At 46.3% G+C, this 117163-nt stretch overlaps 2 protein-coding genes across 2 annotated transcripts; both read right to left on the reverse strand.

Moving 5' to 3' along the window:
• Positions 1 to 21094: 21094 nt before the first annotated feature.
• Positions 21095 to 76315, reverse strand: LOC142578621 (uncharacterized). The gene is made up of 6 exons (XM_075688038.1): positions 76174 to 76315; positions 40801 to 40906; positions 33303 to 33404; positions 33180 to 33239; positions 22474 to 22692; positions 21095 to 21409 (listed from the first exon to the last, which is right to left on the reverse strand). Exons 1-6 carry the CDS (start codon positions 76204 to 76206, stop codon positions 21240 to 21242), a joined length of 690 nt encoding a protein of 229 aa, XP_075544153.1. The 5' UTR covers positions 76207 to 76315; the 3' UTR covers positions 21095 to 21239.
• Positions 76316 to 85686: 9371 nt separating this feature from the next.
• On the reverse strand, positions 85687 to 113255 carry LOC142578624 (F-box only protein 6-like). Its single transcript, XM_075688042.1, has 5 exons — positions 112513 to 113255; positions 107052 to 107141; positions 98447 to 98573; positions 95669 to 95804; positions 85687 to 91993 (listed from the first exon to the last, which is right to left on the reverse strand). The coding sequence occupies exons 1-5, from the start codon at positions 112853 to 112855 to the stop codon at positions 91820 to 91822; spliced, it is 870 nt and encodes a 289-aa protein (XP_075544157.1). The 5' UTR covers positions 112856 to 113255; the 3' UTR covers positions 85687 to 91819.
• Positions 113256 to 117163: the final 3908 nt, after the last annotated feature.

The following is a 117163-nucleotide window of genomic DNA, read 5'->3' on the forward strand; positions in this document are numbered from 1 at the left end:
GCGCTCAGTGATGGAATAGTTGCACTCCGCGGGCGAGAGAAGCCTGCTGGCGTAAGCGGTAACATGGTCGTGGCCACGCTGGCGTTGTGCCAGTACTGCGCCAATTTGACCGCTGGCATCAGTACAGACTTCGGTAGGCGCAGAAGGATCGAAATGGGCCAGAACGGGAGGCGTTGTGAGAAGGTCGATAAGAAGCGAGAATGCAGAGGCCTCGTTATCGCCCCACTGGAAAGGGGTGTCTTTCTTCAAAAGGTCGGTTAGTGGTCGTGCTATGGCCGCGAAATTTTTCACGAAACGGCGGAAGTACGAGCAAAGGCCGATGAAGCTGCGCACATCCTTGACACACTTTGGAACAGGGAAGTGCGTAACAGCATGGATCTTGCCTGGGTCCGGTTGCACTCCGTTCGCATCAACGAGATGTCCAAGGACGGTAATCTGGCAACGGCCGAATTGGCACTTCGATGCGTTGAGTTGCAGACCGGCTCGCCGAAAAACGTCCAGGACTGCTGAGAGGCGCTCGAGGTGCATAGCGAATGTTGGGGAGAATACTATAACGTCGTCCAAGTAGCACAGACACGTGGACCATTTGAAACCGTGAAGAAGGGAGTCCATCATGCGTTCAAAAGTGGCAGGAGCGTTACATAGACCGAACGGCATCACTTCGAATTGATAAAGACCGTCGGGTGTTACAAAGGCAGTCTTCTCGCGGTCGAGATCGTCCACGGGAATCTGCCAATAGCCGGAGCGAAGGTCAATAGAGGAGAAATAGCAAGCACCGTGGAGGCAGTCAAGGGCGTCATCAATCCGAGGTAGGGGATGCACGTCCTTTTTGGTAACCCTGTTAAGGTGCCGATAATCCACGCAAAAGCGCCATGAGCCATCCTCCTTTTTTACCAGCACCACAGGTGACGCCCATGGACTACATGACAGTTCAATAATGTTCTTGGCAAGCATTTTGCGAACTTCGGCGTGAATAACTTGACGCTCAGTTGGTGATACTCGATACGGGCGGCGATGAATAGGAGGGGCATCGCCGGTATTAATGCGATGTTTAACAGCTGTTGTTTGGGCCAAAGGACGATCGTTAAAGTAAAAAATATCTTTGTAGGAAATCAGAACGCGGTAGAGCGCACGAGCGTGCTCGGACGGCATGTCGGGTGCAATCATTTTCTGTAAGTTGGCGATGGTACAAGTTGCCGACTGCCATGGTAGAGGAGGATCGGCTGAATTGTCGTCTACTGAAATCGATGCTACAGAGTGATCCTCAAATGAGCAAAGTTGGGCCAGAGACATCCTGCGTGGCAGCACTTGTGTCGTCAAGCCAAAATTGACCACTGGCAGGCCGACGCAATTGGCCGTAATAGATAAAACTGTATGAGGTACTGTGATGCCGTGTGTAAGGAGGACGTCTTGCATAGGAGCCGCGTTGTAGTGACCGTCGGGGACTGGTGGGGATGACACAAAGTCAACGTAAGTCAGTGCCGAAGGTGGCAAGCGAACGAAGTCGACGGAACTGAGGCGAGTAGGGTGTTGTTCAGCGGGATCCAGAACAGGCAGGTCGAGGCAGAGAGTACTGGCGGAGCAATCGATGAGAGCAGAATGTGCGGAGAGGAAGTCTAAGCCAAGGATGATGTCGTGGGGACAGTGAGCAATGACTGTGAATAGCACGGTAGTGGAGCGATCGGCGAAGGAGATGCGGGCGGCACACATACCAATTACAGGGGCTGTTCCGCCATCGGCAACACGGACAAAGGCGTCGTGGCGGTCGTGATTATTTTCCTCAGTCGGTTACGAAGGTAAGCACTCATTACCGACAAATGCGCCCCAGTGTCTATGAGAGCAGATACAGGAACACCGTCGACTTGCACGTCAAGAAGGTTCAGATGAGTTGGCAACGTCAGGAGAGGATTTGGAGGTGTAGGGAGCAATGCAGCGTCACCTCAAGGCACTGCATCGTCTAGTTTTCCAGCTGGGAGCGGCGTCCGAAGGGAGTCGGCGAATAGGAGCGACGGGGTTGGGGGGAGCGAGATTGTCGTCGTTGGGGCGAAGGCGAACGAGAATAGGGGCGGTTCGGCGCAGGAGAATCAATCGGTGGCGGCATTATCTGAGCAGGCAGCATAGGGACGAGAAAGGCCACCTGGGGGGCGAGAGTAGGCAGTATATTGTAACGACGTGGGATCGACGAGTATGCGTCGATCCCACGACTCCAGCGACTGCGACAGTGCCGAGAAATGTGCCCAATTCGATGGCAGTGAAAACAAATTGGCTTGTCATCTGCAGTGCGCCATTCAGAGGGGTTGCGGAAACGTGGTGGGTAAGAAGGTGCGGGACGGGGCGGAATCGAAGAAGCCGGGTGGGTATCAGGGCGATGGGCCGAGCAGGTGGTGTGAATACCCATGTTGGCAAACTCCTGGCGGACAACTGCCTGGATCAGGGAAACAGTGACTGCAGGTGCATTGGAGGGGCTGGAGTCGAAAGCAGCCGGATAGGCGGCCTCGATGTCACGCCGGACAATCCTGGTAACATCGCCTGTGTTGTTGGGACGAGGAGCGTCGGCACAGGAAGATGTCACTGGGGTGTTGGGCAGACGGCAAACTGTTGGTCGATACGTCGGCTTTTAGCGAGTTCCAGGCGGCGGCACTCTTATAACTGCATCCACCGTCACCACGTTGTTAAATACAAGAAAGTTGAAGGCGTCATCGGCAATGCCTTTGAGGATGTGGGAGACCTTGTCGGACTCAGTCATGTGTGCGTCAACTTTGCGGCACAGAGCCAAGACGTCATGAATGTACGTGACGTAGGGCTCCATTGACGTCTGCACATGACCGGAAAGCGCCTTCTGCGTGGCAAGTTGATGACCGTAGGGGTTGCCGAACAAGTCTCGGAGCTTTTGCTTAAGCGAATCCCAACTGGTGAGCTCATCTTCGTGCGTGCGATACCAAACTCGAGGTGTGCCACCGAGGTAAAAGACTATGTTGGCGAGCATGATAGTAGGGTCCCACCCTACTATCATGCTATCAGTAGGGCTGACGTGTTCGTACAGGCTGATCAAGTCCTCGACGTCTTCCCCATCTTTTACCGAGAATACGCCAGGATCACGGGGAGCAGGGAGAGTGATGTAGGTCGTCGAAGTGGCAGCAGGTGTCGGAGCCGGCAGGGTCGAGTTGTCGTCGCCGGGAGCCATGATGGAAGGCTCGACGTACCGTCCACTGCGAAGCTCCGTGACGAGGTACAGGGAACGTCCACCTCCACCAGATATGTTACGTAGGAAGACACCGACGAAAAGCTATTTACAAGTATATTTACAAGGCGATACGCCGCAGTTGGCCAAGAGGCAACAGCCCGCGCTAGCTTCCAATCGTCGTCGTCGTCTTCTTACTGCTCGGCTCTTCGTCGTTGGAAATACTATCCCGTAGCAATATTGAATGCTTAAGTGTGCCGTGCCTGCAGCATTTGTTGTAACATTTGTAGCATGCACTTGTGGCCATTATGCATGCACTTGTGGCCATTTAGCTCGGGGCCTCCTATCTAAATACATGGGAAAAGAGAAATTGTTTTTCCCTGTAACCACTGCACCAAATTTGGAGACTTTTATCATTTTAAAAGAAAAATTTTAAATCAATGACTTTCATTGCAAATTTTTTATTTAGGTTGTCAATTTTTTAATAAATATCGACAAAAATCTCAAATTTTCACAAAACAAAACTATGAAGTTTACAACTCGAACTCAGCAATGATAAATGATATCACAATTCAAACTTGCCATGTGTTGAAAATTCCATAGAAAGAATTCGGGAGCTAAATCGAATTTCTGCTTTCAACCGTCACTAGAATTTAAGTTCAGAAGCATAGACTGTTGGGCCAGTTGGTACATCATGTGTCATTGAGCGGAAGTGCGGCCAGGAAGAAACAAAGAGGACAGAACAGACACTCGCAACTGAAGTTGATGAATGGTTTTCCAGGAACCGGAGGGGCGCACATGCGCAGTCGGAAGGCAGGTACAAAGCTCGTACACATTCAGATGCAGAAGTTGTAAAAATGCTAATGCCCTAGGAAACAACTAATTTCTTCATCAGTCAGCGCAACTGATGGGACTTTGACACACAAGGCAGATTGTGTGTATATCTGGCCAGCCTCAAATATTTCCCTCGCCAGTCTGTCATTAGACTTCTTTAAAATCTTTGCATTTCTATATAGCAGAGTGCAACCGCAATCTTTGATGTGCGCAGGTAGGTGCATACCACCCGCTACAGCCTTTAAAGACAGTGCTCCCTGAGTCGGTCATTTATGCATCAACCCGTTTGGCCAACGTAAACTTTATTGCAGCGGAGTGGAATCTTGTAAACAATCCCGGTGGCGCAAGAAGTTGCGAGGGGCTTTACACGTCTCTCCTCACATGCATTTTTTTAAGCTTTTCTCAAATGGCACTACCGCAACCACACAGGAAAAGCGGAAACCAAAAAAGGTTGTGGTGATGCCATACATACACACAGTTTCGCACAACCTGAAGAAAGGATGCAAGCAGGAGATGGGGGGCGTAGTTTTACAGCCCCTTGTCAGCTCTCTAGGTTGTGCTCCCTAATATGTGATCGGTCACCTCAGCGTCTCCTGCACTTGTGACCGGATTCACCGTCGCTTCTTTTTGGCCAGGCCTCGCCCACTCTGTCTGCTAATATGTGGCAGCTTGTGAGAAATGCAAGTGCTGAAAAACACCACCGATGCTCCCTGCCGGGTGCCTTAAACCGCTCGACGTCTCTTCTGAGCCATTCTTTCGCATTGGCTTGGACTTACTTGACCCTTTCTCTATCAGCGTCTGACAACAAGTGGGTCTCTGTGGTGAAAGATTACACCACGCATTACGCAATCATCAGAGTGCTTCCAACAAGCTGTGCCACAGGTGTCGCCAATTTTCTTCTACATGACGTGATTTTACAACTTGGAGCTCCGAACCAACTGCTCACTGACCGTGGCCGGACATTCCTTTCGAAGGTCATCGCCGATATCCTGCAGTCCTGCTCAACGAAGCACAAGCTGACTATGTCTTACCATCCACAAACTAATGGTCTCATGGAGTGTCTCACTGAAACCCTTACAGACATGCTTGCAAAGTATGTCTCTTCCGACCATACTAATTGCGACTTTGCTCTACCCCATGTCACATTTGCATACAGTTCTTCGCGCCATGACATTGCCGGTTATTCTCCATTCTTTCTGTTCTGCCGAGAACCCACATTACCATTTGACACATCCTTTCCATGCACTGCAGCGGAGGCCAGCAAATATGCCCTTGATGCCATCACCAAGGCAGGCCAAGCATGCAAAATTGCCCATGATCACCTCCTGGCATCCCAAGAGAACCAACAGTGTTTGTGCAATCATCAACACAGAGACATTCACTTTTCGCCCAGTTCTCTGGTACAGCTGTGGTCCCCGACTCGTCAGGTTGGGCTGTCAGAAAAACTACTGTCTTAGCACACAGGCCCATACCGAGTGCTGCATACCGTTACTCCAGTTACATATGAAATCGTCCCATTCAGCGCCATTGCCTCATCTGCCCTGCATTCCACTGATGTTGTGCATGTCACGTGCCTCAAACCCTATTACTCTCCTGTTGACGCCACTCTTTAGGTGCACCGGGGATAATGCTACATGCATATTGTGCGTTTCTTTTGAACGGTACACGCGGGCACCCCGACGAAGACTAACTGCTGTTGTTTGTTGTTTATATATATATATATATATATATATATATATATATATATATATATATATATATATATATATATATATATATATATATATATATATATATAAGCAAAGAATAAAAGCCAACTTTCTCTAGAATTAAATTTTTATTAGTGTTCCGCAAATAAATATATTATTCAAACTGTATTTTGGGCATTTATTTAATGTGCTGATTTATAAAGGATTTAGAAAAAATTAGCATTGTGGGAACAATTTCTTTCAAAGATAACTCTGGAGGTAAAGAGTACAAGGTATGTGAACTCAAAGAAAATAACTCTAGCTGCAACACAGAATACTAGCTGCCTTGCTTTATTGACAACCTCAGGTGCTGCAATAATATATTTTATGGTTTCGCACCACCTTACCTATAAAAGTAGACAATATGCAAGCATCTTTGGTGTAACACAGCACTCGATGCACAACTAAATGAATTAAAATTAACTGGCAACCTACAGAAGCCAAAGCGAACCTTCACTAATTCACGAGCATGTAGCTTCACGCTCGGGTGGCTCATGAAACAGTATGGTGTGCCAAGATTCTTGGTCTAGCAACAGTGGTGACTTTCATGTGCAGTGCCTCAGGGAAATGCATACAGCAGTATGACAATATCTGCTTTTGTGTTTTTTCTCATGCCATATCAACAGATTAATAGCAATCATTAATTGAAAAATTAGAGGCTTAGAATTGCCCCGCGCTAGGTACTAGTGGTAATAAAATCGCCTCCAGCGCTTGTCGAGTGGGTGCTTTAAGCACTGAGTACAGCCATTTGTCCGCCAGGGTTGTCCGCTCTTGCCTTTAGTTTTCGCTGTATACTTGGAACCACTTTGCATAAGTGGTTCCAAGTTCGCCCTTCTTTGCTTTGCCAACTCAAGTACTGAATGATACAGGTACACAGGTGAGGAAATATAAAGTTCTAGCTTGTGCGGATGACATTGCCTTCTTTTGCATCAACAAGTCCAGTATTACTGAGGCAATAAACACTACCCTGCATTTCTGTGGAACTGCAGTGTAAATTTTGATAAAAGTAGGGGGTTTTGGCTAGACGTGTGTGCTCAAACTCTCTCTCTGTTCTCGAATATTCATTGTAACCATATTCCGCTGTGATATCTTGGTGTGCCTCTCAATAATTTCCGTAGTACGAGACCTCATTGGATGTCTGCGACAACCACCATCTGTCGAAAGGTGACAACCTGGCAGGGACATGACCTCCATTTTTGCGAGAGTTAAGGCATGCAATGTATTTCTTGCTTCCAAGCTTCTTTCGTCTGTGTATCTGTTTCTTTCTACGTCCTCGTTCAGTCGCGCTTATACACTCTACCATGGATTCTAACCAAATAGCCCGCCAACGTGTTTTAACCAAGTTCATCCCTTTTCTTTTTGTCAACAGGCTTTACTCAAGAATTGCCTTTATGGGACTTCCTAAAATAACATGTCAGCGCTATTTCATTCATCGCGAGATATATATAATTGTACATAACCTTTTCCCTGAACCTATGTGTCGAAAGCCTTATCTGTCTCTGTTTGGTCAAGATCTTTGCCGTGTCTTTAGAGTATGTACAACGCCAGCAGCGAAAATATTTTATAGCAGAGCTGTATATGGCTAGGGTACCATAGAAGTTTCGCGTCCGCACACAAAAACTATCATCATCAATGGCTCGTAGCCCCATAAGGCAGAGGGTACAAGCACTCAGCAAAGTGAAGTGAGCAGTGCTTACATTCTGTCTAATCATGCATACAACATGCTGAACAGCACGTCGAAAACTGTCGTACCCCTGTAAGCGATGGCTCATACTCCAGTAAGCAAGTAAAAAATGCAATGGCTTATAGCCCCGTAAGGTGCATGTCTACATACTTTGCGTGGGTTAGTTGCAATGATACTATGCCTGTGGTCCTCAGTGGTTTCAATGTGGATGTGTCGAGACCAAAAAGGGAGTGGTTTACGCGTTTCGTGTTGCAGACATATTGCTTGTGATACCACACCGGTCCAGCCCAACCAACCACCCAGTGGCGTACGTGCATCAATTTGACATCAAAGATTGTGTTTGCAGTTGCCAGTATGCCGATCAGTGTACATCAAATCGACCACAAAGTGACAATGAGTGATACCAATAAGTCTTTACCACAAGTTTTCTTACCATGATGTTTACAGCTCTGCTGGTCATCCACCTTTTCAGGGCAGAAGGGCCTTGAATTTTTTTTCTTTAAGCTGCACAGTTCCACCCTGCCAGTTAAAACATGGCTTCATGAAAAAGGATTATATGTACCCTGGAATGCAAATTATACAATTTGCATTCAGCCCGAGACAGTGGGACGTTGCTTTATTCTTTCTCATGACGCATTTTATTTTTGGATCATTCTACAAAAAAACTATGAAAAAATAATTTCCTCTTGCATCATATGGCATCCGGTTCCTTTCCTTTCAGACAGAAAGACAATCAGTAATACATCATATGACTTGTTTATGTTATTAAGACTATTCATTATGGAGAAGCAGTCTGTCTTTCGAGAAGTTGTGTATTGTACGATTATTGTTGTGTGGCAGATACACACCCCAAACGGTGTACCTTTGTCTAAGAGTGTACACTTAAAGCCTAGAATAAATGGGCTTTAAATTGTTACAGCTACACTCTTAGGCAAAGGTATACTGTTTGAGGTGTATATCTGCCACACAACGATAATCATCATCTGCCTTGCTTGCGTTTCCTTTCTTGAAAACGCCGCGCCCGCTACTTTCTTGTCGGGAATGCTATGTGATGCTGATAACGCGCATGCCGTTCGTTGCTAGGAAGTACCGGCCCCACCGCGTTAAAGAAGGGAAATGTGGACAAGACAGATAACGATTATTGTTGTGTGGCAAAAGGGTGTAATTTTGCTTAAGAGAGGATATGATTACACTTTGAACGCAACGCCTCCACACTATTTTTCGTCATCGGGCAGCGACACGCTTTGACGAATGCCGCCTCCTCCTCTCGGGCCCTGTCGCGAGTGACGTCACGGCCAGGACGCCGCTCGTTCCGTTCGTGCGTGCTTGGGGTACGGGTGGCTGGAGCCGTACTTGTTGAAGGATATGTCGGCTTCTTTCTGCTGCCATGCCTGAATCACAGTTCTTTCTCCTAAAGTGCGAGAGTCGATAAAATTTGCGGCTTGGATATTACAAGCTATGTAGCGGTAAAGGGGTCTACTGGTTTTACAATGCATATGTGCGCCGTGTCTGTCCATAGATATTGCCTAAAAAGAATTTCTGCAAATTCAACACGCGAAGTTGTGTATGATTCTTCGCTAAACACTTAACATTCCGTTAGTATTTAGCTATGAGAGACATTGTATTTTACATGGAAGAAAAATTTTGGTAATTGGCGTCAGCAAGTTATCCGTGCTAGAAAGACAGTGCCCGGCGAAACTGTAATCATGATTATTATTACCCTGGTGAGTTCTAGTCAAATATGGCCATTTATTAATGCGTAAAAGAAAGAGTTAGATGCGCATTTCTTATGAAAAAGTTTGCTGCTATTTTCACCCCTCTCTGAAACAGGCCTCCAAAAAACGAATTGCTCATGGCTGCTAACACTACGGCGCGTCATGTAGAATATTTACATAGTTGATTCACGAATACCATAGTAGCAATCACCTGAGAGAAAAGTTTCGTGGTTAAGATCGAGAGCCAATCAATTGTAAGCGATGAAATGTTTCATGGTGGCCCTCAGTAGCCTTTATCGACAATATGGCACACCCCTCACGCAACGGTTAGGAGCCTACTGTCGGTGTGGCGAGGCACGCGTTCTTCGCGAAACTCATCAGTTCACTACAACTTCGAATTGAAACCATAAAACATTTTTTTACAGCGCCAATTGGAATGCTTAAAGTATTCTCGAGGTACTACAGCGCAGCTTAGGGTGCCTAGAAAAGAAAAATTCAAGCACCTTCTGCCTCACCATGTCTCGGTGCAGCGTTGTTTAGTTATACAAACGGAGAACTACTCGCGTCGTCATACATAAAAAGAGAACCTCGCAAACCTTCATAAAGAAAACACCACAAGCCTTACGTATTTCACTTTATTTTTACCCTCCACCGGGGAATTATATCTTCAGTATGTACCATACTACTAATGATTGACGCTTCGACTTCTTTCTGGCTGTAGCCATACGGTCGAAAAGGCATATTTCACAAAAAAATTTGGGCCGAGCAGCCTGTGTCAGTTCGCCAAACATGTATATATATATATATATATATATATATATTCGCCGTCATATATATTCCGCAAGCAACAAGCACCAGTAAATTTCTCAAGTGGGTTGAACGTGTAGCACGGAAAAGGAAATATATATTGGTACATTCCTTTTCGTATTCTGCAAATAGCCGTAAGCCTTCATTAGCTTTACTTCAAATTACCGCCACTTAACATGAACACGTGAAGAATCGCCTAATTTTGAGAAGCAGGTAAAGAAGCAAGTGGTGCTTGTAGAATCTAAACTGCAGTGTTAATGAAGTCCTCGTGTTACTGCCGAGCATTTCTGTGAAGAAATGCACAAATTCGATATTATACCCCGAACCACTCGTCATGAGCAAACCTGGTTTAGCAGATTAAAATCAAGGTAACTGCTGTAAAGGTCATATATAGCCAGCGTTTGTGACATACTTGTTGCATTGCGGCATGTATGGTATCATAACTGGATTATTATTAAATGCTATGTCTTTGCGGTTGTAGGTCCGCTCATGAAAAACCCGCAATGGGCTCGTCTGCGCTCCTTGGGCTGGCACTGTAGCATTGCCTTTGAGAGCTGCATTGTCGTCTAAGAAATAAGCTCTTTGAATAAATTTTCGCGAATGAAGACGTCGTAAAAATATATTTGATATTGCCGCCATAAGTATACAAGCAGAGAGAACGAATGCGAACAAACGAAAACGCCGCAGAAAGCGCCCGGACTGTAGCAGACGACAGGCGCGAGTCCGTGCCCAGACCATAGAGTTTCCTACAGGAAACTCTATGGCCCAGACTACACGATGGATGGATGGATGGATGGATGATTGAGGCTCAACCCTTCGAATCGGGCGGCGGCGGCGCGCGCCACCTAGCATTTAATGGTTCTATATGCATGCATACCTATGTATTTACTCCTTTACTTTTGCGTTGATATTGTCCACCAATCAGATAGTCTCCGTTTAGTTATTTCTACCTGTTCAAAGTCTATTCTACTTTCACTGTCTTTTAAACCCAAAGCTTTGAATAGTTCCCCGTTAGATTCAACTGCAGGGTGAAGTTGTTTACAAGCAAGTATCAGGTGTTCAGCCGTTTCCTCCTCCTCTCCACACGCCTCGCACACCAAATCTATCTCCTGGTATCTGGCTCGGTACGTTTTAGTCCGCAGTACACCTGTCCTGGCTTCAAACAACAATGAGCTTCCCTTAGAGTTATCGTAAATATTTTCTTTGGCTATTTCTTGCGTAAACGTCCTGTATGTCTCCAATGCCGATTTGGTTTGTATCTCTGTACTCCACATACCCCTCTCTCTCTGCTTAACCTTTTTCTTGACAGATGATTCCTCACTTGTCCCCCCGCTACTGCCCAAGTATTTGCTTGCCAATTTTCTAGTTCGCTTCCTCCACCTCGTGTCAACATTCCTCGTGTATAAGTAACTGAAAACCTTCCTAGCCCACCGAATTTCCCCCATTTTTCTCAATCGCTCCTCAAATGCTACCTTGCTACTAGCCTCTCTGCCCTCGAAAGAAGACCATCCCAGATCCCCCTGCACTCCAAGATTTGGTGTCTTGCCATGTGCTCCCAGAGCGAGCCTACCCACACCACGTTGCCTAATTTCCAACTGTTGCCGGGTCTCTGTTCTAATACATAGAACTGCATTGGCAAAAGTCAGGCCTGGTACCATTACCCCCTTCCATATCCCTCGTACTACCTCGTACCTATTGTAGTTCCACAGTGCCCTACTCTTCATAATCGCTGCACTTCTGTTACCTTAGTCGTTAGATATTTTTCGTACTCTGTCAGATACTCAATGCCATTATTTATCCACACCCCAAGGTACTTGTATTTATCGACTATCTCCAGCGTGGCCTCCCGTATCTTATGCTCGCCGCAAATGTTATCATTAAAAATCATGACTGCTGATTTTTCTTTGCTAAACTTCAAGCCTAATCTGTCTCCTTCTGTACCACATATGTCCATTAATTCCTGCAGATCTTCTGCATTGTCAGCCATTAATACAATATCATCCGCGTACATCAGTCCTGGTAATGACTGTTCAATCAATTTTCCTTGTTTGAAAAATGATAGGTTGAAGCCGAGTCCGCTTTGCTGTATTTTGGCCTCTAAACCTTGTAGGTACAGCATAAACATCAGAGGTGACAATGGGCACCCCTGCCTAAGCCCCCGCCGAATCATTACAGGCTCCGAAACCTGCTTTTCCCATTGTATAATCACCCGGTTACCTTTATAGATATCTTTTAAGAAATTGGTTACACCATCTTGCACTCCTAAAGTTTCCAGAATGCCCCACAAGCCCTCTTGAAGTACACTGTCATAGGCTCCCTTGATGTCCAAGAAAGCCAGCCATAGGGGTCTGTGTTCCTTTACAGCTATTTCAATGCACTGTGTTAGCGAGAACAGATTGTCTTCTAGCCTCCTATGCTTCCGGAACCCATTTTATAGTTCTCCAAGTACCCCCTCGTTCTCTACCCATGCCTGCAGTCTGTCTTTTATAATCTGCATAACCACCCTGTAAACCACTGACGTCACTGTTATAGGCCGGTAGTTATTTATGTCAGCTTTGTCCCCCTTTCCCTTATATATCATTCTCATCCTACTTAGCCTCCATTCGTCAGGTACTTTACCATCCACTAGCATTTTGCTCACCACCTCCCTCAATGCTTTCTTAGATTTCGGGCCCAATTTCTTTATTAACATAATTGGAATACCATCGGGGCCTGCCGTTGTGCTACTTGGTACCCTCTTCTCGGCCCTTTCCCACTCTCTTTGTCCAAGCGAAAGCAGTGGGTTGACCGGGCTATCCCTCTCCGACGTACTGCATGTACCATTTCTCTGTTTTGTAAATTTTTCCCTCATCATGGTTCCTATATGCTCCATTGCCTCCTCTCCTTCTAACCGAGTACCTTGAGCTGTTACTATATACGTACCTCTGCTTTAGGCTTGTCCTATTACCCAAGGAGTTCAGATGTTGCCAGAATTTTCTAGCTGCCTGTTTATCTTTTTTATTGCTTATTTTTGACAGCCATTGGGACCCTTTGACAGCCATTGTGACCTATACTTCTAGAGCCCTGTTCATATATAATCTTGGCTCCTAATCTATCGTACATCCTATGTGACATTAACAAATAATCTATTGTCGAGTGTCGACCCCCTACCTACCATGTTATGATCCCGCCACACTTTTCAGTAGAGTTACAGACAACTAAGTTAAGCCTCTCACACATATCCAGCAGCATGTTACCTGTGGAGTCTGTGTACCCATCCATATCTTCAACATGCGCATTCATGTCTCCTAATACAATTATTTCACATCTTTTTCCTAGCTCATTGATGTCCGCTGCTATACAGTCCAACATTTTTTTACATTTCTACAGGGGCGCAGCGCCCCTGTAGTTCGTTCTCGGGGCTAATTGGCCTAATGGCATCGCATGGGCCCTCGCGCCGGCTTCTTTTGTTTACAAGGGCGTTATTCTCGACACAACTCTATGCTCGACACGCATGGGGTAGGGCCTCTCAGTCATCTCTCAGTCTCCTTCCCCCATGATCGGTCTCCTCTCTTTACCGCGACCACAGTGTACTAGAATAGGGACAGTGTGTTCAGAAAGCGCTCGCCGCTGAGGCACTCCATGTAGATAGCACGAGATGGCGCTGTAGTAACATGGGAAGAGGAAAAAACGAAATCAGGAAAGAAACCATTTATGATAACTCAAAGGGAAGCCCATTACGTTTCGAAGCGAGATCGGGATGCCTTAGAACACGCACCTATAAAGCGAGATATTAGAAGGAAGAAGAAACATGTGCTTGCTGCGGTAAAGCTAGGGAAAGTACGGAGCATGTTTTATTAGAATGTGAAGACGTCTACCCAGCGGTTGATTTAGGCACCACTGGCCTCCTTGAAGCCCTTGGGTTCAGAGGGAGCAGTAGCAAAGCAAACATGTCCGCAATAGACATTAGTAAGAGGCGAATGGAGGATTGGTGGAAGTAGGGAAACGACAAAAGACGGAGACGTACAAAAGCACAGTTCGCAATAGAGGATCAGAAAATTTGGGCGTGGTAGTTCAGAGTGGTTTTTTTTCTCTTTTTTCATTGTTTAACCTAGGTAGGATATTAGGCAGTATAGTAGCAAGAGCTTGGTGGCGCAACCCACCGCCCCGTTCCAAAGGGGACGCTCATAATATCCATCCATCCATCCTGGGTTTGGATATTGTGGCGAATGGACGTGCTTTTCGGGGCTCCGTGGCGGCGACGAAATCACAAGTTTTTGTGCATGCTTCGAGCTTGCTTCTGTTTTTTATTTGCCGATTTTTTGCCTTTAAATAGTAATTGGGTGGTTTTTCTTTTCTTTTTGTCTCGTATTTCGGGTGTGCTTCGTGTACATTTGTTTTGCAGGATGCTTAGAGCGTCCTTTCATTCCACGTGCTCCAACACGTGCAGCCGGGTGGGAAGTTTAGTGTTTGTAGTCTTTAAATGGTAGCTTGGAAGTGGCAAGACAAATAGCTATTATTGGTTTTACTGTGCGTGTTTTGGTAGGAAAGTGAGAGCGTGCCAGCGTGGTTGAGCGCGTCATACCTTCGGTCTCCGCGGCATTGACTGTCTTTGAAACAGTGGTGAGAGTTGCTTTGCGACATTTTGAGGATTTGGATCCTGTACGTGCGTATCGGTCTTTGCTAAAAGGCACGCGCTCTGCATTGATATAGTATTATAGTATTTGCATCAGTAGTAGCATTATTATAGTATTGCAGTATTTGCAAAAAGCCGTGCAATACATGGCGAGAAAGACGCTAAAGCAAGCATTGCGCGGGGGGTCCCTCAAGGCAGATGAGGATCGAGACGGAGGAGAATGGAGAGGGCATCGAATCAACCGGCACATAATGTGATGTCGATACTAGGCTGCAGAAAATGGAGGCTTTTCAGGAAGAGCTTCTCAAACAGGAGCTCAAAAATGGGCTCCTGTTTGTTGGTAGTTGGAAAGAAACTTCAAGCAGCCGAGGAAAAGCTGAACACGGCCGCCATTGTCAACGAGAATATGCGTGACAATGGAACGCAGACCCCCGACGCGACAGGCAAGGGAAGGTCAGCGAAATACGTGGGATGCATGCAGGGTCATGAAGGGTTAGCTGGAAAAAGCGGCACCTACCTTGAGGCCGCCACGCGGAAAAAGCAGGAGCCCAGGGGACAATGCCCCTTGTCGAGTCCGAATCACGCGGAAAAGGACAAAGCGAAGCAGGGCGAGGTGGGAGAGAGTGAAAGGGTGATTATCGCCGGCGACTTAAACCTGGCTGGGTGCTCAAAGGCAATTGTGGAGAGGGTGAAAGGCGACAAAAGAGTGGCGGTAGGGACATTTTCATGGCGGACACTGGGTTCTGTCATGGAGCGAGCAAAAGAAAAGCTCGCGGAAAATGCCCACGTGCGCAACCTTGTCATAGTAGCAGGTGGGCTAAATGACGTCCTAAACAGGAAATGGCCAGGACTAGTCCAGCGCTTGGCGAAGGGCGTGGACGACTTGCGCGAGCTATCCCCTCAGGTGCAGATCGTGGTGTGCACGGTGCCGGAGGTGCCTGTACGTGACAGTCACGTAGAAAGAGCCGCAGTGGCTGCTAATGAGGCAATATGGAAAATTAGCCGAGAGAAAGGCTTCGAGGTTGTCGAAGTAAACAGGGAAGTGAGAAGTTGTGGTGGTTTTAAACGAGACGGGATCCACTTCAATTACAGGCTGGCACGAGAAGTGGGCTGGAGACTTGGTGGTCGCGCTGTTGCTTCTTTAGGGCGCCTGCGGGCGCTCAGGAGGTCAGAGTAGATAGCAATGAAGAAGGTCCCCTAGAGAAACATCAGAAGAGCATCGCCGTCGATAACAGAAAAAGGAGGAAAGCAAGAAAAAGAACTCGCCATGCAATAGGCTACATAAACATGCAGGGCGGCAGAAGAAAGGAAAAGTGGGCAGAGATTGAGGAGCAGTTACATATAGAACAAATAGGGGTGTATGCGGTTACAGAAACGCACCTTAGAGACTCAGAAGAGCCACCAGTTATTCAGAATTATGTTCGGGAAGGGTGCAACAGAACTAAGTCGGAAAGAAAGGGAGTCGGAGTCGGAATGCTCATCCATCAGGGAGCCAAATGGAACAGAGTAAATTCACAATGTCAAGAGCATCTTTGTTTATCAGGTACAATGAGTGTGAAAGAAACTTGGCTGGGCGTTACCTATTTGCGGAACGGAAAAACTTGCACAGAGAAGAATAAAGAGTTAGTGGAATGCATAAGCGCTGATATTAAGGGTTTCGGGAATGGTGGTGAAATTGTCCTATTAGGTGACATGAATGCCCACAAAGGATTTAGACGGCTATACCGACAATAACGGGAAGTAACCAGTAAATGGGAAATATACCGGGAGAAAACGTCTATGGTTCAAATACTGGTAAAAGCAAAGATAAAAGGTCAAAGTGAACATTGGTTGTCAGAAATACGTAAGAAAAAAAAGGCCGCACCTAGAATATTTTGGAACCACATAGAATTATTAGGCAGGAGGTCAACAACAATACAACAACATATCCTAGACGAAGATGAAAACAGACTAGAAGGAGAAGTGGCAATAAATTACATCCGAAAAGTAACAGCCGAATATTTCCAAGGCAATGACGAGGTTGTAATTGAAGAAAAAAAGAGCATGAAAGAAACCCAAGTGGAAAAGGAGCTGGTGCTGACAAATTTAAACTGGAAGAAAGCGGAAGCGAAAATTCCTAAGCGCACAGCCACAGGGCTAGACGAGGTTCCCGTTAGCCTGATAAATGAACTAGGACCAAAAAGTAAGGAAGCTCTGGTGAAAGCAGTGGAAAAAACTTTAATAGATAGACGAACACCAGACAGTTGGCGAGAAAGTAGAATGAATTTAATTTATAAAGGTAAGGGGGAGAAGGACAGAATTCACTCGTATAGACCGTTGACCATTACATCGATAATATACAGGCTAGCAATGCAGGCAATCAAATTAAAGCTTCAAGCATGGGCAGAGAATAATGGCATTTTGGGATAGCTTCAGAAAGGCTTCAGAATAGGTAGGCGTTTGGATGGTAACTTGTTTGTTCTTACTTAGTGTATTGAAATATCAAAAGCAGGAAGCAGACCGTTGCATGTGGCCTTTTTAGACATTACAGGAGCCTATGACAACGTAGACCGCAACATGTTGTGGGATATTCTGGTAGGGGAAGGCTTAGGTAACGATTGCCTACAGCTTTTGAGAGAGATTTACCTAGGAAATACCGTTTGCGTTGAATGGGAAGGGATGAGGAGCGAGGAGAAAGTTCATATCAAGAAGGGACTGAGGCAGGGGTGCCCTTTATCCCTACTGCTGTTTATGATGTACATGGTGAGGATGTAGAGGGCGCTAGAAGGAAGTAATATCGGTCATGGAAGGCAGATGAGACAACACACAGCGCCGAACCACCTGCGAACAGCTGTTTACGTGCGCCATGTCGCACTGAACTACAGAAACCGCTGTTGCGCACTCCAAGACAAATATTAAAGGGCCCCTGAAACGGTTTGGACAAATTTTGTAGACGCGTAGGGTACAGCTTAAGTAGAACATTCGCACCACAATTTAAGTGAAGCGTTACGTATTAATGGAGCTACAAGCGATTAGAAGCTACCCTCCTCCCTAGCCATGCTTTTCCTCCTCAACTCGTTCGCCGAGCGAGTGGGGCTAAGCTCCGCCTTCACTGGTTCAGCGTCACGATGCGACGTCACCTCGTCCACTTCCGGTTGTTTTGGAGCCCGCCCCCGCCCGCGCGAGACCGCTCCGCTAGCCCATTGGCCGTCGACCCCAAGCGAGAGCTATCGAAGCAGCGTGCGTTGCGAGCATTCTGTCGTAGCGCCGAACGTGTCTTGTATTCCGGTAACCACAGGCAAGCTGGTCATTTCGGCAAATGACTGTAGGCATAAACTCAAGCTGATGAAGGAACATTAGCGTAGACGTACGTGAGCGGCCTGATCGGTCTGCACGGTCCATACACTTGTTGGTGCAGCGCTTAACCAGCCAAACAAAGCACTAATATTGCTCTAATCAAGTGTAAAACATTTTAAACATTTATAAAAACAACGTGTTCATGATTACACTCCTGCGAAAAATACACACCAGCAGCAAAGAAGTATACACTTCGTTGCTGCTACTGTGTATGGTTGAGCTCAGTGCCACCAGGTGGCTGCACCGTGCAGACCTTTCGCATTTGCCCTTCTGCTCATCTCATGGCTCATCCCGTTACGGCAAAGTCAAGCGGCCAGACTCTGTCCCCTTGCGCTTGCGTTTTCCCTAATACCGGACTCGGGAAACGCTATTGCGTTAGTAATCTTCCGGTGTGAAGTGGCGGCCACAAACGCGCAAATCCTGGCGCCGATCGGATAGCGGCAGTCCGATGCGCAGCAGCCAGTTCGCTCGTACGCTGCCTTGCAGAGGGACACGATGTCGCAGCTTGACATATTGCCAGTCGCTACGTTTGCAGTCCACAAGGCAACAAAGTCGAATTATAGTGCTCGCGAAATGACTGAGACCGACTCTGACCGCGGAGCTCTCTTCAAAATGGAGTACGTTGTAACACAAGCAGACGACACATGCTGTGTGCCGGAAGTGCTTGAGTGTACTGAAAAATTATTCTTGTGCATTCTCTTTATGTTACTTTCTTTTCATAAAAACAAATTAACTAACATTCCAACTATTACGAAGATCATTTGTTTACCCTAAAGTTGGAAAAATTATCGATCACGCGCCCTTGTCAGCCAATCGGATAGCTCGCCCCACTGACGTCGTATGGGTGATTTCGGTCGTATGGGTAGGGGCGGCTTAAAATTCCGCCGAGCAGTGCGCTGCGATCGGCAGCGATGTGCATATTTAAAACCTTATAATAAATTACACGCTTTACGCGGAGCACTTAGATGTGTCAATTAATGATCAGAAGGACCTACTCTAACGACTCAATACATTTGTAGAAAATCGTCAAAAACGTTTCAGGGTCCCTTTAAAGGGCCCCTGAAACGGTTTGGACAAATTTTGTAGACGCGTAGGGTACAGCTTAAGTAGAACATTCGCACCACAATTTAAGTGAAGCGTTACGTATTAATGGAGCTACAAGCGATTAGAAGCTACCCTCCTCCCTAGCCATGCTTTTCCTCCTCAACTCGTTCGCCGAGCGAGTGGGGCTAAGCTCCGCCTTCACTGGTTCAGCGTCACGATGCGACGTCACCTCGTCCACTTCCGGTTGTTTTGGAGCCCGCCCCCGCCCGCGCGAGACCGCTCCGCTAGCCCATTGGCCGTCGACCCCAAGCGAGAGCTATCGAAGCAGCGTGCGTTGCGAGCATTCTGTCGTAGCGCCGAACGTGTCTTGTATTCCGGTAACCACAGGCAAGCTGGTCATTTCGGCAAATGACTGTAGGCATAAACTCAAGCTGATGAAGGAACATTAGCGTAGACGTACGTGAGCGGCCTGATCGGTCTGCACGGTCCATACACTTGTTGGTGCAGCGCTTAACCAGCCAAACAAAGCACTAATATTGCTCTAATCAAGTGTAAAACATTTTAAACATTTATAAAAACAACGTGTTCATGATTACACTCCTGCGAAAAATACACACCAGCAGCAAAGAAGTATACACTTCGTTGCTGCTACTGTGTATGGTTGAGCTCAGTGCCACCAGGTGGCTGCACCGTGCAGACCTTTCGCATTTGCCCTTCTGCTCATCTCATGGCTCATCCCGTTACGGCAAAGTCAAGCGGCCAGACTCTGTCCCCTTGCGCTTGCGTTTTCCCTAATACCGGACTCGGGAAACGCTATTGCGTTAGTAATCTTCCGGTGTGAAGTGGCGGCCACAAACGCGCAAATCCTGGCGCCGATCGGATAGCGGCAGTCCGATGCGCAGCAGCCAGTTCGCTCGTACGCTGCCTTGCAGAGGGACACGATGTCGCAGCTTGACATATTGCCAGTCGCTACGTTTGCAGTCCACAAGGCAACAAAGTCGAATTATAGTGCTCGCGAAATGACTGAGACCGACTCTGACCGCGGAGCTCTCTTCAAAATGGAGTACGTTGTAACACAAGCAGACGACACATGCTGTGTGCCGGAAGTGCTTGAGTGTACTGAAAAATTATTCTTGTGCATTCTCTTTATGTTACTTTCTTTTCATAAAAACAAATTAACTAACATTCCAACTATTACGAAGATCATTTGTTTACCCTAAAGTTGGAAAAATTATCGATCACGCGCCCTTGTCAGCCAATCGGATAGCTCGCCCCACTGACGTCGTATGGGTGATTTCGGTCGTATGGGTAGGGGCGGCTTAAAATTCCGCCGAGCAGTGCGCTGCGATCGGCAGCGATGTGCATATTTAAAACCTTATAATAAATTACACGCTTTACGCGGAGCACTTAGATGTGTCAATTAATGATCAGAAGGACCTACTCTAACGACTCAATACATTTGTAGAAAATCGTCAAAAACGTTTCAGGGTCCCTTTAACTAACGTTTTTAAATTAGTAAACGTGCATATTATTTGCTTCTAATCAAGAAAATCAATATTATTATAATGTAAACGTTTTATTCATTACAATAAAAGAATTATGCAGCGTGTGCCACAAAACCTGGCAATAAGCAACCCTGGGCGTCGCACCAGTCGCCTTGTTGAATTCGCAATCATGTGAAATGAGCCCTCTAAAAATCGCATTGCGACGCGTGCGACTGCACCGATTTTCGTCGTTCCAGTCGCAGCATGTGAAACAGCCTCACTGAGTAATTAATTTCAGAGCATATTTACCCTAGATAGTTCGAGCTTTCGGTACGCGCCGTCCGTCAAGTGCCACCGATTTACTCAAAATATGACATCTCTGCTCTGGCTTTATCGTTCTCGCACGGAAGAGAGAAAACTTTTTAAGTGTTTCACTTGAAGCTTCTCTGTGGGCCGAAAACGAGGATTTAACACTTTTCATTAAGTCTCTATAGTTGACACGGACATGTCGAACTTCCCTGCTTAGTTGACTTAGCAATCCCAAAATTTCCTCAAGATATATAGATTTGACGAGTGATTTAGTTTATTTCATAGAACCGGGATACTATGCGAGCGGTAAGCGCGCTTGAGAGACACGGACACTGTGTGACCGTCCTCAAAAGTGCCTCCTGACACGAATTTACTGGCACATCTGAAAGCACAGCCGTGCGGCCGCATGTGGATGCGAGCAGTGCACGGTTGCGGAGATCGTCGACGGAGGCGTTCGCACTTGACCACGGCGACGATGCCGCTCAGCGGCACCTGGACAGCGCTCCCAGCAGACCGATGACGAACAAGAGCGCCAGAAAGATGAACGTGCCGGTGTGCAGCCAGAAGGCAAAGTAGAAGGCCGTCGGTGAACAGTAGTCGGCACTGGCACGGTCTTGTGATGGCCAAAGGCTGCCGTACACGTAAACACAGCCTGCGAGCAAAACGGGCCAGTGGAAGGGAGGCACGCGCTGTGTCAGGCAGGACCTCTTGCTAGGCGAGTTGGTGCGTGTCTGTGTGTGGAAGAGTCGCGCGCGTGAAACGAGACAAACGGAAAGAGAGAGCGCAAGCTATCAACTGTTTTTATTCGTTTCGAAGCTGCACATATAGGCAGTGTCCACACGTGACGAAAAAACGAAGGGGGGAGCAGAAGGAAAGGGCAAATCAAGCCTCCATCACATGCCATGCCATGCCAACACAAGCTGCGCAGAAAATTTTGTACAGCATGATATAAGGCAACAGAAATGTGACTTAAGCAGTCATCGCCCTTTTCCTGGATGTGAAAAGCTACTAAAGGCCGTTTTTCTCCTGTGTTCTTTCTTTCTTAGGCGCAACTCTCCCTATCTGTATCAAATATGGCACGGTGAGGCTTGCTTTGGTTCTCTAGTCCACAAACGCAAGTTATTCCTCAGAATTTTGAGAATGACAGCCCACAAATAAATTTCATGAGACGTAGCATTCACAGCGCATGCCTTCTATATTAAATCTTCTCAGACTATTATTAAACGCGAAAGCAATATCAGCGCTCAAACCTGAAAGTGGTGTAATTTTACTGGTGCGGCTCCTTACGGGCAACGCGGTGGCTCCTGTGCGTTGTCATTAGAGGCCCCACACGCGGCCTTCTAAGTTGTGCCAGAAATTCTGGCGTCCGTGTTAGTAGAACCCACATACACACTTTGCGCACCGTCCGAAAAGTTCGGGCGCGACGCTAGACTTTGCTATCACAGTCAGCGCTTTGGGCAGAATTACTGCCAACTCTTTAGCTTGTCCACGATGTTAAATGTGCACTTTGATCTTCGTACTGGAGCGCTTATACACTCCATCTATATGACCAATTAATTACGATTATTATATTTATCCCACAGTGTTTTCAAATTTCATTTGTTGTTGCCTCTATGTGCCAAACCTTGTATCTCAATTAGCCTGCCCGTGAGAAAGCCGCACCCTGCGTGACTCACTGCTTCTCGAGCAGCATGGAAACAGACGCAGTGTACCGACCAGCGACAAAGACGGCGAGCAGCGCCACGTTGAGCAGCGCCGTGACGGCGCCCAGGAGGAGGAACCTGCGCTCGTCCTGCTGGTCGCAGCCGGCCGGGTGGAGGCGCCCCGAGCGGACGACCACGTTGCCGACGCCGTTGGCGAGCGCCAGCGCACCGCTGAGCACCAGCAGCACCGGAACCATGGGCTGGCGCGGGCACTCGTGGACGGTGAGCGCACCTGCGGCGTGCCACCGGAGCATTCGGCGGTGCGGGGCCGTATTGCACCGTATTGAAAATGGGCGCATTCTTTAGCAGAAAACCCATCTTCAATTAATTTCAAGGTGCCATAAGGGTATATTGTGCGAAACATACACCTTGCCGAACGAAAGGGTGATCGGTCACTTCAACATTTCCACTAAGTAAAAAAAAAAAAAAAGAACTCTGTGCCCTTCCACTCTGTGAAGAAGAATAACCTGTGAAGCTGTGTATGTGGGCCCCTTAATGTCGAAATGCACCTCCGCCGCGGATCGGCTCCGCATTGCACTATCTTCGGTATCGGCCCGCGTATAGGGAGTGCTTAACGCCTGCTTCACGTCCGCCGCGGGTCGGCCCGGCATTGCACGGTCTTCGGCATCGGCCCACGTATGGGGAGCGCTTAACGCCTGCTACACCTCCGCCGCCGGTTCGGGCCGGTATTGCACCATCTTCGGGATCGGCCCGCCTATGTATGGGGAGTGCTTAACGCCTGCTTCACCGCCGCAGAGGGTCGGGCCAGTATTTCACTATCTTCGGGATCGGCCCGCGTATGGGGAGTGCTTAATGTCTGCTTCACCTCCGCCGCGGGTCGGCCCGGCATAGCACTATCTTTGGGATCGGCCCACGTGTGGGGAGTTTTTTGCTTACCACGCTAACGATACGAAAATTTCCTTGGACGGCAGAGGTATACAGCTTCGCTGTAAAAGCCACAAGTGAATATTTTTCGGCGGTTTGTGCCAAATCACTGTTCGAGCACGTCACATGGTCCCAGTAGGCTATGGATGACTAGCCGCTACTTCACGCATACGTCGCCTCCTCGGTTGTGAAGTGGAAAGACAGCTTCTTTTATTTCCAAGCCTGCCTTTCGCTTTTTACCACTTGCTTCGTTTAAATTATTTCAGCTCGCTGTTGTTTTATAGATAAGCTACAGCGAATCATAGCGCGCCAGCCAGCTATAGTTCTACAGGGGCATGTTCTTTCTGGTGTAGCACCGGCGCCGACGCAATATTATGCGCAGTAAAGTCTTGCACTGTCTCATGCAGTATCGGTTGAAATTAACATTCGCAGGTGCACGCAGAGAAATCTACTAGCGATAACAACACAGCACATATTATGGGGATTTCGCGTCTCATCGTGAAGTGGAAGGTCACAATTACTTTGTTCTCTTTTCTGCGTCGCGCCTTTCCCATCTTACTGCTAGCTTCGCTTAAATGGCCTCACCTTGCGAGTGCTGATTTATAGACTGAAGCACTGAAAAGCGTAACGTCGGCCTATTAAAGCAGCTACAGGCGCTACTGGACTCTTAAAGGGGCCCTCACCAGGTATGGCCATGTTGAGCTGACAAGCGCAGAGCAAACATTGCACGATAACGATCGTGTCTGCAAAGCATTACATCGCTACGCGCCGCGGAAAGATCTGAAATTTCAAACTGAACGCCGTTTTTCCTTCTCCTCGCGGCTGCCGCGCTCCAAGCCGGGGGATGACGTGCTCGTGTGCCAGCGCCTACGTATTCGTGTTCGCTGTATGACGTCGCTCGTGGTGACACGTGACTTCGAGAATTATTCAAGGCACCATCTGTTAATTGTGTGATCTGTCGCTTCAATTGACGAATTGAAGTTTAGAGAAATAATAAAACACACAAACGGAATGTCTGCGTGTTTTTTGTTTTACTTCGTACCGAAGCAAGAGAGATGTACTTCCGCTTCGTCTGCTTGTTCCCAAGGTCGTGCGGTCACGTGCGCAGGTACCGCAACTATGCCATTTTCTACCGTATTCCGGCGGCATGATCATGCTCTGCGATCCGCTTGTTCTGCATCAGTATTCTTGTAGCACTGAATTATGCCGCTAGTCATGTTTCCTTGTACACAGCTAGCGCGCAAAATCGTGCTCTGCGCGAACGAGACAACACGAGGAGAAAAAAAAATGAATATGTGACGTATGTGTCACGCGATCCTCGAGGTCTGATATGGGAGAACGCAGGGAAGGAATTTCGCTTGCGAAGGCTAGACAGGGCGAGTGGAGAGGGGGTCTCGCTATGTAGTGGAGCCCGCCTGATGAAATCATGGGTTCGCGGCACTGAAATACTTCTATCTCAGCTATTAATGAGCCCACTTGAAAAATTTTTGCGGCAGAAGGCTCACTAGAGGACACGTAGCAACTTTCAGTGTATAACTCAAATTTGCTATGGGGCCTGGTAGGGACCCTTTAAGGTGCTGCATTGTTCCCTCTTAGCTGTGCTTCATTAATTAGTACCAATGAGACAATAAATAAAGAAAAATTCGGCGCAGTATATAGTCGAGAGGTTACACTCGCGACTGGTAATCTGTAGGTCCACAGCTCAAATCCAGGCTGTGCAGCGTTTACGGGCAAGCGTAGATGCCCCCTCTGTGGAATCGGCGAAATTGTATTGTTGCCGCGAGGGAAACGAGCGTTAAAGTCCCTCAATAATCTTAAATTACCGAAAGGCTTTGATCCAGCCGACGACGCCAGCGATAGGCTGATCGGTGACATGTGACCTTGCTCAGCCCCTTTGCCGCCATGAAAGTTCCTGCGCGCCGGGCGAAGTGCGCGCGTTTCGCCTGTTGTGCTATGTACATTGCTGCGATAATTTCGTTCCGGGAGAGCCGAAATGCCTTGTTGCTGTGCGGTTGGGTGCCGGAACCGGACGAAGGATGGCAAGAAGTTATTTTGCATCCCGCGCGGCAACCAGAACCTAATCAGAAGTATGGTTGCACAGAATTGGGTGGGAACGGAAGGACTTTGAACCGTCGGTAACTGCACGAGTATGCGAGGCAAGTAACATACGATACAAAGGTCCGATAGAAAGTATACACGAGCGTGTGTCGAGCTGTGATAGTATTTCACTCGCACGCATGAATGTTGATGGCCGAAGTTTGTGGAGATTATTTATTTTAGTTCGTTATGAGCCCGCTGAATAATTTAGTATGACCTAGGATGCGAAGGACCGAAATGCCTTGTTGCTGTGCGGGTGGGTGCCGAGATCAGGCGGAGGACGTCAAGAAGTTATTTTGCATCCCGCGCGGCAAACAAAACCTAACCAGAAGATAAATGCGGTCGCATAGAATTGGACGGAAAGACTGAACCGTCGGTAACTGAACGACTATGCGAAGAAAGTAACGTAGAGCGATACGACGGTGCGAGAGAAAGTATACACGTGTGTGTGCAGAGCTGCTATATAGCATTTAATTCGCGCGCTTGAATGTTGACGGCCGAAGTTTGTGGAGATTATTGATTGTAGTGCATTATGAGCCCGTTGACTTAGCAAGTCCAATATGACCTAGCATGCAAGTAAATAGTAGGGCCGAAGCGCATTAACTCGCTGACAAATATCATGACATGCGATAAAGAATAATAAATTTCAGCAGCGAATTCTACTTCTACACTTTCCTGTTTTTGTGCACGCGTTGCTAACTGCACTTTACAATATGTCCAAAAAGTCATTTCCAATATTCTAATCGTATCTTGTGCATTGCATATGTGAATAAATATATTCCTAAGTACCTGCATTACTCTGCTTTTAAAAACAAATACTGCATAGCCACTGCTACTGGCCATCAAATAACAAAGTATAATACAATATATCAAAGTACATTACATACAGCTGCGAGCTCGTTCCTTCCAAGTTTCCCTTACACTCGAAGATATTTCAGTAATCGCCGATGCCATTTTACTGATGAAAAACACACAACTGCAAATTAACATAAGAAGCAATACACGGATTGCCAGCAAAACACAGTGCAGCAATAGCTAGGCCAATCCGCATGCGTTTCATATAATGGTACTCTAATTCTTTAGCGGTGCACGGGGACGAAGAGGCATAAACACAACAATGCGTGTCATGATTCAAGTTTACGTGGCGACGTCGCACGGTTCACGAGAACAGTAAACCGCATGCTCACACGCGCACATACTATATACGCTCGATGTTGGTGTGCCGCGAGATTAGATCGCGCTGGCAGCCCGAACACGATCGAGGAGACTTACCGCCGCTTCAGGATGTCGCGACAGTTGCACCGGCTCGTAGCACTGAACCACCGAACTGAACGAGAACTGAACTGAACCAGCACTGAACCGGAACGCAGCGATGGCGTAGAGGTAGAACACCCGCCTCGCGTGCAAGAGGTCCGTGGTTCGAATCCCGGTGCCGCGCAATTTTCCACCCGATAAAAAAAATCCGCGTGTTGATAAAATTGCATAAACAGGCCTGGAGTGTGGCCTGATCCTGGTGACCATGGTCACAAGATGTGGACGTGCTCAGCAAGGAGCGCTGCAGTGACCATAGGATGGTAAGAACTCAAATTAGCATCGACCTGAGGAGGGAACGGAAGAAACCGGTACATAAGAAGCCGATCAATGAGCTAGCGGTAAGAGGGAAAATAGAGGAGTTCCAGATCAAGCTACAGAACAGGTATTCGGCTTTAACTCAAGAAGAGGACCTTAGTGTTGAAGCAGTGAACGACAATCTTGTGGGCATCGTTAAGGAGTGTGCAATAGAAGTCGGCGGTAACTCAGTTAGACAGGATGCCAGTAAGCTTTATTAATCAAAAAGGCTAGCGCGAATAACTGGGACACAGACAGAGAAGACGACAAGATACCAGTAAGCTATCGCAGGAGACGAAAGTTCTGATCAAGAAACGCCAATGTATGAAAGCCTCCAACTCTATAGCTAGAATAGAACCGGCAGAACTTTCCAAGTTAATCAACAAGCGTAAGACAGCTGACATAACGAAGTATAATATGGATAGAATTGGACATGCTCTCAGGAACGGAGGAAGCCCAAAACCAGTGAAGAGAAAAACTAGGAATTGCCGAGAATCACATGTATGTATAAACATATATGAATCATATGAGACAAAGCCGGCAATATCATTACTAATAAGGCTGAGATAGTTCAAGTGGCTGAGGAGTTCTATAGAGATTTATACAGTACCAGTGGCACCCACGACGATAATAGAAGAGATAATAGTCTAGAGGAATTCGAAATCCCACAGGTAACGCCGGAAAAAGTAAAGAAAGCCTTGGGAGCTATGCAAAGGGGGAAGGCAGCTGGGGAGGATCAGGTAACAGCATATTTGTTGAAGGATGGTGGGCAGATTGTTCTAGAGAAACTGGCCACCCTGTATACGCAATGCCTCATGACTTCGAGCGTACCGGAATCTTGGAAAAACGCTAACATGATCCTAATCCATAAGAAAGGGGACGCCAAAGACTTGAAAAATTATAGACCGATCAGCTCACTGTCCGTTGCCTACAAAGTATTTACTAAGGTAATTGCAAATAGAATCAGGAACACCTTAGACTTCCGTCAACCAAAGGACCAGGCAGGATTCCGTAAAGGCTACTCAACAATAGACCATATTCACACTATCAATCAGGTGATAGAAAAATGTGCGGAATATAACGAACCTTTATATATAGCTTTCATTGATTACGAGAAAGCGTTTGATTCAGTCGAAACCTCAGCAGTCATGAAGGCATTGCGGAATCAGGGTGTAGACGAGCCGTATGTAAAAATACTGAAAGATATCTATAGCGACTCCACAGCCACCGTAGTCCTCCATAAAGAAAGCAACAAAATTCCAATAAAGAAAGGCGTCAGACAGGGAGATACGATCTCATCAATGCTATTCACAGCGTGTTTACAGGAGGTATTCCGAGACCTGGATTGGGAGGAATTGGGGATAAGAGTTAATGGAGAATACCTTAGTAACTTGCGATTCGCTGATGATATTGCCTTGCTTAGTAACTCAGGGGACCAACTGCAATGCATGCTCACTGACATGGAGAGGCAAAGCCGGAGGGTGGGTGTAAAAATTAATCTGCAGAAAACTAAAGTAATGTTTAACAGTCTCGGAAGAGAACAGCAGGTTACCATTATCTCTTGTGGGGTTCTCCTCCGTGCTCTTGGGACAAAGGAACGACAACACAGTAGTGCAAACAATCACAAGGGCATTTATTGCACCTTTCATAGATCAATGCCTGCTAGCCGAGTTGCTATCCACAAAACATGCCGATGGGCGCGCGACAAATCTAGACAGTCTTTGAACAATGCTAAATGCCAACTTGTGTCATTCACCCGTAAACGCTTTCCTGTGAGATCAGTGTATAAATAGGACGGACTACTTCGTGAAAAGGTCGAACACTACAAATACCTCGGGGTCTATTTTTCAGAAAATTTAACATGGAACAGACATATTGAATACTTAACCTTAAAATCATCTCGTATACTAAACCTTGTTAGACGTAATTTTTATAACGCCCCCCAGAAAGTAAAAGAACAGCTTTACATAACAAATGTTCGTCCGGTACTCGAATACGCTTGCCAGGTATGGGACCCTCAAAGCTCTAAACTTATAGAAAAGCTCGAACGCGTCCAAAACCGCGCTGCAAGATTTGTTTCTGGTAATTATAATTTCCGTAGCAGTATTACATTGCTTAAAGAGGACCTTGGTTGGAAAACACTAGCACACCGCCAATTAACTGCAAAATTAGAACTTTTTTTCCGAATCTACTTTGATCTCACAGGAATAAACAAGAACTTGTACATTTTCCCTCCCCACTTCATCTCTAAACGATGTGATCACGAGCTGAAAGTCCTTGAAATGCGCTGTCGTACTGATGTCTACAGTAATTCATTTTTCCCGCATGTTTCCGCACACTGGAATAGGCTTCCCAGGAGCATTGGTGAATGTAAAACGCGTTCAGAGTTTCTGTCTTTATTGTCACGCAGTCTGTCGTAGTATATTATCCCGTTTTCTTTATATCATTTGGCTGGCATTGCACTTCATGCGATTGTGTACCCTTTCCATTTCTGTTTTGCAAATTTGCACCGCATTTCACAAGACCGTTTTGCCGTCGAGATGACTCATCTATGTTACGTATTTTGTTACTTTTACCACCTGTGCTCTGCTGTATCAAGTTTTTGTCACATGTTCACTTTTCTTCAATTTGTCCCCCCCTGCAATAATGCCCTTGTGGCGCTGCAGGTACTTGTATAAATAAATAAAAAATAAAAATAAAGTCCGACTCACCGCGACCGCATAGCGAGCGAATATGTTCGCCCCATGCTGGATCCCAACGCCTGGTCGTTCGCGCGTACTGTCACGCGAACGGTGGCGCATTCCAAGGCGGCCACGCGAGACGGTCTCGCAGAAGCATGGGCCGGCGCACGCGCGGCACGGCACGTCCGTCCCGCTTGCTGTCCCGTCCCAAAGAGGAAGCGCCTTGTCTCTCGGCGCCCGAGTAACCCCGCCTGTCGGCGGCGTTAGCAGCGCAACACTCGCGCCATCTCTCGCGCTGCGCTTCAACCACATCGACCGCCGCGGGCGTCACGCAGGCCACGCGGCGAAGCGGGATTGCAGGAGATGGGGGTAAACAAGATATCTGGGGACGCGCGAGAGTCGCGCATCCCCACACTCTCAAGAGAAAAGTTTATAACAGCTGTGTCGTACCAGTACTCACGTACCGGGCAGAAACTTGGAGGCTTACGAAAAGGATTCTACTTAAATTGAGGTCGACGCAACGAGCTATGGAAAGAAGAATGATAGGTGTAACGTTAAGGGATAAGAAAAGAGCAGATTGGGTGAGGGAACAAACGCGAGTTAATGATATCTTAGTTGAAATCAAGAAAAAGAAATGGACATGGGCAGGACACGTAATGAGGAAGGGTGATAACCGATGGTCATTAAGGGTTACAGAATGGATTCAAGCGTAGCAGAGGGCGGCAGAAAGTTAGGTGGGCGAATGAGATTAAGAACTGCAGAAGGGCAGCGGATTGGGCGAGTTGGTGTTGCATGGTAACAATAAAATTCAAACAGCGCTAAACGAACCGGACCAGAATGAGGAGGAGACAAACACGGCGCTGATTAAGAAGTTTGCAAGGACAACATGGCCACAATTAGTACATGACCGGAGTAGTTGGAGAAGTATGGGAGAGGCCTTTTCCCTGCAGTGGGTGTAACCAGGCTGATGATGATGTAGCACTGAACCACAAAACAAGAGTCGTCGTGTAACAGCTACACGACAGACACACTCCGCGGCAAGAAGACTGTTGGCGCACTCGTTTCCACACACGCACAGGATGTTGTTTAGTTGCAGTGAGGGTCGCACATTGCAGCGACATTATGTCGAAAGTTTTTCGGTCCAAGCGACTGTAAGCCTTCTTTTTTACACGAATTATTCGTACAGAGTAACCGCTACGTGTACGCAGCAGACTTACAAGCAAAAGAATTCACAGAGCAAACGGGATTAAGCGCAAGCAATCGCCAAGGCTCGCGCGGTGATTGAGCTCAAACGAACGAAATGTAAACATGCGGAATCGAGGCGATCAAGCCCTCATTCCGCTCTCTTGAGCTTCTTTTTTTTCTTTCAGCGCTCATTTGAAATAAAAGGCCTACATTTAGCAGTTTGGGCCCTTCTTTCGTTTTTCGTTTACGTTTTACGGATATACGCTTTACTGTATATGCTACTTTTGGTAACACATACAGTAACGTACTCCAGCGAGCGTAGGAGGAGGATGCCGCCTGAGGTGGAGATGTGAATCGCCGCGCTCGTGCCCTTTCCGTTTGTGTTTCGACGCCGCGGTGTTCGCTGTGCATGTTTGCGGCGTCTCTTTGCACGTGTAGCAATATGCGCTTGTCCTGTGGCACACCAGGCATTGCACCGCCGAGATCAGTGTAGCGTGGTCGACCGCGCTCGCGCATTAACCCCTGACGGGCTAATGGGCGAGGCCGACGGCGACGCGAAACGCGGGAACGGACGCCAAGGAGCTGCGCTCTAAAAAGATTGATTGCTGCGATGAATGGTATAAGCAGAGGTCATCCAACGACTGCTGTATATGCTATAGAAGTAGCCACTCAAAGAATGTACTATGCTAAAAGAATTAGTAAGAACTTTATTGTTGTAATTTATTTCATCAGCAGTATTTCCAGACTTAGGTAAATTCATGATTCCATAAAGTAGTTACCATTGTTTTCGGGGATTTCTTTTTTGCGTATTGCAAACTCGTTTTCGTCATACTGTCACTTCCGACTTCTTCAGCAAATTATTCGGAATGTTACAATAATTTTTACAACGTGTCAACAAGCGTACATTAAAAGGTTTCTTTTTATACTTTCTGTGGTATATGTTTTCTTTCAATGAAGGAAACTCTACGCTCTCACCCACCGCGCGCATGCGCCGTCAAGCTGGAACCACAATAACGGCGGCTGCGCAAACGTCGTCATTAGACGGTTTTATTGGGCGTCCGCAACAGCCATAGAGTTTCTCACTATAACACCTAGAGGGTAATCTGGCGCCACCGTCTATGGGAGTTTCTTAAGGGGGCACCGTGCCGTCATGGGAATGACGGGATATGTGTCTGCGAGGCTCGTGTTGGCTGGTGTTGTAAGAGGCTTCGTCTAAAACGTGGATATGGCTACGCAAATAACGCGTTCTCAAAGTAAAATCTTCATAAAATGTTTCCATTCACGCATATTACATATTTACTCACCCACGATGCATGACCAAGCTAAGAAAAGCAAGAACAGACGACCAACTGTTTCAAAGCGAGCGCGAACCTTGTCTGTCCTCCAACTTTAGCAACCCGGTGATACTTTTTACGTAACATGTAGTCGTACAATAACAAGTTCTCATAGTTAAACAAAACATGTTTTCGCATAATAATAAAGCTAAAACAGCTTTTCACGTGCTGTTCTAGTAGAAAATGAATCATTGTGACAGACGGAACGGTACTTGCCAAGCGCGTCTTCAAGGTGTCGAATCCACAATATACCGGCATTCCCATGCATACCACAGCGCAGCAGCGCCAGGTTTCCCTCTAGGTAATGTAGTGAGAAACTATGGCAACAGCCCTGCGTACGCAGAAAACCTGCGGAGGCGACAGTGCGCATGCGCACTACGCAGGAGCACGCACGGTCTGCTGCGTGCGCCCGCAGCTTTTCGAAAGCGGCGTAGCGTCCGCTGCGGGCTCAGCGGGCTTTGCGGGACGTTCTCGCGTGTTTTCGCGTGTCCACGAGAGCGCACTTTTCAATGTGGCTCTTGCCGAAGATGTGACTCCGGCATGTGGTTTGCCTTCGTGGCGGCGCTGAGTATGGCACACTACCGGGTCCTGCGCGTCAGCACTCCTAACCTGCTGCGTCCGGCAAACCGTTTCGTGCGCGCGAGCTTCGTTGCGTGCGCACGACTTCGCGCGCTGCGTACGTGGATGGTTGTGGACGCCCAACTGAAAGTGTCTGCTGTGCCTCGAGCGTCTGTGTAATTGCTATCGCAATAAAACATATTCACTAAAAAAACACTCAACTTTCGGGTGGAAATAAAAACCGAATAAAGTGCGTGCAGTTTTGACAAATATAGAGACCGATACGCTATGATCTTTCTTTCGGCCTGCGGTCACATTCATGTGCTACGCTTTTTACCTCGAGCCTTTCACGAGAGTCAACCGCAACGCACCTATAATCAGCGAAGCAGCAGGAACCAGGAATGTTGCCAGGACCACGAGCGTGAAGAGAACTGAAGAAAAACAATGACGCAGTAAGATGAACAAGCCGGGGTGCACATGCACTGTGCGCTCACTGTGGTTCAAGCAGAGGGTCACTACGGCGGCCGCCACCTCCTTGGGGTCGTGGTCCGGGTAGTCCTCGCGGGCCTGCCGCAGACGCTCGAGCACGGACTCGTCTGCGAAGACGCGAGCAGACGACTCTCACTCGTAGAATGACAGTCACCGACGGGAGAGTTAGGCCACGATCTCAATATGCATGCACACTTGTTTGAACAAAACAAAGGCCAAATATTCCTTCTATTTCGCAGCCGAACTGCAGTGTCGGTACCTCATGCAGCGGGACCATCACACTGAGTCAGCGTGATCACTGATGTTGTGGATATCAAATAAAGTACAGCATATCATTGCGAAAGCAATTACGCAAAAAATCCAGCCGGTTTTTCGTCGTCGCCGTGATGTCCTATGTAATGTCCAAGTGCGAAGTGTAGCCTCCGAGATTGCCCGCGCTGGCAGGTTTCGCTCCGGCTGTCGTCGCCAGCGAAAAAGCGTCACGCGGCTGCCGCCGAGTGCTCTGGCGGCGGCTCTTGTTAATCTCGGTTCTGCCTCGCGAGCTGCCTCGCACGCTTTGGCTGCTTTGGCGTCTCGAGCGTTTAGTCTGTAGCGCCCCTCGCCTCAAGCCGCATCCGTGTGCAACGCCCGTCAAGGAGAAGGAAGTTAGGAATCCCGGAGGCCGCGCAGCGTGCGCAGTGCGATATAAAAAATAAAAAAAAAACGAGCTCAAAGCCCAACGCTGCCGGAGCTGGGTCTTCCTCGTCAGAAGCCTGGTGGTGGGCAGAATTACGTACAGCCTGCTCTGCTACCACCTCACACAGTCCGAGACGAAGCAGGCCGACACGCTATTGAGGATGGCTTTCAGAACCGCTCTCCGCCTGCCCATGTGTACATCGACTGAAAAATTATTGGCGCTAGGGTTACAGAACACCCTCAGCGAACTGACAGAAGCGCTTTACGTCTCGCAACAACAGACACTTGCGCGGACTCGCACGGGCCGGCAGGCCCTACAAACCTTGGGCTTCCAAGCTGTAACAACACGAACCCAAGAAACCTGCTCGATACCTCGTCACGTCCAGGACAGGTATCACGTTGCCCCGATACCACGCAACATGGAGCCTAACCTACACTACGGCAGTAGGAGAGCAAGGGCCCAGTACATGGAGAAAGCATTCAGGTTCCATAACACGGCCCATTTTACGGACGCCGCCATGTATTGGACGAAGAAAAGGGCGCAGTGGCAGTGGTATTACCTCCGCTGCATCGACCTGCCCCTGCACGATCACTAAAGCCGAAGAGCTGGCCATCGCGTTAGCCAGCCGCGAAGGTCAACACGCAAGCAAGCCACTGGCGATCCTCACGGATTCACGGACAACACCACCCAAACCATCATCTGGATACCGGGCCACACTGGCATCACGGGCAACCTGCAGGCCGACAGAGAAGCTCGACGATTCGTGCATACCCGAGCACTCATCACGCCAGCTGCAGAAGACCCGGACCCAGTTTACCTCGAGTATTCAGCCATCGTGAACTACCACAGAGGGAGTCGCTTGCGATATCCACCACCCCATTGAAATCTAAAGACAGAGGATGCCGCTGCCTGGCGTAGGCTCCAGAGAGGCACTTACACGAATCTACGCATATTACATCGCATACACCCCACATCCTGCACGGACGAATGCGCGTGGTACGGGGCCACACCAACCCTATACCACTTTACGTGGGAGTGGATGCTACACAGCATAGAACACCCCGACAGGAACATCACGAAGGAGCAATGGGAGGCACTGCTGTCCAGCTCGACCCTCGACGACCAACTCATGCTGATCCAGAGTGCTGAGATGGCAAGAACCAGCGGAGCCCTAGACTAGGGGCCCCGACCATTAGCGATTATTCCGATAATTCTTTTAATCCGTCCGTCCGTCCTCGCATTAGCTCCGACAAGTCCTTTTATGCCTCTATTTTCCCGGTACCTTGTTCAAATGCTTATCCATTGATATTGTAGTGTCTGTCTGTAGTACGCGTACTTATGTTTATTAAATTTTTTTTTCTACACAAATCACGCGCGCTTTCACACACCATTTATTGTCAGTGAACTGGCAGCCTAGATGGCAGAGGTTATTTGCTGTCTGCCTAGTTCTTCTTTCGGTCTTCTCTTTTTCCCACTTTTCCATTTTCTTTTTTTTTTTTTTTTTGTGCATCGCCGCAATCCAGCACTTGATGTGGCTATTTTTCGTTGGTACACCTACGCTGCAGTGAAGCGATGTTTGTGCAATATTCACTAATATATTCTCGCCCGTACTTCTTTTCTGTATTTAATTTGATGTAGCGAGCTATCGTTTTACGCAAGAATAATGCGCTTCCATGGTAACGGGCATAAATGAACACAAACTCACCAATATTACTGGTATTTGTGGCAACACTGCTTTTATGTGACGCTTTCTTTTTCCTTTTGTGAATAACGCTATTTCACGTTGATGTAACCGTATTCTACCCTTACTCCATGCCTTCCTAAAGGCATGCATGATATATTCACATACACACACACATATATATTGTTACGCGAAGGACGAGTGAGTAAGACGAGCAACTATTTACAGGTTATGTTTACAACAGCGGTTGCAGCGCTGACCGGTTAGATTCACAGCGCGAGCCCAGTTCGCTCTTCCTCCTCTTTTCTCGAGTGATGGCGCCCACGCGCCTCGTTCAAGCAATCAAATACCACACGCATGTAGCAGAATCCCCCGGCGGCAGAAGCGACGCCCCGGAGCGTCTAAATGCCATCACTGGGAGGGTGGCACTGCTTCAGTCGCGCAACGCGCACGACATCGCTGGACTGGGAAGCAGGTGGGGCGTCGTCCTTCTCGGTTCACCCTCGCGCATTTTCACTCGCACCCGCAGCTTATACGGCCGCGATGCTGTCGCACGTGGGACTCTCTACGGAGCACCACGGCAACGGCGCCAACGACGGCGGAAATTCGCCTGCAGTGTCCGTGTAATTGTTGCGACTGTAAAAACAAACATGCTGTAAGCAGACATGCGGAAAAGTCAATGGTGCTCTTGTGTTCGATGTAATTAACATTTCAACGTTTACTGCCTTTAGTGATGGTAATGCTTGTTCGAGCGGCAACTACATATAATGATAAACGATAAATAATTGCAGGATCTTACTGGCTTTAGTGATGGCAATGCTTGCTCGAGCGGCAACTACATATACTAAGAAGCGATAAATAATTGCACACTATCATTTCACACTTAGTGCACAATTTCTCGCCCCATCCAGCCTTAAGGCTGATGAACGCAGTAGATAATGCCAGCAGCAGAACACACAAATTTTCTCCGCAAAAAAAAAAAAAAATTTCTTAAAGCTTGCTGCACCTTAGCTGAAACATTATTTGTGAGTTTGCACATGTCAGTGGCATATCACCGTGAATATTTCCCTTTGGAGTGCCATACCTAATCCTGAGAGTTAGGTTTGTCCGTTTGCTGGCAAAGCCAACCCTAGATACATACACAAGGCATAACGTTTTCCTTTCTGTGCTCTCGTATCACAATTCTGAATGCTTCCGCTGGTCAGCTGATGCATGCAAACACGCGCAACACTCGTTCCTCTCAGTAAACGGGGTTCAAATTTACAGAACAATACGGCAAAGTGACCCCCATTGCAGTTGGGGACTTGCCACGACGAAGCGTTACGTGGCGATTACGGCAAACGAAATAATAGTGAAATCTTGAGTGTACGCACCAAAAACGCGATATGAGCCACGCCGCTAATGGGGGGCTCCATATTAATTTTAACCAGCTACGTTTCTCTAACATGCACCTTTAAAGCCTTACTGTGAAGCCACTGCCAAGCGAAAGGGGGCTGCGGCTTTGTCAATCTGTATCTGACAGCTTTTCCTGCGCCTCCGCTGTCTTTATCTTTAGAAGGCAGAAGTAAAGTAAAGCTTCTGTACAAATCCTTAGTGAGGCCTAAACTTGAATATGCATGCTCCATTTTCGACCCTTCTACTCTAAAGCTAAAGAACACCATCGAATCCATTCAAAACCGAGCTGCTCGTTTTATTCTTTCGAATTATTCTCGTCATGCAAGTGTCTCATCAATGAAACTAACCCTTGACTTGCCTAACCTAGAGTTACGTCGTAAATACTTTCGCCTATGCCTTTTTCACAAGATCTATTACTCTAACGAAACACTTAAGGATGAACTAATCTCCCCTCCATCATACATATCGTCACGCACGGATCATCGTTTTAAGGTTGAAGTCCCAACTTGTCGCACGAACGTTTATTTTGATTCCTTTATACCAAGAACGACGAATGACTGGAACCGCCTCCCTGCCTCCGTCACTGCCATTTCTGACGCCACAAACTTCAAGAATATTGTTAACGAATATGTTTGTACTAATCACCACTCCTCTCTGTAATGCCTCCGGGCCTTGAGAGTATGACAATAAATAAATAAATAAAGAACTCGAACGTTACCCCTTTAATTGCAGACAGAGTTCATTAACCGGCATCCCTTGTAGAATAGTAGAGCGCCGATTGGCCACGCGTCTATAGCTACTTTTCTGGCGTCGCTTTCTTTTTTCGCGCCATCGCGGTGTAAATTTCGCAAATCGTACTCACGTGGAACTCAATTAACACTCTTCATACACAAACGCAATCTTATTCTTGGCGAAAGGCCCTTTGCCGAACCTATAGCTCCGTTTATTGAATATGTCTTTTAAAACACAACCTCAGTTCTGTCGTTTCTAATACTGTTTGCTTCGTTTCTTACTTCAGCTTAAGCCTTATCCCTACCGTTTTATATTTTCCATTGTATTATTCTTTTGCATCATTATGTATTTGTATTTGCATTTTCGTATTTTTATAACTCGCTGCCTTTTTGCTGTCAAGCAGTATTAGTGTTTTTTTAACATTATAAAAGGTCCCCCTGCAGTGTTTACACTATGGGACCTTTTTCTGTACTAAATATCAATATTTTTTTATCTGCACTAAGTATTCAATAAACTTCAAACTTCAAACTTCATCTTCCTTGACTTCTCTAGTGCGTTTGATAAAGTATGTCACAAACCGCTATGTGCAAACTAAAAATAATTAAGCTTGATGGCAACCCCTTAAATTGAATTGAGGTTTTCCAGTTTGTTTCAGGTAACGGCACCGACTTGGACTGCGAGTTGTGGCACAGGGTTCGCTCCTCGGTCGTACAATAGCCCTAAAGGCTATCTGAGAAGAAGACTCGGCAGATGCAAGTAGGGCACTACCTGAAGCGTCATTTATGCCACTTGCCCCTAGATGACCCTTTCCTTGTGCGGAGCTCTAGAGAAGGCGTGCTGACTTTAGAACAAGGTACTTGGAGCAATGTGTACGCGTTTTCACTGGACGTTGAAGACCTGTATTATGCGATTCCTCATGACGGTGTGCTCAGTGCCATTAGGAACAAGATCGAAGACTTTGGTGAAGTTAGGTTCAGTTGTGCAACCGGAGTGAATAGTGGCCAGTTTCTAGAACTGTTGTCTTCATTCCACTGTCGTTAGTTTCAAAAACCAACAATATATACAACGCAAGGGTATTTGCATTGGATGGTCGCTCGCTCCCATTCTTTCAGACATCTTTCTTAGCGCCTTTGACAAGTGTGCAAATAGCATTCTGAATCATTCATGTGCTCCTTCCATAATGAAGTACGTCAATGACTTCCTGGTGCTTGTTAACGTGGTTCCAGGGTCGAGGCTAGATGACACTGTAGAATCGATAATTAACACTTTTAGAAATGCATCCCAGGCTCTAAACTTCACGTGCGAAAGGCCTTGTGATAACAGCATTAGGTTTCTGGACCTCAATCTCACCCTAATGAACACGCATGTCTGTTTCGAATACCAGCGGAGGTTGAACAAGCAGCTAATTTCATACGACAGTGCCCACTCCAAGTTAGTAAAAAAGAGGAGTTGCAATGACTTGTCTAAAGGAAGCTCGAAATAAATCTTGCATTCACAAAGTAGAAAGCGGCTTTAATAACCAGGTTTCAAGGCTACGCCTATAGCCGGTTTCCCTTCACTTTTGGTTTCTAGCTTCTGCGATAAGCTTCTTCAAAAGATCAAACAGGCAAGAGAGGGCATTACCACAGAAAAGCCATTTGATAGGAAGAGATTACATGTGATTCCTTATTGGCACATAGTGTCCCACAACCTCAAGAAGGTTGCGCAAAGGCGCAGTGTTAATCTTCTCTTCAGTGCACCGTGTAAGTTGGCCAAGATATGCCCTATGCTGACAAAGGCAAAACCCGAACCATGCTCTAAGAAACATGCAGCGCAGTACACGGCTTGCAAAAGTAATGTCGTATATGAGATACCCCTAAGTTCCCAACAGGTTTATATCGGTCAAACCGGACGGTGTTTCAATGAAAGGGGGTGTGAACACAACTGGGCCGTAAATAACAATGCGGGGGGCCATCTGGCTGAACACTGCAAACGTCACAATTGCCGTCCGTATCTTTGTGACACCAGGTTTCTGGTACGTTCTAGAGATAGACTAGAACGGGAAATATTAGAAGCTTTCTACATTGCAAATTCTGAGGGCACGTGCATTAGCTGCCCGTCAGTGACGCTTGCCGAAAAAGAGATAGCTTTTCTAGTGAGATAGGGAGGTCGTGATGTCACGGTGGTGACTATTCTAGGTTGCGTCTATATAAACTCCTGTTTCCTCAAAAAAAAAAAAAAACATTTAGTTGGAAGTAGCGCCTTGTCCGTTGTACATGTTCCTCCTTTAGTCCGCGTCTTCGTAGCGCTCACTTCTTCAAGTATGCAAAACCAACTCGCCCACACCAAGCGTCTTCTGCCGTAGTAAGTGTAAATGCACGAGTGTGCCTAGAAAAGGTATACTGATCTACCTGTTTACCCCATAAATCATGCACAATTAGCCTGTGCCTCCTAATATAATTTTCTGAGTGTTCATGTTATAGTTACAATATAACACGGACTACACATACCTTTCGTTATCAACAACGCTAATATCATGTATATAGGATACCTTGGTCGTAATTTCGCCAAATCACCTTCATCTATCAAATTAACGTTACAAAAATCACTCAGATCCTTACAAAACTTGACTAAGTCCGCTAATTTGGCATCCGTAACAAACTAGCTTAATGCAATATCTGGCACAAACTATAACTCGGTTCGTTGTCTAACTACAACCTAACATCGAGGAAAATTCAACTATACGCCTTCATTTGCTTTACGTCGCGTGATGCCCTGCCTAAATCTTGTCACATACTCTGCCGCGCTTTCGTCTCTCTAATATATCACTGTACAATTAGGAGCCCCTTCACTGTGTCCTTGTCAATTGTGCGCGCAAAGTATTTTACTATGCACTCTTGTGCTTTGTTTACCCACTATCCTGCTCTGTATATTAACCACTCCCCCGTGCGGTGCCTGCTGACCCCGAGGGTAAAACAAACAAAAGCGACGACGATGTCTGCACGCCGTGAACGCGGCGAATCGCGCGAGCAGCGCGCACCGTTGCCGAACCAGAAGCGAGATGCCGGGGGCGCCGGGGCGTTGCTGGTGCTGCCGTAATGCATGGCGGCCGCCAGGTCGATGGGCTCGCCGCTGATCCCCGTCGCCTGCGCGCAAGAACAAAAAAAGAGCGCCGCTTTCAGCACGTCGGTCAGCAAACAGCTGCAATGCCGCGGGCCGAACATCGCTCGTGCCGTTCGGAAACTGCTTGCGGACAGTCCATTTCCCGACGGAGAAATGTCGAGCCCTGGCCCAGCTGGCTAGCAGCTGCATTCTGTACGTGCGCATCACAGCAACCAGGAAGTACACGCGCTCAGTATTGACGGCCCAGAAATTTACAGGCTACATTGGGAGGTTGCACCTAAAACATATTTTAAAAATTCGATGTGTTTAAATAAAGAAAACGTAAGACCACGTGTGTGTTGAAGGCTTATGCAGGTTTCCTTCGCGCGCTGCAGTGTACTTGAAATGTAAAGAAAAATTTAGTAAAGAAATTGCAATAATATCGTGCCATCATGGGCACATGTTCGTAACAAAACAGCTAGCAATGCAACGCGCTTCCAGCCGAATTGGGGAACAAAATGGCGGTCTTCCAACTTCGGCGGCAAACAGAGCGCGTGTGCGCACGAAGGCTGGACCCCGCGGAACGAGAGGGTCTCTCTGCGTGCTCTGCGGCGTCAACGCGGGAGGGTTCTCGAGGAGCGCCTGTTTCGCGAAAGAAAGGCACCAACGTCATTGCAGCGCCGATACGGGCACGCGAACCACAAACGGATTTCCAGACGCCAGGTGAAATACCACAACGCCGGAATGCGCCGATTCTTCTTCGGATGCCACTCACATCGCGCGTCGGGAAACGTCTGCATAGCAGTCGGATCAGTGCATAGCGATATGTGTTTTCCTTTGTCGCCTGCAAAAGAGGGAACAAGCAGGAAAAGAACTTTGTGAATATTTTGATACACCACTGAGTTTCCGAGGTGCTGCGTCCGAACTGTGCACAAGCTGCGCGTTTTCGGGGTGGTTCCGTGCACTGCTACAAAGGAACTTAAAGAATTTGAATTTCCTTCATTCATCTAGTTTACGTAAAAAGAACATTTCATCACTCCTTTGCTTCATTCGTCCACGATTGTACCTGACGCCAGTGGCGTAGTCAATAATTTTTCCAGGGGAGGGGGGCAGGTGGATCGCCTGTCACACAGACAGTGAGGGAAGGGGAGGGGGCTGTGTTCGGGGCGACTCCCCCCCCCCCTTTCCCCGTGGCTACGCACCGGCTTGATACCAATTTAGATTTCTATACACTTAGTAAAAACAAAGAGGCAACAAAAGTGATCCTCCTGTTGTGTTTTCTTAGCTTAGGAGCAACTCGAAAGAAAGCTGGCAGTTATGGCGAGAGAAAAACAAACAAACAAACAAACAAAAGACGTGGCACAAACGCCTCCGTGCATAGAATTTTAAGAATCTGGCCGCATATCTGCGTGTTTCGAAATAAGCGCGTTGATGCCGTATACTTCACGTGTCAGTATCGACCTCATATAAAGGGATTCGCAGCTAACGTTAATTAGCGAAGCGAAAAAAAAAAGAACTATTGAGAAGACAGGGCGCAAGATAAGATTTCAAGATCTACGTTGCTCGGTCGTCAGACCTGAGGCACAGCACGACCAATATATGTTCTTGAACGCATTAGCAGAATCTTAATAAACCGGAATGAATGTATTGTACGCGTTTTAAATAGGTCCTAAAGAGGGCCTGTTCAAAGCTCGTTGATTGTTTTTGATAATCGAAATTTTAAAAAGTACGACAAAAAATTATTTTTCTTCGAGAAAGGAGGGGCCAGGACTAAAAGCCGTGCTTGTAGGCTTGACTAAGGTCCCTGGCAATATGCAGCTGGGAGACATTGAGTACAGTTTGCAATAAATCGCGTAATATATATAAACATTTGCAATAGAATTATTGTTCCCAATAGGGATGGATGGAATAAACTAAGGTATTTCGCTGCATTTTAGACCTGGCCCGCACTTGTCAATATTCTTCGTGCACAGCGTGCGGCTGACGCGGCCCAGGCAGGCAATGAAAAAGGAAACTTATTGTGGCGTCAACACGAGCCTGGTCGTCACAATAAAGTTATTTTAACCGTAGCAAAAATAATTTAAAATAATACAGATGCGTAAATTTTGCAATAAATCGCGTAGGGCAAGAAAATTACACTTGCAATAGCAGTAATATTCATAATAGGCAGACTAATTCAAGTGAAAAATATAAAAAGTGAAAAAGTACATACAATGTTCACAGTGGCAGAGATTTCCATCGCAGTGAAAGATTACTTTTTGCAAAACGACTTGATTATAAAATTCCCGCCATGAAAATGGTCAAAATTTTATTCGAATTTAATTCAGTTAGCACAGAGTAAACCAATCACCGCTCACGGTGTTGCTCTGGGAATGTGGGCAAGCTCTCGGGGCTCTTTACGAAACCTAGTCATCGCTGCTTCCGTATTCGCTTGGAGATTAGTCAAAGTAGTAATAGTATTGTTGTGTAATATAAATTTGTGACACACAGTTGAGAACTGTGATCATACAAAGAAAACACTGGAGGAAGATCATACTTGGAGTAAAGTTTCGTTCGTTCTCTTGTCCTCGCTTCTCCGTTGGAACGTGAAGTTTCTCGGACGATGATCGGCAGTTGTTGATCAAATGCAGACAGGAAGCGATGGAGATCAGATGTACAAGAAATACTTGTGGGTAAACTTTTCTATGTACATGACAGGCAAAAACAAATACATTACAAACTTGAACAATCGAGAAACAAGGTCTCGGACTGCCCCAGTGACCGTTAGAGCCCAGACTCGTGTTAACGCACACAGTAGGGAGCCTCATATCAGCAATCCTTATTTCAGCCAAGTCTGAGGGCCAGCATGTCATCGCGATTTTTATAGCCCAAATAGACAAAGGGCGGTAGGGCCGTTGGCCCTTCCCACAGATTCAGTTGCCAATGAGAGTCAAAAGTTTCTTAAGCCACAACCCAAAGGGATGGGCTTACTCTTAAAAGTAAACATATTGGAAAACAGAGCTCTTTTCCTTCTTCCCTACGCGGGAGTTTATGCGCGAGGCCGGCTTGGCCGGAATGTTATGAACATGTGGTGTTTTGTTTTTTATTCTTGATTTTTTCCACTTTTTTTTCTTTGTTTGATGATCCCCACCATTGATTCGCACGCCTGCTTAGGCCACTAAGCCATCATCTCTCCGCGGCGCGTAGCGCCGGCTACATGATGCGCTGCATAGCAATACATGAGGCGAACAGCGGGCGTACGCCGCCGCGAGTTCGCCGTGTTGGCGCCAGTGTTATCAGACTTAGCATACGCGTTGTGGTAAACGATGAAACAAATATAAGCGCTTTTTAAGGTGGCATATACCGCTTTTATAACTGAAAAATACACTAACACTAGCGCAGACACCAACGTGGTTGCAGAAGACGAGAAAAGGCCGCGCGCGAAAGACCAGCATGCCTAGCGACCGGAACTGGCGCCTCCCGATTGGCTGTCGTCCGCCGCTGCGCACTCGACGCTTCCGGCGGCCCGACGAAAATATTTGGAGAGGCAGGTCGGCGGCGGCCGTCAAATTTTCGGACGCCGGCCGTCGGGCGTTCGCCGCCCGACGAAGTTCGTCGCTCGGACGCCGGTTGTTCGCTCTACGTATTCCGGGCTTTAAACTCCGTTGCCCTCTCATTTCTACGTAGTCAGTGACGGCCTCAGAAAAACACGCCAGGTCCGAACAAGTTATTGCTAGGCCGCCTCAAGCCCCGATGGCGTCTCTATACCGCAAATGTGTCGGAAGCCGGGGCATAGACGCCGCGAGGTCCTTCTGACCCCAAAACGGTTGCCCCGCTGACCTGGGGGGAACTGAACTCACTCTCCATGCACAAAGCACGTAGGCGACTCGCGACACTTAAGTACACAAACAATCAAAGCGGCCTTACACTTGGGAAAAAGTTACCTAGTGGGGTAAGTGACATTTGCTACATAACGAACTATCTTCTTTTCACTCCCCTTCCCTCTTCCCCAGTGCAGAGTAGCAGACTAGAGCGCACTAGCTCAGGTCGACCTCTCTGTCTTTCCTGTCAATAAATTCTATTCAATTCAAACAAAATCTTCTTTTGAAATAATTTCAAAGATTTGCGACGCCCGCAGTGCGCCGTCACACAGCGGCGTCGATCAGTTTTTTGCAGCATTCGGATGTCGGCTATATGATTTCTCAACGCACACCTTGTAGAGTGAATGTGAAATAATGCAAAATGGCAACACTCCTACATTTGCTTGTAATTCGGCATTTATTTTTACCTTTTATTCATTACAAAGAATACCATTTTCTGTTTTTCTTCACTGCTGAAATTAGCGTCAATTGCTTCAATTTCAGGCATTGATTAGCACTGCTGCATGAACACCGTGCTTCGTGTATTTCGGCGCTAGTTACATGATACTAAGAGCGCGTGATTCAACGCCTGTCCCATAATTAATTCCGTATATTGTGCGACATAACTGACCAGTTACATTCACTCGTCGATCACGCAGACGTCGCTAATTACTGTGAAACAACGGCCCGACATGCGTACCTTCGGCAATGGAGCTACAGCCATTTTCCACTGGTTTAGTAAAGAACACAATCTTGAAGCTTTCTGGCCTTCATGCCATCTCTGCGCGCGGAAGCACAACGTTGAGCATGTGTGTGCAACCTTTAGCGACAGAGCGAACAAATAGAAAGAGTCGGTGCACATTTGAACGTCGCTTCTTTACGAAGACGAGCGAGTGTAGCGCTTGCAATCCCCCTTCCACCCCCCGATGCTTTTGGTTGTCATCATATGCACACTGGTTTTTCACACAAGGGGACCTTTATCATAACACATAGTATTAAGGTCAATTCCATGTACACTAATACAGTGTGTCGCCAGTACAAACACTAGCTGGACTACAACATAATAATATATAATACACGCAAACCGAGAGAAATACAAATTCAAAAATGTCGCACAACTTATGGCAAACACGCGCTACAGTTCTTCCTGCCCACATTACCAAGTGCAGTTAGTAGAGAACAGCTCTTTGACTTCGCACAAATTACATTCGAAGAATTATGGAGAGTGTTACTGGGAATAACAACTTTACCAGAAACTTATTCACTTTTGTGCGAAATCTTGCTGATTGTTTATTTCATTTTTCTGTTTACCGGAAATATTGTTTGTATAAGTTTCTGACACGTGGCATACACAAGTATGCTTTGTCTGTACATGGTCCATGTACAGTAGATTATATATATATATATATATATATATATATATATATATATATATATATATATATATATATATATATATATATATATATATATCAGGCACGTACCCAGAATTTTTTTCGGGGGGGGGGGCAACCCAAGGTAACTTTTCTATGCAAATGAGGGGGGAGTACGTTTACTAGTACAAATGTTAATAACACCCGCCCGCCATTCGCCGTAAATACGCGTAAACCCGCAAAAGAGAAATGAAATAAGGTGCATCTCACAGGTAGTACGCCTGCGTGATACACCTCTCCTTTACTATAGGCAAGCAAGAAACCACATCAAATGAACTCGCGCAGGAAAGAAGCGCAGGAAGAACACTGCCAAGAACATTTAAAAAAAGGCGATCGAAAGTGTAAAATAAAGATTCCTATGGTAGCATACAACTTAAAAAAAGCAGTAGTTGACAAACAAGGCACACGGCCCACGCGGAGTTGTGTTACTCTGCCAGCCAATCACAGAAACAAAGTCGTCGTCATGCGGCCTTTTCAAAATGGCGTCGTACTTGATACCTCCGGAGCGTCTGCTGTTCTTGAAGAGTCTTTTCATTGACGGTAGCAATGAGGTGTGCAACAGACATGGACAAAGTGTATGGAGTCTTAGCATTTCACTCTCCAAAAGTATACCTGCCGTGGTGGCTTATAATGTCATAATTTCATAATTTATTTATTAGTAAAAATACAGATAATTACATGTGCGTAGTATACATAAGGAGGTCCCATAGTCCATAGTGGCTATGATGTTGGGCTGCGAAGCACGAGGCCGCGGGATCGAATCCCGGCCACGGCGCGGCCGCATTTTCCATTGGGGCGAAATGCGAAAACACCCATGTACTTAGATTTAGGTGGAAGGTAAAGAACCCCAGATTGTCCGTATATCCGGAGTCCCCCACTACGGCATGACTCATGGTTTCGGCACCCGTAAAACACCATAATTAATTAAATCTTCGAAAGTCTGTGGCACATCTCACTGCTGAGCCCGTTTTACTCATGAAATTTCACTGCCAACTGAAGTGCAACTTGACAATATGCTGCATAGTTGCAGCGAAGCAAGCATTTTATTTCAGTTCAATAAAAAATTAGGCATTCATCATTCCGCTATATCGGCGAGGGAAAGTTAACGTATAAATTTACGCGCTAATAAATTTATTTTCGTGGTTACCGCCTGATTTGGGTAACAGGCAAAATTTGAAGTACGAATTATTTGCAGCCTCGCGGAGGAACAGTGGCTGGCAGTTATGAGGGCGTGAGCGGGGCTTGATCGGAGACTTAAGTTGTATCCGATTAAAACAGCGTTTTTTGAATTAGCTCTGGAAGAATTATAGAGGAATATACATTTTTGGAATAGCAGGGCAGAGTTATTAGTAGAGTTTGCAGAACAGTATAATATGCGGATAATGAACACCTTCTTCCGCAAGCGGGATAGCCGAAAGTGGACGTGGAGGAGCCCGAATGGCGAGACTAGAAATGAAAAAGACTTCATACTCTGCGCTAACTCTGGCATCATACAAGATGTGGACGTGCTCGGCAAGGTGCGCTGCAGTGACCATAGGGTGGTAAGAACTCGAATTAGCCTAGACCTGAGGAGGGAACGGAAGAAACTGGTACATAAGAAGCCGATCAATGAGTTAGCGACAAGAGGGAAAATAGAGGAATTCCGGATCAAGCTACAGAACAGGTATTCGGCCTTAAATCAGTAAGAGGACTTTAGTGTTGAAGATATGAACGACAATCTTATGGGCATCATTAAGGAGTGTGCAATAGAAGTCGGCGGTAACTCCGTTAGACAGGATGCCAGTAAGCTTTATTAATCAAAAAGGCTAGCGCGAATAACTGGGACACAGACAGAGAAGACGACGGGATACCAGTAAGCTATCGCAGGAGACGAAAGTTCTGATCAAGAAACGCCAATGTATGAAAGCCTCCAACTCTATAGCTAGAATAGAACCGGCAGAACTTTCCAAGTTAATCAACAAGCGTAAGACAGCTGACATACCGAAGTATAATATGGATAGAATTGCACATGCTATCAGGAACGGAGGAAGCCTAAAACCAGTGAAGAAAAAAACTAGGAATTGCCAAGAATCATATATGTATAAACATATATGAATCATATGAGACAAAGCCGGCAATATCATTACTAATAAGGATGAGATAGTTCAAGTGGCTGAGGAGTTCTATAGAGATTTATACAGTACCAGTGGCACCCACGATGATAATGGAAGAGAGAATAGTCTAGAGGAATTTGAAATCCCACAAGCAATGCCGGAAGAAGTAAAGAAAGCCTTGGGAGCTACACAAGGGGGGAAGGCAGCTGGGGAGGATCAGGTAACAGCAGATTTGTTGAAGGATGGTGGGCAGATTGTTCTAGAAAAACTGGCCACCCTCTATACGCAATGCCTCATGACTTCGAGCGTACCGGAATCTTGGAAGAACGCTAACATAATCCCAATCCATAAGAAAGGAGACGCCAAAGACTTGAAAAATTATAGACCGATCAGCTTACTGTCCGTTGTCTACAAAGTATTTACTAAGGTAATCGCAATTAGAATCAGGAACACCTTAGACTTCTGTCAACCAAAGGACCAGGCAGGATACCGTAAAGGCTACTCAACAATAGACCATATTCACACTATCAATCAGGTGACAGAGAAATGTGCGGAATATAACCAACCCTTATATATAGCTTTCGTTGATTACGAAAAAGCGTTTGATTCAGTCGAAACCTCAGCAGTCATGGAGGCATTACGGAATCAGGGTGTAGTCGAGCCATGTAAAAATACTGAAAGATATCTATAGCGGCTCCACAGGCACCGTAGTCCTCCATAAAGAAAGCAACAAAATTCCGATAAAGAAAGGCGTCAGGCAGGGAGATACGATCTCTCCAATGCTATTCACAGCGTGTTTACAGGAGGTATTCAGAGACCTGGAATGGGAAAAATTGGGGATAAGAGTTAATGGAGAATACCTCAGTAACTTGCGATTCGCTGATGATATTGCCTTGCTTAGTAACTCAGGGGACCAATTGCAATGCATGCTCACTGACCTGGAGAGGCAAAGCAGAAGGGTGGGTCTAAAAATTAAGCCGCAGAAAACTGAAGTAATGTTTAGCAGTCTCGGAAGAGGACAGCAGTTTACGATAGGTAGCGAGCCACTGGAAGTGGTAAGGGAATACATCTACTTAGGGCAGGTAGTGAGCGCGAATCCGGATCATGAGACTGAAATAATCAGAAGAATAAGAATGGGCTGGGGTGCGTTTGGCAGGCATTCTGAGATCATGAACAGCGGGTTGGCATTAACCCTTAAGAGAAAAGTGTATAACAGCTGTGTCTTACCAGTACTCACGTACGGGGCAGAAACCTGGAGGCTTACGAAAAGGGTTCTACTCAAATTGAGGACGACGCAACGAGCTATGGAAAGAAGAATGATGGGTGTTACGTTAAGGGATAAGAAAAGAGCAGATTGGGTGAGGGAACAAACGCGAGTTGATGACATGTTAGTTGAAATCAAGAAAAAGAAATGGGCATGGGCAGGACATGTAATGAGGAGGGAAGATTACCGATGGTCATTAAGGGTTACGCACTGGATTCCAAGGGAAGGGAAGCGTAGCAGGGGGCGATAGAATGAATGAATGTGTGGTTTTTATTGGCGCAAGGGCCAGGTATGGCCAAAGAGCGCCATGCAAGTGTTAATGATTTCGCAGTGGAGTGATGGGATCTATGGAGTTGATGTGACGTGGCTGTAAAGGGGCCTAAAATATAGTCGCTGTAAAGTGCGTAAAATGTACGTGTAACAAAATTATTGCGATGACAAATGACGCGTACTATAAGCGTTGAGGTGCATTTCAATATAATGATACGATATTAAAAATTACATAAGTTTCTAAAATTCACTAGAGCACCATAGCGTCGTTAGAGCCCTTGCGACACAAGGGCCTGGAGGCATGTGCTATATAAAACTATCACAGCGGCATCCTCTGGAAAGAGGATGCGCTACGAATTTATTGGGCTCATAACATGTAGGACAACCTCATTTAAAAAATTTAGGACTACATTGGTTTTGAAAAATGGTTCCTTACCAAGAAACATAGCTGGGTGAAGAGGTATGCAATAACGATATGCAAGAGGAAAATGTTTCTTTCAGATTCGGCTTTGCGACACTCCAAGAGGACGTGGAGGACGGTCAGCCTCTCACCACGTCGACCACAGGTTGGCGGTTCATCTCCAGACAGCAGAAAATTGTGAGTACCAAATGTGTGCCCTATTCTGAGGCGGCAGAAAAGGACATCTGTTCGCCGTGATTTTGTTGGGGAGGGCCAAACACCTAACTGTGGCTTTATGCCGTGTAGTTTATTGTTTATTTCTGCGTTCCACATGCGTTGTTAGTGTTGTCGCAGTTTCTTGCGCAAGAAAGGCTTCAGATCTGTGACAGGAACCGCAGCTGTAGGAAAAGTGTTTAGTGATGTGAGTGATGTGGCCATTTTATCAGCCAGTACATTACCCTCGATACCTCTATGGCCAGGTACCCAGCATATCACTACATCTATATGTGATAGATAAATACTGCATAAGAGGGAGTAAAGTTCAATGAAGATAGGATTTTTAAGCTTTTGTAATGAAATTAATGCTTTTACGAGACTTAGCGAGTCTGTGTATACAATTCCTCTGTCGAGTTTTAATTTCTTTATATGTTTTACTGCAGACAGTACTGCATAGGTTTCTGCAGTAAAGATACTTGTTTGCGGGTTCAATAAGTCAGATTTAGAAAGAGAGGGACCAACAGCAGCATAAGATACACCAACATGTGATTTTGACGCGTCTGTGTAGTATTCGGAGCAGCTGTACTTCGATTGAAGTTCACGGAAATGCATAGCGATTTCGAGGTCAGGTGCGTGCTCTGTGCCCTCTACAAAGGATACGTCGCAGTCTATCACCTGCCACTCCCAGAGCGGTAATAGCTTAGCTGGAGGCATTAGGCTATGTTCGAGAACAGGGACATCCATTTCCGTGCTAAGTGCTCTTGCACGCAGTGAGAAAGGAAGTCTCATAGAGGGTTTATTAAGAAAAAGTGTTTCACACGTCAAGTCGTTAACAATTTTGAAACACGGATGTTCTTTATTGGAGCGCGCACTGAGAAAATAGGTAAAGCTGATGTACGTTCTCTGAAAATGTGACCACTCGTCTGACTCTGCATATAGACTTTCCACCGGGCTTGTCTAAATGCGCCAGTGGCCCAGATGATGAACGGGGTCTAACATCTTTAGCGCACTCGGTGCAGCAGAGTGATATACTACGGCACCATATTCTAATCGTGATCTAACTAGGCTCCTGTAAGGATTTAAGAGGCACCTCCTGTCGCTACCCCATGTAGTGTGGGATAGAACTTTAAGTAAGTTCATGGTTTTTAGACATTTTTCTTTAAGATATGTTATAATAATAATAATAATATTTGGGGTTTTACGTGCCAAAACCACTTTCTGATTATGAGGCACGCCGTAGTGGAGGACTCCGGAAATTTTGACCACCTGGGGTTCTTTAACGTGCACCTAAATCTAAGCACACGGGTGTTTTCGCATTTCGCCCCCATCGAAATGCGGCCGCCGTGGCCGGGATTCGATCCCGCGACCTCGTGCTCAGCAGCCCAACACCATAGCCACTGAGCAACCACGGCGGGTTAAGATATGTTATGTGTGAAATGAAAGTGAGCCTGGAGTCGAGAATAACACCTAGAAATGTGTGCTCTTTCTTGAAGGGAATTTGTTGTCCACCCAGTTCTACACAGGGATCAGGTACCAGGCCTCTCTTGTGAAGAGAACACGAGAGCTTTTGTGCGGGTTGATTTTAAGTCCATTTTGGTCTGCCCACTTGGACACCTTGTTTAAGCCCTGCTGTACCTGTCTTTCACACACTGTAAGGTTGCAGGATTTGAAACCTATCTGTATATCATCTACGTAGACGGAATAAAAAATGGCCGGTGGCAGTGAAGGACGAAGTGTGTTCATTTTAACGATAAAGAGAGTGCAACTGAGTACTCCTCCCTGGGGTACACCTGTTTCCTGTATAAAAGGTCGCGACAATACGTTGCCGATTTTCACGCGGAAGCTACGATCCGACAAATAGCTTTCAATTATGTTTAGCATATTTCCACAGATGTCCATCTCCGACAGGTCTCGCAAGATCCCGTAACGCCATGCCGTGTCATACGCTTTTTCCATGTCAAGGAATATTGATAGGAAATACTGTCCATGTATAAATGCATCGAGGATATTTTTCCTTCAATGCGCACCAGATGATCGATTGTCGACCGCCCTTCTCTGAAGCCACACTGATAAGGATCGAGCATATTGTTGAGCTCAAGGAAATGTATAAGTCTGCGATTTATCATTTTTTCAAAAATCTTACACATACAATTTGTTAGAGCTATCGGACGATAACTTGTTGCCAAGTAAGGGTCTTTTCCCTGCTTTAGAACAGGAACCACAATTGCTTCTTTCCATGTGGATGGGAGGTATCCCGAAGCCCAAATAGTGTTGAATAGTGTAAGAAGTGTAACTTGTGCGTCAGTATGTAGGTTTCTGATCATGTCATACATGACTGTCAGGTCCCGGTGCAGTGCTTTTGCATGTGTTCAAGGCAGCTCTCAACTCGGCAATACCGAAAGGCCGGTTATACGGTTCATTCTGCCTGGATTTTCGTATGATTGGCTTACGCTCTACTATTTCTTTATGTTTAAGAAAGGATTGGGAATAGTGCGTTGAGCTCTACACTCGCTCAAAGTGCTACCCAAGTGAGTCTGCCTGGTCTTTCAGTGTATCGCCCTGTGTGTTTACCAGAGGGAGCGAATATGTTTGTCGCCCTCTTATCATATTAACCTTGTTCCAGACTTTGGCCTCATCTGTATAGGAGTTTATACTCGATAAAAACTTCTCCCAACTTTCTCTTCTAGCCTGTCGGCGGGTTCTCCTGCCTTGGGACTTTACTTTCTTAAAGTTAATAAGATTCTTCGCAGTGGGAGAGGCGCGTAGCAACCCCCACGCTTTGTTCTGTTTTTTACGAGCGATCCTACAATCGTCGTTCCACCACGGTACACGCCGTTTGCATGCCAGGCCATTTACTTCTGATATGCATTTTGATGCGGCATCTATTATAAAGGCTGTAAAATACTCAACAGCAGCATCAATTCCTAACGAGGACATGTCATCCCATGATATACTAGTTAGGGTTCGGAATTTCTCCCAGTCAGCTGTGTCAATCTTCCAACTAGGAGCCTGTGGTGGATATTCGTTTTCTTTAGGTGATCTTAGCAGTATGGGGAAGTGGTCACTTCCGTAAGGATTGTTGTTGACTTCACATTCAAATTCAGACAATAGTGACGGGGAAACTAGACTAAGATCAATTGAAGATAACTTTTTGTTTGCAAGACAGTAATATGTGGGTGCCTTCTTATTAAGCAGACACGCACCGGAAGAAAAAAGGAACTGTTCAACGCGACGACCTCGCGCATCGATACTAGAGTCTCCCCTCAGGCTGCTGTGTGCATTGAAATCACCCAGAACAACATAAGGTTCTGGCAATTGATCTATGAAGGAGTGAAATTCATGTTTGCTTAGATTGTAATGTGGGGGTATATATAGCGAGCAAATAGTGATAAGTTTGTTTAGCAGAACAACTCGAACCGCCACTGCTTCAAGGGGCGTTTGTAGCTGTAAACGCTGACAGGAAATACTTTTATGAATAAAAATGGCAACACTGCCTGATGATATGACAGCATCATCGCGATCTTTGCGAAACTTTACATACGGTCGGAGAAAGTTTGTGTGTTGTGGTTTTAAGTGTGTTTCCTGTAGACACAGCACTTTTGGATTGTGTTTTTGGATAAGCTCTTGCACGTCATCAAGGTTCCTAAGAAGACCTCTGACGTTCCATTGAATTATTTGTGTATCCATATTTAGAGTAAATAGGTGCTGTGTATACGGAAACAGAAGTATTAATTACAGAGATTTCAGAGATTAGATTACAGAGCTCTTTCGAGGCCCTGTAACCGGGGTTTTGCCCTTTTTGAAGCGTTCAACGGAACCTCGCCGCTCCTTAGGCGCTTGGTGCGCCTTCAGGATAGGTGTAGTGTCCATTGCCTCTTGTGAGGCGCCGGACACGTGCTCTTGCGAGCGAGAAGTTTCCCGAGAGTCCCGCCTTGGAGGGCAAGACCCCTGCGCCCACCAGCCCGGAGGTCGATGGGGCACCCTGAGGGATTTCGCTGCGCCGGCTGTTGCCAGCGCTGGAAGAGGCCGGGGAGGTTGGGGCAGTCTCGGCTGCGCCCACCTTCGGGGTTGATACTCCTTTCTGCTCGGTTGGTGGAGCAGCGCTAGCTGCGACCACCGTGGGGGCAGATGGCGTAACTGCCGACTCACTGCTTGCGGGTCGGACAGCCGCCGGAGGCCGTTGTGACGCTGCCCCCTGACGCGCCACTTCGGCAAAGCTTTTCTTTGGCAGGTATGCTACCCGGCTTCGTGCCTCTTTGAACGATATATTCTCTTTCACTTTTATCGTTACAATTTCTTTTTTCTTCTTCCTCTGCTGAGAGACAGTTACTGCGCTGCACTTTACCCCAACCTTTCCTTCCCATATTCAAGAATCCCCTTCTCTTCCAGGAGGGGCACGACCGCGAGTACGGGGCGTGATCCCCGTCACAGTTTACACAGTGGAGAGAGTTCTTACAAGCTTCAGTGCCGTGTTCAAGGGCACTACATTTCGCGCGGCCCCGGCAGCTCTGCGAACTGTGGCCGAAACGCTGGCATTTGAAATATCTTAGGGGATTCGGCACATATGGTCTGACACGGAGCTTGATGTACCCGGCCTCCACAGACTCGGGCAGAATACTTGAAGCAAATGTGAGTATTAGGTGTTTCGTTTGAATTTCTTTTCCATCCCTTCTCATCTTAATTCTTCTCACAGTGACATTCTGCTCACTGAAGCCCTCCAGGAGCTCAGCCTCTGTCAGCTGGAGCAAATCATCATCCGAGACAACGCCGCGCATGGTGTTCAGAGTGCGGTATGGAGTTACTGTCAATGGAACATCTCCAAATGATACTAGACTGGGCAACTTTTCGTATTGTTTCTGATCATGCAGCTCTAACAGGAGATCACCACTTGCCAGCCTTGATACCTTGTAGCCTGGACCAAGGACATCAGTTAAGGAGTTGGAAACTAGAAAAGGGGAAATGTTTCGTACTTGTTTATCGGATTTTTCTGAGTGGATCACATGGTGCCGTGGGAAGTTCGGTCTTTGACGTCCAAGAAACTGGAAAACTTCATCGGTGCGCCCTCTTTTCTGAGGGCGATCAGGAAGCGGAGGGAAGGAGCTAGCCATAAAGGAATTGAATTTTCGGCAATAACGCCAGCCTCCCACCATGGAGCCCTACAAGGGGACGCTACAGGGACTGTATGTACAGGTCCTGTAAACGCCAGCTGTACGTCATCACTATAACCAAATCTGAAATAACCTAGGTTGGCTATTCACACAAGGTTAACCCTTGCTGCCTGGAAAACTGGAAGTGAAAAGAAGCCAGGAGAAGACAGGAAAAGTGGAAAGTGAGAGAAAGATGAAGGCTGGAGGGAGAGAGAGACAGGAAAAGGCAACTGCCGATTTCCCCCGGGTGGGTCAGTCCGGGGGTGCCGTCTATGTGAAGCAGAGGCCAAAGGGGTGTGTTGCCTCCGCCGGGGGGCCTTAAAGGTCGAAACAGCCAGCATCAGCTCAACCCCCAGGATCTTCCTTTCCCCAGACACGGCTAGGCCGCGCACGGCTACACGCGGGAGGGTCCAACCCTCGTGTGCTCGGGTACGTGGTGTCGCAACACACCAAACGCCTGCTGACGCAGACGCCCCAGCGGGGAGGGGGCGATAGAAAGTTAGGTGGGCGGATGAGATTAAGAAGTTTGCAGGGACAACATGGCCACAATTAGTACATGACCGGGGTAGTTGGAGATGTATGGGAGAGGCCTTTGCCCTGCAGTGGGCGTAACAAGGCTGCTGCTGCTGCTGCTGCTGCTGGTGCTGCTGCTGTTGATGATGATGATACATTTGTGGAGCAATGACAGTTATTTTGGATCCCTCGTTTACTGCTCTACCAAGTTAAGTGCCACAACCGACTCGTATTGTTATTTGGGAAGTTACGTAACGATGCGTGGCCGGCAGTACCGTACAACCGTGTAGAGCGCAGAACGCTGCGGTTCTAGACGTACTGAGCCCACCGCCGAAGGTTAGAAAAACACCTATACATAAGCACAGCAGAGAAGTGGCTACGTCAGGCGGCTTGATTGATAACTGCAGATGCGTCATTAAAAACACACGGAATTGTTCTCCACTTCCGGTGGCGTTTTCTCTACTTCCTTTTTAAATAAAAAGATGTTGATCCATAATGATTTTCATAAACAGCGGTTATATTTCTTAATATTCGCTTTTTCTTCCTGTTTGGAGGATGCCTTGGCTCTCTCCCTTAGTAGTAGATCGCTAAACTTCTCAACTCCTTGCGACTCTTGTTTCCAGTTGCCAAGTTTGCACGAAAAGAGCTGTACAATTACGGAAAAACCAGACGACGCAACGGGTGACAGTCATAGTGCTTATGGGTTTAAGAGGAAGCCTTAGCTCGGGTGCTCCTATCTAAACACATGTAAAAGGAGAATTCGTTTTTCTCGGCAACCACTGCACCAAATTTGACGAGGTTTGTTGCATTTGAAAGAGAAACTTAAAATCTAGTGACTGTTGGTTTCCAATGTTTGATTTAGATTGTCAATTCTTTACTGAAAAATTGGTAAAAAATCTAAATTTTTCAGAAAACGAAACTCATGTTTACAACTCTAACTCAGCAAGGGAAAATAATATCACATTTCTGTGAATTGACCTGATGTTACATCTAAAGGGGACAACATCGATATGTTACACATCAATCTAAAAAAATCAGTAATATAGAAATACAGCTCTTGCAGAACCCTTGTACACAATGTAACAAATTGACGTCGCGATCAAAAATAACGTACAGCGCGAAGGACAAGGACAGCGATAGACGACATACACAGCGCTGTGTATGTCGTCTATCGCTGTCCTTGTCCTTCGCGCTGTACGTTATTTTTGATCATGAATTACCAACTAGCCCAAGCAACCACCCTAGTTCACTTCATTTCTAGTACAATGGGCCCTTTCCCTTCGTCTTTCCCCTGTTCCTCAGCAAGTCCTAGTGTTTTGGAATAGCGCTGTGTATGTCGTCTATCGCTGTCCTTGTCTTTCGCGCTGTACGTTATTTTTGATCATGAATTACCAACTAGCCCAAGCAACCACCCTAGTTCACTTCATTTCTAGTACAATGGGCCCTTTCCCTTCGTCTTTCCCCTGTTCCTCAGCAAGTCCTAGTGTTTTGGAATAGCGCTGTGTATGTCGTCTATCGCTGTCCTTGTCTTTCGCGCTGTACGTTATTTTTGATCATGAATTACCAACTAGCCCAAGCAACCACCCTAGTTGACGTATCGAATTTGTCCGCTTTGAATGATCTAATGCATGCCGTTTACAGAACCGCTGTGTCTCTTTTTGATGCAGAGTTATTAATTTATAAACTTCGTGCGTCTATTCTTTTCGAATTTCTGAAAATCTTTTTCACAAAATTCACCCCATAAATCGAAATTCCGCTTCCGACAGTCACTAGAATTTACATTCTCTCTCAAATGCAACAAATTTCATTCAAATCGGTCCAGGGGTTATCTCAGAAACGTATTTTTGCGTTTTACATCTGTTTGAATAGGCCGCATCGGAGTTGGGCCTGAGCTAAAGCTTCCCCTTAAGGGTTATTGCAGGGTTTGATGATAGACGCTGTTTCGCATTATTTTATTTTCCACCTTATCTAGCCCATATCGCGGGTATGTGGTTACGAGGATCTGCCACCGTCGCGGTGAGCCGTCACTCGAGGAAATAATGAAGCAAAAGGACAAGTTAAACGCAACTGGCGTTTTGACAGGCCGCAACTCGTTTCTCGTGCATACAGACCAGCTGACTACGAACGGAATCTCTTTCCTGGTTCCTGGATCTGTCTAAACAAAGAAGGTTAAACTAATGAAGCAAAAGCAATGCGCGTGACCGTTGAATAGGTGGTGACAGTTGAACGCATCTCGAGTTAATCGCGCGGGCGCCGAATCTATGAGAAAACTGGCCTTTACACCCCAGCAGATGCCAATAACTACCGCCATCCAAAAGGAGTGAAAAAGGCAACAAAATATCGACCGCCAAATCGCTGTGAAATCTCAACATTTATGTGGCGGTGCTTTAGGAATGTGTGTGAGGATTGGTGGCGTGGGCGCGGAGGGGTATATGCCGCTTAATTTCGGGGGAGGGGGGGGGGGGAGGGGGAGGCCGAGGCCCCGCCTTGGATACGTGCCTGATATATATCATCTGTGTTGTATGGCCAGGACCCGTCTATACCCGTCTATACCACGTTTGTTAAGGTGGGGCCAATTTTTGACCACTTTTCGGTCATTTGAAGCTTTCGTCACGCCGCGGTGGTGCTAAGCCTAACGGCGCCGGGGCCTGCGATGGCCCCGGTCGGGGATCCCTCGGCTCTGGCGGCTCCAAATCAAGTCACCGGATACGACCCGCAGTCCTTGCAGATCGTAACAATGGATGACCATCAATCCGAGGATACGACTCAAGGCGAGGATCCTCTACCAACCGAGGACGATTACCTCCAAGATATGGTCCGCGTCTGGCGCGGAAAGAAGAACGCGGCGGCGGCATCGAGGGACGCTGGTGCTGGTGCCACCCAGCAACAGGCGCCGGCTAGCTCTGCGCATACGCAGGGCGGGAGTGCGCTGAACGCAGCCTCGACGAGCTCCAAGCAACTCCGGTGGCGGCCGCAGAACACGCCGCGCATTGAAAAAGATGACATCGTCGTGGTGCTGAAACCAAGAAACACGGTCGACCTCAAGGCAACTTTTGGTCCTGGACGAGCCGGCGTGCAGTCCGCAGCATCCTCGGGGACGACGCAAATGCTGGACTTGAGGTGTGGCCCGTTTGGGACCAAAACGTCCTTGTATGTGCACTGAAATCTGTCGACGCCGCGGAGAAGCTACTCCGGGATATTGTGCTGCCGGTAGGGGAACGCGAGCTACCGTTCCGGGGACACCCTAAGCTCTCCGGAGCGTTCTGTCGAGGCGTCGTGACTGTTTCGCCAGACGAAACGTCTGAAAGCGTTAAACGAAAACTCAGTGCGGAACAAAATGTGGTGTCTGTGCGCAAGCTAGGGGGAACCCCGGTTGCGGTGATCACCTTCGCGGGGACCAAGGTGCCACGGACGGTGTTGTACAGCTACGAACGGCTCCCTGTTCGCCTGTACAAGAAAACAGTGCCAGCATGCCACCGCTGTGGCACAGTGGGCCATCGGGCCGATGCGTGCCCGCGACCGCAGCCGGGACGCTGCAAACGCTGCGGAGTCCAGGTTCCCGATGCCACTCCTGACGGCCCGGCAGAACATGATTGTGTTCCGAGCTGCCTCATCTGCGGAGGCGGCCACCCTACCGGAGCTCCTGGCTGTGCCGGGCGGTTCCGGAAAGCCATCAAACCGAGCTCCCCATCCGGATCCAAACCGAAGAAAAAGACGGGGCCCAAGCAGGCTCCTCCGCCCAAGGCCAAGAAAGCGCCAGCCGATCAGGAAACCAAGACCAAACCCGGCACATCGAAACCTGTCAGGTCCGCGACCCAGGCGGTGCCCCCGGTCCTCAACGCCAGGGACTTCCCGCCCTTGGCACCCGTCCAACCACAGGTGAGCAGTTGGAGTAGGGCAGTCTCCGGGCCCCCTACCCGTCCCTCCCCTACCGAAACCGCCCTACAGCAGCAGGTAGAGGAGCTCAGGCGCCAAAACCAAATTCTAGCGCGCAAAATTCAAGAATTAAAGGCCAAACAGGCCGGGTCATCCGAACCAATGCAAGAAGCTGAGCCAGATGGCGAGGATGACGGATCATCCGTAACATCTTGCCTCACTAGCGTCTCGCGGCAGTGCGGGGACACGGTAGTTGGATCTGCTGGTAGCGTCGCCGGCCTAGAGGCACTGCAGCGCCAAACCGAGCAACTGGAGGAGCAGGTGGCGGCCCTCCCGAATCAAATCATGTCAGCAGTCCGCGAGTCCTTCCAGGACATGTTCAAGGCAGCTTTAACGCAAGCACTTCCCGACCTTATGGCCCAGGTCACTGACTCGGTCCTTAAAGCCGTGCAGCCCTGGGTCAGCACCCAAATTAAGAACGCCACTAGCTGCGAATCCCCTCACCTCAAACGTAAGACAGCCTCCCGCCAGGCAGCGGAGGAACATGGTTCAGGCTCTGCAGCTGGTGGGTCGGTGCGGCCCCTCGCTGGGGTTGCGCTGGCTCCCGGCCAGAGCTAGTCCGCTCGCCCGTAAATAAATAGAACAAGATGGCTAGCAGATCTAATAGGAATGATAAAAACCTTGAAAAATTCCAGATCATCCAATGGAACTGCAGGGGTTTCAGAGCTTGGAAAAAACGGTCACACCTCCAGCTCTACCTGCAGTCCCTAGGAGACATGCCGGCACTCATTGCCCTGCAGGAGCCCGGCATAGACGCTAAATGATCAGGCTACAGCACCTTTCAGGGGGGCGCCTCTACGTGCATCTTGGTGAATAAAGCTTACACCGTGGTTCAGGTCGACTTAGACTTGAGTACCGAGCAAGAATATACAATGGTCCGAGTACTGCCTCTCAGACGCCGCGACCCGTCAATACATATCCTCAACATATACTGCCCTCCGCATAAGCCGCGCGTAACGTTTAATGAAATCTTCCTTCGCGCGATAAAAATGGCAGCCAAAGAGCCTCTAGTGATCGTTGGAGACTTCAATGCTCCCAGCCTTCATTGGGGCTACCACTTCGAACAGGCAAGAGGACGTAAGCTGGCGGAGCTCATCTCGACTCTCAGCCTCACGTTGCTCACGGACCCGGCGTATCCCACCCGAGTGGGGAATTCGGTAACCCGCGACACGTGTCCCGACCTTTCTCTCGTTAAAAATGCTAGAGCGGCTGCTTGGGAGAACTTGGGAGATTCTCTAGGCAGCGATCACCTCCTTCTCCGGATTACACTCATGGCGAAGGCAGCGCGCAAAAAATGGGGTCAGGCCAAGCTGACCGATTGGCACAAATTCCGAAATCACACTATCCCTCCCGTACTATTTTCCGGCGGATACGCGGAGTGGGCTAACCACATATACAACATTCAGAAACAACACGTCACAACACTACAAACCACCGAAGAGATCCCCGCAGTGGACACCCACCTCCTGCATTTGTGGGAGGCGCGCCGGAGCTTAACTAAACGGTGGAAAAAGCAGAAAACTAATCGCAAATTACGCGACCGCATAGCCAAACTCACAGAGCAGGCTGCAGCGTATGCTGCCGAACTCTCAGATTCAAATTGGATAGCACGCTGCGACGCCGCAGCTCATCAGATGAGCTCGAAGGGGACGTGGCGTCTCTTTCGCAGTCTAATCGACCCCTCCCAAACGAGAGGGGAGACGCAAAAGCAGCTCCGGCGGGCTCTGCAAGGGTATCAAGGTACGACGGCGCAACTTGCGGACACTCTGTGCGACAGATATCTCTGTCGTACGGAGGACCCGCCTGGGCCTGAGTACATATACTCTGGCAGGCCTAATGAAACACTTGATGCCCCTTTTGAGTTGCACGACCTTAAGGCGGCCTTAGCAAAAATGCGCCGGGGTACGGCTCCGGGACGGGATCACATAACAGTGAACCTATTGGCGAACCTACCGGACCCAACCTACCTCCATTTATCAGAATACATCAACCAGATCTGGGACGGGCGTCCACTCCCTCCCGAGTGGAAAACGTCACTTGTGACGTTTATCCCTAAAACAGGTAAGGCCGTGAATACGGACAACCTGAGGCCCATATCATTGACCTCATGTGCGGGCAAGCTTATGGAGACGATGGTTCGGGATCGCCTCTCTCCATACCTGGAGAGTAAGGGCTTCTTTGCAGTCACCCTGTTCGGGTTTCGCCCCCACATGTCTGCACAGGATGTCCTTCTCCAGCTGCACAGGGATGTAATACGACCCACAACTATGCAACACAATGACAAAGCCATCCTCGCCCTTGATCTGAAAGGGGCTTTCGACAATGTTAAACACGGAAGCATCCTGGCCAACTTGAGTTCTACCGATTGTGGGGCTAGGGTCCACGCGTATGTAAGAGATTTCTTGAGTAATCGCCAGGCCTTCCTTCGGATTGAGGGCGAGGAATACGGCCCTTACATGATGGGAACACGGGGTACCCCTCAGGGAGCGGTGTTATCACCGCTCCTGTTCAACATAGCTATGATGCGCCTCCCAAGCCAACTGGCCCGGGTGGAAGGCATTCAACACGCGTTATATGCAGATGACATTACAATTTGGACCACTGAGGGGAGCGTGGGGGACATGGAGGCCCGCCTTCAGCAGGCCGCTTCCATAGTCGATGCGTATGCTATGGACTGTGGGCTCCAATGTGCTCCAGCGAAATCAGAGCTTCTGCATGTCAGAGCGAACCCAAAGGATAGGACAGCAATTCACATCTCTCTGTCAGGAGGTCCTATTAGAGAGGTGGAGGAGCTCCGTATTCTGGGCCTTTTCATTCACCACAGACTCAGACCGGACTCCACCATTGTGAAACTCAAGAGAGTAGGCGAACAGGTAGGGCGTATGATCCGCCGCGTTTCCAATAAGCGGGGCGGTCTGCGGGGCAGGGACGCGCTTCGGCTCGTCTATGCCTTCGTGACTAGCCGGATCCTCTACGCCGTGCCATATCTCCGCACTACTAAGCAAGACGAGGCGCGAATAGACGCCATCATCCGCAAGGCAACTAAGCGAGCCCTGGATCTCCCGGTGGCTACCTCTAATGCCAAACTGAAGGCATTGGGGGTGCTAAACTCCTACCAGGAGCTGCGGGAGGCCCACCTCGTGAACCAATACACGCGGCTCATGCAGACGGCCCCTGGGCGCCGCCTGCTACACCGCTTACACATCCAACACGACTGCACTCCAGAGGAGACGGAGCGTATCCCAGTACTGTGGCGCCATATGCTCTGTGTCTCCCCACTCCCCCGTAACATGGACACCGACATGCACGAAAACAGACGACAAGCGCGGGCTCGGGCTCTTGAGAGACAACACGGCTCCCGACCCGGTGTATATTATGTAGACGTAGCAGGGCCGTCGCCCACGGGATTTTACACGGCCGCTGTTGTTCACCAGGAAATGCACGTCGATTGACTCTCTTTTCGAGCCCCGAATTCAATGCGAGCCGAGGAAGTAGCGATAGCGCTTGCTGCCGCCCACGCCAATTCGAGAATCATCATTACGGACTCCCGAAAAGCATGTGATCATTACTTGGCTGGGGAGATCTCCCCCTTAGCTGCTTGCATTCTAAGACGGACTGCCACTGATCCAACACCGAAAAGAATCATTTGGGCTCCTGGCCATCAGGGCGTACGAGGTAATGAGGCCGCTGACGCGGCTGCCCGAGCGCTTATTTACCGGGCTCCTCATCCCAGCTCTTCTGGCTCGGAGACTAACCAGCCGCTGCTGCGATTCAGGGAAATAATAACGCATTATAGCGACAACCACCGCCTTTTCCCAGCCCCTGCCAAGGGGCTGAGTAAGACGGAGGAGCGAACTTTAAGGCGCCTGCAGACAGGTACTCTGCTCTGTCCTGCAATCTTAAAGCATTACGATCCTAACACGGATGGGCGATGCCCGCACTGTGGGGAGACCTGTGATATCTTCCACATGGTGTGGGCATGTACTCAAAATCCCCACCTCCCCCCTTCCCCTTCCAGAGAGGCATGGGAGACTGCCCTCCTCAACTGCTCCTCGCTTGAGTCCCAAAGGGCTCTGGTGAAACGGGCGAGAGACGGGGCATTGTCATGCGATGTCCCGGACTAGGGACGCCGACCATGTAGCGGGGCCACTCTGTGGCTCCCAAACTCTCTTGCAGCAATTAAAAGTTTTCACCACCACCACCACCACCGCAACACAGCCGCCGCCCAGCAAGAGCGGCCAGCGTGCGAGTAGGACAGGCTATTTTCTTGCCGCTCGGCAAAAGGCTCTCGCATGGCCACAATTCATCGTTAAACGGTTACTGTGCCAGCCCCTGTATTAAATTTAGAAAGTGCTCGGTTTGTTTTGCGCTCTACTATTTTGCGATGTATACGCAATCAAAACTGTCGCATACCTACCCTAATACATATAACCTGGGAGTGCACTAGGCACCCTCATAGGCCAAATACCAGTAAGACAATTTCATTTATTTTTTCCCTTAAAGGCCCGAAGGCATTACATAAGGGGGGAGCAAAATCAAGGTCAAAGAGAAAGAATAACTTGACAAAAGAGAACAATAACAAAAAAAAGAGTATGTAACAGGTAAATGTTCTTGTCACGCGTATACAATGCAAAGTAAAATTCACGGGATTGAAACACGAGAGAAAAAAAAATATAGATATATATATGAAACACTCAATTAATACACGAGAAAAATACAGTGAAAAAGGCATCACACGGAAAACAAGTAAAAATAAAAAATAATCAGCAGTTCAGAGTGCCGAATTGAATATGACAGGAACCTTTTGCCCTCATGAAAAATGGTCATTTAGTTTATCCCGGAATGATTTGCGGTTAGTGCATGATGCGATGGTATTTGGCAGGCCATTCCATAGTGCTATCGCGTCCGGAAAAAATGACTTCAGAGCTGAGGTGCGACAGTTGATGCGTGCGATGCTATGATGGTCATGGCTTAGGCGGCTAGACGTCCTGTGCGGGGGTTGCAGCTTTTCGTGTCTCGTGCGTGGGCGATAGTAGAAATGATGAAGACAGAGGCGAGACATAATGCGGCGTGACTCGAGTGATGGGATGGCCAGGGAGTGTTTCAGCGCGGTAATACTGGTTTTTCCTGAATAGCATGATGATATAAATCGGACGGCGCGATTCTGCACGGCTTCAAGGTACGCTTGTGATGGGTGCCAAATGGATGAGGCATATTCTAGTTTTGGGCGAATGAATGTTATATATGCTAGTTTTTTTATGTCGGGGGATGCGGCCTTCAAGTTACGGGGCAGGTATCCGAGTGTGCGAGAGGCTGCAGCGCAGATGTTTTGAACGTGAGTTACCCATGATAGCGATGGTGTTAGATGGAGGCCAAGATATCTGTAGGATAATGCGGAATCAATGGAAAATGAGCCAATATCGTATTGATGCAGATTCACGGTGCGTTTTCTGGTGAAAGACATGGATTTGCATTTGTTAATGTTTAAGGAGAGGAGGGATTTATCGCACCAAGAGGAGATAGTGTCAAGATCAGACTGAAGAAAACATGAATCGCTGGTTGCCCTAATCACTCTGTATATGACGCAATCATCGGCAAAAAGCCGTAATTCCGATTTTATATTGCAAGGGAGGTCATTAATGTAAATTAAGAATAGTAGCGGTGACAGGCCGGCGCCCTGAGGGACTCCCGATGTTACATTGGAAAGAGGAGAGTGGCTATCATTTGTAGAAGTAAACTGCTTGCGCCCTGAAAGTAAATTTTCGATCCAACGGATTAGGTTGACGGGTATTCCTAGTGATGAAAGTTTTTGCAGTAAATGATTGTGTGGGACCCGATCAAATGCTTTGGAGTAATCGAGGAATATAGCATCTATTTGGAGGTTGGCATCCATGGATTCGAGCAAATCGTGTATGAACTCTGCAAGCTAGGTTCCCATGAAAGGTGTTTCCTAAAACCATGCTGGTGCGAATAAAGAAAGTTGTTAGATTCAAGATGTGTCATTAGGTTTGTGGATATAATGTGTTGGAGTAATTTTGATGGCACACTGGTTAGGGAAATAGGACGGTAATTAGAGGCTAATTTGCGGTCACCGGATTTAAAGAATGGAGCAGTGGGAGCCACAGCTCGCCCGCTCCGACCTGGCAGGACAAAAGTGCTTAATTAGCCAGGTCAGGCAGGCGGCAAAGACCAGTGGGGACCTGGACTGAGAGGCTCCGACCACCCCTCCTTCAAATCTTTCCCATTTCAATAAAGTTTCTATCTATCTATATCTTCAAGTTTAACGTGTTTATTATTTAATCTATTACGTAACCACTGCTGTAGCCGCATCGCACTATACACGGCACCGGCTGCTCAAACTGCTGACCACAGCCCACCCGGACGCGCGGGTGGCTAGCGGTAAGCCACCCCAGCCCCTCCCCGAGAAGGGACTACCGAGAGGAGAACAGGTACTCCTGCGCCTCAGGACAGGCAGCGTTTCGCCTGCCGCCCGGAAATTCAGCGTGGGGAGAATCTCATCACCTGCCTGTCGGAGGTGCCGCTCCCCCGAGACCCTGGAGCACATCTGTTCAGGACTATACGACAGCCGTATGCCGCCGCCTCGGCCTTCCAGCCAACACCGTAGAATGCTTTCTCTTCCCCCGCCTATCCCCGGTCGCAGCACTGCAGGCCTTCCTCGAGTTTGCTGCTGCGACCGGACTTGCCGCCTTGTAGCCGATCCACCGGCTACCTGCTCCTTGTGGTGTCCTGCCATGACACGTTGCGACAGCTGACCCTTCCCACAACCTACTTTCTTCCCTTCCTTACTTCTTTTTGTCCCTTTCTCCCCCTCCCCCCTGATGCTGAGCCATGCTCCCTCACGGGTAGCAGAAAATAGCATCATTTTCTCCTTCTTCCGAATCACTATATATATATATATATATATATATATATATATATATATATATATATATATATATATATATATATATATATATATATATATATATGTGTGAACCGCTGATAATGCCAGCATATATTCTCCCGCCGAGGTTGTGATGGCGACGAGTTTGGCTCACTTAAACTTTGTACTTTCCTGCTTGTGCGCAACGCTGATAACGTCTCAGTGAGTCCAGAAATACCTTCACGCATTTGCTGAAGTTCGTTCTCAGCCTGTGGTGCTCGCACGGCAGCCAGTGATGCGGGCGTGGTGATCGCCACGAGCCGACCGGCAAGCTCGGCGACCGCTTTCTGCTCTGACACAGCGACAACCAAGCGGACACTTGACGGCAGCTTTTGCAAAAAGAGTTCTCGGAATAATGCTCCGTCTACAGTGTTTGTTGTTTCGCCGCGCAATAGTTGCACGTGCCGCAACAGCTGACTGGGAGTACGGTCGCCGAGGTCCGTGTCGCAAAGCAATTGCTGTAGTCGCTGCGACTCGGGGGGCGTGACACGGCGGATGAGGGTTTCCTTTAGCGTTGCAAATGCTTTTTCAGCACGCCGGTCGAGTAAAAGATCCCGTATTTCACTGGATATGGGCGTCGGGAGACTGATTACGACGTAGTGGTATTTGGTAAGGTCTGCTGTGATGCGTCGTGCTGCGAACTGCGCTTCTATTTGAATAAACCAGAGTGCGGGCTCCGCGGTCCAAAATGGGGGCAGCTTACCGTCTACTGAAGGGTCTGTCGGTGTAGCGTCCGTCGTCGACGTCGAAGTCATAACGACGTTGATGCTCAGCCCCGGTGGCTGCTGATCACGTCCGGGTCACCAATGTTGGAACGCGCTGCTAGGCTAAGCGAGTATAAGCAACCACGCGTCCCGAACAACTTAACTTTTATTCACTCCGAACCGAAGCTCACGAGGAAAAGTCACGTGGTACCTCGCGCATGCGCTCTTGGCATTGCACACGCAAGCGCCGTTTCGCGCCGCTACACACTTCTGATTGAAATTGCGCTGCAAGTTTGAATGTTATGTTATATGCAAAACGTAAAACGAGTGGGAATTGCAGACGGTTGTGTATTTTTGCTTCGTGTCCAGATGTCGTTGTATATTGCGGGTTCACTTCTTTCATTGTTTTTCGCAATCCGTCGCATTATGCGTAATTTTCAAGTGGCTCGAAAGGTGCTTGTCGAGCCTGCTAGGCATCAAATAGTTGATGTTCCTGCAGCGAGTTTTCACGGAGTCCACATTTTGTAAACGTGACAAAACTCACTAAGGAACTAAATAATGTAGCTGCGCGCTTTTTTGCGATTTTGAAGACACACACACAACACACACACACACACACACACACACACACACACACACACACACACACACACACACACACACACACACACACACACACACACACACACACACACACATATATAAATGCGGTGAAAGTACAATGAACAGACTCCTTCCACGCCGGGAGGGAGTAGAGAGACGTCACACAGAGCGTCGCTCAGACGTCACGCCGAGGCGTGCACTCGTATGGTTGGATGTTATGTGCGTTCACTTTGGAACGGGGCGGTGCGTTGTGCCACTATTACACTGCTTAATGTCCTACCTAGGTTAAAAAAAAAAGTACTATGAACTCCCACAACCAAATTTTTTTGCTCCTCTATTTCGAGCTCTGCTTTTGTACGTCTCCGTTTTTTGTCGTTTCCCTACTTTTCTTCCCTCAATCTTCCAGTCGCCTCTTACTAGTCTCTATTGCGGACATGTTTACATTTCCCCTGCTCTCGCTGAACCCAAGGGCTTCAAGGAGGCCAGTGGTGCATAAATCGACCGCTGGGCAGATATCTTCACATTCTAATAAAACATGCTCCATCGTTTCCCTTGCTTTACCGCAGCAAGCACGTGCTTCTTTCTTATATCTCGCTATATAGGTGCGTGTTCTAAGGCATCCAGATCTCGCTTCAAAAAGTAGTGAGCTTCCCTTTGAGTTATAAATTGTTTCTTTCCTGATTTCGTTTTTTTTTTCCTCTTAAGTAGTTACTCATGGCAGGTTTCTTTTCCATTGCCGCCACTCATGAGATTATTTCAGCCTCTCTGACTTTCCGCTTGACGTTCTTTGTTGCTGTGTTGCCCAGCCTACAGGCCGCATATTGCTGGTAAGCTTCCTAGTTCTTTTCCTCCACTGTGAATCAATGTTTTGCCTGTACAGATACCTCAACACTCTCCCAGCCCATTTACCTTCTTCCATATTGCTCAGTCGTTCTTTATAAGGAATTTTACTGTGAGCTTCCCTCACTTCAAAACTAGTCCAGCCCATATCAGCCTGCACAGCTTCCTTTGTAGTCTTCCCGTGAGCGCCCAATGCGAGGCGACCCACTGACCTTTGGTTCCCGTCGAGTCCTGACTGTACCCTGATTTAAAGCAAACAACCGCATTTCCAAAAGTAAGTCCTGGAACCATTACACCTTTCCACATACCTCGGAGGACCTCGTACCTATTGTATCCCCATAGCGCTCTGTGCTTCATTATGGCTGCATTTCTCTTCCCCTTCACTGTTATTGCTTTTTCCTGTGTTTCCATATATCTATTGCCTTCGTTTATCCATATACCAAAGTATTTATATTCTCTTACCCGTGGTATTTCCTGGCCCTGTATTGCCACTGTCTGTTCACAGTTTTCATTGAATACCATAACACCTGATTGTCTAACACTAAATTTCAAACCTAAATTGTTGCCTTCCTGTCAACAGATATTAGCCAGACGTTGAAAATCACTTTGCATGTTAGCTAGCAATACAATGTCGTCCGCATAAAATAAACCTGGAAGCTGCTGCTCTACTACTGCACCCGCCTGTTTGTATGAGAGATTAAACCCAATATTACCTCCTTCTAGCGCCCTCTCCATCCTCACCATGTACATCATAAACAGCAGCGGGGATAAAGGGCACCCTTGCCTCAGTCCCTTGTTGATATCAACTTTCTGCTCGCTCCTCATCCCTTCCCATTCAACGCAAGCGATATTTTCTAGGTGAATCTCTCTCAAAAGCTGTAGACAATCGCCACCTAAGCCTTCCACTTCCAGAATATCTTACAAAATGTTGCGGTCTACGTTGTCATAGGCTCCTGTAATGTCCAAAAAGGCCACATATAACGGTCTACTTTCTACTTTTGATATTTCAATACACTGAGTAAGAACAAATAAGTTATCATCCAAACGCCTACCTCTTCTGAAGCTATACTGAAGTTCTCCCAAAATGCCATTATTCTCTGTCCATGCTTGCAGTCTTAATTTGATTGCCTGCATTGCTAGCCTATATATTACCGATGTAATGGTCAACGGTCTATACGAGTGGATTCTTTCTCCCCCTTACCTTTATAGATTAAATTAATTCTACTTTGTCGCCAACTCTCTGGTATTCGTCTATCTTTTAAAGTTTTTTCCACTGCTTGCACCACAGCTTCCTTACTTTTTGGTTCTAGTCCATTAATCAGCCTAACGGGAACTTCGTCTAGCCCTGTGGCTGTGCGCTTAGGAATTTTCTCTTCGCCTTTCTTCCAGTTGAAATTTGTCAGCACCAGCTCCTTTTCCACCTGGGTCTGTTTCATGCTCTTTTTTTTTTCTTCAAATACATCCTCGTCATTGCCTTCGAAATATTCGGCTGTTATTTCTTGGGTGTAGTTTATTGCCGCTTCCCCTTCCAGTTTCTTTCCATTTTCGTCTAGGATATGTTGTTGTATTGTTGTTGACCTCCTGCCTAATAATTTTATGTGGTTCCAAAATATTCTAGGTGCGGCCTTCTTTTTCTTACGTATTTCTGACAACCAATGTTCATTTTGACCTTTTATCTTTGCTTGCACCAGTATTTGAACCATAGACTTCTTGGCCCGGTAAGTTTCCCATTTACTGGCTACTTCATCCTGTGGCGACTGCGCCTTCTTTTCCTGCTTGTGCTCTCGGGATACCCTCTTTCGTTCGGCAATCGCTTCTCCCATGTCCCTGTGCCACCAGCTTTTCGGTTTCTTTTTCCCTTTCCAACGAACACGTTGTTTCTCTTTCCGTATTTCTGTCGTTATTACACTTAGAAGCTCAATATATTCCCATTCTTTACTTGGCCATTTGCCAAGTTCTTCCTCAAGTGACTATATTTGCTATTTGTTCAGCGTTCAAATTTGGACTGACCATTTTGCACTCCTTGCTCTCTTTCCCATCCACATATCCCATTTTCAAAATTATGCGTTTATGGTCACTGCCTATGCTCCTATACATTTCCTCATCAATGACTATTTCTCTCAACTTATCCTGAATTCCTTCTGTCATCAGACAGTAATCAATGGTTGATTGCCGGTTGCCCACTTCCCACGTGATGTGCCCTTCACACTTAGGCCCGTAGTCACGATAACGAGGTTATGTTGCTCACAAAGGTCTAGCATTGACTTCCCGTTGTTGTCGGTATAGCCATCTAAATCCTGTATGTGGGCATTCATGTCACCTACAAGGATAATTTCGGCATCATTCCCGTAACCCTTAATATCCGCACTTACGCATTCCACTAACTCTTTATTCTTCTCTGTGCAATTATTTCCGGTCCACAAATACGTAACACCCAGCCAAGTTTTTTTCCCGCTCATTGTACCTGATAACCAAAGATGCTCTTGACATTTTGAATTTACTTTTTTTCATTTGGCTCCCTGATGGATGAGCTTTCCGATTCCCCCTCCCTTTCTTTCCGACTTAGTTCTGTATCACTGTTCCCAAACATAATTCTCAATCACTGGCAGCTCTTCCGAGTATCTAAGGTGCATGAATACATTGTTAAGCGCAAAAAGACAGACACAAGAAAGACGACAGGACAAGGCGCTACTCTCAACTGACATCATCATGACGCAATAAAATGATGTCAGTTGAGAGTAGCGCCTTGTCCTGTCGTCTTTCTTGTGTCTGTCTTTTTGCGCCTAACAAAGTATTCATGGATTCGCACCAACTAGCCCGCCAACGCATTGTGCTGAACTATCTAAGGTGCGTTTCTGTAACCGCAAACACCCCTATTTGTTCTCTATTTAACTGCTCCTCAATCTCTGCCCACTTTTCCTTTCTATTCTGCCGCCCTGCATGTTTATGTAGCCTATTGCATGGCGAGCTCTCTTTGTTGCTTTCCTCCTTTTTCTGTTATTGACGGCGATGCTATTCTGAGGTTACCCTAGGGGACCTTCTTCATTACTACCTACTCTGGCCCCCTGAGCGCCCGTGGGCCCCCCCAAAAAACAACAGCGCGACCAGAAAGTCGCCAGCCCACCTCTCGTGCAAGCCTGTCATTGAAGTGGATCCCGTCACGTTGAAAACCACCACGCCTTCTCCCTTCTCTGTTTGCTTCGACAACCTCGCAGCCTTTCTCTCGGCTCATTGTCCGTATCGCGTCGTTGGCAGCCACTACGGCTCGGCCGCCACGAGATCGCGCCCTCCACCGGCCGGCACGAGCAGCTCAGTCAACAGAAGGATGCAACGTTTTACACAATCCAAGGCATTCGGAAATACGAGCCATTGCAAATATTTTATTAGTAAATGCACTCATCATAAATCATCTTTGAGCTACAATGTGGCATAAAGGTTATAAACAGGGATAAGGTGCCTCAGAAAGGCTGGCCAACGTTTCGATAGGAGGACCTATCTTCGTCAATGGTGGCCGCGTCATTCTATTCTTGATAGGATGTGGGGTCTCTCACACCCGTGCTCTTGGGACAAAGGAACGACAACACAGTAGTGCAAACAATCACAAGGGCATTTATTGCACCTTTCATAGATCAATGCCTGCTAGCCGCGTTGCTATCCACAAAACATGCGGATGGGCGCGCGACAAATCTAGAAGTCCGACTCACCGCGACCGGAAAACGAGCGAATATGTTCGCCCCATGCTGGATCCCAACGCCTGGTCGTTCGCGTGTACGGTCACGCCAACGGTGGCGCGTTCGAAGGCAGGCCACGCGAGGCGGTCTCGCAGAAGCATGGGTCGGCGTGCGCGCGCGGGACGTCCTCGCTGTTAGCCGAACCGCCGGGAAAGAGAGCCTTGTCTCCCCCTGCGCCCTCAAGTAACCCTGCCGTGAGGCGGCGTTAGCAACGCAACACTCGCGCCATCTCTCGCACTGCGCCCCGACCACATCGACCGCCGCAGGCATCACGCAAGCCACGCGGCGAAGCCGGATTACAGGAGGCGCGCCATGCGGGAAAAACATCAGGGGACGCGCGAGAGTCGCGCATCCCCACAAGTTTTAAAGGGTTAGTGCAGTGACGTCACGTGCGGTTGTCGGTGGCGGCTGGTTGTAAAGGGAGATACTTCAAAGAGAATGAGCGGTGTCGCCTGACGCCTGTGAGAGTGGTTCCCAAGACGAGGGGACAAGAGCGGGAGAGTGGGAAGGCGGGGAGAAAAGCAGAGAAAGACAAAAAATAAAGGGTTGGGGGACCCCGATTCAATCTGTCTGCCCCTTTCTTGACTTTGAGCTACAAGTGATGCCTAGCAGGAGCGGTGCTTTCTAAATCTATGCCGAAAGTTTACGAGTAAATTGTGTCTTTTGAAGTAAGCTAACAATCTTGTATGCATTATGTTTTTCAATTCCTTTGGAATATAGCGGTACAGTAATATAGAAAGTTGGGCGAGTTGGTGACTAATCACCATACCTTGGTGGTGAAGCAGTGCACTGACAAGGACAAACGCCAAGACGCACGCGAGCAGCGAGTGTCGTGTTTTCTCGTGCGTCTTCGCGTTGTCCTTGTCAGTGCGCTGCTTCACCACCAAGGCACGATCATATACCGGTAATATCGAGATTTGTTGGTACTTATTGAACGCGTTCTTGTTAAAAATATGCACGACACGGTCAATTTGCACAGATTTGGGCAAGACAGATAAAGTACGGTTACCGTATATACGTGCGTAACCACTGGCTATTAGGCACGTGCTTTACAGGGCCTATTTGAATGTATGTCGTCGACATCTGACAGTACTTGACTGTTTTCAATATATTTTAGGCGAAGAAAAACTTCTGCAGTGCTTGTAGGAGACACTCGGCGCTACACACCGATTGGGGGGCGCATTCTGCGACGACCACTTTCGGCGACGCCGAAAAGGATTGGCTGGTTGAGCACTACGTCACGCGAAGGCTATAGTGAGGGTCGCAGAATAGGTCCACAGGATTACTGTTGCTCCTAGGATCACTGGACAAATTAGACTGCCGAATGAGAAATTAATTAAATTCGTCAGCTAACGGAACATCGTAAAGATGTTGTTCCGAATGGTGGAGACCACCGAGAATCGGTAGCGACTTATTTGAGTGCAAAAGATTGTTCAGTCGACGCAAACCCATGCAGGTCAGAGCGAAGCGTATTTTTGCCCGAAAACATTGATTATCTCGCTTCTCTTGTTTTCGACATCATGTGATTCCTAAAACCTTTAAATTTCCAAGCTGTTCCGGATCTCTTGACCTCACAAACAGGGCATATAAAGCGTTTTTACGATTGATCAGTTGTATTAACTTGTTAATGATCCATGGTTTTCTTGCCTTGACAGGCTGCACTCCTTTTATTCGACAAATGTGTCTTCTGGAAAAAGAAATTCAGCTTTCTCGATTGGGCAGACGACCGTTGTGTGCAGCGTCTGTGCATATCAGCGTTGCCTTTCTTTCACAGGAACGTCGCGAGCTCGCTGCCTCCCGTAGCTTCGGCAAGCCCCAATACTCGCAGCTATTTCAAAGTGTTTGAATAAGTTAAGCACAACAGTCCGTGTCCACGGTCCACATATCTGCAGCTTCTTATGCAAGACAGCTGATGTCACCGATACAGATCACCAAGCAGAGGGTAGACGTGGTGCGAACTTTGAACTTTAACTACTGAGCCTGCATTTCCTATATACCTATGCTCAGTGTTGGTGGTAACGCGTTAAAAAAAAGAAAAAGAAAGCAAAGGCGTTACCGGTAACGTGGAACTTTTTTTTCTTTCGTTAACTTCGTAACGTACCCGTTACCTTTTACAACTGTAAAGGGTGACGTACATACATTAGAATTTTTCATTAACATGAAAGGTCACGTTACTAGGTCCTTTAACGAAGACACGCTGTCTAAAATGTCTGAGCATGGAGTAACGACAAAGTTAGCTGCATTACTTTTTAGGCAATTATATGGACACTCCAAGCGAATTTTCGTCGTCACCGTGGGTCACCGCATATGTAAAGGTGTACCTGTGCCGGATATGCGAGTTGTATTGCTACAATATTTAATCACTAAAGTTGCTCGTACCAGGTCTTACGTTCCCGACTAAATAATTCCTCAGAATTTTGAGAACGCGGCAGCCAACAAACGAATGTCACGAAACATGACGAAGTTTTACTGGCACGCACTATAGTCGGACGCGTATAGCCGACCGAGAAGCGCCACCTTGCACTATCGAAGTCAGCGTGCTTCGCGCTTAATTGTGGCGGACAATTCTTTTGGTATAACGCGTTATTTATAGAACACGTAGGGTGGTAACGCGTTCATTTTATTTGAACGGAACGAGTAACGTATTTCGTTACATATTCTTTGGTAGCGTCTAGACTAGTGCTTACAGATTGCACAACTGGGATTGCACACAGCTGCAGATCTCGGCAACATACAAGGTGTAGTACCGGTTGGTGTATTTCGCAAGAAAACAAAATTCAACGCGACATCATATATGACATGCTCTTCGCTGTTTCTAAAGCACAAAGATTGAGCAAACAGCTAACATCTTACTGCAACGCGCCCTTACTCGATACACACAAATTGGGCAAAAAGTCTGGACGGTAGTCAAGTACGCGTGCTTGAAGAGAAACGATAAACCGCCGTGTTTCGGTCGACATATAGGTATACGTGCCATCTCGGAGAATCTCGTGTGTACAGCACACGTCTGCGCTTGCCTCAGCATGCACGCCCGACTCCCGGCAAGTACAGGCGCCCAAATCTTTAGCTGGCGTGCGCGAGCGGCGACTTTTCTGTGCGTCAGCGCCGTATGACGAGGCGAGGCTAGAAACAGTCTGAGGCTAAGCGCACGGCGCCAAAGCGCGCCCAGCTGGGCCCATCGTCTGCTAGGCTGTTTCCAACCTCGCCCCGTCATACGGCGCCGACGCATGGAAAAGTCGCCGCTCGCGCACGCCAGCTAAAGATTTGGGCGCCTGTACGTAGCATAAAAGCCGGAGCTGCGCATCGCGAAGCACGGACGGCCGTCGCGTGCAGGCGATCGCGGGTTCGGCAGACGCGCGATCCCACGAAGTCCACTCACATTCTGAAGCAGGTTGTCCTTGCTGCGGTACATGCTCGTGTGGCGCGGCGGAAAGAGCGCAGCTGTTCGCGCAGCTGCCGCCGCTTCGCTGGCGTGCGGTGCTCGCGACGGAAGCACGCGTGGCGTGGGAACGCGCGCGGCGGCTCGAGTCGAGTGCGAAAGTGCCTCGAGGACGAGATATGTATCGACGCGACAAGCAAGCTGATTTCTTCGGCTACTGCCCCTTGCCACAGCACTGAATTCAAAGAACTGCAAGTTACGTATATATATATAGTGCTCTGCTTCGCTCTGGGAGCCAGACTCTTCGACATAAACCGCAGTTATTCATATGGCCACGCTACTGAGAATAACGACACAGTGTCAAAACTGCCAATTACAAATTGAACTCTTTTTATTTGCCGAACCTGTGCCCAGCAAAAGAAGTGACAATCAAGCGCAACGATAGCGGCGAGCAAAGCCGGCGATAGTCGAAAATCTGATCAACGGGTCAAGCGCGTCGGCTTTTATGCATGACTCGTCCAACTTTCCAGGGTATAATCGTTGGTGCCCGCGTGGCTTCTCTATAAAGTACTACACAGCTTGCATCGCGCATACAATCAGATTACAACAACAGACGGATAGAACTATCGATAACATTCGAGAAACTTCTGATACATTACGAGCAGTAAACAGCGCTAAACAACAAGGAGAGGGACCCAGACAACAGCGCTGACTAACAACCAAGTGCCTTATATTCTTTCAGTCAGCATATATATACTCCGCCACTATCTCAATGCACAGAATCAACAGAATTCCGCATGTGCAGGGGCCAAAAATTACAATCAATGAGATAGGAAGGCTATCTCCTTCGGAAGGAGAGAAATAGAGGGAAGGTTTACACATGCTTCGCCGCTATTATGAATGTGGAAAGCTTCGGAAATAAGACGTGCACGGTCATCGCGGTATTTTGACAGATAGGTCACATCTTTAAGAGACTGCTTGCAGCCGCATTCATTGCGCGAACACTCAAACAAGGTTCAAAAACGAACTAGAGATAGTAAATTATCACTGCATTGCAATGGAAAATCCAGTGGTGTCTATCAAGACAACCAGAATTAGTGATCACGAGATTACGCTGCCGTGTCCCTCCATTACACCTATATTTACACAGGACTGGTCTGACGCTATCGCCTCTGTGTCCATACTGCCAAGAAACAGGATCACTACATCACTATTTTTTGGTATGTCGGCGATACAAACTGTTAAGAAAAGGACATCTAGAAGTTCCGCTTGCTAAATTAGGGTTAATGTTATCATCAGAAATCATACTATCTTTCGGTGCGTCAGTTATACACTCTATTAAGAACAGTTTACACCCTTTGGCGTGCCCGTTCTGTCACGCAACAATAATCGTCATCTGTCTTGATGAGTTTCCTTTAACGCTGCGAGCCCGGAACTTTCCAGTAATGAATGGCACGCGCGTTATCAGCACAGAACAGTTTACACCCTTTGGAGTGCCCCTTCTGATAACGCGCGTGCCGTTCGTTACTGGAAAGTTCCGGGCTAGCAGCGTTAAAGAAAGGAAACGCATCAAGGCAGATGACGATTATTGTTGTGTGGCAGAAGGGGCACGCCAAAGGGTGTAAACTGTTCTTAGAGTGTATACGGGTCAGCCACACTGCAGGGACGTGTTTGATGCCGTTTGCGGTTACATACAATCAGCAAAACGAATAACTTTTTGATTGTTCTCTTGTAATTTGTTTGTTTTTGTATGTTTTCTTTTCTTTCTTTTTTCATCGAATATGTAACACTTCAACAGAATAGGTAATCGCTTCAGCATGCAATTATTGGCCAATCCCCCAGTGTGGGTATGAGCCATAATATGAGGCCATCATCATCGGCATCGGTAATGGCAACCGTGTAAGCAACAGAGTAAGAAGACAGAGGTGGTTCAGCACTCACTGACCACACCAGAAGGCACAAAGGTAGAGGGAGAGGAAGCTCAGGAATATATTAGGTTAACAATAGAGGCAGCATTTGCAGAGCCAGTGGGTAGCGAAATGGAGAACAATGACAACAGCAGGACAGAATTAGAGGAGGAGTACAGAGGGATGACAAGTAAGGAATGGGACAGAATTGAACACAAGGTCCCCGTGGGAACAGCGACAGGACCTGATGGCATACCTATGAAATCGATAAGCATATTGGGCCAGAAAAGTAAATTAAAATTACGACAACTTATTGAACAAATAGTAGTAGGGGGAGATGTTCCACAGGACTGGAAATCAAGCAGAATGATATTAGTTTACAAAGGTAAGGGAAGCAAGGACAACATTAAATCCTACAGGCCAATAACTGTCATGTCAGTCATATACAAAGTAGCAATGCAGATGGTGAAAAAGAGAATGGAGGAATGGGCAGAACATGAAGAGATCTTGGGAGAACTGCAGAATGGATTTAGAAGAAACAGAAGGCTAGATGATAATTTATTTGTTATAACACAGTGCATAGAGATAGCGGCAGCCAGGCAGAAACCGCTATGGATAGCTTTTTTAGACATTAGAGGAGCCTATGATAACGTAAACCGAGAAAAGTTATGGAGCCAGTTGAGGGAATATGGTCTAGATAGAAAGATGATTGGGTTCCTACAACAAGTTTATACAGATAATAAGGTAGAGATAACATGGGAGGGGGAAACTACAAAGCCAGCTAAAATAAGAAGAGGTCTCAGGCAGGGCTGTCCATTGTCGCCTCTGCTTTTTATGATTTACATGAGCCAAATGGAAAAGAGACTAGAACAGAGCACAATAGGAACCAACATAAGCTATATGCTGGAAGGGCAGAAGGTAACTCAAGTACTAGCCGGACTGATGTATGCAGATGATATTGTACTGCTTGCTGACACCCGAGTAGGGCTACAGGAACTAATGAGCATATGTGCAGAGGAGGGAGAAAAATTGGGACTGCAATTCAGTAGAGAGAAGTCTGGGATAATAGCATACAATGAAGAAAGGAGGGAACCATTGGAAATGCAAAGCACTAAGATTGATCATGTTGAAAAATACAAGTATTTGGGCATATGGCTAAACGAGGGCAAACAGTACTTTGGAAGAACAGGAAAAAATTATTATTGAAAAAGTGAAAAGGAACTCAGCTGTAATGAAACACAAGGCACTATGGAACTATAATAGGTACGAGGTGGTTAGGGGCGTATGGAAAGGGGTTATGGTACCTGGCCTCACATTCGGAAATTCAGTACTGTGCATGAAATCGGAAGTTCAGGCATGCATGGAAACGAGACAGAGAAGTGTAGGCAGGTTGGCCTCAGGAGCGCACGGGAACACCCCTAATGAGGGAGTGCAGGGGGACATGGGATGGATGTCATTCGAAGGTAGAGAGGCAATAAGTAAGCTAAAATATGAACAGAGACTCCCAGCACTGGAGGAAAAAAGGTGGGCAGGAAAAGTGTACAAATATCTATACATGAAAAGTTTGAACACTAAGTGGACACTCAGAACGAGGAAGCTGAGGGATAGACACCTACAGCCGAGGGAGGGTGTCCAACGTGGTTCTAGTGTGGGAAAGGAGGTGAAGGAGGCGGAAAGAAAAAGGTGGGAAGAAAGAATGCACGGAAAGCCAGCACTATCTATGTATAGGTCACAAAAACAGGAGATTAAGAGAGAGCTCTTATTTGATAACTCGCGGGGCAGCTCACTATTATTCGAAGCTAGGACGGGGGTTTTGAGAACGAAAACATACAGGGCTAAATTTGAAGACGTGGACCTTTGGTGCACAGCTTGCGGAGCCGAAATGGAGACCAGAGAGCATATAGTGCTGAGATGCACAGACCTTCGCCCGACTCTGGCAGAGGGAACAGTGGCAGATATGGAAGGGGCATTGGGTTTTCCCGGGGAACGAGGGCAAATAGACGAGAAAAGAGTGGCAGTAACGAAGGGGAGGCTAGAGGATTGGTATAGGAAGTCAAGGGAGAGATAATGCCATAAATCAGGGAGATAATGTTTCCTATACTTTTTTAGATAGTTATTTTGGGGGGAGGAGGGGAGTGAAAACTAGTTTAAGGAGAAGAGGATATAAAGGAAGAAAAAAAAATAGGAGGGGGAGCAAAAGGCTAGGTGGCGCCAGCCGCCGCCCGTTACAAAGGGCATAGCCGCCATCCATCCATCCATCCATCCATCCGTATGACTAGTTGTTCTTGGTGTCGTTACTAAGTTGGCACAGTCTATTTTTCTTTTATTTAGTGCGAGGGTAAGTGCCTCAGGGCATACAGGGGTATGGGATGGGGGTGATTAAGGATGATTAAGTCTACTTCACGATCTTGTGTTAATTGCCTGATGGACCACTCAGATTTCCCAAGAACAATGGGTGTCAACGTCAAGGCCACCGATATGGACGGTGTCCAGTTGGTGAGCGGTGCATACTGCGTCTATGGTGGAAAGTCTGCCTGTTAGAGTGAACTTTGACCTTTTTTCTTCTTCTTAAAACGTGCATATATGCTCCTGCATGAAGTTGGCTTCAGTATCTGGAGCCAGTATAAATAATGTAAAATAAACCCTTTTTCCTTCATTCCTACTACTGGACGTAGTACGTACTTGTCCATGGGCTTGATGGAATCCTGGCCCAAATGACCTCGAGCCCGGCACATACTGGAAGATACCCAGTGGCCCAAGTTAGCATCAAAGAGGTTCGTTGTATACCAGCCCAGACCGAGTGGTACATACCCAGTGCACATATCCAGTTCCAAGTCAGAGTTTTATTTCGGGCAGCAGTACCTGCCCAGTCCCGCATCTAGAGTGACCTATGTCGGCGTGAAAGAGGTTCGTTGAAGAGAGACACCTACGTACACGATGCCACATACTCAGTGACAAAGGGGTGTCTGACGGTTGGTTTCGAATGCCGCTTGTAAGCAGCCCGATACGCCACCGATTCGACCACAGAGTGACCCACGTAGGCGGGAAAATCATTAGATACATACAGAGAGAGTTGGCCTCTTGAAAGTGCGTGAAGTGCCCCAAGAATGCTAACGCATTAAAAAATTTGGAGCTTCGCCTTTAAGAGTGGAACGCCCGATAGCATTCACAAATCTCTGTTTCTGCAGCTTGTGTAACCGTAATGTCTGCCAGAAAACGCTGGCGGCGAATGCTATATGCACGAAGGCGAGCGTTCTGCTAGAAACTGCTAGGCCGTTCTGCTAGGCCTCTTGCGTGGGCCTATCCCGGAAGTAGTGCAAAGCCGCAACAAAAAAGATTACATCATTTTCAGGTTTCTGTAATTGTTGCGCACTTTTAATATTTAAGTCTGGGTTTCTTTAACATAAAAGGCATGCCCTATCGGTGTTTTGTTTCATGACAGTTGTTTGTGGGCTATCATCCTCGGAATTCCGAGGAATAACTGACAACAATGTAAGACAAGGTATGAGCAACTTTAGCAATAGAATGGTGTGGCATTATAACCTGCATATACCGCATGTCATATATAGCAAGACATGGCATATACATATACCTAAATATATACGTAGCGCGCCTGGCGAACGTGTGCACGCGGGACGGAGTGAAGAGGAGGAAGCAGAAGATAATTTCTGCTGACGTCCCTGTGTGTTTCACATCAGAGACGTTCACCTCTCACGTCTACAGTGCCGTGGACTCCCTCAAAGGCCCAAGTCTTCGACGTTGTTGTCCCTACGGGGAATAGACCATCGTCGACACAACGGCCTCAATATTTGGCCTCTCTGAGGTCTACTGCGTCCATCATATGGGAGGTCTCAAGTTACCGTCAAGAGCATGGATTCCATGACTCGAATCGTCGATGCTGGCTGCCTTGTCATCGATGGCGAGCGTTGTCCTGCATGTCGTTGCCATCGGTCTGCAGGTCACCAACGTAACCTGCCTCTTCTTGCCATAGCAGAGATCCCTGCTATGTCACTTCCCGCACGTGATTATTCACTCGTAATGCATTTTAAAAACATGGTGCATATGACTACGCAAATGGATCATGGTACTCAAGGATCTCACACAATGATTAGTCGATGCGTCAAGTTCCACCTGAGGTAGCTGACCGTCTTTGTGCACAACCGTCAGTTGATGAGGTATTCCATGAAGCGTAGCTCGGACCCTGGGCCGGATGGGTTGCCCGTGAGTTGAGTTTTATCTAACAGTCCGGGAAGATATTGGTGCCACTTTCATGTCTGTTATCAGCCGCTGCTTTGAGAACTTTGAATTCCCGGTTAGTTTTCGCGATGGTCGCATTGTGCCGATTCCTAACCATGATACATCGCGAGTTTGTACAGAGGAATGGAGACCAATTATGCTTCTTAACGTTGACCACGAAACCTTTGTAGCTGTTGTGACTTGACGCTTGGGAAGCCTGCTGCCTTCTTTAATAGGACACCATCAGACATGCTCAATCCCTAAAAGAGAGATACATAGCCTCGTTTGTTACGCATGACATAATCACGTACACGCTGGTCAGGTCAGCACGTGGTCTTTTGGTTTCATTAAATCAAGAAAAGGCATTCGATAGCCTTGAACATAGCTACATATTTAGTCTACCGACCTCGTTTGGCTTTTCGTCAAATTTTGTTGAACTTATTAGGAATACTTATTTGAATATCAGAAGCACAGTGTTTCTTGATGGTCATGAAAGTACACCATTTCACGCTACTCATGGTGTTCGTCAAGTGTGCTCAGCCTTGAGTCATTTCTGCACTCGGTACTGAGACCCTTACGTGCGCGGTCTCCCACTGCCGGGTAGCGGTGTTGTGAAGGTGGCAGCGTTCCCCGATGACATAACATTATATCTCGGGAACCAAAATAGCTTATCCTGTAGCTTTCGAATTTTCATTGAGTACGGAAATATTTCAGGTGCTGCGCTAAATTTTTCAAAATATTGTTATTTGTTCACGGGTTGCCTATAGACACGCCTAAGCTTGTCTTCAAAAGAGCGATTGTATTCGTATTTTAGGCCTTGATTACACCTATGATAGCATATCAGACTCAGTGTGGCTTTCAATTCTTGAAGAGTTAAGGCAAAATATTGAGAATGCTCAAGGATATGACTCGCCCCTATTAGAAAGAAGGTACTTAGCACAGTCTGTATTTTGCGGCCATGTGTGGTACATTTGTCACGTCGTACAACCACCATAACGGGTTACTAGGTCATTCCAGTCCTCCCCTCTTGGTTCTTTCTTCTGGTCAGGCAGCACAGGATTGGTCTGTCACGCGGCGCTTGGGTAACCACGCTCTCGTGGTGGGTTCGCGTTCGCATTCGTGTCTGTCCACATATGCTGCGGCAATGCGTCGTTGCTGTATATGATGGTTTCCGTGGCCTTGGAATTAACTGCTTTGTCACACCTGGTCGTTGCTGCTTCGGGTGAGTTTTAATTGCTGCGGGGGCCTTTTGTCTTTGGCGTAAGCGGTCCGCGGCCGCGGGACATCGCCGCCGCGCTCTGTTAAGGCTTCTGAAGAGGCTCCATACCCTGAGCCTTTCTCTGAAGAGTTGTTCTCCCTTGGCAAAGAGGAGTTCCTTCGACAGTGGTCATGCCATTTCCAGTCGGTGGCTGGTGGATGCCTATGGCGTAGTTTTCGAGAAGCCTGGTTGTTGTAGCCAGACCATCAAAAACATTATGAATGTACGTAGTATGCAGGTGCCCAGGACTCGTGTGGGCGTGCTCTCGTATGCACGATAATTTTTGTATATACACATTTCATAGCATCCCTACAAAATTATGTAAAGTTAACCATTGTGTATCCAAATAACCCACATTGCGTACCCACATAACCATTGTGTACATTGCATACACTCAACATAATTTTATATATTGTTACAATTAGTTGCGGCCGTGCCTTTCCGTGCGTCTACGTTGTAATATGTGAGCGAGGCAATGTGGACTCGGACACTTATTTGAAGACGTGCCGTGTATATTGACACGTGCACTTGTCTTTATCGGGCGACACGTTTCACCGCCTAACAAATGTTATCGCACAGCGCAGGACGCGCTTGCACGTGTCGGAAGTTTCTGGAATGTTATCAATGGTTCCATCCGCTGTCTGTCACCGAACCTTGCGTAATCTGATTGCATGTATGCGCAACGCGAATGGCTTAGAACTTTGTGGAAGGCATGCGGGTCCCAGTGATTACTCTGGCACATTCGACGATTGATCTATAAAAGCCAACGCTCTTGACCAGCTGATCAGATTTTTGATGATCGCCGACTGTGTTCGCTGTTGTCGCTGTTCTTCGAGTGTAGCCTGTTTTTGAGGGCACAAGTTTGCCCAATAAAACGCTCCTTTCGTTAATCACACTTTTGCTGCCTTCTTAACCGTCACTACTACGCGACAATATAATGCTTCGTACTTTGTATTTGTTATCGTCCTGATGGAATTGTGCTGTCATCATGACTCAAAGTGTTCGTATCGTCTTTTGCTGAAACAAACTTTTTTCCATCCATACGGAAATTTTCGCTCATAGACAACTCCGCCGACACCGGATTTTCTGCGACACAGTTACTAAAAAAGGGCCATGCGCAGGCACCGCAGTGGATACAAATCATTTTCCAGCCATGTGACTGGTCAAACAGTTAAGCTGTGTCACCGTAGGATTAAATTAATTAGCACAAGTGGTCGTCGACTGGGAGCCAGCCTAATCACTTTGTTGTTTTATGTAGCAAAACGCGTGGTTGTAGTCCATTGTTTGACAGAACAGATTTTATATTGTAATAAAGTACAGAAAGGCACGGTTTGTCAAAAAGGCATGCCAATGAAGAGTGTACGAGCATTAGATTGCCCTGCATGACAAAGATGTTACTTATTTTAAAGGCCGATAATGCAATCCATGTCAGTTATTTTGGGAACGTTAAACCCAATGAAATCAACAGTCGTGTTGTATTATACAGCCTGCTGCAGACTGTGCAGATTGATTATCCAGGTTTAATTACCCTGTATGTGCACTTGGAAGCAAGTAAAAACAGTAGAACGCTTACAAATGCTAAATTGTACTCTGGTGCCTTGCATCTTCTACACCCGACGCTCTACGACTCACTGTGTGTGCAGCTCTCTTACAGCACGCAAAATTTGCACATGAAGCAAAATGCTTTGTGCAGCTCCGTTAGAGCGCACAAGCTTCCAGCGCAGGCACGTACAGATGGTCTGGCGGCAGCTACGTGCAGTTCGAGGCAACGCAGCCACATACGTGTACGATGCCCGCTGCGTTAGTACAAAAGCACTTGTATACAGGAAGGGGTCCCAAAGTAAAGCTGCAGGCCGGATCGCTTACGATGAATTGTAAATCGAGAAAAAAAAAAAAGTGAATGTAACAATGCGTAGGTGAAAAATTAATCAGCAGACGAAAGACGAAATAAGTTCACTGATGTCACGCATCCAATGGAAAGCACTGTTGAGCTGGACCCTGCAGAGCGTGCTAGAAGACAATGGAGAGAAAGTAGTGCAAAAAGATGGGTCCACCTCGTCAACCGATGCAACTACTAGAAAGTATTTTGAGCTTTAAGCAGACTCCAAACGATGAAGACAGAAATGTCAACTTTTAATACTCATGGTGCACGCTTCTTTGACAAAATGGTCGTTCTCGAGATAACAAGCCACTCCAATGTTACATTGTGGCAATCCCATGACAACATGTGCTAATGTAAAATATGCTGAAAATTGGCACTAAGACACAAGTGTGGTTTTGCATTTCAGCCAGGGAATTTATATTTCACAAACACATGACAACATCTACTGCAGAGAGAAATCACACCAGCATAGCAAGGGTACTGTTACAAACAACACAGGGTAGTATTTACCTAGCTGTCCAGCCTTGAGTGCCAACATTTCACATGGCAGAATTACACTTGCTGGAGTGTGCTTTATGCGTGTCCATCAAGTATACTGCCATGGTTGCCCTCATCAAGAATGTGCAAGCTATTTGAGGATTTCCCCAAACTTGTGCACCATATGAAAACGTCCTGCACTAAAACAGAGCTACACAAGCTCATAGCATGTAATGTGCACGAAGTATATTTCCTTCACTAAAGTGTCAATAAAATATAAATAAAGGCACAGTTATTAAGAAGTTGACCTTATCTCATGCCCAGCACAATCATACATTAGTTTTACAAGTGTGTCTCACTGCGAGCGCTTCCTTCTGTTATATTGCAAATGTACATAAGAATCCTTTTCTCTCAAACTAGTTTCTAGTTTATGCATACACATGCGTCAGCATGAATTGTCAATTGGGAATAAAGCGAGTGGGCACCTTCGTACTCATTGCTTGGCGTGCCCGTGTAAGCCGATCCTGAAAGAAGTGAAGATATTGTGCCGGTGCCGAGATAGCCGGGCATGAGAGTTACAAGAGGCGTATCATATAAGAAAGAAGGGAGATGATGGTGTCGGTGACACCTCAGTTTATCTGTACAACAATGAGATGAGGTTTATTGATGAACATAGGTTGTATGTTGCTTGAATAGAAAGTTTTTGGGTGATTATGCTTTCTCCACACATGCGCAGCGGTATATTTCTGGGATGTACTTATATGTGGTCTTTGTGAAATAAAGATTAGTTGCAAGCCTGCGCCTGTCCTTGTGTGTCTCTGTGGTCTTTTGTTTGCACATTTAAAATATTGTTTGCTAATATGCACCAACTCGCCCAACAAGAAGTTCTTCTAAGCTAGTTTCTAAAAGTGTTGTGAAAAGATGGGTTTCAAGAATATCTGTCTACAGCTGTAAAGACACATTGAAGGCACTGACAGAAATCTCTGGAGGGAATCATTATTTATGATGGCCAATAAGAAACAGACAAAAGGAATGGCACTCACAAAATGATGAAGCATAAATACCGAAACTCTTCCATGGTCCACTGCATAGCCAGACAGAAATTGCATGAAACTGCCCTCTCCCAAACACACCATGCATATCATACCTCTGCCAGCTGCTAGCAGCCATGGGTCCGGTGAATGCCCTCTTTTTTATTTCTCTCTATGTCGCCAAGGCACTCAGCCGTGCTCCCTAAAGTGCCTCTTCTTCTCAGTCACTCTCTATCAAGCTCATCTTAATTTCTCATCATGTGGCCTCTGGCCCCACCAGTGAAATTTTGCAACAGGATGAAATAAAATGTTGTTGCTCACTGCACCAAAAATTATTGTTCCAGAATGAAAAATATGCAATTAAAGGCAGCACTATGTCCCAACATAAACAAAAAAGTATGTAGACTGTACTTGTTGCAAAAAAGAAAATCTGAAATTTATGGAGACCCAAGAATAGTAATGAGTGCACTGTTGTGTTGCCAATTTCAGACTATGCTTCTCAATTATTGCCTTAGGCTGCGAGTAATTCAGCTTTCTCTTGCCAACTGTAATCCATATTCTTCCATTCATGGGGTTTACATGCATAAAGTATGTACAGCCAAACTCTATTACAGCAAACCTACTACACGCTGAATATTTTTCAAACAAGAAAGATAATCATCCAAAGCAAAACCTTAAACATTTTTGTTACGAATTCATTAGACCCACATTAACTAAACTTTATATGAGCATGCTATTATATCTGCATTTCTATAAAGACTTGAATTATTGCAGAGTGAATAATATGTAATCAAAGACAAGATTATGTCCCAATATTGATGCACTATACTCTTTTTCTGCATGTTTCTACAGAGCCTCAACACTACATACATGTACATAAAGGTAGCAAAAGTTTGTCTACAAGGTTGTCCACAGGCTTTGTCAACATGTGAAACTTAAAAAATATGCTAAATCAGTTTAGACTGGTATAAAGAATTCTTAAAAAAGCTTGTTTTCATTAATTTGGTGGGAAAATGTTTATCATTACAGGAGAAAATGAGGGGCACACTTCCCTTTTATTAATTCTGAGCCAAAATATAATGAAAGCAATAGTGGCAAGAAGGACAAACTGCGAATTGACAGCACCCACTACATGTGGGACGATGTACCGAGTGCACGGGCGCCAGCACCTATCACCAGAGGTGATAGTAGTTCTGAAAGACAGCGGTTGCAGGACCAGGCACAAGAACTACGGCTGTTGTCTCTAAATGCCAGAAGTACTAAGAATAAAACTAACGAGCTTGAACTACTACTCCTTTCCTATGACCCGCACATTCTTGTTCTTTCAGAAACATGGTTACATGATCAAATAAGTAATGATGAAATTATTCCCCCTGGCTATCATGTTTTTACAAGGGATCATGGTTCAAGGGGCGGGGGTGTCGCAGTTATTGTCAAGTCCTTTGTCCAGGTCACTGTCCTTGACCAAATTCCAGATCACGAAAGCCTGTTTTCAAATGTGTCACATTGGGGCTTGACCTTCTTATTATGCGCGGTTTATCGTGCTGCCGATTCTCAATTAACATTTCTTGAAAGCTTATATGATCACTTGTCAACCAAGCTTAAAAACAATGCGATTATGACGGGGGATTTCAATCTACCAGGCTTGGACTGGAGGAGTTTAGCTTACGGTAGCTGTGCTTCTGGTAATTTAATTATGGACACCATGTTAGCTTTAAACCTTAACCAAATTGTGCTTGACTGTACCCATAAAAATGCTGTCTTAGATTTGTTCTTTGTCAGTGAATTGTTCTCTAATGGGGAACTCAGAGTTGAGCCTCGTATTTCTGATCAACATTTGCTTTTTTTTTTCTTGTCCTACTGATCGCGTTGAGAGTACTTGAAATTTCTCTGTTGCCTACGTCCATGATTTTGATCGCGCTGACGACGCTTCTATTATTGACTATTTGGATGATGTACTGCTGCTCTACTAATGAGGGTGATGTTCACAGCTTATGGGAACGCCTCAAGGAAGGCATCTTATTTCTATCACAAATTTTGTACCTCGACAAAGAGTGAGATATAAGCATCGAAACCCTTGGGTGAGTCATGATATTCATTTGAAGCGGAGACTTCAATGTTTTCGGCAACATCATTCTATATCTTCTCAGTACTTGCAGAATTTAAAACAAGAATTAGCACAGAAACTGTCCACTTCGAAATCCCATTATTTTAAGGTTACTCTTCCTTCATTCATAAAAACAGATCCATACAAATTTTGAAGTTACCTTGGTCATCAAATTGAGGTCATAAGAGAAATTAAAAGTGATGATGAGAACCTCGTTACCAATGAGAAGGAAATAGCTCAGCTCTTTAATGGATACTTTCAAACTGTTTTTGGGGGCCTTGCAGATATGGTATTTGATGCACTGAAACGATCCATTGATCCTAGCGAGGTTCCTGTCATTACCACAGAAGGGGTTTTGTCTTTGCTTCGTAAAATAAATATTTGGAAAGGTCATGGTCTTGACGGTATTCCAAGTGCTTTTTTAAAGCGTTATGCGGACCACATCTTGGAGCATCTTGCTAAAATTTTCACTGTATCTTTACAAACCAGTGAGTTGCCTAAGGATTGGAGGAAGGCTTGTGTTGTACTGATCCATAAAAAAGGGGATAAGTTACTCATGACTAATTACCGACCAGTATAAATTATTTCTACATCCTGTAAACTCCTAGAGCACAGCGTGGCCCACTTCATAAATGACTTTTTAAAGAAAAAGGACATCACATCACCTTTTCACCATGGATTCAGGAAGGGCATGTCAACCACTACTCAACTAGTTATGACGGTTCACGGCTTTCTCAGCGTAGTGGATAACTCAGGACAGATCGATGTTCTTTTTCTGGATATGGCGAAAGCTTTTGACAAGGTACCGTATTCAAAGCTTCTTTATAAATTGCAGTTGATTGGCCTTCCGGTGTATCTTGTAGAATGAGTCAGAGCATACTTAAGTGGTAGAACACAGTCTGTTGATGTGAATGGCGCCCTTTCTGAATCACTTGCTGTTACTTTTGGTGTTCCTCAAGGTAGTGCGTTGGGACCTTTGCTGTTCTTAATATATATAAATGATTTAATAAATGCCATTCCATGGTCAGTGTCAATAAGACTGTTCGCAGATGACTGCGTTGTATATAAAGAAATAGCATCAATAGCAGACCATCAATTGCTTCAAGAATATGTCACTGATGTGAAGAATGGAACATGGATTTAAACATTGATAGGAGTGTGCTTCTCCGAGTTGCGCGAAGAAGAAATGTTAGCTGTTACCAATATTGCCTCCACAAAGCATTAGCAAGGTCTCACAATATATATGTCTAGGAATAACTCTACACAACCGATTAACCTGGGGCACTCATATCTCCGAGATCTGTTCAACTGCATTCTCGAAGGTCTGTTTCTTGAGACGAAAATTAAAGCACACTCATAGCCATATTAAGCTCTTGGCTTATAAAACTTTCATCAGGTCCAAACTTGAATACTCATTCGTAATTTGGGACCCGCACACTAAGAAAGACATCCATCAATTAGAGCTCGTTCAGAGAAAGGCAGTACGGTTCATTTTTCATAAATACAGAAGGTCAGACTCCCCAACACAGCTTATAAAGGACAATAATATCCCATTGCTTAGTACACGTAGAAAACTGAACTGAACCACAGTTCTTTCCTTCATAAAATTTTGGCAGGAAAGCTTAGCATTGCTCCCCCCTCACTCCTCAGGCACTCCACTACTTGAAGGACCCGTCATAATAGGGAACACTCATTACAGCCTATTTTTGCTAAAACAAACTCGTTTAAGCACAGTTTCTTCTCTCAAACAGTAGCTGATTGGAACGCGCTTCCTGAATCGGTTTTTCGCTCTCCTGACGTGGAACAGGCCCTTCAAACTTTGTTTCTTCAGTAGAAAGGAAACAACTTTTTTATGACAATTTCAATATTCATTGCTTTTCGTTTCTGCTCTGTCATCTTTAATTTATTTATTTTGTTGTATGTCACATGCAACATAATTTTTTTTTGCATGTACGTGCTGTTACGATTCATGTTTTCATGCTCCTCCTGCTTGGGCCAATCTGGCCTGCAGTATTGTGAAATAAATAAATAAATAAATAAAAAAATAAATAAAACTTCATTGTCGCTAGATCAGTTGAGACGTCATAAGTTCCACATTATTTTCTCACGCTGTGACAGTTCTGGAGCAGGAAATGTTCTCAAAAGAACTTATGTGGAGTCCTTGGCTTCTTTGAAATGAATTATGGTCTGTCTCTACAAAAAAGCACACAAGTAGACATTGTTGCAATTAATTACATCATGCAAGAGCTTCATGATGATAGCGCCACTTGTCTTCCATATTTTAATATTTTCTGGCTTACGAAGCTACCTCCTGCAATTTAGAGAGGCTGCATTGATATTTCAGAAGTGTTGTTCAATAATGCAGCTTCTGCAAGCTAAGTTTTGATTATTACACCTTATGGATACCTTTTTTTTTTTCATTTGCTTTTCGCCATAGAAGCCCCACTAATTTGTTGACATAGGCAAGAGGTTCAAGTGAACTCAAAATCTTATTCCAATAACATGGTCATAAATTCCACAATGGTGCAAGGGACATATTCAAAAGGTTCATGCAAATTAGAAACTAGAACAATAGACTAATGAAGTCTGATATTATCAGTCAAGTGCATTTAAGCCAGATTCATTACTTGTATAAATCTATACATAAGAGAATATCACTTATGGAGGAGTTCTCCCACACAAAACAGCAGATGCACATAACATGAGTGTGTTCTTGCAAGCAGCTTCAGACGAGAGAACCAGAAAAGATTACACAGTGGTGACTTCAGCAGCCACAGGTTCCTGCTTGTTTCCATGAACACGAACCACACCTCCTGCCATCTTGGATCCAAAGTTGCCTGCCCAAAATTGAGTGTCACAACCATAGTGCTGGAACTGAACAAAACGCACCCCTGATGGGTAGTCACGAAACACATGTGTGACCTGCAAACAAACAAAGCAAATAAATAAGCAAAGAGAAGGATCCCTGCAACTGGTTATAAGTTGAAGCTGAAAAAAAATCAAAGCTTTTAGCAATGTTTTCATAGTAACGGTACCTGTTACAGCCTGCGGAAACCTTCATGGCAATACAGTGTGCTAAAAGAAAGTGTGGGGCCTAATCAACATTACACATCTAATCTTAACAAGGTGATGAGCCATGCATATATCTATTTGCATGAGCTTCAATTAAAATTATTCAATATGTGTAGAAATTACGAACTGGTAATGTCTTAAAAGCACTTCTTGTTGGGCTAGTTGGTAGCTATTCATTATAAAATATGAAGACGCCAAATAAACAGACACACACAAGAGAAGAAAACGGGACAGGGCGCCACTCGCAACTGTTTTATTTACAGAACGCAGGCACATATATACTGTAGTCAACACATGCGCACAGAGCAAACATTCTTTCATGCATCTAATCAAACATTCATGACGCACCACGCTCAAGAAACCTCATCTCGGCCTTATATAATGATATCGAAGTATCGCTCACGCACAAGCTGCCTTTCTTGCCTATGTGATAGGCTTCAACCAGTTCCCTTGCTCTGGTATCTTGACTTCGGGCAAGAATCCGCACATGTGAAAAACGTGGTTCACAAGAGCGTGAGGGACAGGTCCCGATGTGCTTAGGCAAATTTGGGCCCTCTTTCATTTGCTCAACACTTCTTTCATGCTCCCTGACACGCTCATTAACACAGCACCCGGTCTGACCTATATAGGAACGACCGCACGAAAGGGGGATCTCGTAGACAACCCCTTCGGCACACCATGAAAGGTCGCCCATGTTTGGTTCCACAGCCTTTTTCGCTTCTTTTTTCTTTTCTTTTGGCGATTTGAGAGCAAAGGCTTCCGAGCTTCCTCGGGGCTGAAAACACTAGCGGGACGCCATGTCCCGCTAGTGAAACCTTGTTAGCTGGTAAAACATGGTGCAATACTTAGTCCATTTGTGTAACAAGGTTTCTAAAGTGTTTAGGTATGTAGATGATCTTTTAATTATTTTAACTAAGGACGGGAGTCGAAACTCTGCAGAGGTTGTGGCTGATGTTTTATCCGTTTTTAGACAACATGGAAAAGGCTTGGATTTTACACATGAACTGCCGCAAGAAAACGTTTTACAGTTTTTAGATCTTAGCATTGAGTTCGGTAAGGATCATGTTTGTTCGTGCTATGCACCACGTGCAAAGAAAGGGCTTCTGCCATTTTACTCTGCGCATTCTAAATTTGTGAAGAGAGGAAATGTGTCACTCTGCCTTGAGTCCGCGCTCGGGAAGTTGTGTGTTCACAAGATGGCATTGAGTTTCGACAATCAATTGGCTAGGCTGACTTCAGCTGGGTTCCCTGGTTCGCTCCTAACAGGAGTAGCCGAAAGCCTCTTACAGAAAATGAAGAGAAAGGCGATGAGAGCTGGAGCAGAGGCCCCTCGGCAAGAGGTGAGACCGGTGGCTGTGCCGTATGTGCACAAGGTGGCCCACAATCTGAAGAAGGTAGCGAGCAGACATGGCGTCCCGCTAGTGTTTTCAGCCCCGAGGATGCTCGGAAGCCTTTGCTCTCAAATCGCTAAAAGAAAAGAAAAAAGAAGCGAAAAAGGCTGTGGAACCAAACATGGGCGACCTTTCATGAAGTGTGCTGAAGGGGTTGTCTACGAGATCCCCCTTTCGTGCGGTCGCTCCTATATAGGTCAGACCGGGCGCTGTGTTAATGAGCGTGTCAGGGAGCATGAAAGAAATGTTGAGCAAATGAAAGAGGGCCCAAATTTACCTAAGCACATCGGGACCTGTCCCTCACGCTCTTGTGAACCACGTTTTTCAGATGTGCGGATTTTTGCCCGAAGTAAAGATACTAGAGCAAGGGAACTGGTTGAAGCCTATCACATAGGCAAGAAAGGCAGCTTGTGCGTGAGCGATACTTCGATATCATTATATAAGGCCGAGATGAGGTTTCTTGAGCGTGGTGCGTCATGAATGTTTGATTAGATGCGTGAAAGAATGTTTGCTCTGTGCGCATGTGTTGACTACAGTATATATGTGCCTGCGTTCTGTAAATATAACAGTTGCGAGTGGCGCCCTGTCCTGTTTTCTTCTCTTGTGTGTGTCTGTTTATTTGGCGTCTTCATATTTTATAATGGTAATGTCTGTGTCATTTAAAATTTTCACATTAGTTGCTCAAAGCAGGATGCAGTACATCCCTTTCATAAGCCAAATCTGTCCATGAAACAACATTTCTGACACATTCCTTGCTTCTTCAATATTGCCACGTAGCCTGCATTCAAGTACCGCAGTGATCACTTGGAATCACTTGAAACACCACCAGCGTCCATCACGACATGCGGAGTGCGCCTGCCTGCAAGCCTGCTTGTGCACGAGCTCCCACCGAGCTGCTGTCCCACCAATGGGAAACGACCGCATGTGGTTTTATCAAGAGCAGAGGCTAGTGGCTCGTGGCAGAGGATGTTTTTCGTCTGCCTTCGCTGCGCAGGCAACAGAGTGATCATCTCTCGATCTGGGCACAAGTTCGCCCCTTAATACTTAAAGGGACACTAAAGGTTACTATGAAGTCAAGTTAAAGTGATAAAGCAATGCTCTAGAATGTCTAAGGCGTCAATATAATCGCGAACAGAGCTTTAGTAACTGAGAAATTGAGGTAAATGCATGACACGATTTGAGACCCCCCCAGCTACATTCCGGTACTAGCCCGATGACGAAGGCACTCCTCATCATAGTTTATGTCACTAGTACTCAACTACTCGTATTAAAAAGGTAATTTTGTTAGGTTATAAGACGGAAGAAAATGCTACTTGTCTACTTCTGTTCGATTCCAAGAAAAAATAACACTTTGACATTACCCTTCAGTAGTATGGGTGGTCGAAAGGTTTCGTTTTCGCTCAACTCTGCACCACGCGTGCTTTGGAGTTTCAGTTGTTTCATTATCAAAAGCTATCAATGATGCGACCTAGGTAGCCAATTGGATACCTCGCCCAACTGATCTCACTTGGGTGAAACACGGCAGTTGGGATGGGGCAGCTGAAAACTCAGGGGAGCGGCATTGCTGTGATCGGTTGCGATGCACATGTTTAAAACAGTATAATAATTGACATGCTTCAAGTGGAGGCCTTAAATGTGTCACTTAATGAGCAGTTACCTACTGTAACAACCCAGTATGTCTGTACAAAATACATCAAAATCGTTTCAGGGTCCCTTTAAAGGTAACTTAGACACAGTAGAGTGATGACAGCCACTCAATTTTACTTATAATTATCTAAGAACATAAATAGTAAACTGAGATAAACTTTGTCTTCATGTGAGTAAAGTATGCAGCCGAAAATTCAGGTTCGGTTTTTCCGTGTCCTCTGCTCTTGACATATTGGAGCCTGAGGATACATAGCAGCACATGGGGGCAATGAATGTGTTAGTTGAAAGCCAGACAGACACTCATGCTAAGTAATTGCTGAAAAAGTCAATGAAAGGTTCTGAATGAGTTCTATAAACTTAAAGTGGTGGTAAAGTTGCACTGTAGCCCAATATATGGTATATTGAAAGCTGTTTCCCACGAGAAGAGGTCCTCTTTGTGACATAAGCTTTCCTGTTCCCGAGACATTTCTGAATGCAAAGCACTTGCCTGACTCCATTCACGGCCAAGCCACTGTTCGGTCACAATAGGGCCAGTAGTGAACTCGTGCAGCACTTTCCTTTTTTCATTGAGGAGTGAAACAGTCAGCCTGTATTCACAGCCACAATCAAATCGAGCTGCATGCCTATAAAAGAGTGCAAAACACAAAAAGTTAATTAGGCATGTTAAACAACAGATATTTAACAATAAATTATTTGCCAAATGCATGCTGTCATGAGATCTAATTACTCACGAATGATGTGTCGAAACACTGATTTTAATAGTATATGTGCAAGAAGGCATGTGCCCCTGTGTGCTGCCAGTACAACACTTCATTTAGCACTGGAATGAACAGTGTAATGAAGAGTTCAACGGAAGCTTGTCTGGTCAGGATGAAACATGACAAAGAAAGACATACACCGACCAAATAAAATGCTAAAAAGCAAGACATTTCGGATTCCATACGGAAGCCTTGTTCATATGGAAGCCACATTGTGTACAAGGCTTCCGTATGGAAGCCGAAATATCTTGCTTTTAATGTTTTATTCCGTCGGTGCCTGGAATGGACAGTATATGGACTTATCTAAACTCTGCCCTTTTGGCAATGCATAACCTCCAGGTTTCTTATTTTAAAGGGCCCCTCACCAGGCCACACAGCAAACTTCGGTTATATGCTGAAAGTTGTTATGTGTCCTTTAGGGAGCATTCTGCTGCAAAAAATTTTAAAATCGGCTCATTAATAGCAGAGATAGAAATATTTCAGTGCCACGAACCCATGATTTCCGGAGGTGCGCTCCACTGCCAAGCGATACACTCTCTCCACTGGGCTCGTCTAGCCTCCACAAGTGAAATTCCTGCCCTGCATTCTCCCATACCGGACCTCGAGGATCACACGATGCATACGTCATGGGCCCCACCTTCATTTTCTGTCTCACTTTTTTTCGGCATGGCGCACAATGACAGCGTCATGCGCGAGCTGTTGCGATTGTCTTGTTTCATGCAGTGCATGATTTTGCGTGCTGCGCATGAGGACACCTGACTAGTGGTACAAGTCAGTGCCACACGAATACCGAGGCAGACACAAGTGGATCACAGAGCATGATCCCACGCTGGAACATGGTAGAAAATGACATAGTTTCAGTGTCTGCGTGCGTGACTACACGACATGCGTACGAGCAGACAAAACGGAAGTATATGTCTCTTGCTGCGGTGTGAAGTAAAACAAAAACACGCAGACATTCAGTTTGTGCATTTTATTTCTCTAAGCTTTAATTTGTCTATTCAAGCAATACATTACACAAATAACAGATGTCGCCTTGAATAATTCTCAAAGTCATGTGTCACCACGAGCGCATCACAGCACAAACAAGTGTATGTAGCCGCACTAGCATATGTACGCCCTCCTCCTGCTTGAAGCGTGGCAGCCGCGAGAAGAAAACAGCATTTGGTTTGAAATTTCACATCTTTCTGCGGCACGTAGCGATGCAATACTTTGCAGACACGATCGTTATCGAGCATTGTATGCTCTTCGCTTGTCAGCTCAAAATGGCCAGACCTGGTGATGGGCCCTTTAACATTAAGCAGAAACACTAAATCTGTTTAGATTGATAAAATTTTCTATTAAAACTCTATTTTCGTTAATTCCACAACAAGGGGTTGATAACCAAATGGCAAACTTCCATTGAAAAAAAAAAAAAAAAGAAATCAGGTCGATACCCCAGTGCCGGTATACCACTGCAGTGTCATAGGTTCCGAGATATATATATTTTTTTATCAGGGCTGTTGTGGTTTAGTAAAAGTTCTCGAAACTTGCCGAAATCAGCCTTTGGCTGCTTTGCAATTTGATTCAGTTCATGCTGATTTATTAAAAAATTAACGAGGCTTGAGCAGGTGTCAAAATCCATGATGTCACTGCAAGCTGGTACGAGAACTTAAAGGTGGCTTTGCCACCTGTCTTGTTTTTGCACACTCGCTGCCTTCAAGCCTCCTTTGCTTCTACAGTACCACAATAGCCATTCTTGTGGTACTAGTACAGCTCCACTTACTTTGCCATTAGTATCCCTTCAGCCTAATCTGTAACAACAGTGATTAAACTCAGCTGACTTCTCATTTATGTTGTTGTAACTTACAAATAAAGGAAGTGATTTAAAACATGCAAAAATAAATTCCCCCATGGTAAGTGTTACTTGCAACTAGTGACATGAGCACTCAAAGGAGTCGATACCTATTTATGTGACAGAATTATTACCTTCAAACATAAATCCCCGGACTGTTCTAGAGAGATGTGGTGTGGCTGACATGCAATGCAGCTGAATGACAACAAACAGTAAAATAAGCCCCAGTGCTTTTGTTCAAGTGAGCCATGCTAAAATGTAGAAAGATGCAGATATATTATTTCTGCAGAGGTTGAATGGCTACAGTTTCACATTTATCCCTAGTAGTGTTATGCATCCAATGAAAGAAGGACGAGCGTGATCGGTCTGACACACACGGTGTGCCACACCAAGGCTGAATTTTATCCCTAAGGTCCAAGTCAGTCCAAGAGGAAAACACTGCATGCGTTGTGTTTCATTAGATCCATTCACAGAAACAAGCTTAGAGCTGCTTCGAAATCAAGACCTGTCCACACAGTGCAAAAGCGACGAAGTTGTCACAGTAAGCACTAAGCTCAAATGACAGCAATAAGCTGATGTTGTTAGTGGTTAAATGCTAATAACTACACCCAGCTGCACTGCATTTCAGGTGTGCTTAGAGAAAGGATAACATGGCTTGTTGCCAGTCACACACCATTCTGATACTTCAATGTGTGGCTTGAAGTTGTCCATTATTTCAGGAAGGACACCCTCGCTTGCAAGGCTGATGACTTGCTGCTTCGTGCATGCACCATAAGAAGTTGAAAAGCATCCCTGTTTATCTGTTGGGAAAAAAAAAAACATATGTCTTCAATTTGCTTAAAACATGCTGCGCAAAAGGGACAAGAGAGAAGTGATGGTGAAAAATATAATAATTGCAGAAAAATTAGTTTGTCAAGAAACTTGCTAAGCAGCATGGTTCTACTGCTGTCACACAATGTTATGGAAAAATGCAGAATGCAATCTACGTGTTCAGTGAATACTTGCATACTTTGTTTAGCGCAAAACGACAGGCACAAGAAAGACTACAGGACAAGGCGCTACTCTCAACCGACATCATTTTATTGCGTCACTCCTTTATAGACCGCTCAAACCGGTGGTGTCACGGCTCTTATTCAAAATCGTGGTATCACGAAACATGGGTTTGCACTTGCATGTTTTACAATGCTGAGCCAAATGGGAACCTGTGCCTGTTGGTATGGATCGCTCATGTTCTCTAAGGTGCTCGTTAACACAGCGGCCTGACTTCCCTACATACACTTTGCCGCATGACAAGGGAATCTTATAAACCACACCGACGCTGCAATCTACAAACTTCACGTGGTTCTTTTCACAATCGGTTTTTTACTTGTTTTAGAAATGCGGCTGCACAACATTGACAGTTTCTGAGGAGCAGAAAACACTACCGGAATTTTGTATCTAGTGGCGACATTCTTTAGATTGTGAGCCACTCTGTGGCAATACGGCACAACTTCAGGCCTCTTCTTTTGTGTGATGCAGTTACTTTTGATGCAGTTACACAAAAGAAGAGGCCTGAAGTTGTGCCGTATTGCCACAGAGTGGCTCACAATCTAAAGAATGTCGCCACTCGATACAAAATTCCGGTAGTGTTTTCTGCTCCTCAGAAACTGTCAATGTTGTGCAGCCGCATTTCTAAAACAAGTAAAAAACCTGATTGTGAAAAGAACCACGTGAAGTTTGTAGATTGCAGCGTCGGTGGGTTTATAAGATTCCCTTGTCATGTGGCAAAGTGTATGTAGGGCAGTCAGGCCACTGTGTTAACGAGCGCCTTAGAGAACATGAGCGATCCATACCAACAGGCACAGGTTCCCATTTGGCTCAGCATTGTAAAACATGCAAGTGCAAACCCATGTTTCGTGATACCACGATTTTGAATAAGAGCCGTGACACCACCGCCCGAGAGTTATCGGAAGCATTTTTCATTCAGTCATTGGGGTCACAGTGCATTAGCATGCCTTCCTTAACCTTGTACAGCGCTGAATTTGATTTTTTGGATTCTGTCGCATGAGTGCGCTCTTGGGATCGGATGTTGGTGGCTCCACCGCATGGTGCTCACTGCGCATGTTCCTCTGGTTTGAGCTGTCTATAAAGGAGTGACGCAATAAAATGATGTCAGTTGAGAGTAGCGCCTTGTCCTGTCGTCTTTCTTGTGCCTGTCGTTTTGCGCTAAACAAAATATTCATGGATTCGCACGAACTAGCCCGCCAACGCACTGTACGTGTTCAGTGTTTGCACTCTGCGCAATGAAAGTAGCCTGCAGCAGACTAGTCATGCAAACAAGCAGAACTTCTCCTCGTACAGACTAGATTCACAGAGCACAACTTACAAGTGATTAGAATATAAACCAGTCATACTTCATCCATTGGCTACTGTATTGGTGTATTACACTCACAAAACCGTAAATATTTAACTTGTATGGAGTAAGCGGGCTTGGTATGGCAGAAAACAATGTAATATAGAAAAGGTGATTGTGCCACAACCTTCAAGGTCCAGAAGCAGCTTCGCGATATGCTGGAAGATAGTGGCAATGACTGGCTAAGGCTTGCATATTAATGATCAAGCATATTTACTTGCATAAGGCCCACACTTCAACTCAGCAGTGCAGAAAATTGAGGATAAACGTCTCGTTAAGCATCACATGCATGATCACATGCTGGTTAATTTCTGCAAGCCACTACCAGACGGTACAAGTAGTGTGTGCTAGAAGGGGTTAGTGTGTTCAGGGAGAGCCCGTGGCTGATGCTCCTTTTGTAGACGTTACTAGGTGGCACCGCTTCAGCATGGGCTGTATGGAAGCGGTCGTGTTTCCCCTGACACTCTGCAATGACAGCTCGTTGCGACAGCTGCGCTTGTGAATGTTTGTAGCTTAATTTTTTTATTCAAGGTCCTCACATGCTTCAATGTGGAGTATTGTGTGAGGGGGTCTAAGAAAGGCTAAACATATTGAAAAGGAGAGCCTGCCAGCCCGTTATATAAATAAAATACAGTGTTATATAACAGTTAGCCATAGAAGTCACAATTGTTGCTTGTACATCATTCGGCTACAGAAAATCAACAAGTGTCGAAATGCACATGCGATTCTTACAATTATGTGTCACAAATGAAAAAATTTATGAATGAAAACCTACTCCTTTGTATGCAGATACCACTCAAACAATACATGAACATTCTGTAAAGAGACTGGCTACTTAATTTTTAAAATTCCCAGGATTAACCCTCTACTGGAGACAGCAAAAGTAATAATAGCAAAATGATTATTTACCTAATTACTCAATTATTTAGGTAATATGAGTAATGCAAACCAAGTGCAAACTTAGTTTTCATTAATTACTTACTTAATTTACACATTGGATAGTTGAATAATTCGTTAACTTATTTGAGATTAATTGAATAATTTATAATTATAAGTTTCACTTACATGAGTTGCTTCAAAGCTGGATAATTAAAAGTAATTGAATACTTTATATTGCATTCACATCTTTATATTGCGGTGACAACAGCTGTGTATAATTCAAACATGCATCGTTTGAACTACATAAACTACAAAAAAAAAATCACAACACAAAGTTGGCTGCACATGCTAGCAGCGCACAACCAGCAAAACTGACAACAGCAGGAATGAGGGATGGGAAACCCTATGTGATGGATGTTGACACCGGAGCTGCTGTCGCATAGGCTGCCATCCAAGTGCCAGACCTTTCCACACTCCCGGCCTCACGGCAATGCACGGTGCATACCGTCCCTGAGCACACTACCCCTTTATAGTACACTGCAGTACTGGTCAACTAGTTACTGTTCTGTCCTGCTGCTGCAATGGCATTATCATCATCATCAGATTTCACGGCATAGATCCAGGGCACTTAAACAGTATTGTGTGTGCTACAGCGCACTGCTTAGCCAGCTGCATCACACTTTTGGGGATGTTCTGCTGCAGTTTTGTTCATGACCATCCTCAAGAGTTTCGAGGTGACACGAATCTGACAGGTATGAATGGCGTAGTGGACGACCAGCTTTATAAAGGTGCTGATGAGGCGAGCTCACTAAAAACGAGGATGACTGAATAAAATAGTTCATAGTTGGTAGCACCAGTGGTCGCATCCTTCTGCACAACAGTCTGAGTGCAGTTCGACACTTCAGCGAGTAGCCATAACCCTGCCTCATGTAAAGCCCGCACACTGTAGAACATATAAAGATTGCTGGCCTTACACAAATAAATACAGTATTTGAAAATATGCATATTGCTTAACCTCCATTAAGTATCTCCCATAGTAAAAGGAAAAATATACATAAAAACATTGAAATCTGCGACACCACGCAACAATGTCATCTCTTCGGTGGTTTATGAATGGGATAAATTACAAGTTAACCTTCAATTGCCATTTTCTATAGAAATGCTGTGAAGGGCTCTCACACCTGCATGTACCTAAATAAAATCACGGTGAAATATCCATATCTAGCTATACAGCTTGTGGGGTTCTCACCCATGCTCTTGTGACAAAGGAATGACAACACAGTAGTGCAAACAATCACAAGGGCATTTATTGCATCTTTCACAGATCAATGCCTGCTAGCCGAGTTGCTATCCCCAAAACATGCCGATGGGCGCGTGACAAATCTAGGAAGTCCGACTCACCGCGACCGGATAGTGAGTGAATATGTTCACCCCCATGCTGGATCCCAACGCCTGGTCGTTCGCGCGTACAGCCACGCGAACGGTGGCGCGTTCGAACGAGGCCTCACAAGACGGTCTCGCAGACCATGGATCGGCGCACGCGCGGAACGTCAGTGCTGCTTGACGACCTCGAACCAAAGAGGAAGAGCATTCTCTCCTTTACGCGCCAAAGTAACCCCGCCGCAAGGCGGCGTTAGCAGTGCAACACTTGCGCCATCTCGCATACTGTGCTTCAACCACACCGACCGCTGCGGGCCCCAGGCCACGCGGCGAAGCCGGATTACAAAAGACAAGAGCTATGCGGCGAAAACAACATATCAGGGGACGCGTGAGAGTCACGCATCCCCACATCCCCCAACCTTAAATCACTACACATGCCGGCGAAACATGTCACACGGTCTAACATCAACGCGTGCTTCGCGAACAAGGTAGTACATGCAACAGTGGCCGCGGTGAGGAAATGTCCAGACACTGTCCATAATATGCGAGCCGACATTGCCCTTGGGTACACCGCTAGTCCACTGGTCACAGCAGCAGCTCTGAAGACTCGACGGCACGATTCCAGGCCGGGACTTCGGAAACGGCGATGCAGTAGTCAACACGAGCAAGCGTCGCTTGCGCCGACGCGCGAGCCGCGGTAGCTGTCGGTGATCGCCGGCTCTTTTCTCTGTCGCCGAGGGTTGCGAGCTGGATACAGGCGGCCGCCGAAGTCGCTGCGCCGAACTGGCCACAATATCACCATTGCCCGTTGGCTCGATCGTAGTCCAGGACAGCAGCGCAGACAATGTGCAGGTAACAGCAAACGAGGGGTGACTCCACTCACGCTGCGTACACTCAACGCACTCGACAAACACTTAAGTAGTGCAAGTGAGAGAAATTCTGCATGCGCATCGCCCACGTGGTACGATGTTCAACTCGGCTAGCAAATGATTGGGCAGCTACTCAGATGATAAGTTCACGTGAACGAAGCTCGCTTCCTTGAGTCGAACGAGTAATCTCAATTCGTGCGAGGCTGACTATAATGAGGGAAGCAAAGTGCAACACCTCAACACTACAGTCCACCAGGTTGTGTCCCTCCACGGTCGACAGGCAACTTCGTAAAGCCTAAGGCCTAAGGCGTCGCTACCCTGACAACTGGCATCCAAAAAACAACACCCAAAATGGGCGCAAAGACACAGCCGCGAGGAGACGTCAGCTCTGTTAGGTGGTCCTACCCCGCTCGGTGCACACAGCATCCGAGTTGACGGCGCCCACCGTCCCAGACGGTGTCGGGGCGCCCGGTGCCAGGCCGCAATACTATTCAGCCTGTAGCGGCACCCGTGGCCTGCAGCCACCCGGCTCCCAGAGCCGCGACTTCATCAGAGTCAAAGAAATAGAAGAAGCTATTTACATAAGAAATTCGGACCAACCACGAGGCTTCCAAACTCACTTGCTTCAGGCTTGCCAATGCTCCGCGGGCGCTAGGCCTCACTCTCCCAGGATGTAGACCATATGGCTCTCGTACCGACAAATGTCATTAAAAAAAAATCATTTGCGAAAAGGCTTAGCATGTTGAAAAGTTCAAACACACTACAGCCACCGTCGCCTCACTCAAGAAAGCACGCCGCCGACGCTAGCAATCAAAATCCACGCTAGCCCTACGCTTCGGTTCAAACGTCTCGAACGAAGCAAAACTGTTAAAGCTATCGTCCAATGCCCCAAGAGGTCCACGTTGGGCAGCCAGAAGTGGGGTTCCCACCCGTGCTCTTGGGACAAAAGAACGACACCACCGTAGTGCAAACAATCACAAGGGCATTTATTGCACCTCTCATAGATTAATGCCTGCTAGCCGAGTTGCTATCCCCAAAACATGCCGATAGCCGCGCGACAATCTAGGAAGTCTGACTCACCGCGACCGGATAGCGAGCGAATGTGTTCGCCCCCATACTGGATCCCAATGCCTGGTCGTTCGCACGTACGGTCATGCGAACGGTGGCGCGTTCAAACGAGGCCTCACGAGACTGTCTAACAGACCATGGATCAGCGCATGCGCGGGTTCCGCGCCGCTTGACGACCTCGAACCAAAGAGGAAGATCATTCTCCTTTGCACGCCAAAGTAACCCCGCCATGAGGCGGCATTAGCAGCACAACACTCGCGCCATCTCGTGTACTGCGCTTCAACCACACCGACCGCCGCGGGCCCCAGGCCACGCGGCGAAGCCAGATTACAGAAGACGGGAGCTATGCGGGGAAAACAACATATCAAGGGATGCGTGAGAGTCGCGCATCCCCACAAGCTAGAAAGGTACAGGCATTCTTTAAAAAATTGTACAGTTGAAAAAAATCAAGCTTTTGCATAGCTTCGACATAAGGGCCCTAAACTGCAGCCATCAGACACTCATTAAAAGCCACACTGAGAAATTTTGTTGCAGCTACCATTTTCACCATATTATCTTGAACATCATTTTCAGAGCATGCTGATAGGCTACTAAGCCAACAAAAGGAGACTATGAAGAATAACCTTTGTTATCTTTGAGTGACCACACCTCCCTTATTTTCAAGTCATGCTGCCAAGCTCATATTTTACATGTTTATTTTACAGCATGCTGAATTATCAGATGGAGTGCAGCCACATGCTTCAATTGGAGCTGCACACTGGCAATATATATATATATATATATTTTTTTTTTTAATAGTAACACTCTGAAGAGAGCCAATAGCCTCTTTTTCAAGTCATAAAGCTGAAACCAGTAAAGAGCCGGTTCTTTCCAGCACATCCAACAGAGAAGACACACTCTATGTCAACACAAAAGGTATGTGCACAGTAGCTGGCATCATCACTAATTTCTACCAGTCTATTAGTAGCCTTCAGATTGGCTCAGATAGCTTTAAAGATGACTTCACATTTTGGAAACACCCAGGCCCATGAATAATTGCTCACTGGGCACCTCTTAGCACTAGTCCGTGACCACATCAAGCACACAAAGCAGATCTACATCTTGACCTGGTGTTCAGAAAACGATGTCTTCACTCTGTGCAATAGATTCACACGAGGAGGTGACATGCTTACTCATTGTACAGCCACACATGCACAGTGAGCTGTTTTCAGTATTCTAGCCTAATCCTTATTCCAGCAAAGAGGCTTCAAATCACGTTTTAAATCCCTTCCTCTCATCCGATATGTCCACTCCTTAAATGCCAAAACCCAAAATCAATGATCTTGTCTGTTTTACAACTGCAATAAAGCCTATCCTTCACAGCATCCTAAAGCAACAGCACCTTTGCTAGTGCCATGTTATACACTTACTCAGCAGTTGATGAAGATACCGTGGATTGACCAATCATTAAGAATTGCGGCAGAACCCATCTCACGATGACTGTCGATGGTAATGCACTAGAATTGAACCAATATAGCAAACATGCATTGCCACTGTCGAAATGAGTTATGTATGAAGCATGTACTGCGGTGGGACTCCCCTATTGCGCATCCTGAAGAACACTCAGTGCCATCTAGCATTGCCACTGCAAAGCCTACGCGTGGTCTCCGAAATGCATGGCATGCCAGTGCGTGTGAATGCCAAGAAATGCGTCATGCAGCAACTGGGCTCCTCTCTCGCGCTTCTTTCTGGACACACTGCGCCATCTAGTGGCACTGCCGAGAAGTCTGCATGTTGCCTCTGAGACAAGATGCGTGGCCCACCAGTGTCTGCCAACGCTGAGAATGGTTCTCTCGCTCGCTGCACACTCAGTGGCACATACTCAGTGACCCAAATTGGCGAGAGGTTCATTGGAAAAGGGCACACACACAGTGCGTCCATGGCATAGCTTACTAAAGCGTTGGCCTGAGAGGCATTAATTGAAAAGCAGCACATGCCCAGTGCATTTGTGGAACAGCCTGCTAATTTTTTTAAAATTTTGATTGGAACCTCAAGGGTCCCCAGACGGGACTTTACTTTAGGGTAGCTGTCCTTGAGGAACCCCTGTGAATTGGGTTCAATTACAATTGGCATCTGAGAAATATAAGGGATCATTCTCGTCATTGAAGAGCAGCACATTTCCAGTAGCACATACTTAAGTTATCCAAGTTGGCGTCAAAAATGTTCATTGAAGAGTAGCACGTACCTACTGGCTCAGTGACCCAAGTTGGCATCAAATAGGTTAACTTTAGAACAGCACAAACCAAGTGGCACATACCCAGTACTCCAAATCGCCGTCAAAGAACTTCTTCGAACAGTGGTACTTACCCAATCCCGTGTCTGCAGTGACCCATGCCGATGTGATAGAGGTTCGTTGACGAGCAGCAGGTGTGTACACATTGCCATCTACTCAGTGATCCAAGTTGATCCAATGGTTGGTTTTGAACCCTGTTACCTCAGCACAGCGGCCATTCGACCACTGATTACCCAGTGACCCAGGTAGGTGGGAAAGCAGAACATACAAACATAGATAGACAGATGCATAGCCCCTAAGAGTATGGGAAGTACCCTAAGAATGTGGACGCATTAAAAGGGGCGCATAGAGCAAAGTGTACGGTGTAAAGCTCACCAGCAACATGCAAAACAACGTTAATGAAGTAAGTTTTGCTCACCTAAAGGCAAGGGATCAGCGCCTTTTGGTGTTGCTTCATACTTCCATCCATCACCACCGTTTTCTATTATACGCCACGAGGCAAATGCACCTAACAAAAAAGAAAGAAAGACTGGCAGTCAGGACTAACACTAATAATGCAGCATCTGATGAATAGAATGAATAGAAATGTTGAAATTTGAGCAAGCCTACGGGTGCTCCAGCTTGTGTTTTCCTAATAGTGCATACGAGGGGGGACCAGAAAAAATCAGGAATGTCTCCAAAGAAAGGAAAAGATTATGTTCTCATTTGGGACCAAAAGGACTTGGATCTCTTCAAAATATTCACCAATAGAGTCAATGTACTTGTCCAACCTTTTCTTGTCCTGCCTTTTCTCCAACAGTTTGAAGCATCTTTGAAGCTCCTCGAGCTTCATACTGATGAGTGGTCCCAGGGAACGTGTCTTCACCTTGTGCGCCAGTGGTAAATCTTTTCTTACTAATTTTCTTTTTCAAAAATTAAATAAATCTCATGATGTGCAGTCCAATAAAAGGGGTGTGTGGGAAATGTCAGCCAATCTTTTTCGAGTCATTTGCAATATGATTTTTCAAATCCTGGCACAACATCAAACAAGTTTGCTTTGTTTTCTGTCCTCTGTGAGCAGACAGGGAACAAACACTCTGACAATGCATTACATGCCTAATTCCGCGCTCAAAATCCAAGATCCACTCACAAGATCTTCTACTTATGCTGGCAGCTTCTGAAATTTTGTCAGTTGTGTGGCAATGACTTTAGATTTTTTAATGAACCTTTCTGGCAATCTCATAAGGTACAACTAGCTGAAGGTATTGAAATGAGAATTGTCTTTACCACACATTTCTTATCTTGGAACTACCAAATCCACTCAAAAACTTGCGTACAGCTCATTGCCTCCTCCATTAATGTTGTTGGAAGCATTTTCAAGTGTTTGTGTGGCCGTTTTTCGTTGGAGGAAAGACTATCTTAAAGGGACTTGCTGTTTGTTACAAACAGACATCATGATATTGCAAAAGTAGCGTGATAACACTTGGAATAAGTGTCACCAAAAACCTGTAGAACATTTTTTGATGATGTCGGCTTGGCTACTGACTTGTTAAGTGTCCACCTACACCTACCTAGCGGGAGATCACAGCAATACAATTATGAACAGCTCCATGAAGCAAGTACGGTTTTCTCTTTTCTTTTTTTGGCCGGGGGGGGGGGAGGGGGGCAGCCCGACTCTCCACTTGTACAGTTAGATCAGCTGACCATCACATCGAATTAATTTGTTCAATTGAGCATTTGTGGTAAATGGAGCATTAAAATTAGATGAATACACAACAAATTTACTTTGAAAGAGCAATTAAATAATGCAAGTTTGTTTTTCAAATGTGCGCAGAAAAGAACTTATTTCACAGTTTAAAAAAAAATTCATGGGCAATAGTGAGCATGGACAAAGTGAGGGGACACACACAAGCTCTATTTTGCATATCCATTCCGTTTAATGCACTTTAGCATTGTTTAACTTGTCTTACTAACAAGGCCTAACCTTAAAGCAGCTATGATTAACAGAATATTTAGAACATGCGAGTATTCACATACAACTGTTCCAGCGCAGACCAGTTGCTTCTGTGAATATAGTACCTCCACAATTGCACATAAGCACTCACTGCCACTGTGATACAAACCGATAGAAGAAAGTAAACACCATCAGGTTCTTGCCACGCAGCATCAAGTAGCCAGTAAAAGGATGAATATAAATACATAGCTACCTTTACTGCCGCAAATGAACAGCCTTAAAGCCAAACCCAAACAGCAGAGTAGCTAGACTTCAGCTACACAACCTGACATGAAGGTTGGGCTCAGACAACTAATGAGCACTTTTAGGCACCTGCTTGCTTGACTAAAGGCTCTAGCTGCAAAGGTGGCACTTAAAGTTATGAACCCTGTTGGCACACTGCCTGCTACTCTATAGCATCATACGATAGACTTACAGTCTACTGTGCACATGGAAAGACACTATGAAGCAAGTGTGCACAGATTGTACTATACAACTGCACACATTGTAGTGATGCAGTCTTCTTCAACTCCCAAACCACCACGGTGGCTATGGCAATCTGCTGCTGAGCATGAGCACATGCCATTCTCAGCCAACATTCTGACAGAGACAGAATGCAAAAACATTCATGTACCAAGCTTTCAGTACCTTATTAAAGAACCCTAGGTGGTCAAGATTAATCAGTAACCAGTCACTACTGTGTCTTGTGCATAGTACCTGTGTCAGTGTAACATGTTAGACCCCTTAAACCTTTCCCCCTTTCTCAACGTAAAAGTCTTCTTCCACACACTAAGTATGAGAAATGGTGGTTAGCTCTTTTAAAGTTGGCAGCAGTGGTCAATTTTAACAGCCATACTTTTCGACAATCAATACTTTTACACTTGCAAAAGATTAGTTTACAGCACAATCTTTCCTGACTTCACCGGAGTCTCTCTTGGGCAAAGGAGAATGCCTTGCCACACAACACCTAAAAAAAACACGTCAACATTACACCGAAAAGCTTTAGTCAAAAAGTCCTCAAAAAGAGGTGGGCATTCAAGAGGTGGGCAGCACTCTTAGTTATAGGTCTGTTTCCTTGACGTCAGAATAAACTGAGTTGGCGAGTTAACCCTCCATGACATTGAGCCGCAGAGCCTGCCAGCAATTTACTTTAGAGGGGCCACAGGAAGATTAAAAGATGGCTGTGGATAAAGTTAAGTCTGATGTCTCACTGCAACTTTCCTTACAGGTACACCTATGAGCAAGAGTATATAGACCAGGGATAGTGCACTAAAGCAGTTTTTTCCTCTGCCTGTGAATGTAACTTGAAATTGAGGACTGCAGTCCAAACTTGGCATTGTGAACTTTCTAGTGCGCTCGTCAATTTCAATTTATGCATGTTAATTACAATAAGATCTAGTTTCTTTGGCGATCCTTTCGTCCGTATACTTTTGCTCGTGAGTGTATATTAAACAGATCTGGCAGTGCCTTTATCAAAGTACATCCGACGTTTCACGTTGATTTTTCTATGTTTCATGTTAGGATGCCTCGGGCGTAAGCACACTGAACAGCTAAATACATGTTTCCCTAGCATTAGCACTTATTTTGTGTGCATTGTAGTGCAGTGTGCATGTTTTGGCACAGCTCACACTGATCAGCACGCTCATAATTGCTGCAACAACTGCCGCATCTGCTCCAAATGCAAAAGAAAAATGTATTCCATTTCGTGCCTCTCAATGTGATACTATCACAACAGGAGCTTATGGCAAATACATTATCATCATCATCATCAGCCTGGTTACGCCCACTGCAGGGCAAAGGCCTCTCCCATACTTCTCCAACTACCCCGGTCATGTACTAATTGTGGCCATGTTGTCCCTGCAAATTTCTTAATCTCTTCTGCACACCCAACTTTCTGCCGCCCCCTGCTATGCTTCCCTTTCCTTGGAATCCAGTCCATAACCCTTAATGACCATCAGTTATCTTCCCTTCTCATTACATGTCTGGCCCATGCCCATTTCTTTTTTTTTTATATCAACTAAGATGTCATCAACTCGCTTTTGTTCCCTCACCCAATCTGCTCTTTTCTTATCCCTTAACATTACACCCATCATTCTTCTTTCCATAGCTCATTGCGTCGTCCTCAATTTAAGTAGAACCCTTTTTGTAAGCCTCCAGGTTTCTGCCCCGTACGTGAGTACTAGGCAAATACGAGGCAAATACAGCATACTGCAATTACGCTTCACTACTGATTCACTAAGTGAATGATGGAAATCTGTTCATGTACCAGCATTTCCAAGTTACAAAGATTTCCAAATAGAAGCATAACCCTTCTTCGTATACAGTCAAATCTACTGACTGCTTTCAAGTCGCCATCAGTTTTTGTTTACGAACAGGTGCAAGTGACCCTTGTCATACACTTTGCTTTGTCGCTCAAAGCAGTTCTTCCTTGATGCTTTTTCAAGAGACTGCAGAGTCATCAGCTACTGAGCCTAGCTGATGACTTGGCACGGCCTAGGCCAATCACACAAGGCAAAACTGAACACAAACTGAACGCGCGTTTCGAACAATCTCCGATCCGCCCCAATTCCCTAAATTTTGTTCTTTTGTTTTCTTTATTTGTTTGCAGCAGTTTGCCTGACATGATGAAAGCCTTTTCGCCACTTACATCTGACAAGGCAAGGCAACAACAAGCAGTACGTCATCACTCCGCTTCGGACCATCGGGACATGGATTTATTAAGTTTTTTGCGTCATTGAGCAATGATTGCTGTCGATATGCCCTACAGCTTGTGCTCCTCCCTCTTGTTTGTGCAGGTTCTTAGCTCACACATGCGATGATGGAAAGGTATGCATGTGTGATAAGCAGCTCTGTACATATTTTAACCACTGCAATCATGATGGTATGGTGCAAAGTTCGTGGTATGTGGCTGTGGAAGAGCATATTCCTTATGGATCCAGCATTCCACCATGCCTTTAAGGCAACAAACTGAACTGTTTGCACTTAGGTTGAACGTGGCTTTGACACTTCATTAAAAAAAAAAAATTACTTTTTGTATGACTGTGTTTGTACGAACTTGCAGAAATATATCAGTCATACTTTTTTTACAGGCAAAATTAAGAGCACTGATGTCATGGATATAGCTGTGAAGGTCATGAAAGGAAGAAGATAAACATAGACATTCTTCTTTCCTGTCCGTCCTGACATATCCGCAGCAAAGACATCACATCAAAGCTGCGTCAAAGCTGCCAGAGCCACATGTGGCAGGGGGGAAACAAAGGTCCTTGTCTGTGTTCAATGTCTGCTCGCATATATGAGCTTTTAAGGTCATGTCTAATTTGTCCTACTCCTCCCAACAGGGCGCAGATGGACACGATTTGTTGTTTGCAAATTATTTTTTCGACGTTTCCTCACTTCCTCAAGGAAACTGTGCTGTTGTAGCCGAATGTCTGGTGCAAATTCAGAGCTGTCAAGCTCCTGTCTACGTGACAAAGAAACTATGCAATAAATTAAGAAAGTGAAAATTGACCCTTTTCTCTCGCCTCTTCCTTACATACACTATTTTTTTCCCTCCAGTGTGTCAGGCGAAAACAAAAGTAAATCGATGATTACGTACGGAAGACAGTCGTCGGCGGGTGGTTGCCCTAGTGCTAACAGTCAACGCGTATGCTTGCTTTTAGCCGAGTTGTTCATCCGCATGGGTTCGAGCTATCCGACACACGATGCCATCACCCGCACATAAACTCTAGCGTCAGCGCTGCCTTCTAAAATGCTAAAAGATGCCTTAACGGACCACGTTAACGTTTTCCCAGAACAGTTCTCGAAGTTCAAACAGTCGACAGTGCTAATGAAATGCACAGTAGCTGAAATTTTACGGTGAGATATGCAATAAAAAAATGCATCCGCCTACGCGATGACAATTACGCACCTTTGGGAGAATCTCCGTGCCCGTTCCGAAGCAAATTCCTGCCGTACGGGTTCCCGATGTAAATGCGTTGGTAGTAACGCGGTGGAAGCTCCTCCAAGTGGAACGAGGGAATGCTCCTGCCGTCCCGCAGGCACTTGATCTTCCAGAAGCTGTTGGAGTCGATTATGTCTCGGAAAGGCTTGCATGTATTGCGGCAACTTTTCAGCAGATCCGTGTGACTGACGAAAGACAGCACGTATTCGATTAACGGCTCGGGAAGGTTCATCAAAGGAAAAGGATCGACGGGTTCCATAGGTCTTTCAGCACTCGGCGCCGAAAACAGGAAACGCTTGATGTGCTTCATGTCTATGACACATTACAGGACTAGCGACAACATGCGCAGTGGTTGGCAGGCCTCTGAGTGACGTTTCGTGTTATGAGGTTTTGGTTCAGGTTGTCATCACACAATGAAGAACCGACTTGTCATGCTCTGAAAGCTCAACTCACACCGATACCGTACTAACTAGAGTGTACTAATATAAACTAATATTAACCGCAATCATAAAAATAGAGGTATAGATAAAAAAAAAAGAAAAGAAGAAGAAGCAGGATTAACGTGGACGCCGGGAGCTGCTAAGCGCCAGCTGGGAAGACATGGTAAAGAACCAAAACCACCTACGGGTTCTATGACGTTATGTATGATGCCAATTGATTATGAGTGGTAATGATGATGACACAAGGTGGGCAGCTGGGTTAGTTTCGGTTTTTGCAAAATGTCGTCCTCTGCATAGAGTTTCATACAAGAATATTGTAGGAAATTCTATGGTCCTCTGGGGCTCTATGACTATAGAGTTATAACGAACTCTAGAGGAAAAGATGGCCCGAAAAAGTGGGAACCGCTAGGGCCATGGCTAGGGAGCTCGTGAAATGTCGTACAAAAATACCTCACGTGACAAGATCCTAGGTGCTTAGAGACAGGATCCAAAGCAGGATCGTTTAGGGATTTTTCAGAAGGCGCGGTGGTGGGTGGCGCCGAGCGACGCCGTCCCGCCGTGGCATGTTCGTCCTCGGCGTGACATGGGCGTGATCGTTCTCTGGCCAGCGCGGACCGCGCATTGTTCAACGTTGCTTATGTGTTGGTTGCAGGTTCTGTGTTACTTGACGGAAAGCCGGAGTAGTGGTGGTGCGGCAGTACGGCTTTGGCCTCGGTGAGCTCTGGCAGTACAGAATCTACTACGTTGTGTCACTGCATTACTTTCTTGAGAACTCGGTAGTGGTGACAATTGAAATGTCGAAGTGGCCTAGTGGCGTAGCGCCTCGGCAGCGAAGTTTCGCGAACCGCGATGTGGCGTCGCCGTGTCCGACTTTGCTTAGCGGACAATGTGCTGCTCGCCACAAGTCATGTAAATGCGACTGCGTCGACCGCCCACTGTTCAGCGCTGAATGTGCGTTTGGTGTGCTGTGCTTGAAACGAGTGGTGCAGCCGCGCAGCGCGGGTGGTGGAGGAGCAGAGTGGCTTAGGGGTTCCATTTGCGCGTTCACAGACATGTGCTCCCGTTTTGGTCTCAGTAGCGGCTGTCGCAGGGTTGTGGTGTGCTCCTTGCCTAGTATGAAGTTTACGATGCTAACACACAGCATGTTCGCGTTTTTCCGTGCTATTTCCATGACGACCGAGTTGAAAACGAGGCATATGTCTTGTGTTCTTTGCGTTTGTGCGTTGTAAATTACTTTCTATTGTGGAAGTTCTGGCAGTCTTATTACGCAAGGAGTACGAACCTTAACATATTTCTGTGTGCCTGTAATTTTAAATTACCCATAATACCCCTTACGACTGATAAGTGGGCTACACGGCCTGTGTGAATCAGCTGTCACTTGTTGCGGCGCTCTTCCATGTGGTAGACTGTGCGCGTTTGTCTTTGTACTGTTGTAAAAACCATTTGTTTATTCACTCAGTACAAATGTGCTGTCTCCTCGCCGCAGTACATTTTAGTTACGCGGTGAAGCATACTAAAAGTGAGAGGGGATCGCTCTCACCCAGCATAGTATGTCCACTTAGGCGACCTGAGAGGCGGCGGGTGCGCGAATGTACAATTAAAGAACTCTTATGTCCATGGTTCCTTTCCACTTTTAGTATGCTTCACCGCAGCACATTGCGTAGGTTTCACCACGAAACATTGGTGTATTGCGAGAAAGGTAATCCTAAAAAGCCTAATTATGCAACATTTTTGTAGCTTGCCACACCGCAATGCAGGGGTGGAAGTAAGCATTGTGCAGTAAGGCATACTAAGAGTGGAAAGGGAACATAGGTTTACACTGTGCTCATTATATTCAAATGATATAATTTGCAAGTGCATCTGTACTCATGGTAAGCTTCATTGACAAGAAAACTGTTTACAGCGCAAACACATGCAACCACAAAGTATAAGGGACAGGACACAAGCGCTTGCATACTTGACATGAAAACTGTTTACAGCGCAAACACATGCAACCACAAAGTATAAGGGACAGGACACAAGCGCTGTGTCCTGTCATTGACAAGTCTTTGTACATTAAAAATTCATATTGGAGGGAAGCTTACTAAAGCACATTCGCCATTATGGAACACATTATTAACTTTCAATGCAGGAGCACAATGCGGATTCGTGCCCATGATTTTGGCTGGACTGCACATGCTCCTTGAGAATTGATTAGTTGTTCGTAAGTGCACTGGTAATTTACTCTCAACTGGGGGGCCCAAGTTGATATGGAAGCACAATTTTTATTAAGGGGCCAAGACATTGCCAAGATGGTTGCAGCACAGCTTTTTTTTTTCTTCCAGGCACCTTTCCTACTTGAAGCTTCCATTGCAGTGTTTCGAGCCTCTTTGAGCCAGCACGTAGTGTATATAAAATCTAACACTGATTGGGAACATCACCTATGCTTTGCAGTAAGCTGTGCACAGAAGTTCATGCCTATCTATAGTAAAAAAATGTAGCACGACCAGACTAAATAAAAGAATGGGGTGGGCTGCAGCAATACTAAGAGTTAAATGGTGCTTTATCCTTTCTCTTGAGTTTTCTGTTTTTGTGCTTTTTATGGATCGTCCACAGTAACCACGCAAGTGCCGAGCTTGCTGGTTTCAGGTCTCAAGGTTGCTGCTAACAGAACAGTGTTATAAATGAACACGGGCTTGAAGGCATCCATTCACCTTGCTTGTCTCATGGTGTTACTTCATAAGCACCGCAAGTCTCCAGACCAACTAGGAAGGGAGGTTTGTTGCAGTTGCTTCTGAACTGTATTTCCACCAAACCAACAGTGCTCTCAATGACAACTTTTGGACAGTAGAATGTTTGCACCCAGAAAAATCGTAAGAAGGAAGCATTCAGGATGTGCAAAGTGGGCTTTTAAAGCTGGCAGCATTGCTGAAAGGGCTTTGCCTGTCTGCCCTCTTTATGGATACACAAAGATGATTTTCTCTTAGAGAGGAATTCTTTCAGAGGTCGTTACATGGCAACATCATCATTCTCTTTCTATAACACCATTAAATCCGCGAGTTGTTTTAAATATTCCTTTTTTTCCAAGGACCATCACTGATTGGAATAACCTCACGGATGATGTCAGACAGACCTCATTACATTCATTTCAAGAGCATTTGAATTTATTGTTAATTGACCTTGTCGCTGTATTCTCTTGTTGCATTTCTATGTGCAATTTTGTTTTCTTTGTGTCTGTAATTCTGTATCTTAGCACAATGTTTCCCACCTGCTATGATCTTGTGTACAAGATCGCAGTATTCATAAAAAAAAAAGGAAGTGCTAAAAGTAGCAGAGAAGCTTGTCTTTGCCCACTGTCAATAATCTGTTCCTTCTCCAGTGCCCCTGTGAAGTGCCTACTTATATGCAATGTGCTCTCCGTGCATGCATTTTTAGCTTGTAAAGATGTCATTACCCCTTGCCTCAAGCTGGTCCTTGCTGATGTCACCCAAGAAGGCATTCGGGAGTATGGCGATGCACACTTACATAACACTGTTGATACCAGTGAAACCAGATTAATGGGGCTACTGTTCTTTTTTATCCACGCCATCCTTGTTAGTTACAATGAGCAGTTCTTTTCCGAACAGAAGGCGTGTGTAGTTGGTCGTGCATAGCCTGCGGACTGACTTGTTGGCGTGTTATGAGAGACCTGCCCGAGAACCTGGGCACGCTGTCTATATGTAAAAATCTTCTGGTGTGTTGCTGACTTCCTTTTCTTGTTTCACACTGTGCCTGATGAAGCCAGCAACAGGGTCAACCAGATGTTCAACAGGCTTCCCACTAGCTTTCCCAGCCTCTCCTTTACCAGTGTGATGCTCATAGATAAGTCTTCTTGACCTTGCGCTGCAATTCAACCATGGCCACACCTGCTGAACCTATAGCATGCGATCAAAAAAGTGCTATACATAATGTTGCTCTAAACTTGTGTCATGTGCTACAAGGCCTTGAGGAACACCCTCATTTATTTATGCCCTCATACTGTACGAAGCTTTGCATGATAAGTGCAATGATTAACATCTGCTGGTTTTTCAGTGTTATTCCTGTTCAGCTTGCTGAAAGCTATCCTGAGTGTTTCAAAACCAAAAAACCGCTGCCGGACAAGTGCATTAAACAAGGGTCGCTATGACCACATATGTCACACAAAATAAAGAAGGCCACTG

Source organism: Dermacentor variabilis, chromosome 4 (assembly GCF_050947875.1).
Source record: "Dermacentor variabilis isolate Ectoservices chromosome 4, ASM5094787v1, whole genome shotgun sequence".
Classification (NCBI taxonomy): domain Eukaryota; kingdom Metazoa; phylum Arthropoda; class Arachnida; order Ixodida; family Ixodidae; genus Dermacentor; species Dermacentor variabilis.

What these genes read in the sequence shown, in the direction of transcription:
- LOC142578621 (XM_075688038.1), bottom strand. Translation starts at nt 76,206, where the DNA reads ATGTACCGCAGCAAGGACAACCTGCTTCAGAAT. An exon ending in AGGACAACCTGCTTCAGAAT is followed by an intron (nt 40,907 to 76,173) that starts GTGAGTGGACTT and finishes TCTTGCGCGCAG; the next exon opens with GCGACGGGGATCAGCGGCGA. An exon ending in GACCCTCTGCTTGAACCACA is followed by an intron (nt 33,240 to 33,302) that starts GTGAGCGCACAG and finishes GTTTTTCTTCAG; the next exon opens with TTCTCTTCACGCTCGTGGTC.
- LOC142578624 (XM_075688042.1), bottom strand. Translation starts at nt 112,855, where the DNA reads ATGAAGCACATCAAGCGTTTCCTGTTTTCGGCGCCGAGTGCTGAAAGA. An exon ending in GCACGGAGATTCTCCCAAAG is followed by an intron (nt 107,142 to 112,512) that starts GTGCGTAATTGT and finishes CTTTTTTGTTAG; the next exon opens with GTGCATTTGCCTCGTGGCGT. An exon ending in CGCTGATCCCTTGCCTTTAG is followed by an intron (nt 98,574 to 107,051) that starts GTGAGCAAAACT and finishes TTTTCCCAACAG; the next exon opens with ATAAACAGGGATGCTTTTCA.